This window comes from Artibeus jamaicensis, unplaced genomic scaffold (assembly GCF_021234435.1).
Source record: "Artibeus jamaicensis isolate MK-2021 breed Jamaican fruit bat unplaced genomic scaffold, CSHL_Jam_final contig_923, whole genome shotgun sequence".
In the NCBI taxonomy this organism is placed as follows: Eukaryota; Metazoa; Chordata; class Mammalia; order Chiroptera; family Phyllostomidae; genus Artibeus; species Artibeus jamaicensis.
This window is the reverse complement of record NW_026522014.1, coordinates 15,970,802-16,093,795: the sequence shown is the minus strand read 5'-3', so window position 1 is coordinate 16,093,795 and position 122,994 is coordinate 15,970,802. Positions and strand designations below refer to the sequence as shown.

General features: G+C 37.7%; 1 protein-coding gene and 1 long non-coding RNA gene across 8 annotated transcripts; one reads left to right on the top strand and one right to left on the bottom strand.

Moving 5' to 3' along the window:
- Positions 1-8,819: 8,819 nt before the first annotated feature.
- ITGB8 (integrin subunit beta 8) lies at positions 8,820-92,809 on the bottom strand. Of its 7 annotated transcripts, none has more exons than XM_037163890.2 (14): positions 92,719-92,809; positions 61,016-61,101; positions 52,517-52,688; positions 45,926-46,172; positions 44,365-44,530; positions 43,618-43,776; positions 33,546-33,641; positions 31,322-31,411; positions 27,427-27,561; positions 24,464-24,869; positions 21,935-22,160; positions 18,624-18,727; positions 15,565-15,728; positions 8,820-15,470 (listed from the first exon to the last, which is right to left on the bottom strand). In XM_037163890.2, exons 1-14 carry the CDS (start codon positions 92,792-92,794, stop codon positions 15,348-15,350), a joined length of 2,250 nt encoding a protein of 749 aa, XP_037019785.2. In that variant the 5' UTR covers positions 92,795-92,809; the 3' UTR covers positions 8,820-15,347. The 7 variants fall into 7 exon arrangements, with proteins under 7 accessions (XP_037019785.2, XP_037019789.2, XP_037019788.2 ...); XM_037163894.2 differs by having other exon boundaries at positions 52,517-52,675; positions 92,719-92,736; XM_037163893.2 differs by lacking the exon at positions 92,719-92,809 and adding an exon at positions 89,790-89,860 and having other exon boundaries at positions 52,517-52,675.
- Positions 89,240-94,678, top strand: LOC119062842 (uncharacterized). The gene is made up of 3 exons (XR_005085061.2): positions 89,240-89,296; positions 89,597-90,140; positions 94,067-94,678. It is a non-coding gene; the product is annotated as an uncharacterized LOC119062842 (long non-coding RNA).
- The last annotated feature ends 28,316 nt before the right edge of the window (positions 94,679-122,994 follow it).

The window sequence follows — 122,994 nt, the reverse complement described above, 5'->3', positions numbered from 1 at the left end:
ATGGTAAATTTATTGGCCAAGTTTTACCTGCGCAGGGGCGAACTTCCCCGAACGAGACCGTAGTCTCGCGGCTACGCAGAGCCGCCAAAGTGGAAGTCGCGCCTGGCTTACAAACTACTGGGTTTTTATAGGAGCAGGCAAGCAAGCAAGCAAGCAAGGGATACAGAAGCAGATATGGCGGTTAGCTATTGGCTCAATCAAACTAAGGCAAAAGTTCCTGATTGGACTGCTGTTGGCGGGCAGCTGATGTTGGCGCCTAAAAAATTTCCTGGCCTTATTTGGACAGGCCTCTATATGCTAGCCTTATTTGGACAGGCCTCTACATTTGGATTCTGTGATTTTTCATAGTGAGAAATTAACTTAAACAATATTAGACTTTTTCAGTAAATCACTTGAAAGGGAGCCTAGTGTCTTTGCTTCTTCCTTTTGGGGGGAATATCATGGCTATAGGTATGGGGACATGGGGTGCCACTGTAACATCCAGATGAATATGGGGAAATCTGGGAAGATATTTGAGCTGGTGGCTGCTATCCTAAGCAGGACCTCTAGGACACCCTATTTAGGGGTGTCCAACCCACGAATCTTGAGCCTCATGTGGCCAGTGACAGCTACGTGTTGGGGGGGGTGGTTCGGCCTGCAGAGCCCCACCCATCCCCCCAGTAAACCATGGATGAGAATAAGTCTACCAAGACATGATCTGCTTGGGGAGGAAATGTGGCCAATCTCTCAAAGGAGAAGGGCCAGGAGCCAGTTCCTCAATGGGCTTTTATTGGGTTCAATTTGGACAGGAATATAGGTAAAGATCATTGATCATTGTCAGGCAATGATGGTCAAACAACAGATAAAATACAAAGAACTTTGAGGCTTTATTCTGAGTCAGGGTCAGATAGCTAAAGGGTCATAAAACTTTGGAAAACTCAATTCATGCCTGGGCCCTTATCAGAAAATTGAGGACATTCTTAGCAAAGCAGGTTTCACAGGATTTTATGTATTTTTCCTTAGGCCTCATTGCCCCAGGGAACCGCCCATTCCTGCCCAGGGCTGCATCACCCTGTGGCATTGTTTCAGGCTTAAGTCAGGCAGGGTAAGTATGGCAGCTAAGAGATTAGGAGAGTTTTTGCAGACAGAATGAGTACTTAGGCATGTCAAAACTGAGGAGTGAGGGTCCATCACCCCCTCTTTCTGTAGCCCCCCAAGTCCTTCCCTGAGGGTCTCTTTATGAAAGTGCCTGTCTTAGGTCATCCCTCCCTTGAGGAATCTTACCCATCATCAGCTAACCAGTCATCCATCAGGGGCCAAGCAAGGTGAAGTAAAAGCAGGCAGAGGTGGTGCCCTTGCCAGGGAGATAAGCTTCATCTCCTTAGTGGTTTATGATAGCAAGGTCTCTCACTCAGCCTTAGCCATGGGGAGTTACAGCTTCTGAAACCAGGCACGGCAGTTCTCAACATAGCAGCTTTACCCATAATAACGAAAAACTGGAAATAGTCAAATGCCCTTTAACAGTGAGTGGATCATCAATTTGTGATACATCCATACAGTAGATTCTTACAATTCAGCAATAAAAGGAATTCTATATACCTGCTAGCATAGTTGGATCTCAAAAAGCATTATACTAAGGGAAAGAAGCCATACACAAAAAGTTATATATTGTATAATTCCATTTTTATGACATTCTTAAAAAAAGAGACTATAGGGCACAGGTGGCAAACACAAGGCCTGTGGACTGAACCCAGCCCTCCACTTTGTTTTATCCAGCCTGGCACCTTGTTTCTACCCAGCAGCAGCACCGAGCTCTCAATTAACTGTTAGGGAGTAGTTACATTCATACAGTTCTAAGATTACATCTGGCCCTTTGAAGGCAATTACAAGGCTGATGTGGCCCCTGGTGAAAATGAGTTTGACACCCTTGCTATAGGGACAGAAATCAGATTATTGGTTGCCAGAGGCTGGGGATAGGGAGAGAGAATTGACTCTAATTGGAAACTTTGGGGTTTGATGGAAACAATTCTGTATCTTGATTGTGGTAGTGGTTATACAACTATATGAGGTCTGTCTGGAAAAAGTCCAGCCATTAATAATATAACAGAATAGCTTGGGCAACATCAATGTAACCTAGCAGCCAAGGAGAGTGGATTGAAATGCATGTGTGTGAACAATGACAACTTCACTGTACTAGTCAGTGGGGGCAGTAAACACTATTGAGTGAGCATGTGTACTGTGTGGCCATCACATTCAAAATGACTGAATGAGTAGAGCAATGAATCTGCATCAAATTTTGCATTAAGCTTGAATATTCTTCCACAGAAACTATTAGGCGATTTAGAAGGCTGCAGCTGTGGGCAACTGGTGATTACCAGTTTTCATCATGACAGTGTACCCACTCATGCATCATGTCTTGTGCGGAGTTTTTTGGTCCAACATCAAATCACCCAGGTGGCTCAGCACCACTACAGCCCAGATTTGGCACCCTGCAACTTCTGAATTTTCCCAAATCTAAAATCGACTTTGAAAGAGAAGAGATTTCAGAAGGTCGATGAGATTCAGGAAAATACGATGGGGCAGCTGACAGTGATTAGAAGAACTGTGTGAGGTCCCAAGGACTCTACTTTGAAGGGGACTGAGGCATCATTGTTCCGTGTACAGTGTTTCTTGTATCTTGTCTCTTCTTCAGTAAATGTCTCTATTTTTCATATTACATGGCTGGATAGTTTCTGGACAGAGCTCATATGTATACATTTGTCAAGATTCTTCTGTAAAAAGTGTAGTTTTCTATTATACCAAGCCTGACTTTAGAAAGAAAAGCAAGTGTAATTTATTTAAATTATGTTAGCTCCCATACTTTAGTATCATCATGAAAAGATTGGGTTTGGGTAAATGTGAGGTGAGTGCTATTAGTTCTGAGAGAAAGGGCAAATAAGAAAGCTGCTTAAATAGAAACACAAAACAGACTGATTGTTGTCTGAGGGGAGGATTTGGGAGATTGGGTGAAAAAGGTGAAAGTATTAAGCAGTACAATTTGGTAGTCAGAGAATAGCCACAGAGATGTAGATTACAGCCTAGGGAATGGATTAACAATATTGTAATAACCATGTATGGGCCAGGTGGGTACTTTGAAGCAGAGGTTTGGGGGCACTCTGTAAGTACATGATTTTCTAACTACTTTGCTTTACATCTGAAACTAATACAGAATGATATTAAATATAAACTTTAATCGAAAAATAAAAGCTGTTTGGTTACAGTAAGAGACATAAGTGATTATATTGGAGAAGAGGTGTATTAGATTTTCCAGAGGAACAAAACCAATAGGGGGTGTGTATTAATGTATGCCTGTCTAATTAAAAGGATTTATGTTAAGGAATTGGCTCATAGAATTGTGGCAGCTTGATAAGTACAATATCTGATAGGGGAGGCTAGAGACTCAGGAAAGAGTTGAAGTTTGATTTCAAAGTCATTCTGCTGGAGAAGCAGAAAGAGCTGATGTTGCAGATAAAGTCCAAGAATTGATGTTGCTCCAAAGGCAGTTTGCTAGAGAAATTTTTCTTGCTTGAGGGAGTTCAGCCTATTGTTCTATGCAGTAATAGAACAAACCAAATCAATTTGAACTGATTGGATTCAGCCCAGTGTGGAGGGCAATCTGCTGTACTCGAAGTTCACTAATTTAAAGGTAAATTTCACTCTAAAATAGTCTCACAGAAATATCCAGAATAATGTTTGACCAAATATCTGTGTCTCAGTTAAGTTGACACATAAAATTAACCACACAGGAGGGAATTTATTCACTGGAAAGGGACACAAAGAACCTGCTGAAGTGACAGAAATATTCAACAACTTAATTGGGGGAGATGACATGGGTGTGTACATTTATTAAAACTCAAGTTGTAAACTTAAAATCTTGCATTATATTGTATGTAAATTATACATAAGAAAAAATGCTAAAGGGACTCAGGGCGATGGTGTATTACTCATATGATGTCTCATACAGAGTATATGTATGTGAGAGCATAAATATGTGTGTGAGGGTGTGAGTGTATGTGTGTATAGGGGCTGGTAGATAAATGATATAGATTTTTGTTGCTGTGACATTTTCTTCCCCACTTGTTTCTCCTTTGTTCTTGAACCACCCACACCCATTATAAAGACTCACTGATACCTTCTCTCACCATCGTTTTAAGAATGCATTACTTTCTCCCTAATTCTTTAGAAGTGTGTGGGTTTCTTTATCTATTCTCTTATTTTCAAATGATTACTGACTAATGAGGCAATTATCTACCCATTACTAGAGAATAGAGAGTTAAGACATATGCTTATTCTTACTAAGTGACTAAAGAGATAGGAAGAAACTTAAATTGCATGATTTTTATTACTAAAAGCAATTTAAATGATGACATATATAGTTACCATTCTAGTCATCCCATTTTGAGTCAAGGAATTCTGCATATTTTTTACTCAAAGTCAATGTCATCAAAGGACAAGGCAATGAAATCTGGAAGCTTAGTAACTGGTCTTTCACAATACTTCCAAGGGTAAAGGAGCACCTTTTAAATATTAATGTAAGTGTTGAAAAGCAGCTTGGATTTCTATTTTTTAAAAATATAAGCTCTTAGTCAAACAAAAGGAGGCTAGGAAATCACCAAGTGAAAGTAACCTATATTTACAAAATCAATCTGTAGATTAAGGTATTTTATGCAAATATTGTGTAATCTCCTAAATTTTAAATGCACTAAAATATAAACTCTAATTAATTTAAATAATAAACACTATTATTGAACATGTTTTTAACATATGTGTTTTGTTTTTTTTTTTTTCAGATTCTCTGGTCAGGTGAGAGGGAATTGTTAAATCCAAAATCATTCTCTTTTTTTTAAGATTTTATTTATTTATTTATCTTTAGAGGGGAAGGAGAGCGGGAGAGAAACATTAATGTATAGTTGCCTTTCATGCATCCCCTGCTGGGAACTGGCCTGCAGGGAACCGGTCTGCAACCCAGGAATATGCCCTGACTGGGAATTGAACCGCGATCCTCTGGTTCACAGGCCTGTGCTCAATTCACTGAGCTACACCAGCCAGGGCCCAAAATCATTCTTGAGAATGATTATTTTGATGTAATCTGTTATTATTTTAATATTTGAAAGGTCAAAATGGCATTTATTTACTCTATTTAAAAATATACCCTAACATATGGAATAAGAATAGACAGTTAGAATTAGTATAGACACACCTAGTCCTAGCCTTTTACCTGTTTAGTTTTCCTGGGAGGAGACAGGACCCAGGCTGTAGCCATCTGTGTTATCAGCACTAATCTATGAAGGAACTTCTTTTTCTTATGAACCAGGCACCAGACTTCTGTTTTTCTGATTTAGGGACTGCATTTCAAAGCTCCTAGTGGTTTCCTTGAAGCACCACTATTCTGGAGGTAGAGGGAATATCCTCGATCCAATCCTCAAAGAGAGGTGTAATAGGGACTTAAAGCAGGAATCTCTTACATTTTTTTCCTTAATCTTTCCTTCCCATCTCTGCTATCTCTTACATTTTTTCCTTAATCTTTCCATCCTATCTCTGTTATCTCTTTATCCTCCATGGCCTGAGGGATTGGAGACCCAGAACAGGTTCTCAACACCACTTTTCATTCTTTGAGCCTGTGATACCCTTACACACACATATATATATACATTTCCTTTCACTTTTGCTATTCATCAGCACCGTAAGGTTTTTTTCCCCTTTTCCAAGCCTGAAAATATTGCCAAAATAAGCACAACATTTAGTGGTCTGGGGACAGATTTGGATGCATACCTGTAGAACTACATTTTTTTTAAAGATGATATAAAATTGGACCTGGGCAATGGAGAAAGGGATGTTTTCGACCTGAGAGAAAAAGAATAAGCAAATGTGATGCTTCAAAATGTGACAGTGCAGAAGGATTTTCTACTCCAGTAACCAAGAAGTAGAATGGAGGGATGCTGTGCCCAGCTGTCCTTGGTGGGACTGCCCACATGTGTTCCCTGCAGACAACAGAGGAGAGAGTTTGGTAGAGAGTTTGGAGAGAGTGAAGAAAGGATTTAGTCCTCGGACTAAAATGGAACCCCATGGACCATGTTAGGAATTTCTCTAGGGCAGTGGTGGAGATCCTCCAACTGTTTCATACATGTGCACAAATCTGCATGCATTTAGCTTTTGCTAAGAACAGGGAGGGTTTCAGTGACAGAAAAATGAGACTTGGCTGTGTTTTAAAAAAAGTATTTAATGTAGGCCTCTACATATAAGATGTTAGTCTTGATATAAAAAGTAACAAATTCAACCTTATTTTTAAACAATATGCAGAGAATTATTTTATTACTTTGATTTTAACTATAACAAATACACATTTTTTTATTGTTGTTCATGTAAAGTTGTCTCCATTCCCCACTCCATTTCCCCCCACTCCAACCATCCCCACCTCCCACCCCTGCTAACACCCCCCCTTGGTTTTGTCCATGTGTCCTTTAGTTTTTCCTGAAAACCCTTCCCCCTTTTCCTCCTATTATCCTCTCCCACCTCCCCTCTGATTACTGTCAGTTTGTTCTTAATTTCAATGTCTCTGGTTATAGTTTTCTTGTTTGTTTTGTTGATTAGGTTCCACTTATAGGTGAGATCATATGGTATTTTGTGTTTTACTGCCTGGCTTATTTCACGTAGCATAATGCTCTCCAGTTTTATCCATGCTGTCACAAAGGGTAGGAGCTCCTTCTTTCTTTCTGCTTTGTAGTATTCCATTGTGTACATTTTGAGTGCAGTATTTTCCCAGGGACAGGTTTGAGGGGCTCACAGAAGAGAGAATATCTTTGACTCACTCAGCACTTACTTGAGTGCCTGCACTCTGTATTGGGTATCAGGTACTAGCCTAGGTGTACCAACAAGCATAATCTGTAACTGCAGTCTTCTGATGCTAGTTTTCACTTTTTATGTAAACAGTTCTCATACTTTGGCAGGCATCGAAATTACTTAGCCTATTAAAACACAGATCACTGGGCCCAATTCCCAAAGTTTCTGTTTCAGAAGAGTTGGGTTAGAGATCAAAAAATCTTCATTTCTGACAAGATTTCATATGACACTGATGCTTCTAGTCTGTTGATTAGTCTCTGAGAACCACGTACGTATGGCTTATTTGGAATTTAGTACAGGGAAAAGTAGAAAAAAATTTGTTAATGGCAAAGTAAGGTTTTCTTAAGTGGATAATTATCTCTTATGACTTCAGTGATGGCTAGCATGTATTTTGTAGTCATAACAATGGAAAAATGGCATAGAAAATAGCAAAGCCCAATAAAGAAAGTTTCTCTTTCATCACTATAGTCTGAGAATTATTTTAGACCTAAGGCAATTCATTGGAAGAAGTCAAAACAGCACCAGGTTCTAAGTACTAAATAATATGCTAGACCACGAAAGTGCTAACAGATTACCAAGTTGAAAGCCAAGGTGCCATTTTTTAACTTTATTTTTATTATCAACACCATTACAGATGTTCCCATACTCCCTTTGCAGCCTACCACTGCTTTTAATTATGATAAAATATTCATATATAAAGTACTAGATAAAAAGGAGATATCATGTATCTTTTAGATAGGTTTATTTTGATAAAATTAAAAGCATCATCATTGACATAGTTTAAAAATTCACAGCTTTAGTTTTGTCTGGCCAAATATTTTGATGAAGTTAGAATTTAGTCTAAAAGTCATGGATTGGCAAGAACAATGTGGTGTGTGAAACCAGATTGGGAGTTTTATCCAATTTGGATAGAAGTTTGTAGTGACTTTCAGAGTTGGCATTAGAATTCTCTTAGACTAACTTCTTTCCTTAATGCTAAATTTCTATCACCTGTACCTGGCCAGTCCCCAAGTTCTCTCACATCTTCCTTGCAGCAATAGCTCATATTTTATCATTTTGTACTTTTGTCTAGATCTTTACTTTCTCATAAAAATTCTCTAAGCTCATTTGACTCCTTTTCATCACAATTTCAAAAGTCCCCTTATTGAACCTTAGACCAATCCAAAACCTTCCCAACATAAACATTTCTCTCTGTATTGGCTGCTTTTCCCTGATAAATATGTGAATCTCTCCCATTCAAAAAACTGTTTAACAAATTTCCTCTTGTTAAATAGTAAGGTTGTTAACCAGTCTTAGATTTGGTATCATATCCTGCTCACTCTTTTTCTTAATGAATTTAAGAGCTATGATTATGACACATTTATGGATGGGATATATCCATCTAGTACAATGATTGTTTAAATCGACATGGAAAATGTTTAAAATGTTTTTGAATAAAAATATCTTTATAGCAGACTGTATAGCATATGTAATTAATAGTTACAAACAGATATCTATGTGGCTAGCTAGCTGTGGCAAGGTCCACTCTAGGTGGTTGGTTTGGACTGGTATGTATTTTAGGATATTTTACAGTAAATATGCATCATCAGCACATTAAGAGTTATAAAGAACAACAGAATAAAATGAAAATATGTCTATTTGAAAGTGCTTACTAATTGAAAGTGGGATTTTGAATTTTTTTCTGCCTTTGTATACTTCCATTTTTTTTATTCTAGTAACTAGTGTTTAAATTTAGTATTAAGTTGCATTTAGTACCCCTAAATATTTGATAGTTTTAAATATTATTTACATTTTGTATTATAGGATATAAAATTAATGTTTATATAAGATTACATTTAGTTTATGGAAATATATGCCAGACCATATATAATTTCAGTAATATTACTTTTCTGTGCAAAAATTTTAGGTTTTTTTTTTTTCCTAGTAACCAAATTTCAAAATTCTTAGCCCGGAAATCAAGCACTCCAAAACTTAGGACCTATATGTTCTTGCCTTTCATTATCAATGTTTTATCTCAATAATATTTCAATGTTCTTGGACGGAATCCCCATTCTTTTCTGCTTCACTATTTTCCTACCTCTACTTGACCTCACCTTTCAGCATGTCCCCACTCATTTTTCCTCCAAGGCCTCAGTTCCTAACTGATCTGTGCCTCATTTTTCTTATTGGAAAAGTTGAGGAAAATGGTATTTAGTATTGCTAAGAAATTCAATGAGACAATTATATAAAAATACAGATAATCTGATATAACATCAAATGTAGTGGTTTAGCTAAAAAGAAATTATTTTCCTACCATGGATGTCTTGAGGTGAACATTTGAGGGCTGAAAGGGAAGCTCTGACAATTTCAGCACAGAACTTCCTTTGCTAAGATGTGCTCCAGTTGTCCCAGACAACAAAAAGAGGGAAAAAAGGAAGTAAGACCTGGGGTTGAATCTAGATGACCAACTCCCATGCCACTGACCAACATTTAGTCCTGTAATCATAGCTGCAAAGGAGTCAGGGTAGTAGTTAAGTCTCGGCTGTGTGCTCTAGTGAAATTTAGAGGGAGGCTCTAAGTTTCTTTATTAAAATAAAGGGGAAGGAAAGAAAACAATATTAGTAATGAAATCAAGATTCTGACCCTCAAAGACCCAATTTCAATGAATTCCAAAATGAAGACCTTGAGAGACCTGCTGATAGCTTCCCTAGAGCAACTCTTCTATCTATAGATTTGCTACACATACTTTTCCTTCAAACTGTTAAAACTCCTAAAGGACAGGGTATCTGTCTACATGTCTTACTTAAATTTTAATATGTCCTCTCATCTGTTTTTCTCTACCCTCTAGGTTAAATAAAGAAAAATCACATCATAGGGGTATTCCACAAATTTTAATAGTTTAAATATGTCTCTAGAGAATGTGTGATTGAAGTTTATAAACACGTTAGATTGTTATCAAGGTGCTTATAGAAGTGTCTGGCTGGTATAAAAAGCCCAATTTACAATTTACCTTTTAGCTACTTTTTCAGTTTTTTGTGATTAGGATATTCATTCTGCTTCCGTCATTGAGCAGCAATCAAAAGGCAAATAGAATAATTAGGATGGCCCCACACCTTGTTATTGGCCCTATAACTTTCTAGAAATAGTAGTTTTTGGAATTATGTAATGTCCTCTACCAATGACAATATACGGATGTCATTACTTTTCCTCATGTGGCAACGTGCTGTCGCCTGGCATCTCTGAGGATCATGGAAAACACAATGGTAAATCAAGGAGAATTCTTAGATTTTTGCATTTTTATTTTAAAACAAGATTTTATAGTGATTAACACCTACTTTTAAACAGAATGATGCATTAATTAAATGCCTTGTCATAACTATTATAAGCTTCATTAGAAAAATAAACATCTCACAACTACAGCATCAGCTCTTTAATAAATACATAATACAGCAGTTAGTAGTCAGTCAGAATTATTTGAACAGTTTTGTGGTATATTATATTAAATCGTCATATCCCCCAATCTTCTGTGTCCTTTAAGGAGGTTTAATTCTATATATAATTCAAAGCCAGAAATAACAAGACACTTGTTTAATGAGAATTTGTTTCTTAGAGCTATTTTATATTCAAATATTTCAATTTAAAAATACACACTATGTTAAAAAATTTTTTACAAAGGCAAAACTTGTTAAATGAAACAAATAAGTAATTTGTTTTACTTAATAACAAATATTACTGATAATTTTAAAACATTTCTAAAACTTTTTTCAGAGGTTTAAAAATGAAGTAGCTGGTAAGTGTAAAATTATTTTAAAGTTATGTTAAATAGACACAAAATGAGTTGCTATATTAATATGTGCACATTTATATTTTATTATAATTTAGAATTAAAATACTTTATATTCAACATTCTTAATAAAATTTATGTACCATACTTGTCATTGTGTGGAATTCTTATCAAAATCACATTTATCTGTGTACAGTGTAAAGTTAGTAAAAGTTCTTTATGTAAATCACATTTTCCTTTCTTGGTGGCTGCAGTTTTTTATTTTTTTAACTGTTGAGTTAAATAATTTTAACTGGAGTTGGTTGTAGAGGTTAGAAACCTGATTAATAGAGTTAGCTTACAAAGATAAGTTTTATGCAGGAGGGTATTTCAGGTAGATAAAAGAGTAGTGTTGTTACTCAGGTATTTCATTAGCAGCTGCCCAGATAGCTGAACAGTTGCTTCATATATTTAAAATAACTTAAATATGCAGTTTTATGACACTTATTACATGGGCTTGAAGGTAAATTTAGCAAAGCCAAAGAAGAAAAATCAATCAAAAGAACAGACATGTTAAAGAAGAATAAAAAAAGTAGAAGGGCTCAAAGAGAAAGTTCTTTTTCCAATAGCACTAATGGCTGTATCATATTTTCTCCTGTCACTGAACTAACATGTGCAATGTGCTGCAAAATCTAACTCTGATGTTTCCGTGTAGTATTCTTCCACTTAATTCTGTTTAACAGCAAGACCATAATATAAAAGTATTCTTTACAAAGGGATAGAAATAAAAAGTTGTCAACAAAACTCATTCTTGTCAGTTAAAGTAGGGTTTGCAAAAATCATAGCCACTAGCATAAACAGGAGGCCAAAAGCTTTCAAAACATAAGGTCTGCAGGGCATGAGCTCATAATCAGACAGGCTCCATGTTGAATCATATGTGATTCAGTTGTACTGAAAACTGGCTCGTATGTTATCATAAATGACTTCTCAAATATTTGTAAGAAGGAAATGTCCCTATGTCCATGAACATTTAGTTAAAAATTAGTGTAGTATTTATTTAAGCACAACTTTCAACACTGCATCTAACACACCAACAATTGCAAGATACAGCACAATTTCTGAGATGTTATATTGAAAAAGTAGATTTCTCAGAATCAATGAAATATGAACATATAAGCAGTTACCCATAGTGCATTTTCCTTGGAGGAATCATTAAAGAGAAATGATCCGAAAGCTAGTTCTACTTTTCTATGAAAAGAAATACATTTCAATTTGCATTTCATGAAATGGATTTTTTTAAGATCAATATTGATAAGGACCATTATAAAATGTTAAGCACAAATAAAACAGAATACAGTATGCACATGCTTGAACTCCCAAGTAGCTGTATTTCACTTGAAACTGTTATTAAAGTAATGTCTCCAATCCTTTAAAACTGAATCTCTAACAGTTGTGAAAATTTAAAAAAATTAATGGATCTGTCTTTGTTCAGGTGCATAGATTCAAATGAGTTTTAAAATCATTAAGGGATGTTTGGAAATGAAGAACTTTATTACACCATTACATTTGTTATTTTTCAGAATTAGGCTTATTGAGTTTCAAGTTTTAGTGTAATCCCTTAGGAAAACCGAGTAGAAAAAAACAGGAGTAAGGAACGGAAGTAAAAGCCATCAAGTCTAATTTGCTACACCAGGTACCCAGAGGAGTGTAATTCTATGGAGAAAAATTTTCATAGTTCTTCATAAAAATGTTTCAGTGTCTAATGGATGCCTGTTGTCATCATAAGAGTATCTTCAATGGGGATTGAGTATATATTAAGAAATATTTGGAATTTATTCTTTAGTAAAGTATTGCATGTGATGCATGCACTAATTTTAATTTGATGTTTGAAAAATCTGTAGAAAAATCTATTTTTTTAATTCAAGTTTATAAAATCTTTATTAACCTAAGCTATGTTGAACATTTAACATATAATCAGGTTTTTAGTGAATTTCTGAGTCCTGCAGAGAATACAAAATCATAAATATTAACAAATTTTGTAAAAGATATCAAATGCTTATAAATGCACATGCACTGCAGTGTAAAGATGCCCCAGAGAAACAAAAGACGTACAATTATATTGTAGTGTATGGATCGCATGTTTCTAAGTCATTATATACTTATGGGTGCAGAAGTGCTGTCGTACCAAAAGTGTTCAAGTTATTAACTTTGTTAACCATTTAAAATTCATGACTTGTGTTTACTATCAGTGAATCTCAAAAGGCTCCTGTGGACATATTGAAAATTGCCTCTATTTACAGATATTATTTCATCTAATAATACCCTGTTTTCCCTTACCTTTTAATTAATTCTAACTAGTCAAATACTAATTCTCTTCTCACAAACCACTACATAGGAACATACCGATTATTCAAGTAAAATATAAGCTCTAAAATCTTTAAGAATTAGATCCTTAAGTAAAACAGGAAAGCACGTAGCAAGCATAACTTCAGTCACCATCCAGCGCTGAACTGCCCATCAGGGAGTTTGTCCCTTCCTGTGACTGCAGCCTCGGTTCCTTACGAATTAGTGCAAACTAGTGAGAGTGTAAAAAGTATAAACCCTGGACTTTTAAGGGTTTCATTTTATTTTGCTCTTTTGGATAGATCATTCATTCCACATGAAAATCATTTTATGAACATCATAATGTTCATTTTTAAATTGTCAGCCTTTTAATGAATGGATTTCCCCCACTTTTTCCTTTTGGGGGTCTGTCAGGTATCCGTTTGTTTTCCTTTTTTAAAGGATGCGGTGTGTGAGGCAGATTGCAAAATGTGATTTTTACGTTATCCTTCACGGTCAAGGGTATGTTACACAAGTGAGTCACAGTACTGAATTATGTCAGTGTCCCCAGTCTCTCATTTGGGGAAGGAAATACAGTTTAACTTAAGAGTCATAATTGCTTGGCTGTAGGGGACAGCTAATGGAGATGCTGTGTTTGTTGGCTCCGGAACAACTTATTATGTTTTAATATGCTCTTCAGGGTAGAATATGGGGTGCGGAGTTAGTCTTCATTGAAATGCACTTTGATTAATTCAAGTGCTGAAATGTTAATTATAAGAAGACATTGTTGTCAGAGACAAAGCTCAGCACCACACAGGATGGCTGGACTGAGTCTGTGGGCTGCGGTAATTGTGAAGAAGTTTCCACTGTGGCAGATGAAAGCTCATGACCTCTGGGTCAGTCTCTCGGGTTGAGCTCTGCACAGGCTAAGGCGTGAACAGATTTCCCTGTAGTTAGTACTTAGAAGCTGATTAGCAGGAAAGATTGGAAGCCAATCAGGGCCAGTTCAGTTTGAATGATTCTTTTCTGCTTTGCTTTGACATTTTCTCATGCTCATATACTTAAGACTTTAGTAAATCACATTTAAAGACACTTGCCAATTGGATATTTTAAAGACTCAAGAGGTAGCATGATATTGTGCAATAAACCATAGCCTGTCAATAAGAGAAGTTTTCTTCAAATGCTGCCATGTAATCATGGGGATGGTTTTTGAGAAATCATTTAAACCTTCTGAGCCTTGATTGCCTGACTAACCAAAAGGATGAATTATCTTATTTCTAAGATATTGTCTGTCTTCCTCCAATTGCATACTTTTAGAATTCTGGCAGTGAAGTTGATGTGATACAGGGAAGGAATGTCCATAGGCTTCATCAAAAAGCAAAAATAATATAGCTTAATATAGCATTTAATTTGAAAATGCTGATATCTACTTGGAGTAAATATCTGAGAAAAGTGTGGCACTTTGCTTGAGGCAGAGTTTCTAAATATCTTGTGCATTTTAACCTGATGATTAGACAAATTAAATGGTGAAACAGTCCATCCAGTTGACCAGGTAAGATATAAAACTCCACATCTGCAAACAACAAAGCTGTTTAGATTTTGATGTTACTTTACAGTGTTCCTTATTAAACATTCAGCTTTTAAAACCAGTATTCTAATAAAGTGACATTATATTAAGTTTTTATGGCAGTAGTAATTTAGCACTTATTTAATCCAGTCATCTGTGACATATATAAACTTATCCTGTAAGAAAGAAAACCAAACTATGAAAGCAAAGAGGTGAGAACGTTGGAATTAGTATCCATTTTGTAAAAAAAACAAAAACAAAAAACAAACACACATGCATAAAACGAAACAGTTTCAAAAGCAGTATCCCTCAAGATGAAGGTTTCACCTGTTCAGCTCTTGAAAGAGTGAAACACTAACCATTTATTCATCTAGCTATTCTTGTCTGTTCACTGCCAAATGTTGAAGTGTTTGGCAACATTACTGTAATTGCCTTATTACTTGTTTCATTTGTACGTTCTAGGCAGGGATTACTGTACCCTTGCAGCGACACGATGCCAAAACTCTCAAAAGCATTGTGTCTCTCTGGGAAGCATAGGAATGGCAGGTACCTGTAAAGTGTAATCAGTGCTCTTCAGAGGATCTACATTCTATGCTGATCTAAATAAGTTATATATTACAGTAAAGTGCTACAATGACACTAGTCTCAAACAGTAGTAAGACACATGTTTCTCGGAGAAAGTCAGCAGCGATGTGAGTCACATGATGATGAGGATGCTTGTCAGTCTTCATTCGAGTGAAAACCAGCAACTAGCACGATCTAGAAATATTTGTCTCCTCCTGTGACTTCTACAACTATAATTTTTAGGAGCAATTATTAAAAATCCAGTTTCCCATAAAGTACTTTTTAAAATCGTTTTTAGAAGTTGCACCTGAAAGTTTCATGAGCATTTAATTTGCTGATATCCATCTTTATTTCTTCAGGTTTCTCGCGTCGGTAGGTTACTGCTCTTGTGCAAACACTTTGCAGAATCAACTTGTCCTTGATGGAGAAGAAATATTATCATTAATTATCATACATATTGCAAGTAGGCAATCACATACTGTTAGTAATTCTTTTTTTAGATTTCACTGACCTTTTTTGAGGCCGACACCCTGTAATCTGCCGAGGACTTTATTTTGTTACTATTCCATTGTAGTATCACCTGTCTAATGATAAGGACTTTAAGCAACCCAATCAAGAATGTAACTATGAAAATGATGAAAAATATCCTCAAGTAGCTTGGGCTAGAGAAGCATTCTGTAATGAAGCAAACCAATAAATAGGTTAAAAACTGGAATGAGCAAATCAAAGGATCCCAACACGTAAACATCCCAATTAATAGGACCAGAGACATTTGCAAATCTACATTTCAAAAACAGAGGGCTGCCATTGCTATTGATTCAAAGAGTAACTCTAGAATTTTTATTACACATATATTATTAAAATATTTCAACATAAAACTCCTCTTTGTAGAATAATCACAATGTAGGTATTTAATAAGAGTTTTTTTTTTTGTTTTTTTTTTTTTGCAGCTTGATTCTGTAGTAGTACTAACTGGAATAGGTCCAAATCCCTTAACCAAATATAACTATATCCATTACACAGAGAGGGACAGGTCTCATGGTGTATACCCTTGATCCCTAGTGGAAAACAGGATTAAAAAATTACTTATCAGCTCTCCTCATTAGTTTATGTTTCTCTTGTTGTGCTTGCTCTCCATTTGTTGCACACCAGTAATGGAAGGTAAAGTAAACATCTGCTGAAGCTAACATCAGGACTGTTCTAACAGAAGAATAAATATTTCCCGTGAAATTGCAGTGCAGCGTTTTCATGAGTGTTGCACATGGCCTCTCCAGGAAGAGGAGTGGCCAATTCAGGACATTGTACAAATCGCTTTCCTCATTTTTTATTTATTTATTTTTACCTGTCTGTTAACCAAATCCTTTTTTGCATCTAAATATTCTACTTGCATTTTTTCAAAACTAAATAACTGCTAGCTGGAAAAGGATACGCCACACGGAGAGGAGGGGCATCCTCGGTCTCTGTTTTAGCACTAGACTTTTGGCAAACTCTAGTTGGAAACTCTACAGACTCTGTGGCTGCCAGGGGTATTATCCAAATCTAAGAGGAACATGGTTGCACAATATGCAAGTATTCCACAGAACTTACCAGCTGTCCCAGACTCAAAAAATTACCTCCTGGCCTAAAGAGGCATCTGTGTTTTGCCTGTTCTCCAGACTTTGGGGACTTCACCTAAATGTCTGAAGGTCTCCCTGAGAGGGCCTTTCAGGAGGGGACCTGCCAAGATTTAGAAAAGCAATCACCCAATCGTGAGTGATTTGTGTCTGAATTATCAGGGATGATCAAGCATGCTCCTGAATATGCCAAGAACTCAGTAATAAGGGCAAGGGCTCATCTCCAAGTGGGAAGACAGAGCCCAGTTTTCTTTTGGTCAATAATAAGATTCCTTGAAAGAAAGGCTAATGATAGGCCGATGGACTACTAATTGGAATAGAAGCACCAAACACAAAATGCAAGTTTTCCTTTGATATAGGTCTCTCACACACAGAGAATCCATGATGCTCTCTTCAAAGGCGATGCCCTTGGAGTCACTCACAGTGACCTTAAAGTTTGTGACATGCACGCCTTTTATTCTGACAGACTGTCATTTCCCTTGGATGACTCAGAACTACTCATTCAGCTAAGATCTTTATAGGGGGCATGTAGCTTGATCCCACTTACTGGCTCCTCGCCTAACAGAAGCTTAGCCAGAAAGAGCAAAGAGCACCCTTTAAGTGTGATTGAGTGGATAGATAATAGAGGTGGCTAACAAATGCCCTTTCCCTCTCCTTGCACAATAGTTGTGAAGAGGAGGGGAGTCCCCTAGCTACTGATAACATTTCACCAACATTTCTAGTAGGTTAGGATGGAGGACATTTTCAGGGCCCAAATCTGCATGCCTTGGCCACGACTATCTTATTAGTTCAGGTCAAGCAAAGGCTTTTTCTAAGGAGCTTTAATGGAACACTCTTTGTAACCACGCTTAGGTCATAGTAGGTTTATTTACTTAACATAATAGATGACATGTTGACAGAAAGGGCTCTATTTATTAGAAAAGGCACTTGGCTTTCTGGAGCGATTGCTACAGCCACAGCTGGCAGTGCATGGGCTCTTTGCAGAGCCCAGTTCATTAGGGGCTAATGTCAGTATAGATTTGAGGGAAGAGGCAAACAATACCCTGGAGAAAGTTTATTTTTTGTGCACTGTATCTAAAGGTGGAATTATTTTTACAGGTGAATGTTTGCAGTGAAGAAGTAATTTTAAATTCATGTGTATCTTAACACCTGAGCAAGGTGGCGTGCTGGCTTTTGGGTTCTCATGAATGAAATGGTCTTTGAACTCTACTTTCACATGTTTCCCTCGTTGATGTGTCAGTTTTTAAATTTTCATAATTCTTTCAAATGTTGACTAGCTCATTTAACTGCACACAACTCTCAGATTGGTGTTACCGCCTCTTCTTTACAGATGAAAAAACGGAGGCGCAGGGAAATATTGGAAGAGGCTGATAGTGTCAAGGGGCATGTCTTAGGCCAAGGTCTTCCGACTGAAAGTTCCATACCCTTCCCATTATGCCACTTTCATAATCATTCACCCTATATTGATACAGAATCAAAAGTACCATGAAGGAATGGCCCTTTTGAAGTTACGCATCTGGCAAAAACACATCATTGCTACTTAGAATTTTTTGGCTTCACCTGAAATATGAAAATGTTTGACACAAAGGTTATAACTGAAACCAGCTTGAGTTATGAAGGGTAATTATAGTTCCATAGATGTTGTTTCTAATGGTGAAATGGACTCCACACAGGAAACGCCTTGACCCACTGAGGTCTCTCTAGAAAATATGTTCGCTGTACTTCCATGAAGGTGCACAGCAAGGGGACTGAGCTGGGTAGCTGAGATCTGAAATCTAACAGTTCAGCCAACAGTGGCAAACACACTCAGCTGGTTTTATAGAGTCCCATCTCGGGGAGATCGAAAACACTGAAGCAGTGAGTCCATTCTTTAGGATGGCTGGCCAGGACCCTTATTGGGGAACATGATTCTCTACAGATAAGTTCTCAGTGCTTTGGTTATTAAGCTTTGGTGTACCTGATGTTTGGTCCATGTAATGTTCCATGAAAGCACATGAGGATTTACACCGATCAAGTATTGCTTGAGACAGATTGTGGGGGTGAAGGCATTGCACGCAATTCCTGTAAGGGGAAACAGAAGTGAAATCACACAATCTTTGCAAAGGTTATAGCCTGGAGTATTTTCTATAAGAAATAAAATAAGATAGAATGCTGCTTTAGAACAGCAGCCTTGTGGAACTGGGAAAGAAAGCTGTGACACTCATTTGTAATCCTGGCTGAATTTAATACCATGGCAAATTTACTTTCTAAGCATTTAAAATAGTTTAATGATGTATAAAATAAAAATAATGATTTTTCTGCTTATGTTTTCATCTACAATTTTATGGTTTCGAGTCCTACATTTGAGTTTTTAATCTATTTTATGTTTATTTTTGTATATGGTGTGAGAAGGTGGTCTAGCTTCATTTTTTGCACATATCTGTCCAATTTTCCCACCAACATTTATTGACTAGCTTTGTTTACCTTATTGTATACTCTTGCCTCCTCTGTCATATATTAATTGACCATAAAGGCATGGGTTTATTTCTGGGCTCTTTAGTCTGTTCCATCGTTCTGTGTGTCTGTGTCTATGCCAGTACCATTCCTGTTTTGATTACCATAGCCTTGTAGGATAGTTCAATGTCAGGTAGCATGACACCTCTGACTTTGTTCTTCTTTCTCAAGATTGCTATGGCTATTTGTGGTTTTGGGGGTTTCCTAAAAATTTTTGGACTATTTTTTTTGGTTCTGTGAAAAATGAACTTTGATAGGAATTGCCTTGAATCTGTAGATTGTTTTGGGTAGTATGGGCATTTTAATAATGTAAATTCCTATCCATGAGCAGGGTATATGCTTCCTTTATTTGTATCTTCTTCCCTTTTTTCTCTCTTGACAGCCATAATTTGCCAAGTACAGGTCTTTTATACCTCCTTTGTTAAATTTATCCCTAGGTATTTTAATTTTTTTGATGTGACTGTAAGTGGGATTATCTTCTTAGTTTCCCTTTCTGATAGTTCATTGTTGGTATATAAAAATGCAACTGATTTCTGACCTAGAGGGTAGAGTATTATGTTAAATAAATCAGTCAGATAAAGACAAATACCATCTAATTTCACTTATATGTGGAATCTAAAGAACAAAACAAACTGGGATTATATCCTAAGAATCCTAAAACATCAATATCAAAGAACCTATGCACCACAATGTTCATAGCAGCACAATTTACAATAGCCAAGAGTTGGAAGCAACCTAGGTGCCCATCAGTAAATGAATGGATCAAAAAATTGTGGTACATATACACAATGGAATTCTATGCTGCAGAGAGAAAGAAGGCGCTACTACCATTTGCGACAACATGGATGGAACTGGAAAGCATTATGCTGAGTGAAATAGGCCAGGTGCTGAAAGACAAATACCATATGATCTCACCTTTAACAGGAAGCTAAACCAAAAAACAAAGACACTGAAATAGAGAACAAGGGGATAGTGACCAGAGGGGGAGAAGGAAGGGAAGTTAAGGGGAAAAAGGGGGAGGGATTTGGAGGAACAAATAGGAAGGACACAGGGACGAGAACTAAGGGGGGGGTGGAAATGGGAGGGAGGTGGGGAGCAAGGGGCGGGGGAGGCTGGGATGGGAAAAATTGACAAAAAACTGTACTTGAAAAATAACTAAATAAAATTAAAAAAAAAAACAAAAAACAAACAAACAAAACAGAAACAGACTCAAAGATACAGAGAACAGACTGATGGTTGCCAGAAGGGCAGGGAATTGGGGGACCGGGTGAAAAAAGTGATGGGATTAAGAAGTACTGATTGGTTGTCACAAAATAGTCACAGGGATGTAAAATAAAGTACAGCACAGGGAATATAGTCAGTATTACTGCAATAACTATGTATGTGCCATATAAATGCTGGAAATATCAGGGGAAACACTTTGTAAAGTATACGATTATCTAATCACTATGTTATATACCAGAAACTAACACAAAATAATATAGAAAGTAAATTGTAATTGAAAAATAAAATTTAAAAAATGACTTCTACCTTGAGAGGCAAGTCTACAGGAAATAGATAATGTTCTCACCACAAACACATACAAATAGCATAGATGCTTTAGAAGATGAATATTTAGACATTGTCAAAAAAGTTTAACAATTGACTACACAGTTCAGCACTATCATTATGTTTAAGTACTGTGTTTCTATGAGAGTTAAAGAATTGGCTATGCATACTTTAAAAAATTTTATTTGCACTACCAATCCAAAGAGGTGAAGGTCCTAGAAATGTGAATAGAACCAATTGGAAGGCACAGCGATGTTTGGAGTAGTGGTCGTATTAGAGCAGGACTCAGACTGTCACTGGGACATTAACTAACCATTGGCACAGAACCATGATGCTGCTTCACTTAACATAGCACCTTTCATTTACCCATCATTCATTTCTACAGGGCTTCATAACCAGCATCGTTCTTTATCTTTAATAAAAATAAAGCAATGATAATAGCTAACATTTCTGTTAGATGATAACTGTGTACTAAGTATAAGTTGTTTTTAACCTGGAACATCTAATTTAATTATCTCACAGAACTATAGCAAGGTATTATTATTATCCTCTGCTTTTGATATCAGAAATATTAACAGAGAATATTCTCAGAAAATTCTTAGAGAATTTCAACCACTTGCCCCGATCAAATAGCTAAGTAAGAGTAAGCTGGACAGGCAGTCCCTAAATCCTCATATTGGAAACCTTAAACTTGCATGAGGTTATGTGCCAATTATATATATCAATAAAGCTGGCAAAAACCCAATGAACCTTTATGAATACTGAATATTATTCTTTAAAAAAAAAAATAGGGCCCTGGCTGGTGTAGCTCAGTGGATTGAGCGCAGTCCTGTGAACCAGAGGATCACAGTTTCATTCCCAGTCAGGCCTGCGTTGCAGGCCAGTTCACTGCAGGCCAGTTCCCAGCAGGGGACGCACTAGAGGCAACCACACATAGAAAAAAAAGGAACCCCCCCCCCCCCCCAACCAAAACTAAGTCACAAAAGCAGAGGCAGTGAATGCCTGGATAAATTCTGATACTTCCACAGCTATCTAGTGGTCAAAGATTGGAATCGAAGCCTGAAAATTCCCCAATTCCCCATTCAGTTTTTTTTAGCATGATGATAACACTTTATTTGGATGAGAACATCCAGCACTTTGAAGATTATGGAAGGCAGACTAAAAAAGGACCGACACGGTTGTTATGAAGGGACTATTTAAGCCTGTTTGGAGTCAGAAAACACATACCAGTTTTCATTGCAGGCTGTGTGACACGTGGGGCAGTGTTCACAGAAGCGGCCGATGCTCCTGGGATCGGTGCACTCGCACCTGCCGCATACACACGTGCCTCTTCCACTACACACTTGGCCCTTGGGGTTGATGCAGTGCTGGGCTGATGCTGATGGGCACTGGCACCGATCTCCTTCCCAGCCACTGAAGCACTGGCATCTGCCCACTTCACATTCTCCATGCCCTGTGACAGAGACACTCCAGGACCTAAGTTATTGGGGTCACCGCACTGAAGCATTTCCAAACGTGAATTCCCCTCCCGTCTCTATGGAAACACACGGACAGTCCAGTGAATGGAAATAGCATCACTTTCTGTTTCTCTGACATAAACAAGCCAGGATGTAGGAATGTCTATTTTCAAAGCTGTTCTACTGTAGATAATCTCCTGACGCTATTGTGTCGTGCTGACAAGCGTGAGGTCACCTGGCCACACTGCCTGCCTGACTACTTGAAGGTCGCTGTACATTCAATTTTAAATAAAAAACATGAATATAAAGTTAAAAAGACTGAAGTAATGTTAATTGCCTGACTTGAAAACAGGGTTATCTTGTTAATAGCTTCCATAATTTATTCTGTCTGTCTCTCCTTATTGCCAAGGGCCTGGGATCAATTTGAAGGTCCATGAAGCAGACCCTTCTAGTGCTTCAGTTCTGTGAGTGCCATGTTTAAAGATACGATCTCCAAGGAAGTCAGACTAATTTTTTCACATCCTCAGGGCATTATGTATCGAGCAGGTTGGCAGGGCCTGTTAAAAGTAAGCTGGGCACTATTATTACAGGGCAAGGAGAGCAAGCAAGGCAGTAGAATGTGCGTGTTGGTGTCGGGTGCAGACAAGTAAGTTGAGGAAAAGCACTGGCTGTATGTAGTTACTTTGAAACTGCACAAGTGTCCAAAATTGAATATGATAATGAGAACCAGAGGGGTATATTTTACAGGGTTATATAGTGCTTCTCAAACTTATTTAGCCACAAACTTCTCCCTCCTGCCTTCCCTCCCTCCCTCCCTCCCTCCCCTTGCCTCCTTCCTCCTCCCTTTACTGCAGAGCCCCTCCCAAGCTTCCTGTTCCATAGAGTCTACTGTTGGATCCGCTCTGTGTGCTAAGCGTAAAGCTAATGAGGTCCAGGCCAAACAAGCGCCTGCCAGGCCCTGTTCCCTGTAAGCAGGCTGCACAAGTAACTCTAGGCAGTCGACCTGTGAACATGTGTTTTTATTCTCCAAGGAGACTAGTGAAGAAAATGCTTGTCAGCCTACAGTTTGCACTTATAATTTATGCACAAATAATTCAAAGCAGGTTCTCAACTGCCTGTGTCAGTAGTATCACAGTTATATAGAAGAGTGCCGCTGCAGTGATTTTTGATATTTGCCATAAACAGAGACTGGAATTTTCAAGACATTGACAGTTGTGGGAAATGATCTCAGAATTTTTTTCTTTTCTCTGTCCCAAATAGGATTAACTCTAAAAGATTAGCACATAATTACTGGTTTCTTCTAAAGTCATCTATAGTCCATTCTACCTATGATTAGCAGGTTGAGCTGAATAAATGTTTAAAATATAAAATATTTTGTGTATATAACAGAATAAAAAGGCAATTTGTCATTACATATTTGTGTAATATAGGACAAATTCTTAGCTTACACAAGGATAGTAATGTATTTTATATAGTTTTTTACTTTCCATATGCTTATAACAGTAAAATATTTATCAGTAATTTAACTGATGTTTACCTATCAAGTGCAAAGACTAAAAATGTGTTTTAACAACAATGGCACAGAAAAATTAATTAATTTAAAAACAATGATTTATATTAGTTTTTAAATGCTGCAGATTTTCTGGATTCTAACCTCTAGGTGGCAGTAAACTGAATTAGCCAAAAAGTACTTCAGATGTTTTTGCTTTAAAATTTGGTCTGTGTGTGGCCTCTGGGACTAATCTTTTAGATTACTAATGAAACCAGTTTTTCTTGAAGAATGCTATCTTTTGACAATTTTATGTCTGGTATTGTTCCCAAAATAAACTGGAGAGATTTAGATTATTACAGATATTTAATATCATCTATATAATGCATTAAGAATTTGCCAATGAATGGTAAGTATATTTTTATAGCTCACTATCCTCTGAGCAAGCTGGAGGGAGTGACCACTTATGAGAATGAATCAGATCCTTCTGGAAGAATACCCTGATTATAGAAATCCTGTCAGACATCCTTGGTAACTTCCTTTTCTGGTATATATCTTCACAAAGTCAAGGCATACTTGAGGATAACAATTAATTTTTGGTTTTTATTTTTTAAGTACTTAAAATAGAAATATCAGAATTATGTGGTATAAATCTGTCCCTCAATTTCAAAGACTTTGAAACTCTGAATATGAAATTCAGGTTCAGGGTTAATAATTAGAAAAGCTGTGATTTAAAAATACTTTAACTTGTATGCTAGTTTAATAGTGACTAATAAAAACTCATGTATACATTTATATACTTATACTCACCAGCACACAGCTTTCCATGGTGATATGGACAAGAAAAGTCATCCTTTTCACAGTATTTTCCATATACTTTCCCAAGCTTAATTTTGTGACACAAACACTTCCCACAAATACACAGACCTCGACCGCTGCAAACAGGTTGACCTTCGTGTGACTTGCAGCTCTCCGAAGGCACCTGATCTTCATCAAAGTGACATTTATTCTCTTCACACTGGAAACACTTGGAGTCGAGAAAAGTTTCATCTACACACTTTCTTTTAGGTCCTTGGCTGTCATCACACTGACAGCTGCAGTTTCTGTGTATGTGAATTTTAGTGGTTTCATTGAAACCAATAGGTTTGATTATTGCATAGCTTTCTCCTCCTGTGACATCACATTTTTTCATTGTAATTGTTACATTGAAAAGAACCTAAATTTAGGACAGGGAGGAAGAAAACATATGTCTTGATTATTTTTATTACCAATATTATATTTGTTAATGATATTTTGAATCAACATTCCATCTTATAGAAATTAGTATTTATAAATTATACAAGTAATCTTCCATATGTAGAGTTTAACCCCTTTTTAATTTATTTCCTAATTAATGAGCTAGAAAGTTAAAGGATGCAATGACTACTACTCGCTTATGTTATACTATTAAATGCATAGGGGTTAAAGACTATTTGAAATGTCTGTTCAACTTTTGATGATTAATACATGTCCTCTATTGATTTCTTAACCAGCTTGAGAGAGCCTAGATCATTTTCTGGGTTTGGCCCTTCACCTGGGTGGTCACCGACTAGTTGATACTAAGGATAGGTCAAATAAACTAAAAAGCTTCTACTGCTTTGAACCCCTGAGATGGGGTCTTCAAATGAACGATTTTAATTTTGTTTCTATTTGGCAGGGGATCAAGTAAAGTTTCAGAGTTAACTTTTAGTTTATACATAGTATTAATGGAGGAAAATATGAGGCTTTCTCTGACTTACTGAAGGAAAAAAAAATATCTAAGACTCTCACTCTCAGAACTTCAGATCTCAACACAGACCGTACACGATCTCAGTGGAGAGGTTAGCCCCCAACTAGGAGTGTGGGCTGGCAGGGACCGGTTTTCTCACAGAACTACGGAATTTCTTCCTTCTGCCAGATTTGTTATTTTCCTCTATTTTTATTTTGCACTTGATTGGTTTAATGTGTCTATTTATATTTGTTAACCCACCTTATGGTCTTCAGGTACTTTGGTAAATAACATATGTTTTTTTTCCATGTTAGACTGAAATTTGTTATAATTTAAAATAATTTGTGCTGGACTTTTAGTTTGGAATGAAGATAGAAATATATATATATATATATATACACACACACACACACAAATATATATATATGGATAGATATTTATATATATCACAAGCAAAAGCCTATCATAAATATATTTATATTTGTATATATACATATAATACTATGAAAAATTTTAATTTAGCTTTATATATTGTATATATGCTTTAGAGATCAGAATCAGTCTCATAACATTAAAATCAATGCAGTTGGTATTGTATTTGAAATATTTTTTGTCTTTAAGAATGTTAGAGATTAGCAGATGTGTACAATAATGTGGTCACTGCCACATTAATAGTAGTGCAAAATGCAGGTTCATATAATTAAGATGTCATACAACTCTCACTAAAAGTCAAACTGTTTATATTACTTGTTGAAAGTGAGGGGAATAAAAGGATGTAGGCAAAAAGAGAAAAAAAGATGTAAGGAAATACATTCTGTCGAAATGGATTTTAAAAGAAAGAACTACATCTAAGAAGGTAACCCTTTCTCAGAAAGTAACTTAATGCCCTGTATTTGTTATCATAAAGTTTTCTCTATACTTAATGGAAATCAAATATGTATTTTGTAAATTGGTATATAATGTTTTTTGAACAAAATCCAAGGACTGATTATGGAGGGGCTCACAAAACTCAAACTACCAATAATTAATTTCGAATATACAACTTGTGGGAGCATCTATACCACCTGCTTTTCACCAGGAGGGAAAAACATATTCAAACTAAAGAGAAAGGAAGATTGTATTTTATTCAATCTTAGGATCTTAGGACCTTTTCATCTTTTTCAATAACTCTTGTTCTTTTTTCTACATCATGACATGAAAATAATTAGAAACATCATATAAGCCTTCGAGATGGAAACAAAAGGGCTTATAACTCTAGTCCAAGCTATTCACTTAAATGTGGGGCAACTGATGTCTCAAGAGGTAAATGACTCACCAAAAATCACTGTATTCAAGAAGAATTTCCCTTTAAAAGTTTTGTTTTTTTTTTTAAATCTGTGTGTTTACTCTCTATTGTGCTGGTCCCCAGAGAATCCCTCTCTCCTCTGGTCCCATTTCCTGAAGCTACTATAATCTGGGCCTCTTTATTTCCACATTTCATCCTTTTTTAGTTAAGTGAGGACACTTCTTTTTATTGTTTTAACAAATTTCCCTACTGCCTCCTAGATCGTTAAGAGTATATTGAAAAAATTTCAAAGTAAAAGATTTTGGAATTTTTAGCCTTTATCAACTGATCCATCATTTTCATTCTTTTCTGTGGCTCATTAACCTTCAGTTTTACATTTGCTCTGAGAATTTTCAGATTTGAAATAAAAAAGATATTATCATCATCATCAGTATAGACACTGCTTATTTCAGGAGATGTGATTTCCTAATATGTCATGGCTGTGTCCCTTAAGTTTAAAGACATTATCATTGAATAAGTATGTAACATAATATTTATTTAACTTGAGAGTTTGAGAGAATCATCAGTGAAGTTAAAACAAGTAGGAACTTTTCAGAGAGACAATAAAAGTTACTTTGAAGTGTAAATAAGATCCTTGGAGTCAGGAGTAAGTAAAGTCTCTCAGAATGGTTTGATTTTCTGTGAGAAAACATGCTAAACAACTTAGTTCACTTGAAATGGGAGCCACGCGCACCCACATACTTCGTCGTTGCTTGTCACGTTGCCACATCCTTCTGTGCCTGGCCTCCGGGTCCCATCTGGACAGATGGCAGTAATGTTTACATAGACGCCTTTCACCTGGTTTTCCACTTGCACTTTGACTTCTGAAATAAGTTTCTGCAGAAACACCATTTTAAAATTTTATACTATAGCACTATTAAATGTAAGCAACTTCATAGTGTCAATTTTATTAAATCATTCTAGATATAACTAAAAATTCTGTCTTTATAAAAAGATGAATAAAATAGTGTTTCCATATAATGACCCAATTATATTTGAAATACGTACAAAGTATTGAAGGATTAGATTATCTACATTTAAGTGCTCTATTTAAAAAAATATTTCCACACATTTCTTGCATTTTGATCACTTCAAAGATAAACCTCACTCAGACTTTGTTCCAAAAATAGTCACATATCATCAAAGAGAGTAAATCTTGACAGCTTCAAATCTGAAACATACCTCTCACATTTACAGCTGTTAAACAAGAAACATTTCGGTGTCAAATACTTCAGACTATCATGAAAGCTAAAATGCCTTATTGATACAGAACTGAAAGGAAATTTATGGGAGGCCACTTGTATACAGTAGGCATAAGAATTACCTGCCAGATATGGTCCTATAAATTGTCCATGAAAGGACTAGGGTTTTGCCAAGTTCCTGGAGCTTGCTTGTGTCAATAAAATCTGTTCCATTTCTTAATACTGAAATAGAGCCCCTTCCTGAGCAGAAAACCATTCACTCATTTGTGAAATCTTTCAAAAAAAACCATTTATGTAATGACTATTATGATTTAGGCACATACCAATTTCTTCCATTACAATCATGGACATAGATAATAGTACAGTGATTGCCAGAGAGAAGGGGTTGGAGGTAAGTAGGAGAGTAAAATGGGGACAAATGGAGATGGAAGGAGACTTGACTTTGGGTGGTGAACACACAATACAATATACAGATGACATACTATAGAACTGTGTACCTAAGACCTATATACTTTTATTAACCAATATCACCCCAATAAATTCAATAATCAAGAAAGAAAAAAAGAAAATTCTAGCTACATTAAATATATACTGTAGATCTGCATGTATTTCATTCATAAAACTAAGAATCTACCACATGCAAAAGTCCTTAACGTATACTTGTAAACAAAGGAAGTGAAAAGATGACAAATGTACCTATGGAAAGAGAGTGAATGTCAGGGTATGAAGGAAAAAATTCCAATGATGTCTAATTTGTTTGCCTGAGTAATTTTTCTTCTTCAGTTGTATCATCAATAAAGACATGTGTGCTAATTAATAATTTATCATGGAATTTTGATAATGAATCTTTAAAACAAGATGCTTCCTCAACTTAATAAATTTTATTTGGATTAGGTAAGACTGTCAGCCACATTTTTATCTCCCAAAGAACTCATACATTGTAATCACCTAATTGAATGATTTTGGCAAACCAACAGCAACTTCTAATGGTAAACAAAGTGTCGATATGGTGATGGTTTGACCAATCAGAAGGAAATTCCTAATATTCTGAGTGTTCTCAGCCTGCCCTTCTGAAATTTTGCTCTTTGAAAACCTTGAGCTAGTTATACTAATATGTTTCAAGAAGGGTGTGAAGACAAGTAACTAAAATGTTTCTCATTTTTGGATCTAGAATTAAGCTCCAGACATAAGCTTAAGCTTCTCTTTTAAGATCTAAAAGGTGCAGTGGCAGAATCTATTTTATTGTAATGTATAATTCTTTTTTATTCGATGTAATTTATTTTTCCTTTCTTAATTTCAGCTAAATCACTATTGCTATTAGAGTTATGATTTTTATATAATTTTAATTCTAATGGCAGTCCTTATGTAAAGGCTAAAAAGTAAAATGTAGGCACATTCACTATATGCTAAATTCTTAAAAAGGAAGTGCAAAAAATGAAAAGTTAAAATGAAAATATTTTTCTCCTTTGTTTTTCATCAATGAATTGTGAATTGTTTCTTTTGGACTATAAAAACAAAGTGAAATTTGGGAAGAATTAAAAATATATATACTTATATAAAATAATAACAGAATCCCAACGTAAGGAGATTAGTTAGCTAGAGTTAAGTTTTTGTTGGATGTGCCAGTATTTTTCCATTGTTTAAAGTTAATTGGAACTGAAAGCAACTAAGGTATTACATACCTATTAGGCAAATGAGGAACATAAAATCAAATGCCGCTGTTTTCCTTTTCACTGATGCTGTCTTTCATACAGGCACGTTTGTCAATTTCTATTCTTTGTTTGGGGTAATAAATGGGTTCATACTATAAAAACTAGAGTGGCTTCTAATACTGTAAGCTCCTTCCTTATTTTAATTTTTCCTGGGAACGAGCTGTGGATGGGAATGTTATACACATGATTGATTTTCTTTCATAAGAAGCTTCCCCAGTCCTAAAGTTCCTTTGTAACAGTGAGAAAGAAATATAATTAAAGATGCAACGGATTTTCAGACATAGAACAACTTTTTGGCCCCCCCAAAAACCTCACAAGATTTGTTTTCCTTTAAAAAAAAATCTCACAAGATTAACTCAAAGAGAATAGTCTAAGAACATGTATGAATGACCTGTTGACATGGACCACAGGGTGGGGATTGACTGAGAGTGGAGGTAGGCTGGGTGGAGGAGGGCAAAGTGAGAAAAATTGGGACAACTGTAGTAGAATAACAATAAAAATTTTACAAAAGTGTGTATAAAAAACAAAAAAGGAAATTTAAACAAGTCCTCCACTTTCTGTCCTCTGACTGCTTTCAGCCTACCCCTCTTGTAGTGCAGCTGAGGGCAGATGTTGCAAGGAGACCCTGCGGAGAGAAGCCTGAGATTTCTCACAGTGCTTGGGCTACTGCTTCCCTGTTTGACTCTCCTGTGTCGGAAAGGGAATCATAGAATTTTGGGAAGTGAGACTTTATTGATGCTCCATAAATTCAGGGTTGAATAAAGCACATCTTTGGAGAGTGACTGTGTAGAGTATAAAATCCAAAACAGGTGGTATCACCTGGTCCTGGCGTTAAGGAAGACCTGGGTTCTGATCCTGCTTCCGCTTGTTAGTTGTTTCACCTTTGGTTAATTTGCTTAGCTTCTTTGGGGTTCTACAAATACACAATGGGAATACTATGCCTGCCTTATGGGTCAGTTGTGCGGATTGAATGAGGTCACGTGTGGAAAGAAATTGGTTCTTAGTGGAATTAAAGTAACAGTCACTATTGTCATAACATCCTAACAGAGAATTCTTTCCAGGGATGGCCTAGGTTGAAGGAGTAGATGTTTCTCTAAACCTTGGCATTTGACACCCACTCTTCACAGACTGAGGACAGCATACAACTATCAATAAAATATCTCTTAAGGTGATTCTTTTAATAAACTAGTTTTATAAAACTGCTAAAATAACTGATTGAATATTCAAGTGATTCATCCAGGAAACCCTAACAGTCTTCTTAGTAATCTCTACATCCAAGATAGATCATTTTATCTGACAGGTTGCTGATTGAAATAGCAGTGATTTCTTACTTTATCTTGGTGACATAGGAAATTGTGAAATTTCTTGACCATAAAGTATATTCGATAGCTGTGATTTGGTGACTCATAGAGTATTTGATGTGGAAAGAGATGCAGATTGCTTGTAGCCCCACCGGGCTTACCGTCAGTGAGACGTGGTAAGGCACAGAGGGCCGAGGTGGCTTGTCCCCGAGGCCCCACGGCTCATGAGTGGAAGAGCCAGGGCTGAATTAGGTTCTTCATCCCAAATGGTATGTTCTTTCCACCACTCTTTCAAGATGATAGGGCACTGGTTTGTCCCTTACCACAGAAATTGGGGTTAAAAGTTTATTAAAAAAATTATGTAGAATATATGTGCACATACCTGATAGGCTTCTACTACCAAATTATTGAGGTTTGCAGCCTTTGATTCTATTTCACCAGCAATGGTGCCGGGCAAGAGGGGTAGAAGGTCCTAAAAATATATATATACCAATAACATTTAATGACAATCATCTGCAATGGTTTAGCAATCAACAAATAGTAAAGATTCTTGTAGTTACCAGTGGAAGGTGACATGAATCAGAAAAGATTAGAGAAATGTATGCAGTCAAGTAGTGCAGCTAAAACAGGTACACCTGAAATGGTAGTGTGTATGTGTATGTGCAAGAGAGTGTGTGCATTGCACAAATGACATGCTGCCCCCAAAACCTAGTCAAAGCACAGACCGGCATTTCCCAGAGTATCTTCCCTGGAATATAGTCTCCAGAGGTTTTAAATATGAGATGATTCTAAGGGCAGATAAGTTTGCCAAGTTCTATGCATGGTTTCTTCCACTTAGCGACTAAAAATGTGTACTTGCAAATTAAAGGTTCGGAGAAGTCCCACAATTTAGAAACAATGTACCATTATTTAGTGCAGCATTTCTCAACATTTCTTTAATTACAAAACTCTTTTCTCATGTAACAACAAATATAAACATTTTGCAGAATGACTGTTCTGTGGAACGAACTTTATCACATGTTGGCCTGGACTGGAGAAAAAAAATCAGTCACAAGTGGAAGCTTCATGGAGCAACTGTTCTTGAGGGATGTTCTTAATTACTGAATAGTTATGGAGAAGATTCCGGGTATTCCTAGTGAGAAAAAGCATTAGTGAAGGCCTAAAGGTTTATGTTAGGTGAAATGAGAACAGAGAAGAAACAGGGTAGTGGGAAGGATGCATAACTGATGTGAAATCAGGTTATGAAGTCTTGAAATCCATTTATGCACTCATTTTATCACTCAGAAGTATCATTAAGTTCCTGCTGTATGCCAGCTGACACTTAGACACTAGCAGCTTCGTATGTCAGGTCATAGGAAAAATGTATCTCTCACCGATTTTTAAAATCCACTTATAAAACCTTTTTTAAGCACCTGTTGGGGCCACTTTGGCGATTCTAAATCACTAGATCACTAGTTTCCACTTTTGTGAATCCCACTGGTACATAAATGACAATTTCAGAAAAAACAATGTATAGGAAGCAATAGAAAGATGTGCAGACCCTAATGAGAAGGATACCCAGCTAGCATTTGATGGCTGGGGAAGGTTGTCAGGGACTGTCTCCTGGAAGTGACACATGAGCTGTGCCTTGAAGGATGGATGAGTAAGACTTAGCCAAGTAACGAGGGAGGTGGGAGAAGGGCTTCCAGGCCTGGTGGGTACTTAGCAAGAACATTGGCACAAAGGAGAACAAGAGTTTGGTGAATGGTGTGCACAGAATTAGAAGCAGGGCTGGAGGGACAAGTGTGAGGCAGAGAGCAGTAGGGGATGAGTCCAGGGAGGCAAGCAGGGACCAGAGGGTTTCTTAGGCCACATTAAAGATTTGATCCTCTAAATCAGAGGGGACTCTGGGAACTTTTTACTTTAGGGGCGCTCTGCCCACACAGGTGATTTAAACAGATCATCCTGCAGCCAGGTGGATGATGGATTTGGGAGCTATGCTAAGAAGCTGTTACAACTCAGATGAAGGCGGCTGATAAAAATGTATCCGGGCAGCTAAAGTAGGTGACTATAAGAATACATACAGGACCAAAGCAGAGCTTGTCAAGAGTTCAGAACCTGTTGATTCTTACTATGCACACAACTCAATTAATAATAAGCCTGCCAGGTTTTATGGTTTACCAGGCAGTGAAATTCTCTTTTTAAAACAGAGCAGGGTGAAACTGCTAGAGCCAATAACACCATCAAGAAATACTAAAATAGTGGTCAAAGAGGCAAAAGCAATAAAAGCAGCATAAAGAATATAGTCAGTAACATTGTAGTAAGAATGTACAGTGCCAGATAGGTAGTAGTCTTACTGGGGTGATTACTTTGTGAGGTATATTCGTGTCTTTTCCATTATTTTCACAGTACCACAATTAGTTCTAGAGCCCACACTTGGTTCTAGGTTCTATGGATAGAATTTATACGTAAATGCTCATGTGCAGTATCATTAGCTAATACAGCATTCAACTTTCATCACACAAAGCACAATAGCTCTAGAATTCTTATTTGGGATTTTAAGAAGTATCTTTGTTTCAACTACCAAAGCAAAAATTTTAATTTGTATATTTTGGGAATAAACATACCTTATACCAATGAAACTGTTTTCCTTGAACTGCAAAGATGACATTAATGTTGTTGTCTATTAACTTTTCTGAGAGTTGTCCTAGTGAGGGATGTTCCTGTGAATGGGCGATGAAATAAGAAAGAGAGCAAAATTGAGTAGCTTGATCCCATACATAGGCAAACATTTCTTATGCAGGAGACCGTATGACTGATATAAAAATGTGTTTTGTTGTTGGGAAGGGTTATGGCTTCACTAGAGACATGAAATTTCTTAAAAAAATAAGATCAACATTAATGCATTAAGGACTTTTAATAGATAAATGCTCCATAACAAGGTGTAGCTCAGGAAAATGAAAAGAGCTGAATTCAACATAGTACAGAGTATTCAGAACCCCTTTAGGTTCACGTGGGGAATCAGAGTGATAGAACAGAAAGGTAATTTAGTATTCAGATATAGACTCATTAGTGACAATCAAATTCTGAGGCAAAACTCATTAAAAAGTGTTGAAAGGCAAGTATGAGCATCTATATAAACACACACACACACATACATACATTTGATATATAAAATGACATAGTGTGAACTTCATTTAAAACCAGAAAACCCTGTACTCAAATCCCAGGTTGTCACTTAAACATTCTACCTCGGGCCCATCCTCTCTAACATGTGAATGGTATCTGCTGGCAAAATGAAGAAGATCACATTAGTATGTGTACAATTTAGTGCAGTTTCTTGCATAGGGTAGGTGCTCAAAATTGATATCAATGCTCATGATTTTTACTTCCCCCAGCTTACACAAGGTGCAGATTATAGATCTCTCATTTTGCTTAACTTTTTTGTCATATAGATGTATATTTTTAAAATCTGTTTTACTTTGATAAATAAAGCTTATGTACAGCCAACTGTGACATTAGTGAAAAAGCTTAGGGTGAGTAGAAGGAGAATAAAATTTAGTAAGTCTGAGAAATCTGACAACTTGGACATTGCTATATCTAAAGTTATATAGTTAGATATTGTACTTGATATTTTTCTCTTTCTGCAAATGCTCTTCTAGGAAAAACTAATAATCTTGTATAACAGCTTCATACTAGATACCTCTCCAAGGGGTGATGCTGAACTTCACCTGTACTAGTAACCACCTGTCCCTTGGTGGGTTACGTTAGTCAAAGGCCACACTGGGCCTAATTAGTATCGTGTGATTCAAGTTCAAATTACTCTGTAGTTTTCACTCCCCTTTCCACCCTTCAGTGCTAATTGTTTTCTTAAGGGAAATTTTGCTAAACCATCTTGTCTAACATTTCTGAATTTGAGCAAATATGATAAGTGAACTTATTAAAGAGCTAATTTTATTAGTTTTGGTTATAGTCTACGTTCTGTGACCCAGATATTAAATTTACATACAAGATGTAAGAGATAGTCTTATGCTTAAAAATATTATCACTAACATAAGCAACTGCTATGATCTGAATGTGTCCCCCCTCCCCAAATTTATATGTTGAAATCCTAACCCCCAAGGTGATGGTGTTAGGAGGTGGGCAGTGGGGAGATGATTAGGTTATTAAGGAGACTTCACGGATGGGCTGGTTCCCTTAAACAAGAGGACCCATGGAAGAAGCTCCCTCGCCCCATCCACAAGTGAGGTTACAGCAAGAGCATGTCATCTGTGAAACAGAAAGTAGGCTCTAACCAGACCCTGAATCTTCCAGTGTTCCAGTCTGAACAAGTTCAGACATTGTTCTTGAACTACCCAACTTCCAGAACTGTGAGGAATAAATTTCTGTTGTTTATAAGACACCCAGTTTATGGGGTTTTTTTTGGTTGTAGCAGCCCAAATGGACTAAGAAAATAACCATAACAAATATGCTTTTATTTTTATATAATCTATAATTGCTGTGGTATAAGCAAATCAAATTTGTGTGACCTGCATTTAAATATAATATGAAACCAATTTATGAAGAAATTAAAAAAATATTACCACATGGATTTCTATGAGAAACATTTTGCCCAGAGCAATTCTTAAAATATAATTTTAAAGTAATAGAAAAATAATCCCCCAAGTATAAGTTCTACCAGATACATTCTTATTCCTTGTTCCTAATAATACATATACTCTTAAAATAGATTTATGACAGTTTGAAGGATGCTGGTAAGTTAAAGAGAACAAGGAAGGGTACATCTAGCTGTATCTGAGGTATTTTTTAATGGCAACAACTACTTTTCAAATATTTTTGCTTTTATAAAAAATAATCACAATTTGCCAAGCATTCCCTCTTCTTAATTTTGCAAGCCATTCATATTGTAAGGATAATTTAATCCATATGTTTTTAACCAGCTTATACTTAACTCACATAAAACCAACATTTAAATGACAGTCCGAGATGTAAGCAGCTTTGGGAACCTTCCTAATCTCTCTCCCCTTTCAAAAACAGGAAGTCACACTGACCAAAAGTACACAAATTTTAAGTCTAGAAAGTTCTAGTTTAGTCAGAAGCTCATTAAAAAAAAAAAAAAGGTCAGTGGATTTTTTAAGCTTGAACACTTTTTTTTGAACCATAGAAAGACATCTGTTTTAAAGAAAATTCCAAGTACCTTGACGCAGATTTGTTAAAATTACAAATGTTTAACAGATGTTTAAATAAACCATGTTGACAGGAGAGCTGTGGATTAATGACCATTGTGGAAACCCCTTCCCCTTTCCCCCGTGAAGCACATTATCCTCTAAGTATTTTATCTTTTATGTCTTGTATCTCACTAGCAGGAACACTCCCTCTCAGCCAGCTGTTCTGGTGACGTCACTGCTCCTCATCCCAACTCCCCCTTCATCTAACCCATTACATATTGTTTGTCTAAACTCTGAAAATAATTAATAGAGATAACAGGCATTCCAGGAAGAAGGGGGAGCAATGTGCCAAGACAGCTGCTATGTAATTAAGGGCAAAAGGATTCCTTTCACATTTTTCTTCTTCACCAACACCTTCGCTGTGACTTGTGGGAAATAACTTAAAAGTGTCTGAAGGGAAGAGGAGTTAAGAAAGATTCATTGAAAGCAATTTTGGTTAAAGAGATAACTGTGTACAAATGTATGGGAGAATTTTTAATAATGTGCATATGTAGTGGCAAAAAAGAAAGGTTTATGATTTTCAGACTTCATAAAAGTAAGGATCATAAAAAATATTTTGAAAAATAATATAGAATTTGTAATATTTGAATATCATAATATGCAAAAAATCCCAATGTCTTCATTAAAGTATTCAGTTATCTGAATTATTTTCTTACAGGTCACTTTTTAGAGGAAAGAAACAAACAGCATGAAAGCAATCTTATAACAGATTCATTTAGAGTTGAAGCCTTTATGTGTTTTCAGCCTATTGTCTATGTACATGACTACATAGCAGTAATCACTTGGATCCGGGTTTCTTGTCAGTGACACTATAGACATTTGAGAGCCAGGTATTCTGTGTTGTGGTGGGGGCGCCTGTCCAGTGTAGTGGGATATTTAGCAACATCCCTAGCCTCTGTATACTAGATCTTAGTTTCTCACCCTTCTGCCAGTAGTAACAGCCAGAATGGCTCTGGACACTGAAATGTCCTCTGGGGGGCAAAATTGCTCCAGTCGAGAACCATATGAAGAGCAGGGGCTCCGGACACAGACCACTTGGGACCTCAACTCCTGGCTCTGCAATTCCTAGCTATGTAACACTGGACAGCTGTCTCAACCTCTGTGTGGTCCAGTTTCCATATGTATAAAATAGGCGCAAATACTAGTATTGACCTCTCAGAGTGCTGCTGGTAGGGAGTAAATGTGTTAGCATGTATGAAGGCTTTACTTACCATTCTGTAATTTCTAAGTTTAGATTAAGTGGTGAGTAGGAGCTCACGTCCTGATGTCACACTGCTCGGCATTTACCATTGGCAATACTCCGCAGGGTTGTGTGACCATACAAATTCCTGCTCTCTATAGGGTTTCTATTTTCTCATGTATAAAAGGGAGGTGATAGCAGTATCTACACCTCACTGGGTTGTTGGGTGGTGTTACTTAAAGGTAAGAGCCAAGCACCATAGGACTGCCTAATAAAAGACAGCTTTCAACAGAAGACTTAATATAATGCACTTGGAGGCCATTACTGAAGGCTAGAGGTTGGGCTCTTGCATATGCTTTATTTGACTTGCCTGACTTATTTACCCTTAGTACCTGGCCTCTGAAGTGTTTGAGTGTGTGGCTTCTGCCCAACAGAGTATCAACGGCAAACCATGGTATCCTAGTTACCGAAGTGAGAGGTGTGGACTGATCATTTCTGCAAGCCTTTTAATCAATGGGAGTGGTCGTAAAAAGTTCTATGCTTAAATATGAACTGAAACATATCATTTAATTGGAACATTCCATTTCATAAATATTTTCATCCAATTTTGTTTTCATTGCTTCACTTTAGCAAACCATTATTTGTTCTCAGCATCAGAGCCATTACATCAATAAAAGCAGTGCTAGTCTAAGCCTGGCCTAGGCGATTCTGGGTGCAACTTTTGCTTTGAATTAAAAAAAAGGAACTAAATATTGTTTTCAGAAGTGACTTCCTGGCTATTTTATTCCTACCATGAAAAGCCTTCAAATTAGATCTCACCTGAGTTATCGAGGTCAGTATTGTTTGCATGGCATTTACCATTTAAAGCAGACTGTTCACAGAGCAGCTGGTATCAGATGTGTTGATTTTAAAGTTGTAACAGTGTTTTAAAAAACAAGTACACATGGGCTTAAAAATTTTTAGGTGCGTTCTGCCTGGGTGACATTTCCTTTATTTTCCCAATTTTGCATGTTCCTAAAGCCCCAAAGTACCAACACTGTGAACTGATCTTATCTCTTTAATTACTTTAAAAAATTATATTTTATGCAATGTTAAGCAGATAAAAATAAAGTGAAAATCAGGAAATAGGGTTAAAATTTTTATTATATGCTTTAGTTTGGCCAAATTATTACTGTTAATATTATTCTGAGACTAACTATCGATTAATACATCTTTTTCCCCCCTTAAAATGATTGTTTTGATTTAGGTGGCTTCTCTATTTGACTTGAAATAACTATTTTGTGCTGTTAAGCCTCAGTCTATGCAACAGGTAGCAGATCTGGGTTGTTCTAGATTTTCTTTTTTACTAGCTATAGGATTCAGTATAATGCAAAATAAGGAACACTGTATGAATTTGGGCTTAGGAAGTACATCTTTTTCAAGTGTTTAAAACATTTAGGAAGAATCTTCAGAGTTGAAAGTGCTGAAAATATTTTTAAAAATGACTTCCACTACAGCTCCTTTCAGTGTGATCACTCGCATTCACTGATTTCCTGACAGGTGGCTGTACTGACTTAGTATTAAGATTGAGGCATATGGAGTAAGCTAGAAGTCTGCAAATATTTTGGGAAAGATATTTGTTCTCCCTCCCTACTTTATTTATTGTGGATAGGTATGATGATGCCTGTCTGGCCAAGCTGATATGGAGATCCAATGAGCTGAGGTATGTTGAGGGTCTGGCGGGTGACCTAGCTCAGGATCAATGGCAATAAATGGAGGCAGCCAGCACAGCATCAGGTTGAAGCACATCAGTGGATTCTGGTGTTAGAGGCCTTAGGTGTGGGTCTGAACTCAGATATTTGTAGTAGCTCCGTGACCTTGCATAAAATTACCTGATGCCTCTAAGTTTCAGTTTACTCAACTATAAAAGGTTGTGGTGAAGCCTGAATAAGATAATATAAGCAATTTGATTAGCATAGTGCCCAGCTCAAAATAACTGCTCAGTGAATTAGTAATTTCATTGGTAAAATAAAAATGTATCTGGAACAAAGAAGCCCAGACTCAGAAAAAAAAAAAGAGACATTTAACATTTTCTGAAGTTAAAGAGGCTATTTCTTAGTCACAGAGCAAAATAATTGTTTCTTTACTAAAAAATTAAAATTGTATCTTTATGTGGAATGCTGTCTGATATCAGCAGATATTGAAAAGTATCAGAAATAGCCCAATCAGAAAAGAATAAAACAGAGATAGATATAATAACTTCATGAAAGGTTCCCCCCCCTCAGGCAGCAAAGTTATAGATTAAATTAGCAAAATATCTTCTCAAGCTCTCTTTCTCATCTGCAGTCCTGGAAAAATCTAATCTAATTCCAAGTTGTTGAGGTACATGGTAAAAAGGAACCTTTTTAAATGACTTGCTATAAATGAAGAGCATGTTAAACAAAGCTGCATGAAAAGTCAGAGGCAGAATATTAACATTTTTTACCCATAAGGAAGCAAAACTCTCAAATAGTGCCTAACATGCCTTCTGCAATTCAGCATGAGGGCTCTCAAATGGTGATCAGTTCAGCAGCTACTCTATCCAAATGAGAAAGAATAAACTGTGAAGCCAGAAATGAGGAAATTGTGATGAGTTATATGATAGGAGGGATGGAGAAACACTGACTATAATATGATGAGGCACAGAAAAAAAGAAGACGGAGTAGAGAAAGAAACACCAAACCTAAGCAACTGAATACAACGGAGAAAATGATGGTGCAATCTTGCCTGTGTGCATCTCTCTATCCAGGACTGAGAGCGACATTTAAAAATCCCACTAATAAGGGTTCATTGTATGAACTGCATGCCTCTTCCAAAGGCTTGTTCTTTAGCCCCCTTCTATTGCGACTGGAGACCCTGGTGTTATTCTTGGCCTCTGCCAAGGGTAGGGTGAATGATTATGAGGGCTCTGTGTGAGGCTGGGATTTACCCTGGAGGTAGTGGGTGGGAAGACAGGGAGAAATTCCAGATTCTTAGTATTAATAACCTATCTTCTACACCATTCATAGTTTTTATACTAAGATCTACCATTTTCAAAAGAATACCATATCTTAAACTGTCATTAGTATTAGATAAATTATAAAATTACATTACTACTCTAGTTTTTCATTCCAGCACTTGGGAGAAAAAGCTGTGGAAAATGTAATTTATTTACTAGTATCCTCATTTGCCACATAAAATACTGTAATAATATGTAACTATAAACTCCTTTAAATTGTATCTTGTTTTGCAATTTATGTAAGCCAAATTATGTGCTTTATTTCTTCCATAAGTAAGACTGCAACCAGAAAGAGCAAAAATTGCTCTATTTCTTCTACTTTAACCCTGAGACACCATGGCAAAGTGGTTAAGAATACAGATTTTGATATTGTAAATTGAGCTGGACTGAGCCCCAGCTTTGTTACTTTTTAAACTTTTTATCTGTCTCTCCTTAGTCACTTCAGTTCTTCTACCATTAGTTTTGTGTTTATAAAAAATAATTATGGCCACCCTAAATAGCTGTTGTAAGGTAAGTTGGATTCTGTACATGGTGTTTGCTGGAGGGGTTTTGATTAGTAAATATTCAAAACAAGGTAGTTGTTTTTAGTTTGGAGGTCATATTGAAATAGCTCTGAGAGCAAGCAGCAGAGCTCTGGCCCAGGTAATTTACACATATAAAAAAGTCTTTTATCAGTTATTTCCTTCTATAAATAAAACCACCAGAATCTTGGACCAAGAAACTCAGATGGCGTTCGACATTATGGGTATGGCTGGCCGAGATAAATTCAGGGAGTAAAGTGTTTGATTGCTTGTCTTATACATTTTACCATTGCTCTATAATGGCCAAATAGGAGAGGATGGAGGTCATTTTAAAATGAACAGTAAATATGTATAGAGTCAGGTTCAGGGTAGCTTTGCATCTAAAGCAATAACATGTCGTGTGTATATAAATGCATAGTCAAGGGGTCAATCAAAATGCTTCAACTTTTCTTTTAGGGCAGTGTCCTAGAAATGAAGGGAATGAGAATTCTTAGGAAGAGGATCCCTTAAAACACAGACCTAAAATGAGACAAAAGTATTTTCTAAGATATTAACAATACACAACTCGTTTTTTTTTTTACTCTATACATATCAATGACACATGAAATGTGCATCCTTTTAAGTAGGGGGGCCAATGTCAAAGGAGGCAAATGAAGTTCAGGACAGAATGTACAAATTCCTGATCTCATAGGAGCCTGTCCCAATACTTTGTGAAGTTCCATGAGACTAGAATTTATTTCCCTAAGCTTACATGGTGTGGCCTATGTCGAAAATTAAAAGAGCATTTCTTTGCCTTAAGGAATCCTTTCTAGCTGAGCAACAGCACCCTCTAAATTGCAATTATGAAGAGATGACTTCAGGGGCTTGGCCAAGCTTCAGAGGAATAATGCAATACGATTTGAGAATAATGTGATTATTATTTTTCCTGAATAAAAGCTTCTCTTTGTCTCACAACAAAACAATGCCTCTTGTCTCCTCCTCCACTCCCCAGTAAATAAATGCAAACTGTATTGCAGATTAGAAGAGGTTAACTAGAAGGAAGGAAAGATAAGAAATGACTAAATTGAAGGGGATGGATGTACCAAAGTGAAATGTGGCTGGGTAAAAGAGAATTAACAAAGGGAAAAGACACAGGGGGAATAAAACTCCCAATCCTAAATTTTAAAATTCAAACTCTAGTTCACTTTAAAAATCTTTAAAATATGAGGCTGCCTTCAAGAGACTAAACTAACCGAGGATTGAACTTGTTTCATGTGAGAGTGCAGTTGCTCCTCTAGACTTTCAATATGTCTGGCACAGCGTCCAGATGAACTAAATTTAATCAATTTAAATTTTACTCATGGGAACAACGCACAGTTCAGCATGATTTATATGCTTTTGATATCGCTGTTCCCAAACTGGGCATGAGGTGCCTTGGAACAGTGCAGTCCACTCACCAGGGTGCCTCAAAATGTCTTAAAATTCCAAGGAAAACATGGAGGTCCTTGGCTTCTCTCAGGTGCCTGGAGGTAGTTCAGTTTTAAGACTACATTTGGCTCTGTTCCTTTGAAGGACATCAAGCCTTTACAAAGCTGGGCAGGATGAAAATCAGTGTGAAACAGGAAATGAAGGTGTTGATGTCCAATTTGATTCCGCGGCTTGGAAGTTCCTATACGTGACTTACTAAGAGTGACACAAATATATGTATATTAATTTTTAACTGGCTGCTAAGTTTTAGGACATAAATAGTTAAGTTCTTTGGACCTGACTTCTTAATAAATAGAATTGTCAGATTTTTGTTTTTGCTTTGTTTTGTTTTTGTTTTGGCCTAGGGGAGCCAGGAAAAAAAAATCCTGAGACACTACGGTACAAAGATCTGGGACAGTTCGGAAGTTTCTGTTCCAACATTTGCGTGAATGTGAAAATATCTGTCAATGTCAGAAATAAATGATGCTTCATGTGGTCAATTTTCCACATGTGGAGTAGATGATTCTGGGAAATATATGGTACTAGAAGAGTGTATGTAAATATATGACTCAGAACTGAAACACCCTTAGGAAGCAATGTAGGTATTTGCTGATTTCAAAAAAAAAGAACCCCTGAACATAGATAAGCTTCACAGGGAAGAATTGAAGTACAGAATACTGAGAGCCGCCCTTGTTTACCATTTTTTCCTCATCTCTACTTGGATTCTATCTGTACACTGTGAGGTTTCCTCAGGCCAAATACACTTTTCTTACCAATCCTTAATATATGTTGAGATACCAACTCTGCAGAATGAGTTTATTTATATGAAGCCAAACATATATATATAATATTAATCCAAATATATATCAAATATGCATATATACATGTATATATACATCATATAATTGCATATATTATACATGTGTATATATTACATATAATATACATACACATTTATATTTACATTTATTTTATACACACGTGCACACACACATTTCCCTTATATGGTCCTTCAGTTGCACAAAAAGTAAGCTCTTCTATTATTTTTGCTTTCATAAATTATAAAGTGCTTTGTAGCATATCAGAAAGTCAGCTGCTAAATATTGTCAAAGTATTTCAGCTTTATATTTTATTGACCAGCATTTATAGATTTCATTGTTTCAGACCTTCTCTCTCATGGCTTGTCCTGCCTACATATGATGCTCATTGAGGTAGTTTCTTGGTATGAGAATAGCTTGAATTGCTCACTTAACCTTATACTTCAACCAAGAGTCATAACAACTAAGCTGCAGCAGCTGCGTTAATTACCATGCTTGTTGATCTGACGTAGACGTTGTTCTTCAGGTGGCAGTTTCCGTCATTTGGCACCACTATGCCTGCCAATTTGCTATCGAGAGCAAGATGAGATGTCTGATCTGTCATCACCAGCAGCAATCTTTTAGCTTCTTTCCTCCATCCAATATGACTCTTAAAATAAACATATAATTAGACCTTGTACAATAACATAGATTTGTATTGTGGTTTTTATCTTAAGTAAACATTAAATTCAAGTGCACAAACATAAAGTCAGGCTAGAATGATGTGCATAAATACGATGCTGTTTCATAAACAGAATTAACATTCATTTGTGTATTCCCTATTTTACCACAGCCATTCGATCACACTAGCTCTGGGCTGGAGCTGTGTGGCATTCCTCCAGAAGAAGGGCAAGTCGTGGTTAAGAAGTGCGGAGCACCCACATCACGTGACCAGGGCAGCAGGCACTTTCTGGTTCTTTCTTGGATGGTGGTGAGTGAAAAGAGCAGCACTCTTGGAAAGCATTTCCAAGTGCATACATTATTCATTCCCTTTTATCTTTTCCTATTTATAGCCTACCCCAAATTTAGCCTCTCTGTCCTGAACACATACCAAAATGAGTAACACTGGTGACGAGTAAGAGGTAGAAACTATTCTTCTATGCCATTTTCAATCCATAAATCAAAAGTAAAGCAGGAATTCTCAATTCTTGGGGAGTTTTCCTTTTGAGCAAACACTCGATGGTGTGAAACTTCTTACCTCACAGACTGCAGCCTGGAGCATTGCATCAAAACCTCCTTCAGGTGTATCTATATTCCCAGAGATCTTCTGTCTATGAACTGCTTTTTCAAACTCGGTGACGTTCTCCGTCAAAGACAGCACGTGGATGTACCCATGGGGAGGCATGCAGTCTAAGTTGTAGTCACTGTGTGGGGGGAGAAGAAGTGCAGGTTCTGCTTTGCCATGCTCCCTTCCCAGAGCCAAAGTACTACTCACAGTAAAAGCGTGTGCTTGGTGTGAGAAGGTAGCACAGCTTTTTGTTTTTCATTTTGTTTTTGTTTTTTTTTGCCAAGGAAACTTTATTAGAGAAAGTCTGTACTTTATAAAGTCAGAGAAAAGTTCAACATTGGTGAATATTTCTTGGCAATTAGGAAAGAGGAACACAGCAGTTTGGTGTCCAAAAAATGAAGAAGATTAAACATGTTTCTTATATAATACAGGACACCAAAGGGATTTTATTTCACCAGTGTATTAATTTTTAAGAAGGGATAAGAATTTGTAGTGGTTTCCTATCACATTTGACCATGAAACAGCTGAAAAGCACATCTTGGGAAATGTTTGTTAGGAATTAAGGTAAAATTGTATATATACTACTGTTAGATTACTTTAGAATTCTGTGCTATTTTTAAAAGTGATACTTGGTATGCAGTTGCTGGTGAATAGTCAAAGCTCATTAAAATTGCTTTGAGAATTCCATGATGTTCCACAAAGTGAGCATGGTTCCTCAGGTGCATCCTAGCGGGAGGAGGCAGATGTTTCGGCCCCGCCCCAAAGCCCAGAGCTGTTTTGGGAAATTAGAATGTGTACTGCAAAGTGATTCGGGCAGTTTATGGAAGTAGGAATGGAGATGTTAAAATAAACATTTTATTAAAGAAGAACTAAACATTTATATTTCTCTCTGAAAATTCAACAGGCTAATTAGAATATTGCGTGAGAAAGTTGTATTTTTAAAGTCAGTTTTTGTTTCATAGTGGGGCATGTACTACTTAGAATTAGACTTCTGAAATGATAAGAAAAAGGGCTCTTCTGATCTAGCAAGCAGGTTCTCATCTTTTGACCTACCTTCCAAGTGCTAGTTGAGCTTTCTGTGAAGTCGCATTTTAAGCAACAAAATTATAAACAGTCACAACACAGTAATGGGAAGATAGATGCAGTACTGCCAACGTACGTACTATAAATTTGACAAACCTTATTCGACAAATGAAGTCATCAAAAAAGGAGAAACAGAATTTTCAAAGAGGTATTTCTATACACGGCAACCTAGTTATTAGGAAGCTTGTCTCAAAGCACTCATGTTATTTGTGTTTTTGGGGGACAAAAAGTGAATGATATTTTAAAAATATATAAAATAAGAAGCCCAAGCTACAGGCAACCTCAGAAGTTTTCAGATAAGAACATACTTCCCCTCCAAATATTTTCACTTCTTATTTAATAAAACAAAAATATACAATTTAGTAATTCCTTACATAAGAACAAAGTGGGATTTTATATGAAAAAGATTTCATTTAGCATTGTGAAAGCCACCTCAGACACAAGGTACCTGCACTGATTATGGATCCTTTCTGGGTGGATGCTAATGTACGGTGAAACCGTTTTGTCAACGTAGGAGCCAAATCCAAGACGGAAGTCACGGGAGAAAAATGCCATTTTCCTAGATAAATCATTTCCAACGGAATTTAGTTTTTCAATATTATTGTGCATTGATGCTGAGACATCAACCAGATAATAAAGATCCACAGGATATTTCTTCAGGGGATGAATTTTCAGCATAAAATTAGCTTCAGCTCCTAGTTCAAAGAAAGACAGGTATCATGTATTTAGTTTAAATATCTCAGGATAAGCTTCCAATGAATCAGTTATCATTTAGATATTGAACAATTATTACAGATTTGTGTGTAGTAAGTTAAATTTGGAATATTCTGGAATAATTTTAAATCATCAAACTTTGAATAATTTGAAAACCATCAAAATTATGAGTTTCCAACTTCTACACTGCATTTCTCACAATTCTACAGGCAGACAGAAATAGCAGCGAATGGACCAGCTCAGTGTAAATGTACTAGGGAATGTACTGATTACGTGTATTTCTAGTATGGAGAAAAGCACAGCAGGAGACAGTGAGCAGCATTCTGTCTCACCAGAGAGTAGGGGGCTGTGTTTGTTTGAACTTGGCTTTCAGGTTTGAAGAAAACCAGAAAGGTATCTTAAGAAAAATTGCTTCTTATTGGATGCAGGTATAAATTCAAGCTTTTGGGTTAAGGCATATTTCCATAGGAGCTATGAAAACTCTGTTACTAAGAAGTACATTAAGCTATTCAGAATAATTAGCACCTTATCAAGAATCACAGGATAGGATTCTTCTCAGCAGTTAGTTGTTTGAAGGAATGAGATAGTGGTCTAAAGAAGAGTGCCCAGCAGAGCCACACTGGGACCTGGGCAGTGTAAGGGACAGCATTTGTCCAGTGCACACTGGGTTCTCAGGAAACACCAGATGAGGTGGCATCGCCCTGGAAGGGAAGTCGCTGGGCAGAGTGTCACCACAAGGAGCATTGTGGGCACTGCCCAAGGACAGCTCTGCACACCTGGCAGGTCCGCATTTAAATTTTTGAAGGAGCTGGTGAAAAGTTATCAATTTAAATACTTGGTGAATTTCACTTTTGTAAATAATAAAGCAAATGTTTTGTAAGTCATCATATGTCCATAGAGAATATTTTGAGTGGAAAAAAATTTTAATGAATACTAATTTGTATACTGTGTACATTTTTGGTAGTCTCATCTACCTATTAAAGGAATCCTCTAATCTACCAAATCATATTTTCAGTCTTAATGTGCTTAAAAGTAGCAATATTTTCTCTTCAATTATTTCATAAATCCGATGTTTTTCAGCCAGATGAAGGAATGAATTCAGAACAGTAGTTTTTCTTCTGATACATAATAATTATGGGAGAAGGGCTTATTTACTAATCCCTAACTTGCCAGTTAGCGCCGGAAACCCCTTTACTGTAACACTCCAAACTTTTTGGCCCAAGAATTTGGGAGGAGAAACTGGGCACGTGTTGCCCAGCCAACCCTCCCATTCCTTCCACGGAGGAGGTGGGCTGCCTGCACAGAGACTCTGCTTTTCGGGTATCTGGTGAGAAAGCCTGCCCATCTGCCAAGTGTCCTGCAGTTTGAGCAGAGAATTTTAATTCAGGAGAATGACAGAATCTGGCCGACAGGGCTGGATCGTTGAAAAACGGAAGTGGAATATAATTGGGGAGAGTGGTTCATGAGGAGGAGCTTGAACTTTAATGTGTGGGTCAGTACTGAGAGATTTTTAAAAAATAAACTGGGTAGATGTTTTTCAATCATTGACTTGGACATGTGGCTGAAGGCCTCAGGCACTGGCCACATGGTGTTTGCATCTTGGTGGATCACTGCAGTTTATCATGGCTCAGTCTAAAGATGAATGCCTGTTGTTTTTACAGAGTCATAGCAAAATAAACCAGTTACACATAGTTTGCAGGTTGTTACATTGTTGTTATCTCGGCCAACAGGCAGAGTCTGTGGCCTAAGCTATTCAGGGAGCTCCAACCACATGCCAGCCACACAAGGGCCCTCAACACATAGCAGCTGCTGATAGACTAGCAAGCAAATCCTGGTCTCACTCAGTGTTAGTAATTACTACCATTACTATCACTAGATTCTAAGCAACATTAGGGTAAGAACTGTTTATTCATCCCTGAAGCCTCTGGGTTTGGTGTATGCATAGCCACCCATAAATATTTAACTAGACAATATTTGAAGCACATTTTTATATAGCCTTTCAAAAGGCCACATATTTCTGACAGAAAGAAGCTAATATCCATGATTTCTTTATCACAGTTTAGGGGAAACTTAAATAGTGTCTCTCTTTAGGAGGAAAAGAGTATCATCTAGCCCCAAAATGTTTGTGCTACCATTTATATTATTATCTCCAGGAAAGCTTCACCCTCATACCTTTTGAGATTCTAAAGGCTCAGATCCTCATTTCCTTCAATTAACTTCAAAGGGAAGAAGTGAGTCTATTACACAGAATAAGAAAGAGGACTTGGAGAAAAGTTGAGACCTACTTAGAGCTATTGCCAGTATTGGTTTGAATAGCCCAAAGAATTAATTAAAAGTTGTTAGAATGATTTTGAAACACTCAGATAATGGTGTGAACACTCTGAAGTACTGGCTGCAACAAATACGACTGGACATTAAGTAAAGATAATTTTAAAATGTTCTGCATTAGATGAAATTGAGAAACCATGACAGAATGTGTAAAAGTGTAGCAGGAAGAAAAAGCAGTCAGTTACTATGAATTATACTTGGGCAGGGGACTGAGATTTCCCAAGAATGAGACTGGTTTGAATAGCCAGGCACAGACTCCAACACGGTTCTGAAGTTTTGTTGTGGGGGAAATGGGTACATGTGCGGGGGTGGGGGAAATGCATAATTTCTATGTTTTTATGTTTTTTGAAAAAAAGTTAATTTAAAAAGAATGCCTGAAAAATCTTTTATTTTAAATTAAGCCACACTAAATAAGAGACTTTCTTTTTTTCAACATTAAAATAAATCAAATTTGAAATATTTTTTAAATTAGTGAAGCATAGATTATATTAAACTTTATCATATACATTGTGTTACTCCGAAGCAGAATTAGAAAATTCTCTTCTGTCTCCTATCTTCCTAAAGATTTCATTTCAGTTCTTAAGGAACATCAAACTAGAATCAGTAACCTATTTCTGTTATTATTGTTCCACAAGACCGATTGGTAAAATAATAAAAATGTATAGTTTCAGAAGTGAAACAAAAGAAAATGTCATTTAAAAATCTCATTTTAAATATTTATTATTATATACATTTACTAACATTCTTTTAAAAATTTAGTCAGTATATGAAGGAATAAAAATATCCATGAAATTAAAAAATATCTTAATAGATGCTACATTGAAAGTCATGAATTTTTATCAGAAAAGAATAATGTGATTATTTATAACGAAATCAAATAAATAAAAGTCAGTTAGGGGATAAATACATTTTATACTTACATGTACATTTTATCAAACCCTCAAGTCTTATATGTATCATGGTGGAAACGACTTTTATTGTACATCATGAGGGGTAATGATCCTCTATATCTGCAGTTGGTACAAGCTTTTTATATTGTGCCCCAAAGCTGGCATGTCTTTAATGTCACAGTGTATTATTTAAATGAATTAAATAAATCTAATTTAATGACTATTTGCTATAAATGCAGATTATAAAATATAGTTTTGTCATAGCTATGTTGGAAAGATGACTTACACACATTAGACATTTATACTAATTTTCATATGTATATTCAAATAGCAGTGGGAAATTGAATAAAATCAAGCCCCATAATGATTGACATAGACATTAAAGCATTTCCCTTTTCACTCTTCTACTACCCAGGATTTCACCCACACTGCCTTCACTTACCATCTCATGTTGACATCTCCCATGCCTCTATCTCCAGCCTGTATCTCTGCCCAGAACTTCAGCCTCACACAGATAAGTCGCTACCTCAACTCAGTAGTCTCAATTTGAAGTCATGGCCACCCGCTGCACAGAGGGCAACCTTCCCCATCTCACCTGAGCCAGAGCCCAGGTGTGCCCATGCTCATCACCAATCACCAGCCCCTAAGGGTGCTACCTCACCATTATCTCTCAAGTCTGCTCATTTTTCTCCAGCCTCATTGCCATCACTGCCATTGCTGTCATTATCATTACTGTGACATTACTGTCACTGTGGAAAAGGCTCTGAAACAGTTTTCCAACTTTACCTGTTGATTTATAGTCTTGGGAGGATTCAACTACATTATATTTACAAATAGGAACAAGCTAAATTCATTTAAGTATATAAATTTAAATGTAGCAAACACATAAAATGTATCTTATATTCATAATTTCAAATCTTCAAATATTTTTTAAAAGACATTTTTAAAGAATATAGTCATTAATTAGATATAAATAACATACAAGCTTCATGTGTACTTAACTTTTTATGTCTTCTTAACTTCTTAGATTTGCTAGTTTCCCCTCTTGTTGAGTCAATTTTTAATCATATATTTTTCTATAACATTATCTATGTCATCAAGATTTATACATTTAACCATAGATTTTTATACTTAATATTTTCTTAAAGTTTTCCCCCCTGTTATTTCTCTGGTTATAGTCTGTATAATTAGTTTATTTGCTTTTTGTCCTCTTATTAGATTGGCTAACAATTTATTTATATGATTGTGCTTCACAAAGAACCAGTGCTTGGATTTACATTCATTTTACTTTTTTATTTCTATTTTACATGTCATTAATTTTGTTTCATTCTTAACTTATGAATTCCTTCTTGTTTTTCTTGTAGTCATTTTGTTTTTGTTGTTCCTACATATTTATTTGGATACTTAGTTAATTTTTGTTCATTCTTCTTTAGTAATAAAAGCATTTAAAGTTTGAATTTTCCTGAGAGCAGCTACAGTCACATCCCATATATTGATATATGTTGATGTTATTATTGCTATTATTAAATATTCTATGGCTACAGTTGTGATTTATTCTTGGAGACAGAATTTATTTAGGAGAAACTTTTCTTAGTTTCTCCATTATTTTTGTTTATCCTCTTGTATTGATTTCAAATTTTATTGCACAGTGCTCACAGATATTGGCTTATAAAAGAAGTTTTACTTTTAGGAATTCAGTTTTCTTATGTAAAATATGACTAATTTCTGAAAATGTTTTATGGCCTTTGAAAATATTATTATATATAGCATGTGCTATGGACTGAATTGTGTCTTCCCCATTAACATGTTGAAGCCCTAACCTACAATGTGATGGTGTTTGAAGATTAAGCCTTGGGATCTAATTAGGTTTAGATGAACTCATGAGGATGGGCCCCTTACGATGGGATTAGTGCCGTTAATAAGAAGAGACACCAGAGAGCTCTTTCTCTGTCTCTGTCTCTCTCCCAGTCACTCTCTGTTCCTTTTCAGGAATGGAATCACCTAGCACCTTGGTCTTGGACTTCCTAGCTTCCAGAACTATGAGAAAATAAATTTCTTATTTATGCCACCTTGTGTATGGCATTTGGTTATGGCAGCAATAGAAGGTGGCAAGCATCACAATCTTACTTTCATTTTTTGTGTATCCCTTTCTGGCTGTTGCTCATATATGTCCATACTGTGCCATATAATTGTTTTGTATGGTGAGGGGCACAGTTTTAATTGGAAGCTGGTAATATACTTAGAGCCAAAAAAGAAATGGACTTTGTTTATCTGGTAATCCAAGAGTGTGGAAGAAATAGTTCTGCTTTGGAGTAGGGAGGCTGTATGTCAATAATGGTTATTTAAGGATTTAATGATAAGATCACCCAGAATGAAATAATGAAGGCTTGAAGGTAATTGCAAAAAAACTAAATGCATTTAATTGAGTGGTGCATCCCTGTGCACTTGAACTTATCTTGCCATACGAGGTTGTACACTGGAATTCCGTAGCACCAGAGGAAAATTAATAGTTTCTAGTGGCCTACTCCATATACCAAACTCTGTAATACAATGTGATGAAAGGGAAAGTATAAAATAATTATGGGAGGAAAAGTGTGTATTAATCTCAGGGGTATGACAAAACTGCTCAAGTTATTATGACAATTTTGAATTATAATTTTTGTGTCACAAAGGTTTTAAGGACTTAGCTTAACTCACATCTCTTACTAATTAATTATTCCACTAATAAATTCAACAAATATTTATGGAATGCTTACTGTATGCCAATACTCTGCTAAACATTGGAGAGACAGAGTAGAATAAAATATGTTCTCCGTGTTCCAGAGCTCATAGTACAGCAGGAACACAATTACACTACAACGTGATCAAGTCTGGTAACACATTATTATAATACAGTGTGGTCAGGTTTGCAGAGAATGTCTGAGGCCACACAGCTAGCTAATTGTAGGCACAGCAAAGACTAGAATTCTGATTTCTTGATTCTGAGCCTACTTTTATTTTCACTACAACAATATTGCCTGCCACAAAATATTAAATATGAGCAAATAAAAATGAAGGCAATTTCAAATTTAAAAAATCATCATAGATTTATTTGGAAATCACCAAACCTGGACGCAGCTGGACCAACACTTCTCCTGGTGTCACCTGGGTATTAATTTCATTTTCACTTGGTATTACATGCACAGATGGGTATTCTATTGAATCAATTGAACATCCTTTGCTTATTAAATTGGAAACAATATCACAACGTTCACTCCTTGATCCACCTGAAATGAAATCCTGTTTAAAAGAAGGAAAATCACTGACATTTTTAGGCATATTATCTTAATTATAACCAAAGAAAATCACATTACAAATATTGCAAAGAGGCCATCTTCCAATATTGTACAAACTGTGCAACTATTCGGAACAGCTGCCTGTTTCTTGTAAGAGTACTGGCAAGTTCATCTTAAGTAAAGCTTTAATTTCTAAATTTTATTTAAAAAGAAGAAAATGCATAGTAAAGAGAAGATTTAAACCAAGTATTTTAAATGTTGTTAACTGATCACTGTAAAATTATACCAACTTAATTCCTTCAAAATATTTTACTTCAGAAAGACTGCTCCAAAAGAAAACTTATCCAAAATAGACCATTCAGTGGTTCCAAATGTAAGCCTCAGTTCTCAAAGAACTCAACTGGTATGTTTATTATATACTATTATGTTTGGAATATGAGAGCAAGTCTTCAAAAGTCACATGCCTAATTAGGTACAGAAAATTCATAAGAGAATGAATTGGAAATCTGTGTTTTGATCCTAGACTATGAAATCTGCCAACTTCTTATTCACCCAACAGTAATTCAGTAAACCAGGGATGATTGATGATTATTATGAGGCAGGGAGATGAGATGGCAGATCAAATTTTCCTGATTTTGCAACTGAATCTACAGCTTTCATTACTATTCAGCATTGGCTAGTTGATGTTTCTCCAATAAACTTAGAATTAATGGAGCAACCTTAAAATATTATTTATCTTAACTGAGGAAAAAGAACTGATACTTTTTTCATCAAGTAGCCATTCAGGTTTTTTTCCTAAGAACAGGATATGTATCAAAAAGTATAGAAATATACTTTATTATAGATAATGTTGGCCCGAAGTGTTTGTGATATTTGCTTATACATTAGCTAGACATTTGCTCAGTGATCTTCCTAACAGTGGCTATTTTGATCTGGCACTCAGTCATTCCTCCTTTAGTTCAGCTGGTTCACAGAACTGGATTAACTGTCAATTAATCATTCAACCAAAGAATGTTGATTGAAAGACAGGAGTTTGTTAGGTGCTGAGGATACAGAATGGGACAAGGTAGAGTGAGTGACGGTCTTTGACTGTCATCAAAGACTCAACATACCATCGGTGAATTCTGACATTGAGCAGGTAAATGTAATTATCATCAGTGTTAAAGTTCAGGGAAGCGCAGATTGGCATAGGGTTATGGAGATGATCAAGTTCAATATTAGTGGCATATGAATTCACCAATTATGAGCAGGGACATCCCTGGCAGTGGAGAGGAATTAGATGGGAGGGTGGGAGGCAATATAAAAACATTCGTACAAGGATTTAATTTAATTCCCATCTCAGTTTAGAATAAGAGTTGGAAAATTAGGAATAGTGGGACAAATAACAACCCGTGGCCTGTTTTTGTGTGGCTTTAGTAATACAAAATTCTTTTTACATTTTTAAAATGCTATAAAACAATAAAAAAAGAAGAATAGGCGACAGAGATAGTGTGTAGTCCACACAACTTAAAGAATTGTACTATGTGACCCTTCACAGTACTGATCCTTCGAGTGTGGAGTGCACTTGTAATACAACATAATTAAAAGACAATAAAGAACATTTCCCTTTTCATTCAAGGCTTTCAGGTTTCATTTGGTAAGTGATGTCATGGAAACAGAAAAATTCAGTTTGCTGTGCTATTGATCATACACCAAGATTTTAGACTGAAGTTTAAAATGTTCAAAGCCTTAATTTCATGTGTCCAAATTTATCCTAGGTAATAAAACTTAGAGGGACTGAATGTGAGATTCAAGTTATAAACAATTTGGAGTTCCTCGGAAAGAGGTGACATATACTTCTATCGTCTGTGTAACTTTCCTTCAGAAAGCCTCAGGCTAGATGGCGGGGGTGAGTCCCACCTGCCCCAGAGCCCGGGCGCCGGGGGACTGTGTGCTCATTCATGCTCACATGACAGGATGCAGACCAAGGGCCACATGTGCTTTACAGATGCAAAACCCCAAGCCTTCCAATCAGCATGGGAATAAAGTACAAATAACTCCGATTTTTCTTTTCAGCCAGGGATTTTGCTATTTGTGCATACAGAATGGAAAAGGAGAGCGTGTGGTTAGTTCACTGCAACTATACATCAAGCTATGCCATGTGACCTTTAAATGTCAATTCGGTTTGCTGAAATAGGCCAAATAGTCAAAACTGTTGTGCAACGTCTAAATCATCATAGCTGCTTTTACTCCACTGTAAAAACTTCGTGTGCACATGAAACAAATATTGAATGCCAACTATAATTTAAATTTTTAAAAAAAATGTGAAAAGGGGATGGAATGTTGTTTGCATTTTTAAGAAGGATAGTCAGATGACATTAGAACAAAACTGTGAAGCATCAGATAGGAAACGACAAGAATTTCTGGAGGAAAAAAAAATACATGAAGAGGGAACATACTGCGTAAATGCCTTCGGCAGAAAGAGGTATGTCTGGCTTGGGCAAGGAACAATAAGGAGGCCAAGGCAGGGGCCAGAAATAATAATAATAGGAATAAAATAGCTAACTTCTGTTGAAAAAAACCCCTAAGTTATAAAAATATCGCCAATTCAACAATTAGGATTGAAAAGGGAAGAAAAGACCATGGCATCAAAATAAAGAATGGAATGCTGCCGTGTCCACTGTGGCCTACTTTCCACTTTGTGTAAAAGAAAGGAATTCGAGGCCACACCCGTTTAATTTTTGGTGTTTTGTGGCATTTTAATTTCTTCTAATTCTTATGCTTTATGTTTTACTTTTTCTATAAGAAATACTCAAGCAAACTCATACTTCAACTGTCTGCATTTAAAACCTGTTTGGCGATGATGTTTTCAGTCATACACTTGAAATCTATATAGTTTAGTTAATCAATATCACCCCAATAAACTAAAAAGAAACCTAGAATCAACTGTTAAGTTTTTAAATTTGGCATCACATTCTATGGTGTAAGTTTAGTTATTTTGAGGTTATTGATTGAATTTGTATTATAGTCATGGAAATTTTATGTCATAGAAAAGTTCCCTCAAAAGTGTTTCATTGTGTTTATTATATAACTTAAGTGTCCTGTTCTTTCTAAAATATATTACTTTATATTTAAAAAATAAAAATAAAAAATATAATCTGCTTGGAATGAAAAGCCCACATTGGTGTTACCCTGGTTGGCTTTTCTCCAGCCATTACTTTCACCCATCTACTGTAATAATCTGGGGAGAAAATAAGAAAAGTGTTTTCTCCTACTCATTTCTGAGTCCTTTTGACTTTCAAATTTGGCAATCTGTACAGAAATGAAAGAATTCTGTCATTTTCTTTTTGACAGTTAATGTCCTTTGTATCATTTCTTAAAAACGATGATTCTAAAGAGAGAGGGAGGGAGGGAGGGAGAGAAACATCATCAGCCTTGTTGTTCTACCTATTAATGCATTTGGTGGATTCTTGCATGTGCCCTGACTGGGGATCAGACCCTCAACCTTGGCGTATTGGGACAATGCTCTAGCCCAGTGAGGTGCATGGCCAGGATGTATCACATTTTAATATAATTATGCTCCAGGGCTGCCCTCTAAATGTCTGCCTATGCAATCGCAACCTGTATCTGACTTACCAGCTAGAAGAGGAAAGAAACTAGTGAAGTCTTCCACATATGTTAAAAAGGAGCAGGAGATATTAGACTAGGTAATATTAATAAGAATCTGCCTATCTTAGATATTTTTCAATTACTTTTATGTAGATGGAGAGGAAGAGAAGGTAAAAATATATGGAATGGCAGATTAACATGCTATACAAGATATATGCAAATTGAGTATATGAGGTCTGTCTAGAAAAAGTCCAGCCATTGTTAATATAACAAGAATGGTTTGCAAAACATCGATGTATCCTGCTGGTCAAGGAAAGTGGACTGGAACGTGCATGCGTGAACAATGATGACTTCACTGTACTAGTCAGTAGAGGCGGTAGACACTGTTGAGCATGTGTACTGTGTGGTTGTTGGCATTCAAAATGACTGAGTAGAGCAATGAATCTGCATCCAATTTTGTGTTAAGCTTGAACATTCCTCTGTGGAAACTATTCTGATGATTCAGAAGGCCACAACTATGGACAGCCAGAGATTGGCAGCTTCATCATGATGAAGCCCAGATTTGGTGCCCTGTGACTTCTGGCTTTTCCCAAAACTAAAATCACCTTTGAAAGGGAAGAGATTTCAGACCATCTGTGAGATTTGGGAAAATACAACAGGGCAGCTGATGGCAATTGGGAGAACTGTATAAGGTCCCAAGGTGCCTGCTTTGACAGGGACTGGGACATCTTTGTCCTATGTACAATGTTTCTCGTATCTTGTATCTTATTTAATAAATATCTCTATTTTTCATATCAAATGCCTGGATATCTTCTGAACAGAACTTGTATATTCTGTATAAATTTTCTAGTGATCTTTTTTACTTTTTGTTGTTCTTAGTGAGAGAAAGGGGTAGGGCAGGGGAAGAGAGAGAAAGAGAGAGGTTTTTCACACTTTGTTATTTATAGTACAGTTGTAATTCTTATCTTAATACTAGTTATTTTATCTACTATATGGTCCTAAGTTAATTTTATTCAAAAGTCATAAGAGTCTCTTAGCTTAAGTACTTAAAACTGACTGATTGTTAGTTTAGCTTCAAGTCATGAATACTAAAGAAAAAAGATACCAATAATGTTTCTTTAAACTTAAAAAAAATCTTTCAATTACAGCTGACATTCAGTGTTGTATCAGTATCAGGTATAGAGCCTAGTGGTTGGATATTTATATCACTCATGAAGTGACCACCCAATAAGTCTGATACCATACATAGTTATTACAATGTTATTGACTACATTCCCTTATGCTGTACTTCACATATTGTGACTATTTTGTAACTGCCAATTTATACTTCTTAATTCTTTTTCACCCAGCCCTCCAAATCCTGTCCCATCCGGGAACCATCAGTTTGTTTCTGTATCTATGAGTTTGTTTCTGTTTTATCTGTTTTTTTATTCTGATTTATAAAATCCACATATAAGTGTAATTATATGGTGTTTGTCCTTCATTGTATGACTCATTTCACCCAGGACAGTGCTCTCTAGGTCCCTCCATGCTGTCGCAAGTGGTAAGGTCTTATTCTTTTTTATGGTTGAGTAATATTCCAGTGTCTATATGTACCATTTTTTCTTTATTCATTGGCCTTTTGACTGGCCCATTTAATCCATTTACATTGAAAGTAATTATTGATAGGCATGTGCTTACTGTCATTTTATTAATTGTTTTCTCATGGTTTTTGTAGTTCTCTGTTCTTATTCTCTCAGTCTCTTCTCTTGTATGTCGATGACTTTCTGTAATGTTGTGTTTGGATTCCTTTCTCTTTATTTCTTGTATATCTCTTGTAGATTTTTGGTTTGTGGTTTCCACATGCTTCATATATACCAAGCTGTGTTTATAGCAGTCTATTTTAAGTTAACAATCGCTTAAGTTCAAACACATTCTAAAATCACTGCCATTTTTACTAACCCCTTCCATGTTTATGGATTTTTTTGGTCATTGTATTTTACTTCTTTTGTGTGTTTGCGTGTATCCCTTAATTTACTGTTGTAATTACACATGATCTTCTTGCTTTTGCCTTTTAACCTTTATACTAGCTTTAGTGTTGGTTGATCCACTGCTGTTACAGTGTGTTTGCTTTTGTCAGTGAGATTTTTTTTCTCTGTAATATTTTCTAATTCATATTTTTTATTTTCTTCTTTTTGAAGACAGTTCCTTCAATATTTCTTATAATACTGGTTTGCTGGTGATGAACTCCTTCAGCTTTTCTTTTACTTTTGACCAGCTTTGAGAATTATATGAACCAGGCTTAATTTGTGACTGTTTATCTTTTCTAATCACGAACAGAGAAAACAGCATCTTCTTTCCTTGTCCCTCCGCCCTTGCTGATTGAGGCATAAAAGGCATGAGTCGTGTGCATGCCTCCGTGGTGGCTGATCTTTCATAATTAATCATTACGTCCTTTCTCTTGTTGATATCAGGTCAGCCTATAGGAATTGGACAGCTCTTTCTGAGTTCTAACACTGGTTGTTTTCCCTAAGGTTGTGTTCTTAACACAGACAATTCTCTGATTTCCCTGAGCCTGAATGAATTGCTCCAGAGTCTCACTGAAGTTCTTATAATAACAACTCCCATTTCGTAGGCAACATCTGTTTGCCAAATGCTTCCCACATACTATTTCACTTAGTCTTCACAAAAGTGTGTCATATGTGCAGTTCCTGTGTCCATTTTAGGGCTAGGTAAAACTGAGCTTCAGGGTGGCCAAGTTGACATGTCCCCATCTATGTAGTTAGAAGTAGATGGAAGTGGGATCAGCGTCCAGGTTGATCTCATTTCAGACCCTGCTTTTTCAGCCTTTTAATTAGACCACCCTTCACTACACAGAATACTTTGAGACATGAACAGCCGAATCATATGTATTTTCTGAGATCCCCTAATACAGGTTTGACCAATGGCAAACACAAGTTTGTTTTTCTTGCTCTGACAACCCCAGCTTTCCCCCTTGGCTAGCCTCCTTCCATCTGACCAACCATTCCTCTTAAATCCCCTCCTCCTCTGGCAGGACTGACACTGCAAATCCTACAACCATGACCATCTACCCTTTCCTCACTAGCAGAAGTGTGAGATGGAGAAGGGGTTCCTCTGGAACTAGATGTTCTATGTGACAGGCATGGTGCATTTAGCTGTCAACTGGGTTTCTGAACCATGGTTTGAAAGTTCTTCTGAACAACACTCACTAAAGTTCTCAGCAATTGATGTCATTTGGCACCAACTTCATGACTCTAAGGATCTTCCTTAGTGATACATTAAAATCTAAAATGCATTATTGGGTTAGGGTCAGGGAATATCAAACAATGACATATTCTTGAGAGAGAAAATCCTGGAAGTAAACTCTAAAAGCAAGATTGTAGAGATGAGGAAAAGGAGGCTCAGAGAATGGAGTAATTTTTGTGTGGTCATTTGACACATAGAAACTGGAAGAAATGAGATTGGTCTCAGAAACTTGGGAACTGTCCTCTCTCTAACACTGCTTGGCCCCATGGATTCTGGTAAAGCACTACTAAGTTTTGAGTGACATCTGATTTCCCCATTGGTAAAAACCAGTGTACATTCAAGAGGCCTTCAGTCTGTCCATAGGAGGGGTGCTTACTTTCAGACATGGCTACTGTTTTGTGAAACCCCTCCATGTCTCTTTCTTGACTAGCTTCATAGAAGAACGTAATGTCCACCATTTTGTGCTACATTTTAGCTTTCTTCTTCCTCCTGGGAGATGCAGCAGGGCAAGCAGTAATAGGAGAGGGTGGAAAGAGGAGTGTAGGTACAGTTTTTGAGCTAAATTAGAGGAGGTAAAGCTAGAGATTTCTCTTCATGTCAAGAAAAAGGCCATTAAAGATCTGTCTGTTCTCACTTTCAGGGGCTACATAAAATAAATGCAGAATTACCTAGGCAGTCTCATAAAAGAAAGCCTAGATTAGCAGATGGCTTCTTCATTGCAACTTATTATATAAGGTAGTTCTGACTGAAGATTTCCAGCAACATTCATAAAACAACTTCAGACCCAAGAAAGAAGGAATGCATTATAATTATTTTACTAAGAAGTTACTGGGATATGTTTCTCTTGTTAGAATGTAAAACACTAATTTTGAACAATAAACATTGCTGAACCGTTTTCCATTCTACAGAACGTAGATGTACACAAGACCACATGAGCAGCACCACATGGGAAAGAAAAGCAGCCTCTATTTCTCATAAGTAACTAAAGAATTGATGTACAGTGTTACAATAGAGTAAATCACTTATCAAGTATGTCAAATAAAAACAAATGAAACAGCCCAATAAATTAGCTTGCTTTTCTTTACTAAGCAAGTACAACACAATGATCCAACTTGGATTTATAACCTAATGCCCCGAAGCTGCAGCAAGAATTTCACACAAAGCCTTCTGACCTAGCAAAAGTTACTATTCTGTGTTTGCCAATTTTTTTCTATGGAACAGATGGAAAACATAAAATGGTTTGCACTTTATTTCAAAATTACCATAATTTTCCTAATAAAATGGTTATACTTTATATTCAGTCAGATATGCTGTTTCCAAGCATAAAACCAAAGAAAATTTCCTGATGCTCATCAGTATTTTTTTCCTGATGCACCTTCAAGACACAGAATGTCAGGGCAATGAAGTTATGCTAGAGAGAAGGGCAACCATGAGAAAATCAGTAAAGAGCAAAAAAAAAAAAAAAAAGAAAAAGAAAGAAAGAGAAAATAGGCACACCTCTTGGGCACACCATCCACATTCTGGATCCAGCGCGAGGCACCGGGTGCAGGACGCTGCATTCGAAGAAGCACATCTATTGTTTTCTGTAATGGAGGACAGAATGAGGGGTCAGGGTTTACTCTCCTATTGGGAAATACATGCAATCCTAGACCAAGTGTTTTTTGAAAACTGAAATAACTGACCAATAGCTTTAAGTACATGGCATCAAAAAATATATGTAACTTCTTTGGGAAGAGTTAACCTGCTCACAGCTATTAATAGATACTGCACTTCCTAAAGAGTTATTATTTGGGGAAAATGAGAGTGGTAAAAATGTGATTTTAGCCAAGTTTGGGGGTTTGGCTTGAATTCTGCTGCAATAGTACAGGACCCTCCAAAGTTTTAATGTGCTGAAGTTTCACTGTATTTCATATTATTTGAACCAATGAAGTGTTTTTGGATTTAGAATTTTTCCTGTAAAAATAATCAAATGCAGACCTCAATCTCAACATGTATATTCATATTTGAGTCATAGTAAATGAACTTTCTGAGGAACAATCTTGATGGGCATATACTATAATTAATTTGGGTTAACACTGTAAAATTGATTATTTGGGCTTGAAGGGTATCAGAAACAGATATATGATTCAGTATTTTAAAGGGAAAGTTGTTAAAATGAATGAGTTATTTTAGTTAGTGTAATTTATCTCACTGGATCACTTTAAGATCATTGCCAATTCACTTTTCCATTGATATCTACACTTGGCTGTGACATTTTAGTAACATAGTTATGCCTAGAAAATACTTACCTTTATCTCTCTAGCCACTAAATACACCATTAAAAAAGGCTCATCATTATAGATTTGAACACAAAATAATGAGTCAAATTCTTTTATTGAGTTTTTAGTGGAATAATCACATACTTTCTATATTCTTCCTACATGCTCCGTATATTCTCTCCTTTGCTATTTGCAATGAAAACACCCCAAGGACACTGGAAACTACAGCATCCTATCCAGCTCACTACTCACAGGCACACAGTAAATAACCTAGTCATGCTGGTTGTAAGCGGCTCACAGCCCAGACGAGAGGAGAACTATACCAGCAAACAATAAAATACAGTGTTTTAAGCACAAGAGAGATATCGCCAAGGCCCTAGAACGCAGTGAGGAGCTTCTGGGAAAGGGCACGTTGAAGGGTGTCTCCCCAGAGGCCATGGGATCTAGTGTGTTTCTTTGCCACCTCACTTTATTTCTTCTAATCTGTGTTTATATCTTTTGAACAATATAATAGGCATGAAAAAAGACTGTGTGTGCACAATCACTTTGACATGGGAGTTTGAAAGAGGACAGAGCCCACAAAATCTCTAGCTGTTCCCATCCAATTGCTTTATCTTTTGCTTCTTTTTCAATTTGCCCCACACATTCTAAAATACAGGGCTAAAACAGCTGTGACCTGGAGGGGGGATGGGATGGGTGTTGGCAGTGGGAAGAAAGAGAGAGGAACTGTAGGGGAGCAATTATAGCAGAAAGTTGCTAACTGTGGCGGAGTGAGTACTCTTCCCTGTAACTCCCCGGACACCAAGGAGTTAAGCTGAAAGCATCCTTTCCTCACATCCCTGCTGTTCCATTATCTCCTCCCTTGCACCCTTTGTCCTTGGCTCTATATCAACTTTTAAAATACATTATCTAAAAAATTCTTCACTAATATAGATGCACTGGCCTAGAATACCAAGGAGAAAAAAAACTAATGTTTGAGGTTCCCTTTACTACTAGTGTGGCCACCTAAGTACGAAGACTCCATAGCCTAAAATCCTTCCATGTGGCTTAGCCTGCAAAACTATAGAACCTGCTTATTCCTAAAATATTCAGAAGAGGGAGTGACCTTTTAACTTGTCCCAGAAAGGAAAAGAATTTAGGTCTAGAAATCAAGCACATTTGCAGACCTAACTTGACCTTTATCAACTCTTAAACTTGACCCAACTTGAACATGGAATTAAGTTTATTACAAATCAGACTTGACCATGCCTTTACAGAATAGGTAGGGCTTTTGCTCTGGCAGTTAAGACTTCAGTCTTCTGGATGGGAAGCAGCAGATCCCATGACTCTGGTCTTCATGTTTGTAATAGTTTTCTGGCTCTGTCCTAAGTTAACCCAGATTCAAGTTCAAGTCAGGCTCCTACTTCCACAGCACATGAGCTTAATAATGAATGTACAAGCAAATAATCTGTTTTCTTTGATTTCTACTTTCTGACTGCTTTCTATACAAAGTTCTAGGCTATCCTCTGTTCTCAAACTTTTGACACCTAAGGATGATGACCATGAGGGATACGGACTTTGGTTCTGTCTATACTTCCCAGGTTCCAAAGCTAACGTTTCTCAGAGTCTACATAACTACTGTAAAATAACCCATAAATGGATATGGAGGAGGTGGGCTTTACGGTTCCACAGAACTGGAGGAAGGCCATAAATGGAACTCCATAGGAATAGTGTCAAATGTTATTGCCGGGGAGTGTCATCGTTAGACCTCATGGAAGACAAGCCAGATATACTTCGGTAAATAGAATGTTAAAGATTTTCTCTTTAATTTTAAAATGTGCAAGTAAGTAATCACCTAACACAAAACTATCACACCAATTATAGCAATTCTTTATACTAAATGGACATTCTAGTCTGGGGGCTGTTTGTCACTATGTGTGGGGAATCTGTGTATGTTTGTCTCTCACACACACTTCTGTGCAAACAAGTCTTTATACTGCACACACATCGGTGTGTGACTTCTGTTTACAGACGCAGCATCTGCCTGTGGAGCTACTCATTTCTTTCCCATCCCTGGTTCCACATCCCAGGAAGGCTACTTTCCAGACATGGTTTCCTAGCAGTTCTCATTGCTGACACCTCATTAGAGGTTGTGCCTCCTGAGTGGTTCTTCTTCCCTCTGTGACGGTGGTAGCTTCTCGTCCATTTCTTTGTCCAGTGATGTGAAATTAAACACCTTGTTTTTTATGTTCTAGCACCATGTTTTCATTAAGGATAGTTTTTAATGGATCATACTGGAAACTCTTAAGCCAATGGAAGTAGAATGATAATATTTTAAGCCACATATCCTTAGAACCGTCTCTCGTATCATTCTTTTTTCAGTTCCAAGTGCCTCAAACATCGTATCATTAGAGAAATGTGCTGCTATGGCAGAAGTCAGTAGAGAATTCAACATCATATTGTCAGTAAGTGTGTACATGCTGAATACTTCTATTCCTTCATCTCTGAGCATGGGCTGAGAGTCTCACTTTTTCTCATTTTGTTACAATTGGGGATAAGAAATGTGATGAGGAAGCATTGCTAAATGGGTGTGGGGAACAAAGGCCCCAGTTTTTGAAGCACTGCTCCATAGTAATCACGTGCCCTTAGACTACTTACCAAAATTCTCCAAGGCTTCATTTCCTCCACCGTAACACAGGGCTAACTACTCCTCTCAGGTTGGTCCAGAATAAGTCCAGCCATTGTTAATATAATGAGAACAGTTTGAGCAGCATCAGTGTAACCTGGCAGCCAAGGAGAGTGGACTGGATCGCACATGTGTGAACAATGATGACTTCACTGTACTAGTCAGTGGGGGCAGTAGACGCTGTTGAGTGAGTATGTGTACTGTGCTGCTATTGCATTCAAACTAACTGAGTAGAGCAACAAATCTACATCAAATTCCTTTGCAGAAACTATTTAGGTGACTCATAAGGCTGCACCTATGGTTAGCTAGTGACTGGCAGCTTCATCACGATGAAGCACCCTCTTATGCATCATGTCTTGTGCAGTTTTTTTGGTGAAACATCAAAACACCCATGTGGCTTAGACCTCCTACAGCCCAAATTTGGTGACCTGCAACTTCTGGATTTTCTCAAAAATAAAATCACCATTGAAAGGGAAGAGATTTCACACTGTCAACAAGATTCAGGAAAATACAGTGAGGCAGCTGATGGTGACTGAGAGAACTGTGTGAGGTCCTAAGGTACCTACTTTAATTAAAGGCATCATTGTCCTATATACAGTGTTTCTTATATTTTGCATCTTCTTCAATAAATGGCTCTATCTTTCATACTACATGGCTGGATACCTTTTGGACAAACCTCATATATCAGAATACTGATATAAGGTGAAATGAACAAGTATAAGCATGCCAAGAACAGTGCTTATGGTATAGTAGACACTGAGTACAGGGACTATTGTAGTGTCATTATAATTAATATTGTGTAAGTTATATGCACAAATACACATATATGTATTTCTATCCTTGCATTTAATTCTAGCTTTAAAAAAAGGAAGGCATTAGGAATCTTTAAGTATGTTGTAAATGTAGTTAGCTGTCTTTAAAATGAAAGTCACTTGGTTTATAAAGGCAAAGGTTTAAAAAATCTAGCTAATATATAAAATACCTATAAAGGTAAAAGTTTCTGTATTTTAGTTATTTCAAAATGATTCTTTGAAGCCATTTTAATCAGGTATACACATATCAGTCTCATCTATCACAAATACAGTTTTGGCCTGAATATAATTGAAATCCTAAAAATGTCTTAGAATACTTTCATTTTGTTCACATCTTGCAAAGTGAACATGACTTAACCTGAATGATTTTTGAATTATTTCCCAGAATTTAATGTTTATGATGCATGTGAAATGACCTCTATAACTGTCTGTCAGGCAGTATAATAAATATCCATTGTTAACTGGCCAGAGTACACAACAATCAGGTACTACATATTCATGACACTCTTTCAGGTGTTCTTTGTTTTGGATATGGATTTATCCATATTATCTTGAGAATGTTTAATCTTTAGAAGTGAAAGGAAAAAGAAAATGGACTGAAAATAAATAAGTAAACTAAAGAAGGCAATAGAAAATTCTATGGTAGATTGGGATCTTTCTGTAAATCAAGTGATCAGATCAGTGAAGGTTTTAGGGAATGTTGTTAATGTTTTTCTGCTCCAAAGTCTAAGACAAAAAATTTTAACAAAATTTAAAGAATATCCATAGTTATCTGGTAGAAGAAGCCACTAAAACTGATAGAAAATGTAGTCCTTGATGTTAAGAACCAATGATTCTGATTCTCTTGTTACTCCTAGAGAGAATGATTTGTGAAAAAATGCAGAAATACGCTTTTTCCCCCCAGGCAGTATCCTCTTCCTAATTGTATTTACTCTACAAATTAAATTAAACTTGGATAATTATAAAAGCTACTTCCTTTAAAAAATAACAACAAAGTAAACACTGTTATGAATATGTAGTCTACTTTGATAACATTCAAAACCAGGCTAATTGAGTACATGTAGAATAAAGTTTGGAGTATAACTTACGGATTTCCTTGCTCTAGATGTAAATCATGTGCACGTAAATTTTATAGATACCTTCAAAATTACCTGATTATTGAAAGCTCTCTTTACCCAGGAATTTAATATATGCTATCATTTGATAAAAAGAATCAAAATGAAGAAATAGATTGGTGTTCTAATAACTTGCAATTACCTAGCTATTCCAAGTTTTGACTGAGGAATTGTTTTCTAAAAGCCCCTTTAAAAATACAGGGAGGGAAGGCATGGTCAGGGCCACTTCTTGGAAAAGCAGGCACAAGAAACCAAAGCAAAGTCACTCGGAAGGATGGGGAGCTCTGTGGAAAAGGCAGATGAGTGTAGGAAGCTCTGAAGAGCAGAAGTGTATTTGGGGGAAGGTAGCACCTCAGGCGGTATCTGAAAGCAGAGGAAGCAAGGAAATAGTACAACTACTGGTGTTTCTCTCTTTCTCCTCATTTTCTTTTTCTCCCCCTTGAACTTCATGTATACATAATGCAAAATGGCATTCTTTATTTATGGCATTTTTCATTTGCTCTTTTACTTAGCATTCAGAATTTATGAAACATAATTTTACTGTTGAAATAGACAAAGCAGATATAATTAAAAGAATTAAAATAATACATATATGGCAAAATGTCAGCTTACTAAAATATTTTTTGCAACAAGTGCATACTTCAATTGTACTCATACATATTTAATTGAAAAATTCATTTTAATTATTGTAGTTTGCTGCAGAATTGTCCATTCAGAAAGCACTACTCCGTAGCAACAACACCCAGCCTCCAGTATTCTCCTCCTCTGCCTCTACCACATTGATTGTTTCAAGCCTGTATCAAATAAGCATTCAGCTCATTAAAATGAAAATGAGTTATTCTTTATGGGGAAAATCACTTTGTCTAAATAAGCTTGCCTCTACTTGCACTTGAAAAAACATATACCCATATTTATTTCAGGGAGAAGCAGCTTAGATTCATTTCTTGTCTTCTCTGTTAGTTGTACCAGTGAACAGCTATATTTGATCATCTAGAGGTATATTTGGAGGAATAGGTGGTGGTATGATAACGTTCAATTTTTACATAGGGGCTCAGAAGAAAGGGTGAAGGAATGGAGACATCATAAGAAAGTCTAACTGTTTTAGCTCCCCAGAGGAAGCACCTGACTGACAGAGATTCTTGGCAAGTGAGTCACTGAAAAGGCTAGTGCGGTGAGAAGGTCAGGATGGGAGAAGGTGCTGAGCAAAGATGTTAATCCAGTTGAAGTCATCCTCAAGGAACTGCACTCGGAGCACAAATGTCATGACAGTGTTGTGCCCCTTCAGGGGAGGGGGTTCTGGCTTTTACACTCCCATCAGTCTATCACTGGCAACAGCATTCTGGAGGGGGCTGAGGGGTTAGGACAGGTTAATCTCCAGACATCTCTGAGTCATGTGGCTTGCTCTGAAGAAGGCCAGTCCTTTTGAGAAGGTGGCAGCTGTCACCTTCTCAAAGGTGTCAGTTCTCGGAGGACAGGTGGTTACATGCCTCCTTTAGGCCCAGAATCTGAGCCTGGCAACTGGAACATAATAAATGTGCGATGAATAAATGATATTCTTAGTGACCAGAACAGAACTCAGAGCAGCTGGGGAACAGTGTGGCGCCTCTATGGAAGGAGGTCTAGACCAGCAGCAGCCATCTCTGGGCCTGAGGGAGCCTTTCCCATGGAAGCCAGTGCTAAGGGTGGCAAAAAGTAAAGGAATTTAAGATATGCTATCCTCAGCATATATTTCATATATGCCACTCACCTCACTATGGGATTAGTGCCCCGTTCTGGATTGTCTCAGAACTGGTTCTGACGTAAGGGGAAAATTCAACCGAGTTTTGATAATAAGAGAAAGACTTGAGCAGGATTAATGTAAATGCTCTAATAGCAGAACATTACTTCATGTGAAATAGACCATACACTATGAAGAGTTTGTTTTTTCACATTTTCTTTTTCCTCGGAAAAGTAAGACTACCAGTAAGGCTGTCAGTTCTCGGAGGACAGGTGGTTACATGCCTCCTTTAGGCCCAGAATCTGAGCCTGGCAACTGGAACATAATAAATGTGCGATGAATAAATGATATTCTAAATTGAGATTAACTTGGCAATTTAATGTCTTAAGTTTTTGTAGCTCTTGATTATTTATATTTTTAAAAGAATCTTCATTTCTGTAGAGGAAGTGGAGTCAGTCAGGCTCCCTCACCCAGGAGTCTGGGCAGCTATGACTTTGCTGTATTCATATAACCTTGAGAATGGGCCTCTGTGAGCAGAATCATGTTCTGTTATACAGTATCTGGTCACCCTGCCGGCTTTGTGTGCATTCAGTGTATAAAGGTTTGGGACTTCCTGTGGCACGACACAGGGCTTGCAGTGCATGTGAGCCACCCCAGAATAAAGGCGTGTCGGACATCTGACAGCTCCGTGAGTTTTCTTCCGTCTGCCCGCATCCCGTGTGAACTGGCCCGGCCATGAATGGCTGCGAGACAATTTCCAAAACCCGCTTATTGAAAAGGGCAATATAATTACATTTACTTAATGATCCACATGTGCATGGACTCACCTTGATGTTTCCAAATGTGAATAAAACCAAACAGCTTAGGTGACAAGTTTCCTTTCTTTATAATTGGTTTTCTGATATTGTACAGTGCTGTTGATTTATATTCTAAAGCAAGGCTAGTTAAATTCAATATATCATGAAGTGATTGACTTGAAATAGCACTTTTTAAATGCTACTGTTATCAAATGCAAAAACATGAAACCCAGTTTTTTCCCTTATTGCTTAGGTCTAAATCAAATTTCAATTCAGCTAGTTTCCTCCTACTCCCCAAGGTTAAGTAATTTCTTTCTGAGCAGAACTTCCTTATAATACCAGTGTTAAAAAAATAGCACTTTATCTTTGCTTCTCATTAATGAGGTTTACTAAGCTTTTATTCTGTGTAATCTGTATGTTTCAGAGGCAGGTGTCAACCTCCTTTGTTACACAGTATGAAGATTTTTGGAGAAGCAAAGGGGTGGGGATGGGGAAAGGCACTTTCAACATTGGGCAGGTTAAGAAATGTTAGGGCAATGCTATGCATTCCATCAGCCTGCCCTGCCCTGTTTGGGGCAATCCCGCCGTGAGTCAGAACTTCATGTGTGCTGGAATGGCATGAATCAAAACTCTATTCATGTTGGGATTTACAAGAAGAGCCATTGCAAAGCCACTGATGACACTTATTTGTGTTGAAAGAGGCCATCACAAGGAGGGTGCTCTGGTGGTGTCATATCACAACCATTCATTGTTATTCATTTACACACATTTTAATCAACTTTGCTTTGGGAAAGTTTTGATTGCGGCATCCATTGGATGACTGTATAACTTATGGTCGATATGAGAACACTTTAAGTTGAAAGGGGCACCATTAATGACAGTGATGCAGCAGGCGTACACTGGAATTTCTCGGGTGAGCTGACATCTATGGTCACCGTACATGCACAGTAGTTTGGTGGTGTAGAACAAGAAAAGAAAGCAATGGTCAAGGTGACAGGAGATGTGAAAGGAGAAAGAGAACATCATAGTTAGTGATGAAGTTAGTGATGAATCTCTTCACGTTAAGGAGGCTCTGGCAGGTTTTGAAGGGTAGGTACAATGCCGAAATCTGGTTAAAAGTTGTTTGTAGATTAAATGCTGCCTACACCTTGATATATATCCATTGATGTGGGAAAGAGATGAAAGAGTATTAAGAATTGTTGTCACTTGCATTTGCAAATGACCTTGCCAGTTCATGTTATTTCCTAGACAACGAAGCTGCTTTTGGCAGGCCCAGCAGGTAGGTGTTCACTCTCCAACAGTGATCATTCCTGAGGAGGATCACAGTGGGTTTGTCGTTGCTCCTCCACCTGAGTACATAGGCTTGGTTTCTGGCGCTCACTCACCTGGGGGGAATTTGTGAGAAAGCGGGAGAAACTCAGGAAGAAAGATGGGGTTCAAAACACAGCACCCCTCAGTATAGCTTCAGATTTGGAACTTCAAAACGGATCGAAATGTCAAGATGCAGGGAGGGCTCCAGAGGCCCCTCGGAGGCAGATTCTGGTGAAAGCTGCATTTGTCTAACTTGGAAAAGCAGCATTAGTCATGTGCTTTGTGTCTTGTTTTAACTGGAACTTTTCCATACATTCCAACTGTCCTGTTTATGAGGCACACTCCCTTTTTATAAAAGCCAAAATATTCACCGATTTCCCACTCTGTTGCTCTAAATAATGTTTTTAATCCAACACACTAGAGTTCCAGGGGCTCTTCCTATTTTTCTAACGCTTGGCAGGTATGAATTTCCTTTTCCCCCTAAAAAAGAAATCATACCACATTCACATCAAAACCACAAATGCCATAGTTAAGGAAGTAAAAGAAATGCTTTGGATAATAAAAAAATGCATTTTCTGCATTCTATTGTCTAAACCTGAAGTTACATCACAGGTGTGCACTTTAATAATCAGAGTAGCCAAAAATACCCCCTGTATTTACTATATTTACTGTATAGTAAAGATTTTTGTTCTAAGTAAAAATAAAGAAATTAAAACCTGAAGTGAATTTTGGTTCATTTCACATTTGGTACTCCTGTAATTATATTTCACTCTGCCACTTGAAAAATCAAATCTATATATACAACAAATTATAATTAGAGAAAATAAAAACTACTTATTAAGCGATTACTCTGTTTTGGGTCCTATATCAAGGCCTTTGTATGTATTATCTCATTGAAACCTTACGACAGTCCTATGAGGGAAGCATCACCATGCCCATTTAACAGATGGGGAACTGAAGCTTAGGTGAAGCATCACCCCACAGTCACACAGCTACAAGTACAGAGATCAGGCTTGAACCCAGTTCCGACTACAGAGCCTTTTTTCCCCTTAAACTCGATATGCAATTAGGAATACCAGAAAGACAATTATACTGAAGTACAATTTAAAACGCTTGCTAATTGTGCTATTGTCAGTCTTTAAGTGATGACTCAATAATAATTCTCATGTGGGTCAAGACGATTCTTTCACACAAGTGGTTTGTCATTATTTTTCCTGTCATCAGTCCCCCTTTAGAGATGAGGAAGCTAGACTCTCCCATAGGATTATTTTCTATCCTCAGTGCCAGAGACTTCCTAAATGTTTCACTGCCCTTTGCGAAATTCATTTTGTTTCCGTGCACAAGGAAACAGTTTAAAGACTAAAGCCCCAGCCTGAACACCTCACCAAGTGCCAGAATTAAACTGGTTGGCACTCTTTCAGGATGGGGGAGCGCTTCTCCATTTACAACTGTGTTTCCCTAACTTCTTGCCAGGGGATGGTTCTGGGCTGCATGCTAATTAGGCTGAAGCACTTGAAATGATGTTTGTAGTTGCTGTTTGCATTTGTGAATTTCCAGTTCTGCCTTGGAAGCCAGATCTGGAATAGGGCAGTAGGCACTTGTTCTATTCTCTGCCTATCCTCTGACCTCGGCTTCATAATTTAACTTCGCTGAGGTTTTGCTTCCTTGCTGATGAGGTAGGCAAAATGATCTTCCTCCTCTTTATGTGCTGCATTCATTCACTGAGTTGTAAAAACACTTTAAAAAGTAGAATGTAAGTTAAATAACATGATGGGTGGAGAACATGTGCTTTAAGGCATGTACAATTCTGTTCATTTATGAGAATGTTTTAAGATGTAATGTATTTTAACATGGAAGGATTATCTTAAAAGGCCATCCAATATTCTGTTAGGTATATCAATTGCCCAGTAATGCAGTCATTCACTGTTTTATGTTCTAACATTGTCAGCAAGGAGGCACAAGCAAGCTTTAGGAAGGATGGAAGTGTTCTGCATGCTGATTGTAACGGTAGCATCACAGGTCCACACACACATCTGTGAAAACCCGTTGATTGACACTTTCAATAGACGCAATTTATTGCTGTAAATTATATCAAAGTTGATGTAACATAGCATTTAAAAGTTTTACTTTTAAATTCTACATTTTGAACATTTTGAATTCAAAGGAAATTCTGAATTATAATAAAAGGATTTTCACCTAAATATCTTATAGGATAGAAATTTAATCTTCTGTAATACTTTAGTTACTTTAAATTATTTCAGGTAATAATTGCCCAGTTTAATTTGATTGGCAGAAATTTTACTAAGTCCTTCTTTATACATATAATTACCTATGCTTTACCTCATAGTCTTCAGTGTGTATTTCCTAAGAGCAAGGATATTCTCTTACAAAATTATCATAGATGTGGTTAATTCAGGACATTTATTATTGATACTATATAACTACTAATCTATAGTCCATATTTTACTGTGAAATTCTTATTCCATATTCTTAATATTTCCCAAAATGGTCCAACTACTATTTCTCCTTTATCAAAATTCAGCCTTATCAGATTTTATCATTTTTTGGGTAAATTTCCAACCAATACTTTAACCAATACTTTAACCTCCTTCTCGTGAGCTGCTTGTAGAGTTCCCCACCACTCTCCACCTCCCAACAGTATCAATCTCTATTCTTTTGGAGTTCAAAGCTCTTATTTGCCTGGGCTGCTGTGGCTCAGCAGATTGAGTGCTGACCTACAAACCGAAGGGTCGTGGTTCAAGTCCCAGTCACAGCACATGCCTGGGTTGTGGGCCAGGTGCCCAATGGGAGGCACAGGAGAGGCAGCCACACACTGATGTTTCTCTCCCTCTCCTCCCTCCACTCCCCTCTGTAAAAAAAATGTATTTAATATGTCCTTCCCCATCTTTGTTATCATCACCAGATACTTTTCTAAATTTTACAATGTATTCATCACCTTGCTGACCATTTTCTGTCTCAGTAGAGTCCAGGTCATTGTCCAAGTCACCCCTACCTCCTACTCCCTTCACCTTGGACAGAGTCACTGGGAATTCCTGGGGCCAGAGACTGTGCTGGGGAATTCTCATAAACTAAAAGGGCCACTGGATCATGAAACTCTGAAAGAGTTCTCAGCCCCCAAAACCCTAGAAAAGCAGAAAGAATGACAAATCCAGGAGGAGCCACAGGATAGGACAGAAGGCAGGCTCCTGAGCCAACCATTCTAAACACCAAGTTGAATATAAACAGTAGATCAGACATGAATGGGGCAATGCAACAGCTTAAATCTTAGCATCTGGAGCTGTCTTCATGGCGGGGTGCTGTCAAGGGCACCTCGACGATTGGGTCTCTTCCACGTTCCTTTTTTACCTCACCTAGCCCCTAGGCCTTGCTTTTATTCATCTCTTATTGACTTTCTATCATCATTTCTCCCATGCGCTATTCTAATCCTTTCTCCTCAAATCCCCAAACTCTTCCACCAAATCCTCATGCTTAAGATATGACCCTAATGTTACCTTTGTACTACCTAGCATAGCCAAATAACTTTACTTAAGAAAAAATAAAATAGTCTTTGTTCTCTTTTCAGAGAAAGAAGAATTTTCCTCCTTGCTAAGATCATTCCACCTGTCTACTGAATTGCTCACTCAAAGGCAAACAATGATTTCCTGTTTTTATTTAGCAACTAGCATTTAGTGGTGTGTAAATGCCCTCCATCCTTCACAGGGAATAGGCACTTCACTATTTCCATTTTTACAACTGATTATCTTTCTATATCTTTGACTATTTTTACATCTCCCTAAACTAATCCTTGATGGCTTCATAAACTAATGTGACTTTAAGTCTCACCTTCTTGCACATGATCAGTAATGAGTGTCTGTAGTTCCAAACTCTCATCCATGTTTCTGTCTTAAATTTTCAACAATCTGCTGGAAATCCCACTAAGATTCCTGGAGAACTTCGAAATCTGTAAATGTCAAGTAAAAATCATTCCTATCCATGAGTAGCTCTTCCTGACTTGACTGACATTTCTGTTGATGTTATTTTCCTGGTTATTCCGCTCTCTTTGTGGTCAACCTTGACTCCTTCCTCTACCACAAGTCTGGCACTGTGCCAGTCACCACATCTTTTTTGCCTTTACCTAGGCTTCTTTAGCATTCATCTCTCCATTAATGAACTTCCACCCTCATTTAGAAACATATTTATCATGTGCTTTACTGTAACAACTTTCTTACAGTCTTTCACCTCACTCATCTACCACTAAGATTCACCGCTCGCATCAGTGCCAGATTCACTTCCTGATACAATGTCCTTGATGTATCACATTACTGCCTTACTAACCAATCAAATAAAAAGCCTTTGGTGATTTATTTCCTGCTACCTGAAGAGTCAAGTTCAAACAAATCTACCTATTTCTAACTTTGTGCTTTTACTTCTCTGATGCCCCTCTCTCCTGGGTATTTCCTGGGTATTTCCCTCTTTGCAGTCCTTCCAGTTCTTTCGATATGCAATTTACACACTTATCTCACATACCCATTTCTGCCATTACTTCCTTCCTGTTCCCTTCAGATGTATCTGATCGCTCCACTTTTGAATCCTTTTAAAATTTGCGTTGTGAGTCTTACATTCTGCATTGAATTACAGTTATTCTTATGTGTCACTTAGTTATTTGTGTTTTGTTTAGTTAGTTGTGTGTTTTGCACATGTGTACATAATTTATATATTTTACATATGGAAATATATTTAGCAAGAAAGAAATTCCCCCGGGAAGGAGATGATCTTAAGTAGTTTGGAAAGTCTTTGGTAAGCGCTTTCGCTTCCAAAACATTGTTGGCTTGTGCTACCTTCAGGTATAACCCTTGGGTATTGTATGCTTCCTCAGACAGTCAGCTTCCTCATCTGGGGTCAAGGGCATCCCAAGGCATTCAAAGCAAGTCCCTCTCCCACTTGGCAGGAGATGGGGCTAAGTTACACCAGTCACACCAGGAGTAAATCAAGGTTCTTTTAGCCTCTTCTCTTCTTTCCACAAAACAAAAACAAGCCCCAGAACCATCCCCCTCAGCACTCAGAGCCTCACTACTGTATCTGCCTGAGTACACACAGACTGATCTCACTTGTCTATGTTTCCTTCAGTCCCTTCAAGGAGGTGAAGACTTGCAGATGTCCCTCCTTTCCCCACATGTTCTAATCCCTATATGGCTCTACTGGATCCACTCTCTCCCTATCTGCACCCCTTTACAACCCTCCCCTTGTGCTCTCCAAAATTCATAGTCCATCTCCAGAAGAAGTCCCTGTATCAGTTTTCTGCGAATTTTCCCATTCCTTCTGTTCTTATGAAACCTGGCTTCCCCCTGAGGATGGGGCTTCCCTTGCTGACCTCATGAATAATGGCTGATGTTTTTCCCACAACTGCGCTGGGCCTGCAGGCAGATAGCTGCCCTCCTTAATCCTCATTGCCACTTCCAGGGTATTCCCCGTCCCGATGTTCACACTCGGCACTCAGATTGTGTCACCCAGAACCATGAATTATTACAGGCATTTTCTGACCCCAGGGTGATGTCTTCTCATTTCGTGAGAATTCTGACTCCTTGCCTATCATCACATTCTCCAACAGTACTCCTATTTCAGTCCTTGGAAATTCCAGTATATACACAGGTCATCTGTGCAATACCTAAATGCCTCACTTCCTTGTTCTCCATTATTTTGTCTTCCACTCTGATTTAACTACTTGCTTTCATGGCCATAGCTTTGGACCTTGCAGTTATCAGTAACTGCAAGCTCTCTACGATCTCAATTTCCTGTATCACCTTCTCTGACCACCACCTCCTGTCTTTCAATCTCACTCACTCCCGTGGGATGTTAACACCAACAATCTGCCATCCTCCCATCTCCAGTCCTCCCATCCTCCCACCTGTTTCACATCTCTTACATCCCTTGATATATTGTTTTCTTTTTTTTAAGATTTTATTCATTTTTAGAGAGACAGGGAAGAAAGGAGAAAGAGGAGAGAAACACCGATGTGTGAAGATACATCAACCAGTTGCCTTTCCCATGTCCTCCAACGGCAGACCTGGCCTGCGACCCAGGCATGTGCCCTGCCTGGGAATCAAACCGGTGACCTTTTAATTCACAGTCTGATGCTCAGTCCACTGAACCACACCAGACAGGGCAATATTCTCTGTTTTCTTGACTCCTCCAAGTATCCACAAGGCTAATGCTATCACTGCCTTCAAAGCTTTGCTCAGGGGAAAAGGGGAAGGGTTTGCAGGAACAAGTATAAAGGACACATGGACAAAAACAAGGGGTCATAGAAATGGGGGGGAGGTGGGGAGGGCTGGGGGTGGGCTGGGATGGGAGTAAAAGGCAGAAAACGGTACTTGAACACCAATTAAAAACAACTTTGTTCAAACATCCCCTTTCTTAATTTGATCAATCCCATCTAATACATTTAAAACAGCAACTTCCACCTGCCCCAATCCTTCTCTACTGTTTTCCATAGTTATCACTCTCTAAGCTACTATGTAATTACTTATAATCATGTTTACTTTTTGTTTTTTGTTCTTTTAAAGATTTTATTTATTTATTTTTAGAGAGAGGCCAAGGAAGAGAGAGTGGGAGGAAAACATCAATGTGGAGAGAAACATCCGTCAGTTGCCCTTCTCACTCCCCCAGCTGGTGACCTGGGCCTTCGCAGCCCAGGCATGCACCCAGATCGGGTATTGAACCAGTGATCTCTGTGTTTGTGAGACGATGCCCAACCCACTAAGCCACACCAGTCAGGGCAAGTCTACTTTTAATTTTATCTCTCCTGCCTCTAAATGTAAGATTCGTGAGGACAAGGCTTTTTGTCTTTTGTTTCCTAAGGCCTTTTACATACCTTAGACAGTGCTCTTCACAGTTATTGATGAAAAATCTCTGTTAAATGACTAGCAATTATTGGATTTTAGTTTAAGTTGTAGAATATATTGGATTATAATATATGTTTAAATGCCAGAATCTTCCTTTAAAGTGTTATGTCGTGGAGGGAGTTGCTGTCCTGTTCATACTTCCCTCCAGGTTAGGGACTTGGCTCACATACCACATTCTAATGGGAGGAGGCAGACCATAGACAAAATAAATAGAATGTAGACAACTTCCAGTTTGCTATATATTCTATTTATTTTGTCTGTGGGCTGCCTTCTCCCAGTAGAATGTAAACTCCATGAGGGAAGATAGTTCTGTTGGTTTTGTCTACTGCCCCATTCCCAGGGCTACAGCAATATCTGGCACTTTGTAGAGACTCAGAGCATATTTGTTGAATGAGAAGGTGATCACATGTCCCCTCTGCATTGAGCACCATGTCCTATGTGCTGTCTGTCTCTGACCTGATGCGTTCGCTTCTGTGTCATTCAGGTAACTTTCCTTGTCTCACTCAACTCTGGGACTTAGCTCAGGAGGCCTCCTCGTGAGAGGGAAACTTTATTCTGTTGCCGCACGTGCCCTCTCTGACCACGATTCTCTGCTCCCCAGCATTCACCACGACACTCTTTGACATCCCCACTAAACTTATGTGGTACATGAACACTTAACACTTCTGTTCTTCCCCTCTTTAGACACTCATTTAACAGTCTCTGCTAATAGCTGAAAACAATGCAATTATTCATGTGTACCGTTGGGGTACAGAATACAAAACCTGGATTTTGCTTTATGGTGATACATTTTACGTCACTCTCTAGGAATACATTCTACCTAAGAAGGTTAACCGTATGTGCAGTAAAATCTAAGTAATTGGAACCTTCAGTTAGTCAAGCTCCACACGGTAATTCTCTGCAAAAGCACAGGAACTATTAAAACTAAGTATTACTATTTAGAGGAGATGTCAAGGTTCTGCCTTGGGGTCAGGACACATCTGACCTACATCCTGTCTGAATCACGAGTCTGAAGACCACACACATGAGCCTCACATCACTCTCGTGTGCCATGTACTCACACAGGTCCCCACACGCAGCGATCCCATCTGCACAGTGTCTTCTCTTCTGTTCCCACCGCTGCTAGTACAAGCCAAATGTACTGAGTAGGTGCTCAAGACCTTTTGATTTACTGACTGAATGATAACTGTGAGGTGTTCCTCAAATCTCAAGGGTTGAAGAATGTACTTACCATGACAAGAAATTTTATAAACACATCTTTATAAAAGATTTGCAAGAGAAAGAGCCAAAATATGAATGATCATGAATTTAATTAGCTGAAATACCACCATTCTTGTGCACTCTAAGTAACCAGCGTTTTACTGTAACCCCTTTTCACATTCTCATGGGTGCTCTGTTAGATTATTGTAAGATTTCTTGATGACAAAGAGGAGGATGGACAGTGATTAGGTCAGAAAAGGAAAGGACATTATTATCTGAGAATAAAAAGCAGAAAATTCCACTTCTTAAGGAATTGGGAATTGTAACGATTTGGATGGCATTCATCCATCCATCAGTTGTTGGTAGTTATTTAATACCTGCTATAACCATGGTATTATGCAGGGTATCGAAAATAGGGTTACCTGTCTTGTGAAGCTTATTGAATAGCATCAAACACAGACATATGACAGAACCTTAACAAATGTGGTACCAAAAGGACCAAGCAGGGCACTATGACAGCAGATGACAGGAGGATGTCACCTCAAGGAGAGACAGGGAGGGTCAATGAAAGCTTGAGGAATTTGCCAGGTCCTTTTATTACATGATTACTTCTCTATTCTGTCTGGCTCACAAATGTATGCTGTCTGTTAGAAATCACACAGTATTGTTAGGTTGCTATTGAGAGTCAGCCCTTTGAGCTGGATCAGTAAAATCTGGCAAAACAGCAGCAATCCACTCAGAGAAATGACATCATCCCCCAGCATCCAACACCCCAGGTCTAATCTTTGATGCCTGAACCCCTCTGTTTCCGAGTCAGCTTCTCCTTGTACCTCCGATCTCTTTTGCCTTTCAGCGCCTAATCACCCTTTTTTAAAAATACACAATTAGATATAATTATATTTTAATGGGAAAGGAGCTCTTCTCTCGCTGTGACTGAGGCTTACAGAGCGCCTCCCTGCCCTGCCAGACCTACGTTACAAAGCCATTGGGTGTGCAGACATGGGTGAGGTTATTGACCCCTTCTGGCCTGGACAGCTCTGCTCTATTTCCAAACAAATGACAACCAGACCTCAAACTCTGTTCTGGGCTTCTGTGCTCTCACCTGTGGCTTTGCCTCCTGACCAACCCCAAAGCACCCAGGTTTATATCACACCTTACCTTTTCACACCAACAATTTAGAATGGAAATGAATGAGAGGACTTTTTGCAAATATGCCACGGGTATACAAGTTATCAGTAATATCTTTTCAGATTCTGAGATTCCCTGCCAGTTTCCCAGTGTTCATGTGGTATCTCCAATGCTCTTTTGGAGGGAGGGGGTCACTGTATATCTGTGCAACATCCAGCCTTGTTTAACCAATTCATTTGGACCATCCTGGGCTGTTTACTGTATAGAACCCTCAAAGCCTTGGAAAAGTGAGTTTGTGCTGTCATGGGTGAAGTTCTTAGGAACCCAAATTCCTTCATATATTGGAGTGCCACTGTACTGGAGGGAGGCGGGCTTCTAAAGTTTGAGTAAAACCAAATTTATGGGGATTTTCTGGGTGTTTACTTCCCTTCTTGTCAATAAGGATCCCTAACAAATATGCTAAACTGGATTTACCAGTGACTAGGTTCTTGCTACTATGGTAGCTCTACAGAACTTGAAGGCCCAGTTCTGGTGGAATACTCTGGAGCTTCAATTCTTTAATACAGAGCTGCAAGCACCTGATATGGTCAAAAGGTCAAGAAAACCCTGGTTCCATGCATGGGATTTCTTATTTAAAAAATAAGCCCAAAGGAATTGTTAAGTACCCAGTGTGGGAGAAAAGAACCCCATGCTACCTGGGCAGTATTTTATTTTTTATTTAAGATTTTATTTATTTATTTTTAGACAGAGGGGAGGGAGAGAGGGAGAGAAACATCAGTGTGTGGCTGCCTCTCATGCGCCCCCTACTGGGGACCTGGCCCACAGCCCAGGCATGTGCCCTGACTGGGAACTGAACCAGCAACCCTTTGGTTTGCAAGCCGGTGCTCAATCCACTGAGCCACACCAGCTGGGGCCTGGGCAGTATTTTAGAAGTTTATCCTGGTAACTAGTGTGTAACATCCAGCGATGATAGTTCTAACCAACCAAACATTTCTGCTCTGCCAAGTAATTCAGTGAGAAGTAGCACTGTTACTACTAAGGTGACTAAGTTTCTGTTTTAAACTTCAAAATCAAGTACATCCTGGGATGCTTTGTCCAAAAAGCCTTGATATCTGAATTTTCATAATGCCCATAAATCAGTTTCTACTCCAACAAGTTTATCATCCGATCATCTAGTCTGCAACGCTGTTCTCAAAGAGTAGTGACTTCTGGCATCATGCTGTGCTGACCTCCAAGTAGCCAGTGGTCAGCCCTGGGCATATATATCAACACTGACTGACAGGGTGCCCTGGACTTTATCCTCCAACTGTTCTTGGCTGCCCGCAGTAGGGCACAGGTACATGCTCAGCAACTCCCTCCCTTTCTCCCACCTCATCTCAGGTCCATGAGATGTCACCAAGCATCATGTGGCCTGGGATTCTTTAGGAGGCATTAAGCATGCTACATCCTCTGAATTAAAGACTAGTGCTGATAACCTTTAGTCCTCCTATTTCCATTACCAACCATAGAGGTCAGACACTGTGATTATATACATTAGCCCTCACCTTAGTGCTCTGGTTCTCCATGGTTGTGTTGAAACACGCATCCAAAGGGGCCTTTTGAACCAAAATTCAGGATGCCTGAAACTGAGTCCCTTCTTGAGTGTTTTTTTCAATGTTGCTGTCTTCCAGATAAATTCTCTTGGAACCTGAGCCCAGTGTATCATTTCCAGAGAGTTTTCTTTTATAAATTACAGTCTATGTGTGTTCAGTTCACCATAAAAATCCAAACCAAATGCACAAAAAGGCAACAGAGCAATACCTTGGGAGGTGTGCCTTGTACTAAGAAAGAAACCGGCTAGGTCATTTTTCTGCAAATAATACAATTCTGCTACAATGAGTTCTTTGTTTCCAACCAGAACAGCCAGTTCCACAGCAATTCCTGTATACCCTTGAACTTTCCTGTCTGCCTTGTTCTACTGCAGTTAATGAATACCTAGGCATAGCCAACCTGGCCTCCTTACCCAGCTCAAGCAGGCAATTAGGAAAGACATTCTCTAGTTCGGCACCCTTTAAGGTACCTGCTATAAATGTAATTTTTTAGAATTTTGAATTTTTCTTTTAATAACTTCTTTTTTCATTTGATCTCATAATGTTCTAAAGTGCCATTGAAGCTTAGTGGTAATACCCCATTCCATTAGGATGAAACTTTTCACCAAGTTCCTTTTCCTACCCAGCATCTATTAACAGTTTCTAGGGAATTGTACTAAATATATGGCTTCACCAAAATCAGAACGAAAATCCTTGTGCCTGGGAGAATGTGGTGAATTCCAAGGACGGGACCCTGGTACTTCGTGTACATGTGGAATAACAGTTCCTCAACTCTGGCTGCATTTTCCATTCAGCATGTTAAATTTTCCCCTGCATATCAATTTTTTTTATTCTAAAAGAAACTTGGGTCCCAAATCATGCAAAACATTAAAACATTCCTGGCAAAAGGCCACTGCACATCTTAACATGCTTAATAAAGACCTATTTGGTGCATTTCTTCAGAGCTGACAGATGTCTCGTCTCCATCCTCCTGTCTTCATTACTAGCCTTTCTCTCCACCTCAAACTTGGTCTCTTCCAGGGGTTTTGGCTTGAACAAGCCTTTGGCTGCTACTTTGGTTCCATACTCTGAACTACCTGGAGACTATGACTCTTTGGAGGCCATTCTCTAGACCAGTCAAAGTACCAATCAGTACCAGTACTGATCTGGAATGGCAACAGATCCAATTTATTGCCCATCTTTGACAAATGTAACCCTATTTGTTCATCAAAACAAAAGAAAACAAAACAACAAAACTACCTGGGAAAAAGAGATCACATGCCCAAAACGACTAGAGTCCTTGAAGACTGGCTCATTGCCAAGGTCAGCAACAGAAGGCCACTCTTTAAGACCTTCCATGCTATCCTAAAATATGAACTTTTAATACTTAGAATAATAGCATGGAAAATAAAAGCATATTTTAAAAAATCATTTTAAGATTATATATCCAATAAGACAATGTTGAAATTTTAATTTAATGCTCTTATTCTTATTTCTTAAACTAAATTTTAGTTGGGAAATTTTTTAAGTAACTCAAGAATGATAAATTTAATGTATGTTTAGTATTAGTAGTTTCCTAGCAAATATTGATCCCATTAGTTTTGTTAATCTGTATGACTATTTTAATTAAATGATTAAATCCCAATGGAAACAATTTTGACTTTCACTGCATTTTCTTTGATATGCAAATTATGGCAATTTACTGTGAAAACAGGAAAGCAGGTCACCTTAAAATGGAATTTAAATAGAAAAGTAGTCCTTTCAGTCCTTAAAGTTGGTAAGGCAGTGTTTTTCTCCACATTCATTTATTTATAGATACTCAGTATATGCCGGCTGAATAGTTCAACCAAATCTGGCTAATTCATGTCAGTAAAATGTTCTTTTCTGTGACACATTTTACGTTAATAAGATAAAAAATAAAAATAAATCTAAAATGTGCATATAGTAGACTCTCTGACACCATTTGCAAGAAAATACAATTCAGTGTGTAATCTGTATACATCTTAGAATTTAACAAACAACTTCTAGTTACTAACATATCGAAGTACCTTGACATGAGGTAGTTCTCTATGCAGTGACCTCTGGTGCTTTCATTGTGTCAACCTGCTCCCCATAATATTTAAATTATTTGGCAAGTCTGCCCCTAACTTTCCCAGGAACAAAACAAGGGTACAAATGGGGGTGGGCATAACAAGACTAAATATTTACAACTTGGGCTAAGAAACCATCAAGTAAAATAAGTTCTCTTTCCCTAACTTGATAAATACACATTTATAAAGCCCCAGAAGGCTAGGTCTGAATTTAGAATTTCACACGCTTTTAGATTTCTGCTTGAAAACTTGGCAGTGTTTAAGGGATTGCTCTCCAGTCCTTCATCTGCCCTGCTTCTCTCCCACTTCTAGCTTTATTCTGTATTGAAAGTGGCCTATGACTCACCTGTGTGAACACTCCAGCCTGCATGGATATGTCCCCTCCAGCTCTGTATACCTCCCCTTTCCTAGGGTTTGGCAGATGGATGGCACAGTCATCCTACAGGATGGCCCTGAAAGCGGTTTGGGGCTGTTTGGGCGGAGAATTCTGGAGAGGATCTAGAAGAAGTCTGAAAACTCTGGATAGGCAAGGCTCACAGATTCTTTGCCCTTGGGGAGGACCAGAGCAGGGGAGGGACGTCCCCACTCTGAAGGACAGTCTGCAACAGTGACTGACAGTTCAGAGCCCACACACAGAGGTCTGAATCCTGGTTCCATTCCTTATTAGCTAAGACATGATGAAGAAGTTATTCAAAGTCTCTTTGCTTCACTTACTTACCTATAAAATGGGGACAATCAGTCTATCCCTCAGAGTTTGTGGGTATTAAAGGATTTACTTTCATTTTATAAGTCCAGAAGGGTGTCTGGCATATAGCAAATATGTCACAAATATGAACTATGGTTATTCTTTTAACTCCAGAACCTGGAACAGTGCCCACCATGAGGCTGTAGGTGCTTTAAGAAACTCTGAATGAATAATAATGAAATAGTTGAGAATAGTTTGTCTATTACCTTTCTTGGTGTTTCGTTAGAAGTAACTACAAATTCCGGTTTGCACAGCCTAAATAGAAATCATTTTAAAATACATATTGAGGTAAAAGATCAGGATTACTTTTTATACTTAATTATCGAAGAACTTTTGAAAGCAAACAACTTTATAAAAAGTAGATTAAACATTAGAAAGCCTCTATTTTGATCTTTGCTAATGATTGGCCTAGAAGGCCAAGAGCCTGCTTTTTAGGGTAGACTAAAGGCAGAAAGAAATGTCTTATAGTGTTAAACCTTTTATAGTAGAACCCCCTTTTAAAGGAAACTATATTTCTTAAAGTGTGAATTCTAGTGGGAATTAGAGAAACAGAGAGATCAAGGATGCTGCAAAAGTTTATACGAACTACTGGAAGACCGCCTCATCGCTTACTTACATGAAGGAGTGTATAAAAGAAGCAAGCTTGAAAGAGAAAACTGGACGTTTGTTTTTTAATACATCAGGGTAATTTTGCCTTTAGACATAAGTGGAAACGGTGAACAAGTAGTTTGCTATACCCTCTGGAGATCAAACTGGAGTTGTCACCATAGAAAGGGTACTTAAGACCTAAGACTAGATCAGTCCACCTAAGAACTTAGTATGTGGCTGGAAGAAGAAGTCTGAGGACCAAGTCCTGAGCCACACATACATTTGGAGGTTGAGACATGAAGAACTGACATCAGAGATGGAGAAGGAGCTTAAACTAAGAGAATGTGTGTCCAGGAACGAATGAAAGAAGCGTTTTGAAGGGGGGAGTGGTCAACGGTGTCACGTTGCTGACAGATAATAGGTAAAGCAGAATGAAGACTATGAATTGGCATGGGATTCGGCAATAGGGAGGTCATTGTGATTTTAACAGAGTAATATACTTGCAGAGGTGACAAAGAAAGCCCAACTGCAACGGATTCCAAAAAGCAGGTAAGGAGAATTGGAGACAGCAAGTTTGGACAACTCAAGAGTTTTGTCTACAAAGGAGAGTGAAAAATAGAAGAGGGATATTATAGCATGTATGGATATGCATATGCTGTAAGTGGTCCAGTAGAGAAAAGCTGATGATTCAAGAGACAGAGCTAGCAATCCTTCCAACAAACTCACACAAGGTAAACTTGCTGGATTCCACTGGCACAAAGCAACAATTGTCTGGGGAAATAGATTTATCCATGTTACTTTTTCCTGCTTCATATACATGCATACCAAAAAGTTGTCACATATGCATATGCTTTTAATGGAGCCATAATAGAACCATTGAAAAGTAAATGGTTGAAATGGTCTTTGCTTGCTTCCCTCACTTCTGCATTCTTCCTATGAAAGATAATGAACATTCTTGTGGCCCTAAATTTCAGCTAAAAAAATGTTATGTTCTGGGATTAATGAGTGTGTTACTCCTCCTGTTTTATTTTGATTTACTGAAATATTTAGGATGAAAGTATATGACAGATTTGCTTCAAAGTAATTTAGCTGGGGAAAAGGGATGAACTCTTTTTTCCCATGAAGCTGCAGTGATGGGTATATAGCAATTCCCTGTACCATTTTCTCTGCTTCTGTGTGTGTTCCAAAATTTCTATAATATCAAGTTAAAATTTAAAAGAAACATGGTGTCCATAACATGCTTAATTCAAAGATATCCATTTCAGATAATTTGGTAATAGGTGAATATTTGAGGCACAGGAATTTTTCTGGCATTTTCAAATCTTATCAGTTACTTTGCTTTTATATACAGCACAAACTTGTTTTTAATTAGAAAGTGTCTCAGTTGCTTGGAGATAGACTTAATTTGAATGTTTAGTGTGCAAATAATCGGAAGATTGAATTTTCCAAATAAAGGTGTGTTTCTCTTAAATATCCTCTCACTTTAGGTGAGCATAGACAAACCCAAGAACACTTACATGGTGAAATACATTCTGAGATAAAGTTGAGATAAAGTAATAGGACAGTTAAAAAGCAATTGTAATCCACTTGGTTGTTATTTAACATAATAAATAATTGAATATGCACAGAAGGTGAAATTACATTGCAGTAATAGTTACCATGTTTTAAAAGTTTCTGAAATGTGTCATTTACATTGCTGTATATTGCTGCTATTTCTAAAATTTAATTAAATAAGATTATTAACCTTTCAAAACTAGCAAATATAGAAACAGCAGTGTTGTTATATTAAGTCTTCAAATATTAGCCAATAGGTATTCTTTAGTGTTTTTCAGTTACTCATTAACCATTTTTTAGTGTTATTGTTATCCTAACTGTTGGTAATTTCCACTAGGAAGATTTGAATAACAAACTCCAATAAATTTTCTAGATCAGAAGAATATCCAGGTTTTACTAGTAATATCACTCTTGCTCACAATATATTCATTAAAAAAAAGTCCATTATGCACTTGGGACCTATAAATTCCACTTCAAAAACCAAACCCAAAGTTACGCTGCTGTGCAGTTTCTGGTTTCTTTTGTATGGCTTTAATGCCCTCAACATTTCCCTGGTGTAAACTACTGAGCAAGGGAACAAGATTTCCTTTGTAACTGATACCTAAATTTCTATTCTGCTTTAAGCGTCTAATTTGCACTGTGAAGACATATAATTTGAGACTTGTAGCTATATCACGAAAGTACAACAGTTTATGCTGATCTCTAATTTTCTGCGTTGTGCTGGCTGTAATTTAAATTTTTTGCATGTTTTTAACTGCACTGCAAACCAGTATACATGAGAAACCTTTGTATATTGACAGGGACTGGGAAAAGGATGCCTTGTTCTGATTTCGGATGAGCATTCCCTTTTCACAACTGCAGGTGCAAGGGAGCCCATTCATAATATTTGCTTCCAATCTGTTACAGTTACTGGCTGGAAATACAGTGCTATCACATGAGAACTTGACTAATCTTTATAAGCACAATGAATATCCAAAAATTATCACTATCATTAGCAAATTCTAGAGGGAAGTAAGACTCTTTCCATGACTATGTTTTGAGGACATAATACATGCTGTTTGGGTCATTTTACTACTATGTGTGTATGTGTTTACTAAATCTAGAAAAATACTTTGTCACTTATTAGCACAGGATGGAATTAATGCTCAGTGGAAAATCTGCTGTAACAAATGCATGTTCCACTTAAGAGATAATTGATAATGAATGTTACTCTTTCCTTTGTTTTAAGTTTCACTTATTTTTAAATCAACACATAGGCCAAAAAAATAACCACAAGATAAAAATTTACTCTAATTGCTCTCATTTCACATAAATGGGTAGATTTCATTTTGAAACAAATATTAGATAACTGTATATCCAAAATATAAGTGAAGCTGGCTGGATGTTTCCATTATAAACCCTTATGTATAAGGTAATGACTTGACCATTTTAATTAGCTTCAGGCAGAAACCTGCCACACCAGTTCAAAGCATTGGAGAAAATTTTAGTCTACAAAAACAATTATCACTCTCCCTCACCCGGAGAGGTAAGAGAAAGATTCTAATGAACTTAAGGGCTGGATGTCCAAACACAGATAAAGTCAATTAAAACATAAACTGGCAACAATCATTGCGTTGGCAAAAATACCTAAGTATTTGGCATATGTATAAAACAATAAGAACGCATCCCAAATTGATGGTTATTACATGCTATATGTTTTTATTGTTTGCTAGTAACCCAGCAGTATTACCTTACATTTGCAAATAATTGAAAAGTGCCAAAACACGTTTGCAACTTTAATTCATTCAGGCTAATAAACTTGTATGCCGCCATCCTTCTTTCATGGCCCCAGAGGCGGGGGACACCCATTTATCCTCAGCCTTGAATCACATGCAAGCTAGTGGTTAGCTCCACATGCTAGAAAGGTGGGGGTCATCTTTAAGGATACCTTCAAGGAGGATGCCTTCAAAGACGGGGCAGAACCCCTAAACTTGCTTCTGTAAATACGATTGCCCACCCTTCCGAACGTCCATTCTATTACTGCTTCCCCAGCACCCACCAGGCACACGCAGGATCATCACTTGTAATCATCGCTGTCACTCCTGGGAGGAAATGCTTGACACCTGGCCTCCCTCAGATCACATGTAATGGGGGACGCTGCCGCACACCGCCCCCTTCTGAAATCCGAGGGGTAGGTGGAGGGAGGCTGACACCGGGCCACTTACCTGGCCAGGATGCTCTTCGTGACAGCCCAAGACCTTTGAGTTACAAAAGAAAACAAAAGAAAAAAGAAAAAGAAAAACTTACCACTTTGGCCCAGTCCAAGAACAACGGAAAACACCCAGGCCGCCCGGAGAAATGGGGCAGGACCTGGCCGGCAGTTTTGCAGGCAGACAAATGCGGCAGTAAAAAAAGCCAGGGCCGAGCAGCACATAATGCAGAGCAGCCCGCAACGCGCCCGCCTGGGTGCTATCCGGATGCGCGCTCGCGCCTCCCAGGCGCACCTCCGCGCGGGCGGACCAAGTGTCGCTAGGACGTTTTAAGCAGGCCCGGCAGGCGGACCCCGCGGCTCGGAACAAGCGGTGCAGGTACGCCGGCCCGGGCACCGCTAGGCATTTCAGGGCCCCAACGGCCCTCCCAGCTCCGCGCGGCGTGTCTCGAAATCTCAGCGAAAAGCACCTCCTCCGACGGCCAATGGCCCGGGGCGGCGACGCGAGCGGGGCTCCGCAGCCCGCTCTGGGACAAAGAAAAGAGCTTTTGTTTCTCTCCAGCCGACGGGAATTCTGCTGCATAAATCAGCTTAGCGAAGAGCCAAACACAATCAAACCCAAACAAAGCCTGAAGCTGGGGGGAAAAACCAGCCTAATGTACATTCACTGGGTGATGCTGCATTTGTGGGAGGGGACGCCGGTGAGGCCGGAGGGGAAAAAAAGTCGATGGCGCATCAATCAGCGCCAGTTTCTTCCACAGGTGGGCAGGGAAGCCAACTCCACTTAGTTGCGGCTTTGCAGCCCCGTTAGCTGAACAGCGGGCAGAGTCGAAGCAGTAGCGTCCTGGCTGGCGAGGAAGAAAGCTCTGAGTGCCAGCAGCCAGGGGGAGGCAACTCCGGGAGCGCCTTAGAAGCCCGTGCCGGTGCTGGCGGATACAGAGCGAGGCATCGCAGCTTGGCCAGGAGTAGAGCGCACCGCCGCTAGCGAGGGAGGTTCCGCGGGGGTGCAAAGAAGCCCGGCCTCGCGGGGCGGGAGCTTCGTGCCCTGGTTCTTTTGGTCCCAGAGTGCAGTTCAGGCGTTCGGCAGTCCAGAGCTCGGGCTGCTAGTGCGCTCTGGGGCGCACCCCGGGAGTAAGAGAGGTAGGCGAGTTGGTGGAGGGGCGGGGAGGTGTGGTCCGCCCGGGCCCCCGGGTGAGGGGTTGGGGCGGGGGGACTCCCTAAGTGCGGATAGTTAGGCGCACTCAGGGCCATGAGTTGCTAGGAAACAGCCCCACGCTACGGAGCGCCTCGCCTCGGCAGCAGCAGCAACAGCAAAAGCTCGGAGTAGCGTGGGCGGGACATTGATGAAGCATGAAGTCACTGCGGCCCACACTCGTTCTTTGTTTTGCTCACTCCAGCTCCTTTTCTCCCCCTTGGCTCCTATGGTTGCCATTCCCGTAGTTCACAAGATCTCCTGATGTGTACCGGCGCAACAGGAATGGCACTCCTTCTTCCCTTTTCCTCTCCTCCCCGAATTCCTGAACCCCAGCGCTCGCCCAGAGTGTGTAGAGACTCGCTCAGCACGAGTGGTAGCTGCGCGCAAACCCCAGCCTCTCGCCGGGCTCCACACAGTTCTTTGTTTGGAAATACTCACTGCTCGGTAGAAGTGGAGTCTCGGAGCCTCTTCCCACCTCCGACACCCTCTGTCCCTCGGGTGCGCACTGCCCACTTTGCTTGCAGAGTTAGGAGCTCACCCTTTGCCCCACCCCACGACTCCCCAGCACTTGGAGAGTTGGGCCAGTCCACACGGGCTGTCCTCGGAGCTGCAGGCCGAAATTTCTCTCGGTTCCTCCGCTCGGAGGGAGCAACGACCTTGGGCTGGACAGCCCTGTTCTTTGCAGGGTTATCGGAGTGGGTCTTTTGACCTTAATCGTCACCTTCCCAATAAACGGAACAAAGAAGTTACGAAGGGCGGCGAAACGGAAGAGAGAAGCTAGGAAAGGAGGTGAGAGAGCATTTCTGCCTGCTTGCAAATCAGACACTTAGGTGCAAGCAGGGAGCGGGTGTTTTGCTGGGCAACTGTCAGGCAAGCCGCGCGCCTCCTTGGGTCTGGTCACCACCAGACTAAACCGAGGGAGAAAACCCAGCCCCCCGGATTGAAAACTAGGCGCTGTTTTCAATCTGAAACACAGAGTGATGCTTCTCTTTTTCCCCCAGGGGCAGGAGCGGTTCGCCCTGGTATAATCCGACCTCTCGTTTTCCACTAGCAGCCTCCTCCTAACAGGCATCAGACCAGCCCAGCCAGGTCAAGGTGAAATATGCGGGAGTTTCCCTCCTTACTTGCTTGATAGTTTCCATCTCCATATTTGGAGTAAAAAAAACAAGTAGGAGGCTTTCTCTCTCTCTCTCTCTCTTTTTTTCTTTCTGTTTTCTAATTGTTAATGAGTGGAAAGTACCTGATTAATAAACCACAACATTGAAAACTCCCCCTTTTCAGGTGTGGACTGCACGTTGAAGCCCACAGAATTAGTACCTAAGCAAACCAGGAACCCACTTGGAAAATTACAAGTTCCTTGGATCTACAAAGCAGGTTTTTTGTTTGGGGTTTTTTTTTTTTTCCTTTAAACCAACTGAATGATCCAAACCTGAAAAACCAGTACTTACAAACACAATTCCACTACAGGCAATGTCCTGTAAATATGTAGAGTGAAATCCTGCTCGGCTTCATTATTTATTTTCTTTCTTTTGTTCCAAGTTTGAACTAGAGTTTTGCTTTACATGGTCTTTAAGGAAAGGCCTGAAAAGTGGCTGGATGGGAATGGGAACTTGAAATTTGAACACAAAATGAGCATATTCAGACTCTAATTAGTACTCTCCAGTGGTGTAGCATATGTACCAGTATTTCGCAGAGATTATTTCACAGCCCAAAGGAATACAGCCACCCTTGAGGCAGTGCAGTGCTGTAATAAAAAAAAAAAGTCAATACATAATACCTGTAAGGCTGTGTGTAAATGCACTCTATACTGTAAAGAAAGATGTCCACATTCTGTTTTGTGAAGCCAAGGCAAATATATTTCAGGATGCCACTTTTATGGAGTTGTTGAAGAATAAACACAGTGCCATTCATCACCAATTCCCAGTTACAAAGAGGTTATAATTTTGGTTATCAAAATAAAATAAAACAGAATATCCCAGCCACGAGACTATGATCCTTGTAAGTTATTTACAAACAAGTTATCTGTAGATTTTGGCCTATAAAGATAAAAGTGAATTCTCTTGAACCCTGCAAATCATTCATAGGGTTTTCTTACAGTAAATATAATCAGTAGCCTAGGAACAAAAAGTTTATTTCCAATAAGTGTCACTGGTCACCACATGACACTCATTCCTTTTCCCGTAAGAAAATGTACAGCTTATTGTGAAGAAATGTGACATGATCTTCCTCATTTACCTGAAGAATTTTTAAATTTATTTTTTACTTGAAGAATTCTAACAGAGAAAAAAATGTTCCAGATTAATTCCTGTCTTTATCATGTTCTGCTGTTTTACTTTGAAATTTCTGACTACTAATTTTTCATCATTTGTGGTAATAAGAGCAAGTGAAATTCACAGATAGTGTGAAAATAACATTTCAGCTATTCATTCTAGCCTTACTATCATCAGATTCTTTTAGTTGGTAAAAAGTCATAACATTAGACAAATTGCATTTTTTTCTGGTTCTTTACCCTTGTTTTCTCACTCGGTTGGTGGTGAGAAACAAGTGATAGATGGAGTGCAGGAATGTTCCTTTTAGTGTGTATTCAGCCTTTTAACAGGCTTTTGTCAAATCACTGCCCTCATAGGTACAGCTAAAACCATATTTACATTTTGCATAACAGATGACTCTCAAATTATGATAGGGTTATGTCCTGATAAAACCATTGTAAGTTGAAAATACCATGTCAAAAATGCATTTCATACACCTCACCTACTGAACATCCTAGTTTAGCCTGGCCTATTTTAAGCATGCTCAGAACACTTCCAGTAGCTGACAGTTGGGCAAAATCACCTAACACAATGAATGCACTGTAGAGGAGCGGTCATTTGCCCTTGCCATCGCATGGCTGATCCCAGGCTATGGCTAGCTGCTGCTGCCCAGCATCATGAGAGTGTACATACCGCATATCCCTAGCCAAGGGAAGATCAACATTACAAATTCCAAGTATGGTTTCTACTGGATTCACACTACTTTCACACCATTGTAAAGTTAAAAAATTGTAAGTCACACCATCGTAAGTTGGGACCACCTGTATCAGAAATATCAGAAATTGGTATTAGAGGTAGTATCACATAAATTAATAGGCCTTAAGCAGATGTCCACAAGTTGTCTATAAGCTTGCTTCATCAACAGCTCTTAAGATATGATCAGCCAGCCCAGTAATACAACCAGCCCAGCTGGTGGGTTGTATTACTTTGACTATGGCTTCAAGCTTCTTCCAATAATAAAGCTCATAAGCAAGCCACTGAAAGTTACTTTTCACTGAAATATTATGTAAGTTAGTGTTCCTCATACTGTGGACTGACCCTGTCTCCAATATAATCACCTGCAGAGTGATTCCTTAGGTGTATTCCAGGAGATTCTGAATTCATGGAGCTGGTGCGGTGCGAAGGAATATGCATTATTACGAGTTCTCAGATGGTTTGTTATGCGCTGAGGTTTAATAACCCCCACCATAACGGATTAACACAGATTCCTGAAAGAGCTCACGTGTGATTATTGACAAACTCCAGCATCAGATGCAACGTCAAAGAAAAAGGAAATGCTTGAGTCAATGTTTCTTCCCAGGTTATCCTGTGGATGATTAACTCTATGAGATGTTACTGCTCTAAGCCACAAGACTTCCATAATTAAGTATGGGAAATACTGGGTTAAAGTTAAGCTAAATTCTTTAGTGGTGGATTTTCCAGAAACTTGAGTAGGCCAAACACACTAGACTCTCCAAAGAAGAACCTTTTATTCAGGGAACATTTCACAGGCTAATTTTCCAGAAAGCACACTGATGAGACTTAATCCTACTTTACAAAGGTGGAAACTGAGAACCAGGTTGGTGAGGAGACTGACCTCATTTGAAGAGAATTATTGAGCAGACAAGAATCAAAGCTCTGATTCTTCTGTACCACCTCATATCAATGATGGCTTTTGGTTTCAAGTAACATTCCAACTATGGCTGCCATGTAAGAAAGGAAGAGAGAAAGAGAAAGAGAGAGAGAAATCATTGGAAGGAAATTGGGAACTTACAGAATCAGCAGGGGCTGAGAAACCAGGATTGAATGGGGCAGAAATCAAGGGAGGAGGTGTAAGCAGTGTTAGTAGTCTGGAAAGAAGAATGCTTTCTAATCATCCCTTCATTTCTGGACAACTCGTTCAAGATTCAGAATCTTGGTTGGGAATGTCTAATTTTCAGAACTTTTGTCACATATCAGTTCTTCTGGCTTTCTGAAGGCGGAGGGTAGGGAGGAGGGTCTCTTGCCTTTGGCTTTCTCAATGCAAAATCTAATACTGTTTCCCAACAAGATGAAGGGAGCTCTGAAAAGTGACAAATGTTCATTACTCAATATCCCGATTTCCACGTACTACAGCTTTTCATTACAGTTGACTTTTGGGCAATGATGAAGCTTTAATTAGCTACCCTGCCCACTAACCAATACTTTGGTTGGCAGTATTAGTTATCATCACAGATACTTTTGAACGCAACGTTTTACTTGTGTATAGTTTCATCCTAGCTTTGCGTTAACCCTCCGTAGTATACAGCAAACTAATGCTCATTTAGCCTTTAACTCATCATCAGAATTTTAGAGATGTGGTGTTAGAATTAACTTTTTAAGTTTGTGAAATTCTTTACTGACCAAGTCTGCAGCAGATGTTTTGCTGACCTTCCTGTGTCCTTCCAGGCGCCCTGCTCCGTTCCATCCAGCCAGGTGTACTGGGGAATGAAACTTCTCAACCACGGGCTGACCTGATGGGAAGTGATGGATAAAGACCCCAGCTCTCTTGCTCCTTGAATGGAATCCCTTTGTGTTCTTCACTAGTGCTTCTCAAACTATTGTTAGACCAGTTTTTTTTTATTTCAGTCCATCATGGATTGGTACTTTAAAACTGAGTTATTAAAAAAAGAGTGTCATAAAAGTACCGAATTGTTATAAAAGTTTCTAAATACTTACTTTAACTTTCTATGCATTCTTTATACTGAACCAGTCCCAAACAGTTCAAGGACAGGTGCTATATTACACACCACAGTGTGAGTAATATTGAGCACTTTTTCCTCTGGTTCCCTAAAGGGGAACAGTGATCCCCTTTATCACCACAGTGATAACAGTATTCAAACACATCCTTCACTGGCCGCCTTTCCCTCCCCCATTTCCCGACTGCTTCCTGGTATTTCCTGGTCCCAGTGCCCTCTTCTGGAGGAACCTAAACTAAAACAAGTAATTAATGAGCCCAGAAAGTACTCTCTTGGTGTCTTCCATGTGTGAATTCCAATTTTATTCTTGTCTAGATGTAAGGCAACCCACAGAATAAAAAAGTACTAAGGCTTTGGAGTCTCAAAAATGCTAAGTCTGGATCTACTACTTCGTAGCTGGAGAACCACGGGCAAGTTATTTCACTTTCCTGCACCTCATTTTATTTATTTATGTAATGCTGAAATTAAAATAACCACCGAAATTGCAAATTAAACACCAAGATGGCACCGCACTTCTATTAGAATGGCCAAAATCTAAAACATTGACAATACCAGATGCTGGTGGGGATGCAAAATTTTGTAGCCACTTGGGAAGTCTTCGATGGTTTCTTATAAAACTGAACATTCTTTATATATAGTCCAGCAATTGTTATCCTTGGTGTTTACCCAAAGGAGTTGAAAACTTATATGCACAAAAAACCTGCACATTGTCAAAACTTGGAAGCAAGCAAAATGCCCTTCCATAGGTGAATGGATACATAAACTTTGGGAAACTGAAATGCATATTGCTAAGAAAAATAACCCTATGTGAAAAGGCTACACATTCTATGATTCCAATTACATGACATTCTGGAAAACTCAAAAGTATATAGACATTCAAAAATAATGGTTGCTAGGGTAAAAAGAGAGGGAAGGGTAAGTCAGTGGGGCACAGGGGATTTTTAGGGCAGTGGAACTGCTCTGTAAAACTACAGTGGTAGATAAACCTGTCGCTGTACATTTGTCAAACCCACAGAATGTATAACATCAGAGTGAACTCTAATGCATATATGGCCTTTGAGTGAGAATGACGTGTCAGTATCGGCTCATTCATTGTTACAAGTGGACTGTTTGTATGGGATGTTGACAGTGGGGAACCCTTTGTGGGGGGGAGTAGGAGGCATATGGGAATTCTCTGTACTTTCCAAGCAATTTTGCTGTGAACCTAAAACTACCCTAAAAAATAGAGTCTATAAAACACATACACATGCAACTACCAAAGAAGATTATTGTGAGAATCAAAGTAGGGGTCATGAATGAAACATTTTAGAATTCACCATATACTATCCCAAGGGTTTTTGCAATGCTAATTTAGATTATTTAAATTTCACAATATAAACACCATTGAAAATGCATAAATACTTATTTCAAGATTTCCATATTGTCATAAAAATAACATCAAATATCTTTGCTTTGCTTTACACATAACTTTCCTTTTCTGGTAACTATACAATTCTTTACCCACATTAATAGATATAGTGAGCATGTCTTTATATAGAAGCCTGTAAGCTAGAATTCTTTTTGACAGTCTAGTTTTATATTTCTGTAATCTAACAAAATTGTTCCAGTCTTTTCAGCCTGAAGTCATCCTTGTACACTTTGATATGAAACTACATGAAAGCTTCACTAATTTGTACATGACAGGGACACCATACTTCACACTGCCTTTTATTTACAATTTAACATGTTTAAACTTACATGTAGTCTGGAGAGTAAGTATATAATGCATTTTAAATATTATTTTATTGTTTTATTAAATGTTATTGCTTTATTACTCTAAATGTACAGCAGTGTTAAGGAGCCATGGCTGGTTCTCCCAAGTAAAGGAATCAGCAGGCATTATAAAGACAACATTTCACTATTGACACAGTTCATCTGTTGAGCCACTGTGGTATGTGGACTGATTTGCACATCATTATACAGCTAAAGGTCTTTGTGAACTTCAATAACTCACAGTGAGCCCACGACTAACATTCCCCCTTTCAGCATTTTCTCATGATCACATTGCCTCTGGAGAATGAAGTCACTACAAAATTTAAATTATTCTAATCAAATTCACATGGTATTTTTATACTTGGAATGCTTCCATTCTCAGCCCCCTTCTCTGATTTCAAAATTACTTCATGTTTCACCTTGAAGAATGTGATCTTTTAACATAGTGAGGAAATTCTTTGTAAATTAGGCATAGGATATTCAATTTAAACATTCATTTAATAAATATGTAAATATTTATTGAACATTTAGTATGTATAAAGTGATAAGTCCTATGGAAAAATACAAGCATCAGTAAAAATCATTTTTTAGATATTATCTCACTTGGAAATAATATGTAATAATAAGAAAAATGACCGAGTTGGTAAGTAGAATAGCTCAGAAATATATCTTGATATGAAAAGTAATTTAATACAACACAAAATATGTTTTGGAATCAATGGAACAGGAGTAAATAATTTAATAAATAGTGTTGGGACAATTTTTAGCTATTTGGAAAAGACATTAATTTAGAAATGTACTTTATACCAAAATATATTCATGATGGATTGAAAAGCTTAGTGTAAAACTGCAAAATTATACATATAATTTTTCCCAGTATTAGTAATACAAGTTTTATCTAAATGTAAAAATTATTTATCTGATTTCAAAGAACAAATCAACAAATCTGATGATTTCTTTAAAACTTAGGTGTTATAAATATTTTAGAAGCAAATAAAATACATGCCATAGAATATGTTCCTACAACTAAATCTGAAAAAATGTACAGTAAATAAAATAGGCAAAAAGCATCAACATATGATTCAAGGATAAGTAATACAAATGCTTAAAAGCTGGGAAAAGTTTAACTTCATCAGTTATTAAAAATACTAATTTTAAGACTGAGATGACCAATTTATCTATTAAATGCTCATAGATTTTTCAAAATGACAATACTTAATGCTAAAAATAGATGGTTGAAATAGGAACTCATTTATAGTAGAATAGTAGGCTGGCTCAAACTTTCAATCAGTTGAGAACATGTAATATAATCTTTAAAGTGTTTGAATCATTAATGTCGTGTCTGTGAAGTTTGTCCTCAAAAGATTCAGAAATATAAGAAAATTGTTATAAAGATGCACATTTCAGTATGGTATACAGTTACAACAAAACTGCAAATGATATTTTCAGTCATTCAAAACCTTTTCAAGCTAAAGTAGCAGAGAAGATTATTAAGTGTTTTTATGTGTCCTAGGTACTACTGTTCTCTCTTAGGGTTGTACGCTGCCTAACCCCTGTCTTTCATTAGTTCCACTCATCCCACTTCAGTGCAGTGTCTGCAGTCTTTTCCTTTCTATTTAATGTGTTTACTGCCTTAGTTCAGACTTTTTCTTTTCTTGAAATCCCAGCCATGTCATCCCCACATTGCTATGAGAGTTTTTCTTCTGAAACACAAATCTACACTTATGCTTAAAAAAGCGCTTTTTATGGTTTATCTTGTGCCATTCCCCAATCCTTCTCCTGGCCTTGAAAGAGATCCTTAGCATCCACTCTGAAACCTTGAACATTCTGGCTCTCCATCGCATCCCCAGCACCATTTTTCACCATATCTTCCTTCCCTCTAGCCAGCTCCATCTACCCTCTGCTCTGCAGAACAGAATCCTGATTTTCCACATGCACTCTCATTTCCCTTTTTGTAGGCTTCATCCTCAGCTGGGCATGACTTCTTCCCTCTTTCATTCTTATCTGTCCTACTTGATTGTCAAGAATCAGTTCTAATGATAACATCTGTAAAAGCTTTCTGAATTTCTCTAGGCATAATCTACAATGACTTGCACTTTTAAGTTATCTTTAAATTAAAACGTTTTCATTAAAAAAGTAATGAGTTTTGCCCTGGCCGGTGTGGCTCAGTTGGTGGTCACAGATTCAATTACCAGTCAGGGTCCATGCCTGGGTTGCGGGTTCAGTCCCCAGTTGGGCTGCGTGGGAGAGGCAACCAACTGATGTTTCTCTCTCACACTGATGTTTCTCTTCCTCTCTCTCTCCCTCCGTTCCCCTCTCTCTAAAATCAATAAGCATGTCCTCACATGAGGCTAAAACAATATAATGTGTTTTTATTACAGACAATTTGAAGCACATATTACATTTTCATGGTGGATTTTATTTGCTTTATTTTTATGTAGCTTTGTTCATACTGTATTCACCACTTTTGTTAATATACATGGTGGGGCAAAAGCAGGTTTACAGTTGTGAGTACATGAAATAGTTCATTCTTGTATTACTATTTATTAATTATTGTATTATTTTCCATATGAACAACAGCTTCTCTTCCATTAAAACACTTTACTTTTATGAAATTAGACCCTGACCAGTTGTCTATAGGTCCTGAAACTATATAATAATATGGCCGTCTATTATTATTGACAGGACACTGAAGACAGTATTAGATGCTTAAGCAAAGATATACCTACAGTTGGGCGACATCGGATTTTATTATTTACCTGAAGTGTTCAGTATGACATTAGGCCTAGCACATTTAAGAAACTATTTAGAAATACTCTTGAGAGTATTAGAAGGATAAAAGATAACAAAAGTTTGAAGAGCTTAAAGGTTCACCTTAAATATTTTACCCAGATATCAAATAATATATCTCTAGAGAAGTGAGAGAAATAACGGCTTTAAGCATAATTGCTGTATGACCTTCCCCCATGAAGGGCATGTTGGAAGCCAGACCTCAGCACGTGATCAAGCGGGAGACATCTTCTGAGACACTGACATGAGAAGAGGACGACAGTGGTCAGAGAGTCGCCCGAGAGAGTGAGACTTCTACATTTCTCAGGGTAGATTGACGTATCCTGCCATGCTTCATATTTTAGTAACAGAAGTATGGAAACTTTTGTTTGGTATTATAACATAAGCCATATTGGTAAGATGGCTTAACTTTTCAACAGCTTGCCTGGGAGTAGGAATTGATATTTAAGATGTCAGTCTAAAGGGAAATAGAATCAATTAAATTTTAGGAATTAAGGCTTGTATAATACAAATGAAACATTGAATACTAGAGAGATAAAGTAACAGAGTTGCTCAAGCATTTATTGACAACCACTATCAATTAGATTTGACAGTTATATTTTATGTTTTATTCATTAAGTACATCTTATGTGTCAGGCACTGTACTAAGCACTTTTTATTTATATATATTTTTATCCTCACTTGAAGACTTTTTTTCATTAGTGTAAGAAAGAGGGGAAGGGAAAGAGGAATGGAGAGACAGAAACATTGATGTGAGACAAAAACATTTATTGGTTGCCCTCCATACGCACCTGGACTGGGGAACCTAGATATGATCAGTAACTGATCCCACAACCATTTGGTTATGGGGATGTCACTTCAACCAACTGAGCCAGCTGGACAGGGTTATTTGTATTATCTTTTAACCTTCAAAACTAATTATGACATCAGTACTATTACTATTAACATTTTGGAAAAGATGAAACTGAGACAAAAGAGATAAAATAACATGCCCAAGATCACACTACAAATGGTAGAGTTAGAATTTAAATCGAGGCAGCCCGAGTAGAGAGCTAATGGTCTTCATCATGACCATGTTCTGGCACAGACAGGCATGCACACTGCAGAGTGAGCATTCGGAACTGCCAGAGACACTCGTGTTTCTCTTCTATAAACAGGAAGCATAATTATGTCATTAAAGATTGTTTCTGGCTTTGCCTTTAATGGGAAAGAGTTAAATACAGGAAAGCTACAACTCGATAATTATTGAGAAATTTATTAAATTAGCGTTTTCCTTCAGCAAATACATTTTGAAAAGAATAGTTTTTTTTTAATAATAATCAAATGTTCAGAAAAGCTGATTGCCATGATGAAATAACACATTTTTGCCAGGGTAGTTATTATAATAATAGGCTTTTCCACACTTTTTAAATGAACAGACATTCATCTATCTGCTTAGTATCTGAGGCAGATGGCAATGCATATGCCTCACTGGTATTTTTGAGGGGGGAGGGAGGGAAAGACAATTCCTGTTTAGAAGGAGATGAACCTCAGCAGCATAGCATCCTGTGGACTTCAGTCAACATCTTGAACTGGAAAAATTATATGATTTAGTGTGACTCTCCAAGGGTAAAATTATAGACATATTGGCTGCTGTTTTATATCCATCTTAAGCAAGTAAGAGAGAATCTAGTGAACAGAGCTGATATTGTTGGTGGACATCAACTCTGAGTAGCAGACAGGGCCAATTATATAAGAATTGGCTGTCCAGCATTTTCTGGCTTAACAAGAATTAGCTAAGCTTTAGGTTTTGCTTTTATCCCAAATAACTGCAGAAGAATGAAGTAAGAGTTTGTACTTGATTCTTTTCTTGCCAAACATGGCAAGTTAGTGAAGGAGATCATGTTGGCCAAAGGTTCTCCATGGGGCAATGGGGAGAGAGGTGCCAACAGAATCACCTGCCAGGATTTCCCAGGTTCATTCTCTATACTTCACCAATACTTCTCCTCTAGTTAGGAGTCAGAATCACTGGGTAAAAAGGCCAATATCTCTTCTCACACCGAAATTTACATATTAGAACCACCTAGGTGCTTTTAAAAACTACTGGCATCCATAATTTTTTGAATCAGAATCCAGAGTTGGGGATCAAGTTGGTATAAATGGAGTTAGGATTTAAAAATACCAAAATATTATAGTAAAAATAAAAGTTTGGGGGAAAAATGAAGTTTGACAAAGTATTCTAATTTTTCAGCTAGGGTTGACTATCACAGGCTTACCTTGTGGGCTGAAAATCCTCACAGATAATTCTGATATTCTATTTCTCATCCCAAGTTCAGGTTGAGAACTCTAGACCTATATGATGGTGAAGAGAATCATGGGTAAAAGTGGAGTGCCTTACTGCTGGACCAGATCTAGACCCAAGTTTCTCAACCTGTGCACTATTCAGGCTTCATAGTTCTTTTTTGTTGGGGGAAAGGGAGGTACTGTGCATTGTAGGGTGTTTACCTGACATCCCTGGCTTCTATCTATCTACCTACTAGATGTCAATTGCATTTTCTCTCCAGTTATAAGAATAATAATGTCTTTAGAAATTTTCTTATGTCTCCTGGGGACATTCCTGATTGAGAACCACAGATCTAGGCAATAAACTAAAGTGAAACCAGTCAAGGGGGTCTGGAATGGATCTGGTTGGATAGAATCAGATGTCCTTGAATGCAAACTAGAATGCATGAAGGTTTATCTAGGGTTTTCAGTTTCAACCAAAGAAGCCAAAGTAATATTTGGAATTTGCTCTAGTTACCTATTGCTCTGTAACTTAGAATGGGGATGACAGTAGTTTTATTCACAGATCTGAAATTTAGCCTTAACAAGGTGAGAGAACTTTTTTGTACTTTACTGGGGTTGCCCACATGTAGGGAGATAGAATCATCTAAAAGCTCACTCACATGTCTGGTGGTTGATGGCTGGCTGTCGACAGGGGTTTCATTGGGAGCTATAGCTGAAAGATCTGCACGTGACCTTTACTTGTGGCTGCTTAGCTTTCTCACAGCACAGTGGCTAGATTCCAAGGGCAAGTCTCCTAAGAGAACCAGGAGGAAGTTGTATTGCATTTTATTCATTGGTCTTGGAAGTCACATAACATCACTTCCACTGTAGTCAAAGTCTGCCCAGATTCACGGAGAGGAAGCATAAACCCCTTCTTTTGGTGGAGAGATGTCAATGTCACCTTGAAGAAAGAGCATAAAGGATGATATGTATTGGTACAGTCATCTTTGGAAAATACAATCTGCCACAAAGTTGAAAAGGCAGATCATTTAGGATTGCTTACCTGGAGTTTTATGACAATGCCATCTAAAGATTCTTCTAAGGACCACTGATAGCAATAAGCTGGGGAATACTTGTTTCAAATACCAGTTTCTGGACTTATATCTTTTTTAAAGATTCTCATTTGGCAGGTCAGCTTTAGGCATCCGTATCTGGTTTTCTCAAAATAATTCTTATGTGCACTAAGACCGTTCTTCATTTATACAAATGCCTTAATCATTTACACAATTCTACTAGATATTTACACAGTTTCCCCCCAGGAAACAAGGTGGTGGTACGGAGAGAGCTCGGAGGAATGTAGCTATTCAGAAGAGTTGCCGCAAATGTGACTTTGCATTTGTAATACGCACATGTTACTTGTCAAAAGACACGATGAGAGCAGTGTTGCTAATTGGAGTTTTGTGGACATTTGATTTGTTTTAGTTTCCATACATGTCAGAATGGAAAAAGGAAAGAGATAACATAGTACAAGTCAAGAAATTTGGGATTTTTTTTAAGTTTAGTTTTATGATCAAATTTTACATGCTTTTGTTACATTTGAAAACTACAGGCCTCAAATGAAAACCAACATTTATAATGATGCAGCTGAAGTTGTGTCATAAGGACTGAGCCTTTTAAAAAATGATAATGTATAGGGTAATGGAAATTCCATTTTCAAGGAGCACCATGAAAAATGTGGGAAATAAAATGCTGCTATAGGACATCTCCTTAACTTGAATTCTATTGATCAAGCAAGTTCCACAACCTAAAATATTCTTGAGAAAACACCATGTAAAAAAAAAAAACTCTGTGTAATCATAGATACAAAATTTCATACTTTACTGCTATTCACTCGCCTGAAAATGTGATAGCAGAGCTCCCAGCTTTATAGCAGAAGGAAAACATCATGTTAGAATGGGTCAGAGTGGATGGCTATAGTCTGGCACAGTGAGAACTAGGAGCAACCAAAGCAGCAGCAACAAAAAATTCAGTTATTTCGAAACAGAAGTTTTATTTTTCAGAGTAGGGGGTATTTTTCACCCTGTTTTTTCTCATTATTTTTAGAGGTACTACTAGATTACAGAAGAACAGCAACTGTTTTTTTTTTTTCAAAATGGTGAGCCTGAGTTTTTGAAAAGTTTATTTTAAATATATTCTGCTTAAGAGATTAGAGAAGTATGTAAAACCTTTAGGGAAAAAAATCTTTTCAGTGGTTAAATTAAATAAGCTTTGATGCCTTTAAGAGACAAACTATCGTCATCCATAAAAGTATTTTTTGTAGATGGCTTTATTTGCAAAAGGTGTTAGACAATAAGTGTTTTCTCTACTGGTGTACAAATAGATCATTCTAATATGATTTTCATAAAACTATTGTTTTTGCTAAATTAAAGCTTAGATATGACATAAATCTAATTTACATATTTAAATTTATTTAAGAAAACAGTATCAGTATTTCAAATCTATCTTCATATCAGCACATGCTAACAATCTTGAAAGGAATGGTGGAACCAAGGGGTCATCTGATCTACTGCCAGGTCTTCTTGAGTCCAGCCCCCAAAATTCATCTCCAATGTGCTCAACTCCTCTTTGCCTCTCTCTCATCACCCTTGCCCACGTCACCATCAAGTCTCCCATCTGCATGTCTGTTCTAGGTTTCTGTCTCCATCTTCTCTTGGCTTCCTCCAACTCCTTCTCCACACAGCCAGAAGATCAAGTTACTAATCTGATATGGTCGTTTTCCATTTTATTCAAATAAACCCCAAGTCCTTCACCAACATGACTGGGCTCCTCCTGACTCCTCCAGCCCCATCTCCAGGAACTCCCCTTTGCTTACCCTGCTCCGGGTCCCTTGGCCCTCCCTTAGTATTTTGGCTTTTGCACTGACAATTCCTTTGGTCTCTCTATATTCTTGGCAAAGCTGGCTGCTTATTCTTTCAGTCTGTTGAATACCACCTCAGAGGAGAGTGAAGGGAGTGTGAATAGGATATAGAGCTGGTAATTGTTAATTCTGGTATTTCATTTACCCTTAAGCATAATCAAGAGGTTATACCTGTGAAATCTGAAGAGTTTAGCACATACATTACAGTCAGAAGTGGTTTCATAAACCTGAGTGAGTTTCCCTGAGTTTCCCTTGGAAAGTTGTAAATCAGAAACGTTTCTCCTTATTTAGACTACCAGATTCACTCCATGACATCCAATTAATGATAATTCTAACCCAGACTGTGATAAAAGAGAAGCCAGTTTCTTAAATCATTGAAACTGGCGCATGCTTCTTGAACCAGTGACCATGACTTAATTTTTTATTTCCAAAATGGGCCTGGGATTGGGGGTGGCACATAATAAGGACACACTCTTTCTTGAATGACTAGATAATCTTCATACCACTTGAAGGACCTAGGTTAAGCTGCTTTTGTATAGAGGAATAGATTGAGAAGTGGATATAATTTTATGGGCTGCTAATGTAAGTACACAAAAGTAAAAAGGACATAGTGAAATAAGTAGTCTCTTTACCCTATACTTATATAGAAATGTGACATTATAGGCAACAATTTTATTATAAAAGGCATGCACAGTAGGTCTTACATAAAATAAAACAAGAAAGAAACCTTTAGGTGGCGGCCAAGAGCTATGATTATGAATTCCTTAGTCTGCTTCTTTGAGAATTTATTATCTAGTTTGAAAGTAGTTGTGTTAAACGGGCTATTTAAACTACAGTAATTCAGTACAAAAGAAGTACAAGAAACAGAATTAGGCCTAATAAAAAATGGATTTGAATGTTCATATCATCAAACAATCAATCAAATCTTAATTTTGATTAAATTACAGGTATTCTGATTATGAACATGAGTTAAGAAACTGGATCTGGAAAGATAATTGTTTGGTATTGAGTCATGGGGTTGGGATTAATTTTCCTTGGCAGTTAAAGAATTGTTTTAATCTTGGGAGAAATTATCTTTAAACAAAATGGTAGCAGTTTAAGAACTCACAGAGTATAATAAAAATGTCAAAACTGTCCAGATGCTCATTGTGCAATTGGAAACTCCACTCCAAGTTGACACAAGGCCCCAGAAGAAAAAAGAAGGTCAGTGATCTGACTCGTTTGCAACATCTGCCAGAAGCTATGGCTTCTTGGAGTCCATCTGTGTTTTTCTGTCCTTCTTTCATTGCTCTCTGACATGACAGTTTATGATCAAATCTATCAGATACCTCTTTCAATTCTTAGAAAAAGTGGGGGGGAAGATGAATTTTTTTTTTGAAAAAGCATCAAGATATTTGATGGTGTGCACTAGTTTTTCCTCCTTGCCTGTTCTTTTTGTTAATATGCATGTCTACTAGAAGAAGCATTCTAAAGCATCACTATTAGATATTGCTTTGTAGTAATTTTCATTCAATATTTTACTATTAAAATGATTAATAGTAAAAATGATTAATGATTACTATTACTATGATTAATTCTGTTAGCATTTAGATTTATGATGTATCCTTTAGACGAGTTTAGCAACATAGACTAAATTTGGATATTTGCCTCCAATTAATCAGGACATTTGTGATGAAGTTTCTCTAGTTCAATTCTTGTCTACTTAAATAGCCCACATTTAACTTCAACTATATGCGCACCCAAGATCCTAGAGGAGAAAAAAACAAATAAGAGACAAACTTGGTACACATGGAGTTAAAGCTTTCTACATACAACAACAGAGCAGAAATAAAATACTATAGCACAAACCACACATTATTGGTGAATAGTAAAAGGAAGGCCAGGAAAAGTGTGATTTGACATTAATAAGAAAATGTTCCATACAGAAGATAAATAGACTGGTCATTTCTTAATATATTATTGGGAAAATAAACACCTCAATTCCTAAATAATTCTATTTCAATCACTTAATGTTAATTTTCTAAAACAATACTGAAGTAATACAGATAAAACTGTAGCATCAAAAATTCCTTATCTTAGTATTCTCAACTACATTACTTAATGGAGATGGCAATATCCTTTTTCAGAAAACCACTTAGTATGCTGCTAGGTCACATAGCAAGCTGCACAAGGAGAATTAGCCAGAAATTATTTCAGTTTTCTAACAGTTTGTAATGTCATTGTCTAGGAGTAAAGTCGGGCTAAAAATCTACAAAGATGTACCTATGGGATTTATGTGGTAGGGGTGTAATATTTTCTATGTCACCAAAAATATCTTCAAAATGGTATTCCTGAGGTTCAGAATTAGGTAAACTGGCTCTAATCTGGACTCAGCCATATATATACACACACACACACACACACATATACATATATATACACACATAAATGTATACATTTATGTATATATGTGTGTGTATATGTATAAATATATATATGTATATGTATATATATATATAATTGCGGTCAGAATATTGGAGATATTGTGGTTTTAGTTTCATATTACTGCAATATAATGAAAATCACAATGATGCAATTCAAATTTATTGTTGTTTTCCCAGTGCATATAAAAGAACCGTTTACAGTATACTGTAGTCTTTAAGTGTGTAAAGCATTATGTCTAAAAAAATGTACGTCTTAATTAAAAATACTTTATTACTAGGCTTCTGGTTAAGATAGAGGTGTAGGTAGACATGCTTCACCTTCACGCACAACCACAAGAATTGCAACTCACTTCAAAAACAATAAACACCTGGAACTGCCAGTCCAACAACCAAGGATTTAAAGAGCCATATTCATCCAGATGAGTAGGAGGGGCAGAGTCGTGGAGACAGGCAGAGAAGTGGTATGGTGTGGTGAGGCGACAGAGGTGGTGATGGTGGCAGAATAGTGAGTCCCACATTCATGCGTGGTGGATAAAGACTGGGAGGAATATTTTGGGAGTAAGTGACCCCAGCCCAGACCAAAGTTTCAGCATTGGGAAGATAAAGGCCCATTACCTCTGGCTGTAAAAACCAGTGGGGGTTGTGGTGGTGGAAGAAATTGCCAGTTTCTCAGAAGTGTACATTTAAAGAGCCTGCAAGGACTTAGAATGTACACAAACACACTTATTCTGGGAATCACCACTGGGGCAATAGCTGGAAGGGTGCCAGTGCATATATGAAGTAGATGAAGTGATTGGAAACAGGGCGGGTGCTGGGAAAACTGACAGAAGCCAGGCAGTGGGATTGTCCCCTCTCTGACCCCACCCCCTACACAGAACCACAGGATGGTGAAACAGGTTGCCTTGCCATGGCGATTAGCTAAGGTTCTGTCCCATACAACTTAATAGGTATGCTAAGACAGGGAGTCAAAGCAGCTCTACCTAATACAAAAAACAAACAAACAAACACAAGAGGCCACCAAATTGAGGAGACAAAGAAATATGGCCCAAATGAAAGGACAGAACAAAACCCCAGAAAAAAAGAACTAAATGAAATGGAGATAACCTATCAGAAGCAGAGTTCAAAACACTGGTGATCAGTATGCTCAGAGAACATATTGAATATGGCAAAAACATAGGGAAAAAATGAAGGTTACACTAAGTAAAATAAAGAAAAGTCTACAGGGAACCAACAGTGGAGGGGATGAAGCTGGGATTCAAACCAATGATATGAACATAAGAAAGAAATAAGCATTCAACTGGAACAGCAAGAAACGTAAATTTTAAAAGATGAAGGCAGTATAAGGAACTACTGGAACAACTCCAAACATACCAACATGTAAATCATAGAGATGCCAGAAAGAGTAGAAGAAGAGCAAGAAATTGAAAACTTATTTGAAAAAATAATGAAAGAAACCTTTCCTAATTTGTCAAAGGATATAGACATGCAAGTCCAGGAAGCACAGTGAGTCCCAAAGAGGACCACACCAACCAAGGCTCATCATAATTAAAATGCCAAGGGTTAAAGATAAAGAGAGAATCTTAAAAACAGTAAGAGAAAAGGAGAGAGTTATCTACAAAGGAGTTCCCATAAGACTATCAGCAGATTTTTCAAAAGAAACTTTGCAGGCAAGAAAGGACTGGCAAGAAGTAATCAAAGTGATGAAAAGCAAGGATCTGTAACCAAGATTACTCTATACTGCAAAGCTATCATTGAAAATGGAAGAGCAGATAAAGTGCTTCTCAGACAAAATAATCACCAAGCCATTACTGCATGAAATGTTGAAAGGACATACTTAAGAAGAAGAAGAAGATCAAAACTATGAGCATTAAATGACAACAAACTCAAAACTATCAACGACTGAATCTAAAAAACAAAAACAAGAACTAAGCAAACAACCAGAATAGAAACAGAATCATAGATATGGAGATTATTTGGAGGGTTATCAGCTGGGAGGGGGAAGAGGGAGAATGGGGGAGGGGGAAGATAAAGGGTTTAAGAAGCATAATTGGTAGGTACAAAATAGGGGGGGTGTTTAAGAATAGTATAGACAATGGAGAAGCCAAGGAACTTATATGTATGATCTATGGACATGAACTAAGTGGGGGGGCATTGCTGGAGCAATGGGGGGCAAAGGGAGAAATATTGGGACAACTGTAATAGCATAATCAATAAAATATACTTAAAATACTTTATTGCTAAAAAATGTTAACCATCATCTGAACCTTCAATGAGTTGTAATATTTTTGCTGGTGGAGGGTTTTGCCTTGATTTTGATAGCTGCTGACTTATCAGGGTGGTGGTTGCTGAAAGTTGGTATGACTGTGGCAATTTCTTAAAATAAGACAACAATGATGTTTTCTATATTAATTTACTCCTCTTTATGAAAAATTCTGTTACATGAGATGCTCTTTGATAGCATTTACTCACAGTAGAACTTCTTTTAAAACTGGAGTCGATTCTCTCAAATTCTGCCCCTGTTTTATCAACTACATTTATTTAATATTTCAAATTCTATGTCATTTCAATAGTCTTTACATCATCTTCACCAGGAGTAGATTCCATCTCAAGAAACCACTTTCTTTGCTCATTTATACAAGCAACTCCTCATCTATTAAAATTTTATTGTGAAATTGCAGCAATTCAGCCTCATTTTCAGGTTTCACTTTGAATTCTAGTTCTTTTGCTATTTCTACTACATTCGTAATTAGAACCTCCAATGAAGTCTTGAATCCCTCAAAGTCATCTATGAGGGTTATAATCAACTGCTTCCAAACTCCTGTTAATATCGATATATTTTTTTAAAACAGGAGTGGGTTTGGCTTTATTCTCTACATTTTGTGCTATTGAGACCTTCAAAGGATTGGATGAGGCCCACCTACAATGAGAAAGACAAAACACTTTACTGAGTCCACTGATTCAAATGCTGGTTTATTTGAAAATGCCTTCATAGAAAGTCGAGAAAGACCGCTTAATTTTGATGTCTTCCCATGAATCATGAATGTTCTTATTGGCATCAATAATGGTGAATCCTTTCGTAAAACTTTTTAATTTACTTTACTTAGGTCCATCTAGGAATCACTATCTATGGCACTTACAGCTCTATGAAATGTATTTTTTAAATAACGAGACTTGAGAGTTGAAATTACTCTTTGATCCATTGACGGCAGAATAGATGTTGTATTGCAGGTGTGAAAACAACATTAATCTCATTAAACATCTCCATCAGAGGTCTTGGATGATCAGGTACATTGTCAATGAGCAGGAATATGTTGAAAGGTTATTCAACAGGTCTCAGAAGCAGGTCTCAGCAGTGGGCTTAAAATATTGTAAACTGATGTGCTATCACCCAGGCTTTGTTGTTCCATTTATAGAGTATAAGCAGAATAGAGAGCATAATTCATAAGGGTCCTAGGATTTTTAGAGTGGTAAATGAGCATTGGCTTCAACATAAAGTTGCCAGCTGCATTATCCCCTAACAAGAGAGTCAACCTGTCCTTGGAATCCTTGAAGCCTGGCATTGACTTCTCTCTAGCTACGGGTGTTCTAGGTAACATCTTTTTTTTTTATAGGAGACTGTTTTGCTTACATTGAACATCTGTTGTTTAGTATAGCTACCTCCATTGATTATCTTAGCTAGATCTTCTGCATAACTTGCTGCAACTTCTGCATCAGCACTTGCTGCTTTACTCACTCACATTTTTATGTTATGGAGGTAGCTGCTTTCCTTAAATCTCATCAACCAACCTCCGCTACCTTCAAACTTTTCTTCTGTAGCTTCTTCATGTATCTCAGCCTTGTGAGAATTGAAGAGAGTTAGAGCCTTGCTCTTAACCAGTCTCTGATTTAAGGGAATGTTGTGCTTGATTAGATCTGTACAGATCACTAAACCTTTCTCCATATCAGTAATAAGGGTATTTTGCTTTCTTATCAGTCCCATTTTCACAGGAGTAGCACTTTAATTTAAAATAAGAGATGTGTGGCTTCTTTCTTTCACACAAACACTTAGAAGTCATTGTAGGGTTATTAATTGGCCCAATTTCAATATGGTTGTGTTTTTGGAAATAGGGAGGCCTAAGGAGAGGGAGAGAGATGGAGAATGGCCGGTTGGTGGGACAGTCAGAAAACACACACTTATCAATTAAGTTCTTCATCTAGTGTGGGTATAGTGTGTGGTTCCCCCAAAACAATTATAATAGCAACATCAAAGGTCACTGGTCACAGATCACTCTAGCATATAATAACAATGAAAAAGTTTAAAATATTGTGATAATTACCAAAATGTGACACAGAGACAATGAAGTGAGTGAATACTGTTGGAAAAATGGAGCTGATAGACTTGCCGCCAAATCTCAATTTGTAAAAATTCAATATCTGTGAGGCACCATAAAGCAAAGTGCAATAAAATGAGTTACATCTATAAATTGTTTCTCTGGAAGCATCTTCCTTCTCTGTAACAAGAAGGGAACCAGATGATCTCTATGTCTCTTCTTAAATCTAAAATACTACATTTCAGGATTTTTTTTTAAAAGAATAAACCAAACATTATCAAAGTAAAAAATGTTGTCCATCTGATGGGAAAGAGCATGACATAGTTTCAGCAAGCATTGCAAAATGAAGCCAATCCATACAGGACCCCCCCCACAGGGCAAGAATGGCCCCCTACCATTGTGCAGTGCTCAATTTGCATCTCTGTATGTGTCGGCTCCATAATTAAATCAGGAGTAAAGAAAGAATAAAGGAAAATTCCTCTGTACTAAAGAGTTTTGTATCATAGTGCTTTAGATTTTAAGTCATGGTCTTTTTTTCAGAACCTGGGGTCTTTAAGCAAGATAAAAGCTTCAATACAAAAGCAGTGAACTGGGGAAAACAGAAAGGTATGTGAAAATGAGGGACTAAGTCTTTGAGTGCTATAAAACCAGTAGATGTTATGGGACATCAGTATTTTCTCATGGATTAAAAAGATTGAAAATTTATCAATGGATGAACATGACTTTTAGGTGCTCAATAAATATAATGTACATTAAAGTTTAATTTTCATTATGCCCAAGTATAAATAAAGAATCTGCTGCTATGCTAATGGGTTTAGTTGCATATAGCTCTCTCATATAATTTATATAACTGTATGGTCATGAATGAATCAGATATAAGGATATATATGTCATACTTCAAAGCAATGCATTTAGACCTGAACGGACCATTTGTCTTTACATATAATCCACTATTGAATGCTTTCAGAAATTAGGTGAAAGCCTATAAAAGAAAGATGAACATCTAATTTCCAAAGCTAAAAAAAAAAAGAAAGAAAAAAAGCAGTCCAAAATGTATGCTATTTGAGATCAGAAGAAAGATCTAATTCAATAGATTTTTATTATTTTATTTGCCTTATATAATAAATAATATAAAATGATGGAAGTGTCCCCCTCCTAACACCATACAAAAATGAGTAGGACAAAAACCTTTGTGTCCTGGTAACTACTGATCCAAAAGCTACAATTAATCCTGGGCCATATCTCTATTTTGCTCCTTGCCAGTTGACCACATAATGAACAAAAGTTACTTTATCTTGAGTGGCAACAACTCAGCATGCTGGACTTGCTGATTTAAGAGCCCTGCTCTTCATTACTTGATTAGGGTGAATAATGCCTGATCTAGACAAATACAGAAGATGACAGATCACATTGATTCTATTCACTGTGAGCCTACTGGAGGACAAAGACACTGATTTTTAAAAAGGCAGTTTAATGCTTAAGATGCTATTTTCTGAGACTAACTTTTCTTCTCACTTGTATTATATTAAATAAATACTTTAAATTGTTCCCATCGTAATCTTTTGCACAAAGTCAGTAGGACTGGGATTCAAATGATCACGAAAAAAATAGTACATGGAGTGACAGAGAAAAAGAATGCATCCAAAAACAATACATAGTAACTAAAAAAAAAAAAAGCGAGAGCAAAATGCACAAACTTCCAGGAGAGGAAGGAGTGAAAGGAGAGGAAGAAAAGGTGGCAAGAATGAAAATACTGAAGGCAAGGAAGGACACTGAAAATAAGGACAATGAAAGTAAAGCTAAAGATTGAAGAGGGAAGAGAGTACAAAACAAGAGTGAAGTGAGAAAAAAAAGGAGGAAAAATGTAGAGTTAGAACAGCACAACAGAGTGGGGAAAGGAGGTCAAGGCTTCAGGGCAAACAAAACACAAAGGCTGGAGAGCACGAGACAGAGAAGTGGGGTAGAGATGGAGCTGTGTAAGTGGCGGGGAGAAGTAGGTAGGCAGAAAGGAGGAGGGGGGTTGCGGAGCGAAGAGCCAGGGGAGCCTGGCTTTGTCTTTTTCAAGTTTTTCAAACGGACTTTATGTCCCTTGAGTGCAGCTTGCAGATGGGTGTGAATTGTTTTACTGGTATCATTCAAAGACCTGCTGTAGTAGTGCTAAGAATTTGCCGCGAAATGTGAGCCTTAACTGAGGCTGACTTTCCTTCAGGTTCAACCAGGGCAGCCGAAATCCCACCCATGTGCCGTTGGCAAGCTCTATTCAAATGGCATAAACTAGCATTAGATGGGCTTGAAAAAGTCTGGACATTAAAAAAAAGAAGGAAAGCATAATCTGTTTTTATGAAAATATAAACTTATGCCCATTTGTTTAGTTTCATTACATTAGTGTATAGGTTTTTTCAAACCAAGTTAACTTAAATTTAGGCAGCTTTATGAAAATTCCAATAATTTGTGACATATGTAAAAACAAATTGCTGCTATGAGAATCAAATTGCTAAAAATAAACCATCAGATCACCATTAAAAAGGCCCTTTGCCTAGGTAGGGAGTTTTAAAAACTGCCTCTGGGGAAAGAACAGTCTGTTTAAAGTTGTTATTAAGGACACCAAGAATGATTTGTTGCTTACCAGGTCAGAAGAAATCAGAAGTAATTTGTTAGCTTTGAGCTTAAACTTGAAACAGACATTTTCTGCTTTTCTGTCTTGTCTTGTTAGTTCTTTAATAGCCTCCGAGCCAATTATTCATTGAGTGAAGTTTTATATTTTCAAGTTCAACTCTGTTTACATGTTCGTTTTTGTTTCTCCATGGGAACAAACATGTTGCCATGGAAACTGAGTAGCACAAACTATAGATAGTACAGAAATCTTTATAGAAAGAATCAAGCTCATAACACAAAGTTAACTACTAAACTTGAGTGCTAGCTGGGCTCTCCAGCATGTAACGTGTTAGGGTATCTCAAAAAGACTAACTTGATTCTGTGGCTTATCACATTCTGGAACAATAGAACAAAGGAAACTATGCTGTTTTGTCATTAGAAAAAATGTAACCATTTATTTTTCATTAAAAAAGAAACGACCAAACAGATTAATCGTGGTGATTGTTTGTGTTTAATAAAAAAGGTATCTTCTACAATTCTTTATGGGATGAGCGCTCTTTGCACACTGACATGGCCTTGCCCCACACCTCAGTGAGGTATGCTGAGTCTCAGGTCCAGGAAAGAGAAGTAAGCGGGCAAGGGGGGCTGGGACCAAGGGTCTAAAGTGGGTGAGTGACCAGCATTTCCAATCACAGTACCTGCAGGAAGAGGGACTAGCCTTCTGGGCCTTGAGTAATTTATTATAAGGGGTTGGAATCTGGTGGTGTAGGACATAGCAACTGGAAATCCTGGCAATGCTATAGCTTTACCTCCAGGCAAGGGAGGGAAAGAGCTCATTCTGTGGAATCTGAGCTCTAGCCTGTGTCCAGGGACAGGCAGATTCTAGTGAGTGAACAGGGCCTCTGTTAAGCCAATGATGGTTTAGCTTAGGACACCAGTTGCAGCCCAGGGAGTGGAGGATGTTTCTAGGACAAGCATCCAACGATGAAAACCAGGCAACAAAATTGCTGGGTGGGAGAGTGGCTGCCATTTGCTAGGTTCATGAATGTGTGGGACACCCCACAGGCACCCTGGATTCTGGGCCCAGGAACAAGTGGTTCATTCCAGGCTCCACTGAATGACTGGACATTGCTTGGCTGCAGTCATATCGACTAGGAGAGGCGTGGAGCAGAGACTGAAGCAACAAGGCTTTATAGGCAATGGGGTGATCTGATACAAGTAGTGATTTAAAACAACGCGCAAACACAAAAATGAACAGACTTGATTTTCCAGAGATCAACCCCCCAATAAGAATTCTACATTTACTGTTTAATGTTAGTACAACTGTATATAGGAAGAAGCAGTTACAAATTATTGGCAAAATGACACTCACACAAGCCCCACCTTTAGCTTTACATATTCAGAAGTATGCTATCCTAGCAATTATTGTGTATCACCTTTAAGTGAGACAAATAAATGGTGCGATACCAAGCCTTTTAAGTAAAAGTAACAAATAAATGTCAGTGAAAGAGAGAACATCATAAAAACATGTGTCTGGGTGCCATCTCCCTACCTTGTGATTTCCAGAGAGCTGAAGTGGCTGCTCGCCAGAAGCTCGAAGCTGCTGCAGGCAACGGACCAGTCTGCGCTGGGGCGCTGGCACCCTTCCGCTTCCCGGAAAACTGTGGTCAGGCTGGCGTGTCTCACTGGGCTTCGGGTCACGGTCCGTCAAATTTCATGGAATAAAATGGGCCTCTACGTAGAGTAGCTTTTTTTCAACCAAGTTTGAAGCAAATAAAACATAACAAATTTTGAGGTAAAAACCCAGCATCTCCCATAACTTGCTTGTAAATTCCCTGTGCTCTAGTTATAGAAATGCTCTTACTAATGTAAAACAAAAGATACAAAAAGAAGTAGACAATTGTTATTTTAAAAGGAAGTAGACATCCAAAAGGGGAAGATGTAAGATTACTGGAAACACTAGAATTTTCAAAAAATGATACTGATGAAGCTAAGAAAGAAGAAAAGCTGATGAAGATTTTAAAATATTTTAAGCTGTAAATTTAATGTGGCATGTGATGTTCCTATTATAATTTGCACCTTGAGACAAAAGCTAAATCGACATGTTAGATCTTCTCCACATGCCCTGTTTACAGTGGTCACACAACCAGTTCCCCCTTTCTTCGTATGCAGTCATTTACCACATTAGTGGTGGGTGGCATCCATCTGACAAAATACAGTTTAGTTATTTCGTACGTAGTTCACATGCAGTGCCAAAATCTGTCTGACAAAACATTGGCTCATCATCTCACTTTACTCACCTGTGAGAAAACAGAAGTTTGCTATTTCTGACATGGAGGACACAGTGCAGGTACTGATCTGGGCACTCGGAGCACAGCATGGTGGCAAGTCAGAGGGACTCAATAATAACAGAGTGGAGATAAAGACAGACACTAGTTAAGGTGGTGAAGATAGAGTTTAATCAGCAATAACTATTGGGAAGAGTCCAGTGTGAACAGAACTCAACTTCGATCTGTGCAAAGGTGACTGGGTGCTGTAAAGAGACCGTAAGGGAGCAGACACGGGAGTGAGCAAGGGCCCAATACACTTCCTCAGAGAAGTTAAAGAAATTATAAAAAGCGGGAAGTGGGGATTTGGTTTTTTTGAAATCCACCTGGGTTTGGTAATTGGTGCTTTTCAAAGTGGGGCTTCTCTTTTCCCAAAGAGACTGGGAGACAGGGAGCCTTGTCTGCAGGTGTTGGCTGGAGTACACAGTGAACACTCGGGCAACCTTTAGGCAGACACTTCAAGGGACATCAGGGTCATCCTAGGAGTGCATCCTAGAGTGGTTAGAAACTGTAGCAGTATTTATTGAAGTCTCTATAGGCTGAGATTGAAACCTAGCTGAGAAGAGGGCTTAGAGGAAACTCGGAGTTTGGTCAAGAGGAATCTTTGTCAGCATTCAGGAGAGATGTACCTGGGAGGTCTCTCAAGACTTCACATCTGAAACCTCCTGAGGGAGGCATAAACGTTTTCCTAGCCAACACAATGGGGAAATTAATGGGGTCGAACAGAAGCAGGGCTAATGTAGTGTGTGGGGTGGCAGGAAATGAAATTGAGGAATAAGCTCACAGCAGACTATCAAGTTTGGATTTTATCTCTTAATCTAGTACAGGGGTGTCGAACCATTTTCACTGGGGGCCACATCAGCCTCGAGGTTGCCTTCAAAGAGCTAAACGTAATTTCAACTCCTTAACAGTTAAGGAGTGGTTACATTTATATGGTTCCGAAATTATTTTGGTCCTTTGAAGGCAACCACGAGGCTCATGTGTCCCCCAGTGAAAATGAATTTGACACCCCTGGTGGTGCTTCCTAAAATATGTAACTCATCTAAAGATGACATTTTGAAAACAGATTTTATTTATTCATTTTTAGAGAGAGGGTAAGGGAGGGAGAAAGAGAGAGAGAGAAACATTGATGTGTGGTTGCCTTTCTTGTGCCCCCTACTGAGGACCTGGCCCACAACCCAGGCATGTGCCCTGACTGGGAATTGAACCAGCGACCCTCTGGTTCGCGGTCCCACACTCAATCCACTGAACCACACCAGCCAGAGCTGCAGGTGACATTTTGATTGTACAAGTATGCAGCTTTAAATCATAAGTCACATCAGAAAAGAGTTTTCTTTTCAACTATCTTTTAATCACTTTAAGAAGAAAGTCTTAGGTTGATACTAATGTGTCTTAAATGGTATTTGCTAATCAGTTAGCCTTTTAAATAAAGAGGGGTGAACATCTACCAAAACTTAATGATTTTGCTTTATTTTTATTGAATTTTTAAAAATATATTTCTTTTATAGCAACTGATAGTGGTTGTTGATTTTAATTAACAGTATGAAGATTTCCCTTTAAACATACTTACTTAAGTTTTCAAAATGCTGAATATATTTGAAGACAGATATTAAGTACAGTGGCAGAAAGAAGAGTCAAGATAACTCCTCTGCTTTTGCATTGCTCAAAGAGGGCCATGGTGGTGCTGTTAACTACAGTGGGAGTCACAGGAAAGCAGCCAGAGCAAAGGAAAGGGAAATAGAAGCCAAGAATAAGAAATGCCTTGTTTATTATTACTGGATGTCTAACAAAGTTTATTTAGACCTATTGTCTTCCAAGATCCCATTACTTTAAAGTCATACCCAACACGCAGCTTAATGTTTTTACTATATAGCAAGAAAGAAAGATATGAAAACAACCCTATTTGCAAAACGTGACTTCTCACTGCTTTGCTTCACCTATAACATGCTCAGGTTACTTTCTTTTCCCCTCCCAGGCATTAACTCTAGGTTGTATCCTTTGTTCCTGGTGTACTTTGGTCTTGACCTTAAACTTCAGGATTTTCTTTGGTCTCTATTTTACTGCGTTCAATTTGGGCATTTTTGGAATAATATGCAGCCAAGCTTTGACTCTTAAGTCCGAGGTGCTGGCTCCAGCACCTGCTGGTCTGGTAGAAGGTTGTCTTGTGTATGTATCCTTTCACTCACAGGATGATTCCTCTCTTTCATGGGGGCTTAATAATGGAACTTGGCAGTATACAGCTTCTTTTGTATCATACACTAAAGTATCCAAGGTCAGAAATGCCACAGCTTTCTTCACCATTGGATGTCACCTATGGAGTAGTTTAAAGCAAAATCCCTCTTTGTGAGCAAGACCTTAAACTTGTTTCTTCCTTTTGAAATCACTGTCTATTTCTTTTGAGTTTCTCTTTGAGGCTTTTATCTGAAGCTATTCTCTGTTTTCTGAGATGCTGTGCTCTGAGACATAAAAAAGTATTTGCTGCGTACTGGGTACCATCTCCTTGAAGATGGCTTTTGCCTGCTGAATGTCCGTGGTGAGGTTGTTCTGCCTTTTAATTTCAATGGACTCCTTCAAATGGAATCTTAGAAGAGGTAAATCTTTAAGTGAAAAATTAGCACAGTTATATATTAAATTCATCATAGATTATTTGTAATCAAAGAAGTACTTGGTGGTTTCTTGTTTTTAACATTTTTGGAAATGTTACGTTTTGGGGTACAGTAATAGATGTTCATTTTTAAATATGTAAGGTTTTATATTTTCATATGAAACTTACTGTTATAAGTAATCCAAGAGTAGTTGCTTTTTTCTACTGCTTACCTATGATTTTCTAATTATAGGATTACTTATAGTGAAACTTTGGCATGGGTACTCAAGAATCAAAGGCCTACAAGGAGATTAGACTAATAAAAACACAAGTATATTACTTCCTATAATTTATTTAAAGAAGTATTTTTATTTTAACTTTAACACTTCCAGTTTTTAAAATGATGAGTCACTTCCTCTGTCTGGGAGATGACTATGAGTGGTAAAGTCTGGGTAAATACGTTAAGGTCACAGACATTCTTTATAGTACCAAACCCAAGTTCAGTTTTGAATTTCATCATGACTTTAAAATAAGGTGATGGGGTTATTAAGAAAAACCAATGAAGTTATGACTGATTTAGTAGGCAAAATTTTAACTTTTTTCCTGTTATTATCTCTAGTAGAAACAGGTGTTATTCCAAAATTTGGGTTTCTAAAATTCTCTTTCATGGGTCTATAATGAACCTAAATTCTTACTGAGGCACATCCTCCTTGCTTAATTTTTGGTCAGTTTGTATATACAGTAATAAGAATATAGGTTGAAGAATGATGTCAATAGCTATAACAACAGGGATATCCAAGAACACTTATACATCTATTCCAATCTTTAACTCAGCATTTAATATGGAATTCCCCTACCCTACTTAATAGCAGTTGTGAACTTGAGAAAGTTAAGTCTTTTTCAGCCTCAGGGTTCTCATCTGAACAAAGAGGGTATATAATACCTCCTTTTTTTGTTTGCTGTGAAGACTCTACTAACAAGCTATTGAACGTATTAGTATTTGAAAAATTCCTCAGATAGTTTATTGTCACCAAGCATATGGTTTGCTTTTCTTCAAATTCCCCATATTATCCCCCTTTTCTTCCTTGGAAGAGAAAGAAATTTTTTCCCTTGATGTCAGTCATTGACTTAGCAATGATTTGCTAAAATCCGTGAAGATGTGTGACAGACAATGATAGGTAATGACAAATAATGGCAAACACCAAATGGATCGTGGCCTGTGTAGATTATCCGGCCCCATTAGGCAGGATTGTCTTCTGCATTTACACGTGCTACATGCATGATGAGACAAAGCAATTTTTACTTGTTTAGCAGCTGGATAACACAATTTACTTGGAAAGCCCTCAATAAGTTTGTAGATGAGGTAAGTTTTTGCAGGTATGGAGGTGGACTCATTTGGAGCTCAGGAATCATGTGTGTGATGCAGAGATAAGGTTTTTTTGTATATAAGGAAGCAAAGGAGGACAGAATTGAGGGATGAGAGAGATAGAATGGGGACAAAACAGAGGGAACAGGAGATGGAAGATAGCTATTCTATGGATAATGTTGCTTTTTTTTTTAATAATGTTGCTTTTATCATGACTGCTGAAGTTACTGGACTCATATAATGCTTGTTGTGAGTGGGTTTTTGTGGATCTCAGAAAAAGTCCATTCCAGGCCATCTGCCTTCATGCATTTAGGAGTAGAAGCAACAGGGACCTAAAAATGTAAACCCTAAGAAGTATGCAGGTATAGTAATAATCTTCACAGGGAGGATTTAGAACATCAAATTCAAACTGATGGTTTGGACGAGATTCATTTTGGCCTGAGTGTGAGGGTTTTGAGTGACATTTACTTTATACATGACAATATGTCATTTCAGTCATCAGTATGTAGAGTGCTATGGTTCACGTTAATGCACTTATAATACATGTATAGCACACTAGAATTATTTTGAAATAGAAATATTTACTTCTTAACTTTTTGTAGTCAGTATATCTTCCATATATAAAGCAAAAACCTTTACTAGAGTTCTAACTCTGAGTTATTCTATAGGTCAAATTATATTCTCTCATTAGGAAAATAGCAGAGCTAGTAATGAAGATTCTACCCTTATTTCTAGTTACCAACATTTTAACATTCTTTATTTTCTTGCTGTGTTCCTGAAAAGTCCATTTTATACATTGACAAAATATTTTTTGAGACAAAAATTTTTCAAAAATATACTCAATTGACCAGCAAGGCTGTCAAATAGAAAAAGAAATATGATAGTAGAATGAGAAAAAGCTGTTGCAGAAGGTAACTTTTGAAGGAAACAAAGGAATGGTTGACTTTTACTGCCATGGCTGATAGTAATTGATTTGCGTACATATACCACGAGGTATGTCCACAAAAAGTCCATCCATTGTTAGTATAATGAGAACAGTTTGCAAAACACCGATGTAACCCAGCAGCCAAGGAGATGTGCATGTAATGTGCATGAACAATGACGACTTCACTGTACTACTCAGTGTGGGTGGTAGACACTGTTGAGTGAGCATGTGCACTGTATTGCCATCACATTCAAAATGACTGAGCCAGTAGAGCAACGAATCTGCATCGAATTTTGCATTAAGCTTCAACATGCCTCCACAGAAACTATTTAGATGATTCAGAAGGCCACAGCAATGGGCAACTGGTGATTGGCAGCTTCATCACCACAGTGTGCCCTCTCATGTATCACATCTCATGCAGAGGTTTTTGATAAAACATCGTATCATCCAAGTGACTCAGCCTCACTACAGCCCAGATTCCGCTTGGCTTATTTAACTTAGCATAATGCTGTCCAGATCCATTCATGCTGTCATGAAGAATGGGAGCTCCTTTCTTTCTGCTGCGTAGTATTCCATTGTGTAAATGTACCACGGTGTTTTGATCCACTTATTTGCGTGCCTTCTTTTTCATTGCCACTGACCTATCTCAGGTGAGGAATTTGTGGGTTTCTGTTTTAGTCTCTTAGTGGCTCCTAATTTTTCTCTCCAATTTATTTTCTATTATTCAGCAAATGATGTTTGTAAAGTTGACCACTCCATTGCTATTAGGATTAAAACAAAACTTCTTACAGGGCTCATTATTCATCAGTCTCTTTTGTTTGTCCATACAAACATATTTGCAGCTACTCACACATGTGCTATGGATGCTGTCGCATCTTCAGGTTTTTATGAACCTTTCTTTCCCATCTCCCCATCCCTTACTCCTTACTCTTTCACTCTTTTCTTCAGTCCCAGTTTACAAGTCCCTTCTTTCAGGAAGTCTCGCCAATCCCTCAAGAGAACTAACAAATAATAGTTACCCTTTATTAGGAATTACAGAAAGCCAGGAAATGCCCTCACAGAGGAGGTGACATCTGAGTTGAGTCTTGAAAGACTGAATGCCAGGCTGTTGAGGAACAGAATGGAGTTTCAGGCAGAAAAAATTATCTTTGTTAATATGAAAAGGAGGCATGAAGGGGCAAGGGGAGTCAAAGAAATAAGCGGTAGTTTTGTAGAGTGTAGGATGTAAGGACCAGGGATAGTGGAAGATTGTTGACAATTAGGAATGTTAGATTGTGGTGGGTGTAGGAAGGTTTTAATGCCTAACAAAGAATCTTCAACTTATCAGACAGGCCATAGATCTTCATTCATAGAAATATTAAATTTGCATTACGGCACAACATGTTCAGACATATTTTTAGAAAGATTGTTCTGTAAGAATTGCGGGAGGATAAAAAAGTGGCAGAGAATGATAGTTGGGAGACAGTTTTTTGGGCACAAACGAATGAATTGGGATATTTGGAGAGACAGGGAGAGAAGTAAAACAGTCTTAAAAGTGAAATAACAGTATAGAAACTAATTATATGAAAAATACGGGAACTAAATTCTTCTAGGATTTCAAGAATCATTTTTTTCTTTAGATTCTGAGTGGAATTTATTGAAGGGGATATTAGATGATGACAACACATTGGTTGGGATTGTGGCTGGAAACAAATTCATCTCAAATGACTCAAAATGAAATATTAATGCTGTGGTTCTTAAGCTTGGCTATACATTGGAAGTACTGGGGAGCTTCAAAAAATACTTATGTCCTGGTCCAAAGGTTCTGCTTTACTTGGTCTTGTTATGGCCTGGCCACTTGGGATTTTTAAAGGCTTTGCAGCTGATCACAACAGGCAGCCTGAGTTGAGAACCACTTCTTTAATGAAAGGACTGCATTCAGAGGTGTGGGAAGTGTTAAGAAATAAAGGATGGTAAGACACCAGAGACTAGTGATGGGGGGAGACATTACCACCTTTATGGCCAATGAACAAAGGAGACAATAGATTGATCCAGTGAGACCTGGACAATGGAAAAGTGAAGAAGAGGCCATTTTAATAAGAGCTGTAGTACTGGTGGGAATGAACTACTTTCAAATACTCAGTGCTGAAGCCGGGTGCATTTGTCAGGGTTTTCCAAAGAAAGAACCACCTCTCTCAAACTTTCTCTCACAGAGAAGGTGTCCAGCTATGTAATGTGAAAAAATAGAGATATTGAAATAGATACAAGATACAAGAAACATTGTACATAGGATAATGACACCTCAGTCCCTTTCAAAGTAGGTCTTGGGACCTTGAGACCTCACACAGTTCTCCCAATCACCATGAGCTGCTCTGTCTTATTTTCCTGAATCTCAACACATTCTCAGTCAATGGCATCTACCGCTC

Bases quoted from the DNA above. Each gene is read 5' to 3' on its own strand.
- ITGB8 (XM_037163889.2), bottom strand. From the start codon at position 88,381: ATGTGCTGCTCGGCCCTGGCTTTTTTTACTGCCGCATTTGTCTGCCTG. The intron at 24,870-27,426 runs GTATGTGGGTGC...TCCTAAATTTAG, and splicing joins ACGTGACAAGCAACGACGAA to GTTCTTTTCAATGTAACAAT. The intron at 15,729-18,623 runs GTACACCAAAGC...GCTTCATTACAG, and splicing joins TTACATGGACCAAACATCAG to AATGCTTCTCTAGCCCAAGC.